This window comes from Oncorhynchus mykiss, chromosome 12 (genome assembly GCF_057628025.1).
Source record: "Oncorhynchus mykiss isolate SJ-2025 chromosome 12, ASM5762802v1, whole genome shotgun sequence".
NCBI classification, from domain to species: domain Eukaryota; kingdom Metazoa; phylum Chordata; class Actinopteri; order Salmoniformes; family Salmonidae; genus Oncorhynchus; species Oncorhynchus mykiss.
The window spans coordinates 77,480,589-77,624,767 of record NC_143033.1 but is presented as its reverse complement, the minus strand read 5'-3'; the positions used below and the strand labels follow the sequence as shown (position 1 = coordinate 77,624,767).

General features: G+C 45.4%; 4 protein-coding genes, 1 long non-coding RNA gene and 1 pseudogene across 14 annotated transcripts in view; 3 read left to right on the top strand and 3 right to left on the bottom strand.

The window, feature by feature from the left end:
- The window catches only part of olfm2a (olfactomedin 2a), a 99,869-nt gene extending 80,929 nt beyond the window's left edge, over nt 1–18,940 (top strand). For both annotated transcript variants that reach the window (XM_021625227.3, XM_036938395.2), the window contains exons 3-6: nt 11,721–11,876; nt 13,401–13,620; nt 14,371–14,477; nt 17,715–18,940. In XM_021625227.3, coding sequence (XP_021480902.1) covers nt 11,721–11,876; nt 13,401–13,620; nt 14,371–14,477; nt 17,715–18,389 — 1,158 coding nt within the window. In that variant the 3' untranslated portion in view covers nt 18,390–18,940. The remainder of the gene's footprint in view (nt 1–11,720; nt 11,877–13,400; nt 13,621–14,370; nt 14,478–17,714) is intronic.
- Nucleotides 18,941–81,595: 62,655 nt separating this feature from the next.
- On the bottom strand, nt 81,596–110,231 carry LOC110538416 (cdc42-interacting protein 4 homolog). 8 transcript variants are annotated; one of them, XM_090193435.1, is made up of 17 exons: nt 109,883–110,142; nt 99,255–99,370; nt 98,075–98,131; nt 97,768–97,856; nt 97,456–97,603; nt 96,918–96,980; nt 96,139–96,243; nt 95,818–95,946; nt 93,638–93,784; nt 93,271–93,468; nt 91,279–91,449; nt 87,795–87,824; nt 86,839–86,948; nt 86,508–86,640; nt 83,644–83,753; nt 83,402–83,541; nt 81,596–83,298 (listed from the first exon to the last, which is right to left on the bottom strand). In XM_090193435.1, exons 3-17 carry the CDS (start codon nt 98,078–98,080, stop codon nt 83,147–83,149), a joined length of 1,731 nt encoding a protein of 576 aa, XP_090049561.1. In that variant the 5' UTR covers nt 98,081–98,131; nt 99,255–99,370; nt 109,883–110,142; the 3' UTR covers nt 81,596–83,146. The 8 variants fall into 8 exon arrangements, with proteins under 8 accessions (XP_090049561.1, XP_021480903.3, XP_090049562.1 ...); XM_021625228.3 differs by lacking the exon at nt 97,768–97,856 and having other exon boundaries at nt 109,883–110,231; XM_090193436.1 differs by lacking the exon at nt 87,795–87,824 and having other exon boundaries at nt 109,883–110,173.
- Nucleotides 110,232–110,471: 240 nt separating this feature from the next.
- Nucleotides 110,472–113,866, bottom strand: LOC149979380 (uncharacterized). The gene is made up of 2 exons (XR_016485282.1): nt 111,690–113,866; nt 110,472–111,445 (listed from the first exon to the last, which is right to left on the bottom strand). It is a non-coding gene; the product is annotated as an uncharacterized LOC149979380 (long non-coding RNA).
- A 1,005-nt stretch (nt 113,867–114,871) lies between these two features.
- Nucleotides 114,872–120,385, bottom strand: LOC110538417 (angiopoietin-related protein 2). The gene is made up of 8 exons (XM_036938393.2): nt 120,287–120,385; nt 119,962–120,041; nt 118,721–119,202; nt 118,384–118,524; nt 118,004–118,223; nt 116,295–116,488; nt 115,651–115,921; nt 114,872–115,529 (listed from the first exon to the last, which is right to left on the bottom strand). Exons 3-8 carry the CDS (start codon nt 119,180–119,182, stop codon nt 115,345–115,347), a joined length of 1,473 nt encoding a protein of 490 aa, XP_036794288.2. The 5' UTR covers nt 119,183–119,202; nt 119,962–120,041; nt 120,287–120,385; the 3' UTR covers nt 114,872–115,344.
- Nucleotides 120,386–134,938: 14,553 nt separating this feature from the next.
- Nucleotides 134,939–139,608, top strand: LOC110538422 (suppressor of SWI4 1 homolog; annotated as a pseudogene). Its single transcript, XR_016485281.1, has 12 exons — nt 134,939–135,148; nt 135,436–135,606; nt 135,811–135,912; nt 136,473–136,522; nt 136,708–136,879; nt 137,075–137,151; nt 137,380–137,487; nt 137,727–137,862; nt 138,170–138,248; nt 138,443–138,572; nt 138,655–138,816; nt 138,937–139,608. The product of XR_016485281.1 is annotated as a suppressor of SWI4 1 homolog (transcript).
- Nucleotides 139,609–140,201: 593 nt separating this feature from the next.
- LOC149979379 (P2Y purinoceptor 11-like) lies at nt 140,202–143,111 on the top strand. The gene is made up of 2 exons (XM_090193433.1): nt 140,202–140,313; nt 140,923–143,111. The coding sequence occupies exon 2, from the start codon at nt 141,011–141,013 to the stop codon at nt 141,956–141,958; it is 948 nt and encodes a 315-aa protein (XP_090049559.1). The 5' UTR covers nt 140,202–140,313; nt 140,923–141,010; the 3' UTR covers nt 141,959–143,111.
- Nucleotides 143,112–144,179: the final 1,068 nt, after the last annotated feature.

Sequence of the window (144,179 nt, the reverse complement as noted above, 5' to 3'; positions counted from 1 at the left end):
TGAAAGCACTGCACGTTGACAGGATAAAGGAAGAGAACCCTCATGAAAGGATTCACACACCACTTCATAAAAATTCACCCCAACAGACCCCCAAAAGTGCTTAGAAAACTCAGATGGTAAACCATCGATGCCAGGGGTTCGGCCTGTTGAGAGCTGCATAACTGCTGTGGACAGCTCCTGCAGAGTAATGTCAGAGTCCAAAGCAGCTCTCTGCTCAGGTCCCAATTGAGGAAGTCCATGTAACAACTGTTCAGTACACAGAGAGTCACAATCCTCCGCCTTATAGAGGGCAGAGTAGAAATCCATGGCATGTTGACGCATTTCACTCTCATCCGTGGTCACCTTCCCATCAGGGAGACGAAGGCAGACCATCTGTTTACGTTGCAATGTTGACTGTGCTAGGTTTTAAAAAAAGTGCTAGGAGCATCCATATCCTTGAGGGAAGCGAAACGAGACCTAATCAAGGCACCCTTCAATCTTTCATGTAGAAACGACCTGTCTCTTGTCCTGTAAGTTCATGACTAGTCCAGGGTCGTTCTGAGTGAGCAGCTTCAATTCAATAGATTTGATGTCCCTGATAGTCTCTTTTACTTCAATACAAGACAGAGCAGTATACTGTTGACAAAATACTCGTATTTGGGCCTTCCCAACCTCCCACCATTGTCTCAAGGACTCAAAATTCCCTTTTGTAACACTCCATTTTCTCCAAAACAACACAAACCTTTCACAAAACATGACATCATGTAACAATTTTAACATTAAAATACCAGTAAGGTGATGACCTTCGTGGACAGGACAAGTGAATATCAACAGTAACAATATGATGATCAGAGAAACCCACAGGAGTAATGGCACACCTTCCAACCCTACCCTACAGTATTGCTCAGAAACATACAACCTGTCTAACCTTGCTGCACTGACACAACCTTCATTAACTTTTAGCCATGTGTACTGCCTAACTTTCACATTCCGTACTCTCCACACATCAGAAAGCTCAAACTCAGTTAATAAACCAGACAGACAAGTTGCTGACCGCAGGTGAGGTTCTTCAGCGGTGCGATCAACAGTAAAATCCACTGTACAGTTCCAGTTCCCCCCTAAAACCATACACCCCTCTTGGTCACACTGTCTTAAGGTTTCCTTTATTTGATCAAATACAGCAATACGCTCTGTACCCTCATTAGGAGCATAAACATTCAAAAATAATTTTAAAAACATAACATCCACCTTGACCAATAAAACCCGACCCTTAACAATCTCTGTTGTAGATACCACAGTCACCCCTAAACCTGAGGAAAACAAGATTACATGCTGCCCCTCCCACCACATACCCCAGTCAACCTCATTAGCCTCATCACTATGTGTCTCCTGTAGGAAAACTACATTAAGCCTTTTCTGTTTTATTACTTCTAATACCCAAGCCCTCGTATTCCTGTCCCTTCCCCCATAAATATTGAGAGAACCAACCCTTAGTACCTCCATATAGAAAAGATAAAAGAAAAGCAGAAGAAATCACAGAGAAACCAAGGAGAAAAAAAACACCCTATGAAGCATGATCATCATCATTATTTTAATCTTCTCTTAACCTGACCATGTTTCCCACCACCTTTTGCTGCTGCAACAGCAGTAACACATTTCCTCAAGCAAAACCGCTTCTTTTCACTCAATTGGTCTAACCCCACCGTCTTCTGTAACATCACAGCTGACCTCACAAATGTATCAACATCAAAATAATCTGCCAATTTGACAGATTTCCCAAAAGTTTGATCCAGAAACTCATTTACCTCCTCTAGATCATAAACTGAGTCCTCACCAGCAGATATCATATCAAAAGAGATATCCATATCCTTCTCCTGATCCTCAGCTGAGACCACAGACAACTGACTCCCCTCTACCACACCCCTTTCAACACTCCCCACTTGCACCTCATCATTCTCCTCCACTACCTGGGAGACTAGCCCCACCTGAACCTCATTACTCATAGTGGGCATCTCCTCCACTACCTGGGAGCCTAGCTCCACATGAACCCCAGCACTCGTAGTGGGCATCTCCTCCACTATCTGGGAGTCTAGCTCCACATGAAAACCCTCCTGTACCTCATTACTCGTAGTGGGAATCTCCTCCACTCCCTGGGAGCCTAGCTCCACATGAACCCCAGCACTCGTAGTGGGCATCTCCTCCACTATCTGGGAGCCTAGCTCCACATGAAAACCCTCCTGTACCTCATTACTCGTAGTGGGCATCTCCTCCACTCCCTGGGAGCCTAGCTCCACATGAACCCCCTCATTTACCCCAGCACTCGTACTGGGCACCTGCTCACCAGTCTGAGGAACTGGCTCTTCAGATACATCCTTACCTTCTACAACAATACTTTTCTGTAGCATAACATTTTCCTCTAATACAGGTTGCAACTCCGTGCCCTCAACACGGATAACTTGTTCCTCAGCAACAGGTGCTTTTGGCTGCTCTACCGCTGTCGGTCCACCTCTCCCTACATCAATGGGCCCAGGCGTTACGATGACCACCCGCGCCCCTCCCTCGGCCTTCTCCCTTTTCGGGCAAGCATGTCGCTTATGACCAACATCCCCACACTCAAAACAGCGGTGACTACCCGTACTAGCATAAGCCATATACATTCTGTTGTCATACTTGACTTTAAACGATAACTCCAAAGTCTGCTCCGGTGAGTCCAAAAACATAAACACCTGTCGTCAAAACGTGATAACCTGTTTCAACACCGGGTGTTTGCAACCCAACAGGACAATCTTAATTGAACTTGTAAACTTCCCAAACCGCAATAACTGGCGCTCCAATAGCTCATTGGGAATAAACGACTGTACAATGGAAATTGTTACCCCTGTTGATGGAGAAAAAAGCGACGTAACTTGAATAAACATTCCTTTAAGAAGTACGCCATGCTCAACCATACGATCTACAGACACTCTTCTTTAAGAAGTACACCATGCTCAACCATCCGATCAACAAGGGGCTCTTCTTTAAGAAGTACGCCATGCTCAACCATCCGACCAACAAGGGGCTCTTCTTTAAGAAGTACGCCATGCTCAACCATCCGATCAACCAGACACTCTTCTTTAAGAAGTACGCCATGCTCAACCATCCGATCAACAAGGGGCTCTTCTTTAAGAAGTACGCCATACTCAACCATCCGATCAACAAGGGGCTCTTCTTTAAGAAGTACGCCATGCTCAACCATCTGATCAACAAGACACTCTTCTTTAAGAAGTACACCATGCTCAACCATCCGATCAACAAGACTCTCTTCTTTAAGAAGTATGCCATGCTCAACCATCCGATCAACCAGACACTCTTCTTTAAGAAGTACGCCATGCTCAACCATCCGATCAACAAGGCGCTCTTCTTTAAGAAGTACGCCATACTCAACCATCCGATCAACAAGGGGCTCTTCTTTAAGAAGTACGCCATGCTCAACCATCCGATCAACAAGGGGCTCTTCTTTAAGAAGTACGCCATGCTCAACCATCCGATCAACAAGGGGCTCTTCTTTAAGAAGTACGCCATGCTCAACCATCCGATCAACAAGGGGCTCTTCTTTAAGAAGTACGCCATGCTCAACCATCCGATCAACAAGACTCTCTTCTTTAAGAAGTACGCCATGCTCAACCATCCGATCAACAAGGGGCTCTTCTTTAAGAAGTACGCCATGCTCAACCATACGATCTACAGACACTCTTCTTTAAGAAATAACACCAACGCTTTATTCATCCGTGACGCATAAGCAACATTTTCATATCCTGCGGCGACCAGAAACTCCTCCACCGTGACAGTAGCTTCAGTAACACACCTAAAGCCGTGCCGAAGTGACAGGGACGGCGTCCCCAAAGTCAGAGTAATTTCGAAACGAAAAACAATGTACTTAATTCTACCACAACAAGAAAATAAAAATAATAACCTTAATCATGCATAGAAGAAAAAGGATATCACCAAGAAAAGGAAACTCTACACAAAACTCGCACTTAGCAGAGGAGAGAGAGAGAGAGAGAGAGAGAGAGAGAGAGAGAGAGAGAGAGAGAGAGAGAGAGAGAGAGAGAGAGAGAGAGAGAGAGAGAGAGAGAGAGAGAGAGAGAGAGAGAGAGAGAGAGAGAGAGAGAGAGAGAGAGAGAGAGAGAGAGAGAGAGAGAGAGAGAGAGAGAGAGAGAGAGAGAGAGAGAGAGAGAGAGAGAGAGAGAGAGAGAGAGAGAGAGAGAGAGAGAGAGAGAGAGAGAGAGAGAGAGAGAGAGAGAGAGAGAGAGAGAGAGAGAGAGAGAGAGAGAGAGAGAGAGAGAGAGAGAGAGAGAGAGAGAGAGAGAGAGAGAGAGAGAGAGAGAGAGAGAGAGAGAGGAATTAGAAAAGTCTGCAGCTTCCGGCCTCACCCTACTAGAATCCGAAGTCAAATGTCTACTGTTTGCTGATGATCTGGTGCTTCTGTCACCAACCAAGGAGGGCCTACAGCAGCACCTAGATCTTCTGCACCGATTCTGTCAGACCTGGGCCCTGACAGTAAATCTCAGTAAGACCAAAATAATGGTGTTCCAAAAAACGTCCAGTCGCCAGGACCACAAATACAAATTACATCTAGACACTGTTGCCCTAGAGCACACAAAAAACTATACATACCTTGGCCTAAACATCAGCGCCACAGGTAACTTCCACAATGCTGTGAACGATCTGAGAGACATGGCAAGAAGGGCATTCTATGCCATCAAAAGGAACATAAATTTCAATATACCAATTAGGATCTGGCAAAAAAATACTTGAATCAATCATAGAGCCCATTGCCCTTTATGGTTGTGAGGTCTGGGGTCCGCTCACCAACCAAGACTTCACAAAATGGGACAAATGGGACAAACACCAAATTGAGAGACTGCATGCAGAATTTTGCAAAAATATCCTCTGTGTACAACGTAGAACACCAAATAATGCATGCAGAGCAGAATTAGGCTGATACCCACTAATTATCAAAATCCAGAAAAGAGCCGTTAAATTCTACAACCACCTAAAAGGAAGCGATTCCCAAACCTTCCATAACAAAGCCATCACCTACAGAGAGATGAACCTGGAGAAGAGTCCCCTAAGCAAGCTGGTCCTAGGGCTCTGTTCACAAACACAAACACACCCCACAGAGCCCCAGGACAACAGCACAATTAGACCCAACCAAATCATGAGAAAACATAAAAAGATAATTACTTGACACATTGGAAAGAATTAACAAAAAAACAGAGCAAACTAGAATGCTATTTGGCCTTAAACAGAGAGTACACAGTGGCAGAATACCTGACCACTGTGACTGACCCAAACTTAAGGAAAGCTTTGACTATGTACAGACTCAGTGAGCATAGCCTTGCTATTGAGAAAGGCCGCCATAGGCAGACATGAATACAGGCTATATGCACACTGCCCACAAAATGAGGGGGAAACTGAGCTGCACTTCCTAACCTCCTGCCCAATGTATGACCATATTAGAGACATATTTCCCTCAGATTACACAGATCCACAAAGAATTCGAAAACAAATCCAATTTTGATAAACTTCCATATCTAATGGGTGAAATTCCACAGTGTGCCATCACAGCAGCAAGATTTGTGACCTGTTGCCACAAGAAAAGGGCAACCAATGAAGAACAAACACCATTGTAAATACAACCCATATTTATGTTTATTTATTTTCCCTTGTGTACTTTAACCATTTGTACATTGTTACAACACTGTATATATAATATATATAACATTTGTAATGTCTTTATTGTTTTGAAACTTCCTAATGTGTAATGTTTACTGTTCATTTGTATTATATATGGGTGGTTGTTGACCCCCGAGAGCGCGTCATTCGGCATGTATATCTAACCCTCCATCTCTCCGCCTCCTTCCAGAGGTTTCAGCGGTTGTGTTGTGGCTAATAATTTGGCTTTCTGAGATTCTTGTCCAGACCTTTTTCCCCAGCAGGGCACTGTGCTCTAACTTCTCATAGACATATCTCCAGCTCTACTGTACATACTAGACCACTGGAGCCTGGAGCCTGGCAGGAGACAGTATTGAGTTAGGGTTGGTGAGGGGAGTCTGTGGGTGGGAAAAAGATAGAGGGGAGAGGCGGAGGGAGGGAGAGAGAGAGAGATTGGAAGGCCGACATTGATAGGGTGCTGAGAGAAGAGGAGAGGTGAGGTAAATTGAGATGCTGAATGGGCTGTGGAAGCCTCAGTGTATCAATGAGACACCTGAATTCTCTGATCTCATTCACACTGATAGCCATCTTTTCCCCTTCCTTTCACGCTGTGTGTCTCCTCCGCTCAGGTTTTTGACTGACACACACACACACACACATTTGTGCCCACACACACACACACACACACACACTTTTTTGACGAATGCACAAATGTGTGTGTGGGCATGGTGTGTGTGAGCTTGTAAGACAGCAGCTGTGAAGGACTACCGCTCCTGTCTAAAAAAAGGCCAGACTAATGAGGACACCTGAGGTCAGTGGTTCTGTCTCTGAGCCACCTGCCCAGCATACCATAGAGCCTAGCAGAGGAGGGGGAGGTGGGCTGAATGGAGCCACTCTGTCATCCAATATAACATCCTCATTTAAAACGCGCTAGACATGATCCTCACCTCAGACAGCCAAGGATATGCTAACAATGTACCGTACAAAGTTCAATTCTATCCAAAGATTGTAAAATACCACAATAAAATGCCACAATATCTAGCATCATTTGTAAAGGTGTACAAATTCCATACCCATGGTCATGGTTAGGGCTGTTGCGGTGATCATATTACTGCCACACCGGCAGTCAAAGTCAATTGTAATGAGAGAGAGAGAGAAGAGCAATGCAATTAAGGACACAAGCCCATCGAAAGTGGAGAGAAAGACGATCAGATTAGAATTATCTTTCTCTGTCTCTCTCTCTCTGAATTGTAATGCATGCTGCCAAAGCTCAGCACTAATGCGTTTGGTAAACATTAAACAAGATACAGTACATTAACTCTAAATGATGACAGAAACATGATGGCAAACGGCATCAAGCAACATGACTTCTGATAAGTATTGTTACACATTCATTTTTCAAGGTGCTTTGGGTGTCAATGTTATTCAAATAGGCTAAGGTGGCTAAGGTGTATGTAAACTTCCGACTTCAACTGTATGGGAACTCCTTCAAGACTGCTGGAAAAGCATTCCTGGTGATGCTGGTTGATAGAATGCCAAGAGTGTGCAAAACTGTCATCAAGGCAAAAGGTGGCTACTTTAAAGAATGGAAAATCGAAAATATGTTTTGATTTGTTTATCACTTTTTTGGTTACTACATGATCCCATATGTGTTATTTCATAGTTTTGATGCCTTCACTATTATTCAACAATGTAGAAAATAGTAAAAATACCGAAAAACCCTTGAATGAGTAGGCGTGTCCAAACTTTTGACTGGTACTGTATATATTTACAAAGATTGGAAATGTTGCAAACAATTACATTTATGGAAGACACAATCTATCTGCAATAAATAAGCTGGTCTACCCCCTAAAAAAAATACAATAATAATAATTCCACATGACTGTTGAGTTATCTCCTCTTATGCACTGCATTTGTAGTACCCAACTCACTAACTTGACCATCAGGTCTAATGACCTGGTACTCAGGGCTCTAACGACCATCAGGTCCTAATGACCTGGTACTCAGGGCTCTAACAACCATCAGGTCCTAATGACCTGGTACTCAGGGCTCTAACGACCATCAGGTCCTAATGACCTGGTACTCAGGGCTCTAACGACCATCAGGTCTAATGACCTGGTACTCAGGGCTCTAACGACCATCAGGTCCTAGTGACCTGGTACTCAGGGCTCTAACGACCATCAGGTCCTAATGACCTGGTACTCAGGGCTCTAACGACCATCAGGTCCTAATGACCTGGTACTCAGGGCTCTAACGACCATCAGGTCCTAGTGACCTGGTACTCAGGGCTCTATTGTCCCTCTAACCTCTCTGACAGCAATGCAAATGCAATCAAAAATCAAATCCAACATTAATCACCAAAACAGTCTCATGCTTTTAAAACTCTCCTCACTGTGATGATCAATTTGAAGAAAGAAGTTCAACATCAGGTTGAAACTGAGTGGACAACATGCTCATTGTGGATGTTGTTTCAAAGCCTAACACATCAAAATGGACTTTCTAAGGTGTTGATTCATTCAAAAGGCCCATACTATTAGAGCTTGTGAATACCATAGGCCTATATATGAGCCCAAGCCCGAACAAAAAAACGGAATTAAATTAACAATTGTGCCGTTATACAATACATAGCCAATACTCCAAAATGCACCAAATTCTAGTAATCGTCTTTGAGTTTGGACTGTAGTATTATGCATACTGGATGGTCTGGTGCTACGCTCCAAAATTTATATCCTTTAATCTGGGAGAGAACGTATAGGCCTAGGCGATGCTATTGGTTAATTGATTGTGCAGGTCGGCTTCCAGAGTTAGCCTACAATTATAGTGAATTTTATTTGATTTTGAATAGCCTAGTAATAGGGCATTCTTTATATTTTCATAATGAATAGGCTGACACATTACCTTTAGCTAGAGAATATCTCACCACGGTGCGTCTCCATCTCCTCCTCTTTCTCCTTCATTCCTTCTATATGCAATCCTGTGTGGAAGCAGAGTTTTGATGGTTGCCACTAAAACGAGGAGGAAAATATGAAAATATGATGAGAGAACAGCGCGTGCAGCCTGAGGCAAAGAACAAAGCTCAAGTTCTTTTTGCAACTTTCTCAAATCATCAATAGCCTGTCGTCGCATCATGCAGCCCATATTTGTTTTGATTTAAGACATTCTTAAGGTTTGTATCATTCACAAATAAAGTTGCCAAATAACTCTAAATCTAGCATATAAATCTACTGTAGCAAATTATCATTTTTACGCTCAACATAGCCTCTTCATATGCCCACTCTCTCCTGGATGAGCAAAATATCCTTTCTATTTTATTCAGCTAAGTTCAATTATATTCTTCATACTATAAAATCATATAATATAAAATAATGACATACTACTTATAAGCATATCTTGTCTGCTAAATGAACTAGCCCACAGCCTATGGCATGGCTACAGTCTATGTCATGGGCACACAGCCAGATAACATACAGTAGGCCAACTCATATTCTGTTCTTCTGAAATACATTTTCTTCATATCATGTTTCTTTAGACAACTAAAATAATAATGGATTTATTGTGATGGTGTAGATGAATGGTATTTATTAGACTTATGTTCCAAAGGCATCAGAGGCTTGTACGCAGCTTGTATGTGTAGATGCCTGTAGACGCTAAACACATTTATGTTAATTAACTGTCAATTATCGCGAGCCCTAGGCCCAGCCCGAGCCATGGTGTCCGCAGGTGACAGACAGACGGACGTTTAAAGAGACAGATATACATTTAAACAGACAGACATTTAAGCAGACAGACATTTAAACAGCTTTTATCACCTCCCTCAGTGTGATAAGGAAGAGATATGGAGCAGCATCACTCACTGCGCTGGACCGCCAGACAGCAGAAGCAGATTGAACATGTATCTAAACCAGCCAGGAGGAGGAATATGGAACTAGCTAGCAGTCTGTGGTTAGCGTTAGCTAATGTTAGTGTTACCTCAAGGCCTCTCTGGGGATGGAGATACCTGTCTGTAACACCTGCCAGGACACAGTGTGTCTACACACAGTCACACACAACTGGAGGCTTCATAATACACACTACATGACCAAAAGTATGTGAACACCTGCTCATCGAATATCTCATTCCAAAATCATGGGCATTAAAATGGAGTTGGTCTCCTCTTTGCTGCTATAACAGCCTCCACTATTATGGGAGTGCTTTCCAATGGATGTTGGAACATTGTTGCAGGGACTTGCTTCCATTCAACCACAAGAGCATTAGTGAGGTCGGGCACTGATGTTGGGCGATTAGGCCTGACTCGCAGTCGGCATTCCAATTCATCCCAAAGGTGTTTGAGGGGGTTGAGGTCAGGGCTCTGTGCAGGCCAGTCAAGTTTTTCCACACAGATCTCGACAAACCATGTCTTTATGAACCTCGCTTTATGCACGGGGGAATTGTCATGCTGAAACAGGAAAGGGTCTTCCCCAAACTGTTGCCACAATGTTGGAAGCACAAAATCGTCTAGATTCTAGAATGTCATTGTATGTTCTAGCAATAAGATTTCCCTTCACTGGAACCAAGGGGCCTAGCTACCATCAATCGCTACCATGAAAAAAAGCCCAGATCATTATCCCTCCTCCACCAAACTTTACAGTTGGCGGTATGCATTGGGGCAGGTAGCATTCGCCTGGCATCCGCCAAACCCAGATTAGTCCGTCGGACTGCCAGATGGTGAAGCGTGATTCATCACTCCAGAGAACAGGTGATCTTAGGCTTGTGTGGGGTTGCTCGGCCATGGAAACCCATTTCATGAAGCCCCCTGATGAACAGTTCTTGTGCTGATGTTGCTCCCAGAGGCAGTTTGGAACTCGGTAGTGAGTGTTGCAACCGAGGACCAATGTTTTTTACTCTCCTAGACGTTTCCACTTCACAATAACAGCACTTACAGTTGACCAGGGCAGCGCCAAAAGGACAGAAATTTGACGAGCTGACTTGTTGAAAAGGTGGCATCCTATGACGGTGCCATGTTGAAAGTCACTGAGCTCTTCAGTAAGGTCATTCCACTGCCAATGTTTATCTCTGGAGATTGCATGGCTCTGTGCTCAGGTGTGACTGAAATAACCGAATCCACTAATCATACTTTTGTATATAGAGTGTAATTCATGTACAGTACATACTTTAATACACACATTGAATTAACTATTCATTCAATGTACATACATGAAAACACAAATGAATATTTCATTCTGTTAAAACTTCTTCGGGATCGGTGTCCCTTCCACGGGACGGTTGACCTAATGCGATTAGCATGAGGTTGTAAGTATTCTGTTAATTAGTTACATAAGGTTTGGCCAGTTGAACCCTGGCCAGTATGTGTGTGGGAGAGTGGGTGTAGTGTGTGGGTGGAATAGAGCAGTAGCAGAGTGTATAGTGAGTGGGTGGTTCCAGTGGGCAGATGTCCCAGTGGGTGGTCTGGACAGCTGGTGGTGAGAGGAGGACAACTAACTTCTGATAAGAGGAAGTGAAGGCAAAGTGCTGTTGGGAGTACGGCACAGCACATTCATTGTAATAAGAAGGAAAACACGGGCCACTGAATAAACATGTCATTTTGTGTGTGTCTGACTGCGTGTCTGTCTGTGAGTCTGTGGGTCTGACTCTAGCCCTGTTTATACATGGTGCTAACATGGGTCCATCCTGATCTTGTCTACATACTGATTGTGCCCACATGTCCAGAAATGTGTCTACACATGGTATTATAATGTGTCTGTTATCCGTCTGCATTGTCACAAGAGTTCCTGGTCCCTTCATTTTATTCAAATAATTTCACAGCTATTCCTTCAAAATAACATTTATTTATTGTAAGACACATATTGATGTAGTCAGTCAATGCCACCTCTCAATGATTTTAGAGGGAGGAATAATGATGATTTAAATGGTTTCTTTGTACAGATTGGTCTACACCAGTAAGATATCCAGACACGATGTGTGTCTGACCAGGTATAAACGGGGCTTCTGTATCTATCTGTCTGTCTGTCTGTGCGTCTAACAGCATGTGTGTGTTTGACTGACAGGTCCAGAACATCACCCAGTCCATGGAGTTGCTGGACCTGCGGACCAACAGGGACCTTCAGTATGTGAGGAACACAGAGAGCCTGATGAAGGCTGTAGACATCAAGCTGAAGACTGCCTCAGACAACCCCCGAAGCCTCAACCCCAAGAGCTTACAGGTAGCGCACATGACATGCGTGCATGTGTCCATTCATCTGTACTGAAGATCAATCACACAGGTTTCTACGTGAAGCATATTTCTAAACTGTGTATGTGAACTTTCTGATAAGAACGTTCTATGGGAACACCCTGGACTCTAGCACAGGCTTTATAACGTATACTTACAGCTTCCTCTACATCACAACACATAATGACACACTAACACTCACATAGCTTATCTTCATCTGCTATTTCAGTGTAATTGAGTCATGTACAGGAGGCAACTTGAGCACAATCTCTCCTGCATTATTAAAACCCCACTACCAAGCGCAAGTGTCTCTCTCTCTCTCTCTCTCTCTCTCTCTCTCTCTCTCTCTCTCTCTCTCTCTCTCTCTCTCTCTCTCTCTCTCTCTCTCTCTCTCTCTCTCTCTGTGTTAACAGCCATATATATTCACATTTATCTAATCCTTATCTTCCAACAAGCGGAATCTCAGGCTCCATTATCAGACAGCGTTTCTGTCTTGCTGTCAGCTGGTCCTTTTCACGTGTTTCTTACACCCTGCGGATATTAGATGGACCATAAAATGGTTTGATTAAAAGATGCTTTGATAAATTCTTAATGCGTAAACTTGATTTACTGCTGGGACTGCACGGCAACAGGGATGGGCCTGGGGAGTGGCCCTGTGGTGTTTCTCTCTCAACTCGTTTTATTATTAAAGTCACTGCAATGTTTACGAACCCCCCCATTAATCAATATATCTTAATATCACTAGCATATGCCAAGTCATGCAAATTCAAATAGCTTTCCAAATGTGAATAAATACTCATTCACAATCCAATGGGTGCAGAACAAACTGCGTAAGTCTAAAAGCTGCATTTGACTTTCTGTGAGACGGCCTGATGAATGTGTGGAGCTCAACGTCGCCGTTGGCAGGGCACGGGAGATTAACGAGAGGGAATTTTTGCGGGGCGAACGGGGGAAAATGAGATTTATAATGTGGCGCTGTGGGGCTGAGAGCTGCTCCATCACCAGATTTACGATAAACCTTAACAAGGAGAAAACAGCCCCCCCTGTGGCAGACTAGGTTTATTGACGTGCCTGCTGCTCCTAATAGCCTCACAGCACAGGACTGCACTGATGTACCTTAGCAGGCTACCTCAGGCTACCTCTCCTCTCCTGCTGCCCCTTCATCGATACACCACTGGCCTATGAGAAATCAGCCCCACCACCTCCCTGACAGCAGATCAGTCATAGATGTGGAGCTGAGGCTAGGATAGGATAGATGATGTAGGTCCCCGGATGAGGAAGAATGCATTGGAGAATGAAACAATGGAGTCCAGGATAAACAGTGTGCATGAAAACACATTTGGGGATTTGTCATGAGAACGGCAATTAGCTCTGACATTGGAATGCAGTCAGTTACCATCACACACACAAATATGCCCTTCTGTTTGCTATGTGTGTGGCTTCTCTCTCACTCCTCTTTCTGAATCTAATCTTCCTCTTTGTCACCCCTCTCTCCCTCTCTCCATCCGACCTGTAGGAGTTGAAGGACAAGGTGACCCAGCTGCTCCCCCTACTGCCGGTGTTGGAGCAGTACAAGACGGACGCCCGTCAGATCAGCCGGGTGAGGGAGGAGGTGAGGAACCTGTCGCTGGTGCTCATGGCCATCCAGGAGGAGATGGGAGCCTACGACTACGAGGAGCTGAGACACAGAGTCCTGCTGCTGGAGACCAGGCTCCACTCCTGCATGCAGAAACTGGGTGAGGAGAGCGGAGGGGGGGGGGGGGGGGGTGGTGTGTGTGTATCTGTGGAGATCCATAAATATCCATAAAGGTAAAGATCCAGGATGACATTATACTGACAGAAAGATGCTGACATCCCAACAGCATTGAATGTCTCCTGGCTTGTCATGGACTACTCTACTATGACTGATTAGAGGTAGTCTTTGTGTACATAATATAATACTGTGAGGGCTATTCACATTGACGAGGCAATGTAAGGAAAACCTAATACAGATCATTTGGAATATGTTCAGACTAAACGTATTGGTTCACAACCTGCGATGCTGTTGGATTTAGAATAACGGACTTACTGTTTTTCTCTATGAAGAGTCAAGCAGTGCTCTCTGAAAACACTATTATAAACACCAGAGTTCATAGGTTGCCACCTTTCCACCAGAGTACTTTTACGATCAATTTAATCCAACACATTGATGACACACTATCACCAAGAGCAAGGTGACATGTAGCTACAGTAGCTGAGACGCAGGCGATTAATGGTCAACATTCTAGTGATGTTCATGTTCAGTACTAGAATTAAGCTGGATAAATGATCCAGTAATGGCCTAGAGACGCCCAGATAAATGATCATTCTCATGTAATATGTGGAGCCAAACTGATGATTTAACAGAAAAGGGGATTGCAGCTGAAATGTTGCCTTTAGCTGTACACGATGTGTGTGTGTGTGTGTGTGTGTGTGTGTGTGTGTGTGTGTGTGTGTGTGTGTCGCAGGCTGTGGGAAGTTGACTGGCGTCAGTAACCCCATCACCATCCGTGCGTCAGGGTCAAGATTCGGCTCCTGGATGACTGACACCATGATCCCTAGTTCAGACAACCGGGTAAGTTTTCCTCATGAACACCATGCACGAACACACATTGGTTTTACTACCCTTGTGGGGACCAAAACATTGATTCCCATTCAAAATCCTATTTACTCTAACTCCTAAACCTAACCCCAACCCTTAACCGAAACTTAACCCTTACCTTAACCCCTAACCCAAACCCTAAACCTAACCCCAACCCTTAACCGAAACTTAACCCTTACCTTAACCCCTAACCCAAACCCTAAAACTAAACCCAACCCTAACCCTTAACCGAAACTTAACCCTTACCTTAACCCAAAACCTAAACCTAACCCTAACCCTAATTATAACCCTAATTGTAACCCTAAACCTAATCCTTAAGCCTAAAAAAGCCCTTTTCCTTGTGGGGACCGGCAAAATGTCCCCACTCAGAATTGTCCTTGTTTTACTATCCTTGTGAGGTCTTCTGGTAACCAGAAGGATAGTAAAAACCAAACCACACACACACACACTGACCCTTGACCCTCAAAACAGAGTTTATCACATGGCTTAGACTACAGCTCCACAGGACCCTCACAGGGGGGTTGTATGATGTAATGCTACTTTGGTGACAGACTATTTTGCCTACAGTCTGTCAGACTCCTGAGTCACTGATGGATGTCAGCCCTCCCTCCCTCCCTCTCTCCCTCTCTCCCTCTCTCCCTCCTGTCCCATCCCGTCACAGCCACAGTACGCCTGCTGATTAATCATTCTGTCATGGGGGAAGAAATGAACGAGTTGTTTAAGCAGAAGTTTCTCCAATCACCTGGGTAATTACCAGCAGTGTGACTGCCAGCAGAGCAGCAGAGCAGCAGAGACTGAGACAAGGATGTGAGCTTGGACACAGATGATATAGTAATGGGTTTTCCTAAATGGAGATGACATGTGGTCGCACGTTAACAAGACCCTCTGGTGTAGAGAGGAGAGGAGAGGAGAGGAGAGGAGAGGAGAGGAGAGGAGAGGGGGTAGTAGTAGAGGAGAGGAGAGGAGAGGAGAGGAGAGGAGAGGAGAGGAGAGGAGGTACAGGGGGAGAGGAGAGGGGAGGACAGGGGGTAGTAGAAGAGAATAGGAGAGGAGAGGAGAGGAGATGAGGTACAGGGGGAGAGGAGAGGAGAGGAGGTACAGGGGGACAGGAGAGGAGAGGAGAGGAGCAGAGCGGAGGTACAGGGGGAGAGGAGGGGGAGGACAGGGGGTAGTAGAAGAGAAGAGGAGAGGAGGGGGGTGGTAGAAGGGAAGAGGAGAGGGGAGGAGAGGATGTGTGAATGGGGAGAGGAATGGAGGATAGAAGAAATGAGGGAAGATAGGGATGAGGAGAGGAGAGGAGAGGATAGACGTTTCGTTCAGTGGGGGGGAAATTAAGATGGCCTTTCTCATCTTAACACTGTCATCATGTTCCAGACTAAATAAATAGAATGTTGTGTTGTGTCGTACGCCATCGTCTCCCCCTTGCAGAATACTGTGTTTAATGATCACGTTGCTCACTGACATCACGTTAGAATTCATATCAGTCACTGATTCTATAGCCTATATACATCCAAGGAGTATCACATTAACGCCCATATCCATCACTGTGATCACATTTGGGAGCCGAAATGTCATTGGCTCATGAGAGTGAAATGTCATTTGCTCCATACTGCCTCCCAAATGCTACATGACAAAAAACCTCTCTCTCAGACATGCCTGTCTGCCTGTGCGTGTCCCAACTAGGGCTCAAGGAAAGCGCCTCCATGCTCTAGGGACTCGTTTAACAGTGAAAACGGGAAATAATACTTAATGCTCCATAATCTTCCCTCCTCCATAATTCAGCTGCTATTCCAGCACCACCCCGGCTCCTGTCCTCCCTCCCTCCCTCCGGGGATCAGCCTGAAAACTAGTGGATAGGACCTAAATCCTTGCCTGACACATTAAGAGCAAAAAGTACATATGTGAGCTGACTTTGGTTTAATTGAATCAATTAATAGTGGAGAGGCCAGGGGATGAGTGGAGATTGGGTCATGGAGGGGGCTGCTCTGTCAATGTCCTGATCCAGTCATTCTCAGTAGAGAGAGAAAAGACAGAAAGAGACGTTAACAGGATTGATTTTCTGTAAGTGTGGAGTGGAAAAGGGCAGAGAGCAGAGAGCAGTGTGGCTGGCTGGGCTGACTGCAGAGCAGAGAATACAAACAACTTCTTCACTCCCACACACACACACACAGTCTTGTACAGCTAACCTTGTGGGAACACACAATTCAGTCCCATTCAAAATCCTGTTTTCCCTAACCCTGACCGTACTCTTACCCTTCCCTAAACATAACCTTAATCCTAACCTTAACCCTAATCCAAAAACCTAACCTTAACCCTAACCCTAAACCTAATCCTAGCTCCTTAACCCTAAAACTAACCCTAGCTCCTAACCCTAACCCTAAAACTAACTCTAGCTCCTAACCCTAACCTTTAATGTAATTCTAAGCCTAATACTAATTCTAACCTTAACCCTAAACCTCCTAGAAATAACATTTGACCTTGTGGGGACAAAAAAAATGTCCCTAGTTGATCAAATTTTTGTTTGTTTATATTCTTGTGGGGAATACTGAATAGTTAAACATGTTCACACACACACACACACACACACACACACACACACACACACACACACACACACACACACACACACACACACAGGAGATCGATAGCACTGTACGCACTGCACGTACATCACACAAACACACGTACATGTACATGTACACACATGCACACACCTACACGCTTGTATGAACACACACACACTTAGCTCAGGGCACCGCCGTAGGCAGGTTATGCAGGAAGAAAGACCACACTGACACTCCACGCCTGAAGATCAGACACCTCTGATGTAATGGAGTACGACATTATCACTATGTTTACTTTTTCTCTCTCTCTCTCTCTCACTCACTCTCACTCTCACTCTCTCACTCTCTCACACTCACTCTCACACTCACTCTCACACTCACTCTCACACTCACACTCACACTCACACTCACTCTCACACTCACTCTCACTCTCACTCTCACACTCACTCTCACACTCACTCTCACACTCACTCTCACACTCACTCTCACACTCACTCTCACACTCACTCTCACACTCACTCTCACACTCACTCCCACACTCACTCTCGCACTCTCTCGCACTCTCTCGCACTCTCTCGCACTCTCTCTCTCTCTCTCTCTCTCTCTCTCTCTCTCTCTCTCTCTCTCTCTCTCTCTCTCTCTCTAGGTGTGGTCCATGGACGGCTACTTTAAAGGTCGTCGTGTCCTGGAGTACCGCACCCTAAACGACTTCATGAAAGGCCAGAACTTCGTTCAGCACCTGCTGCCCCACCCCTGGGCGGGGACCGGCCACGTGGTCTACAACGGCTCCCTGTACTACAACAAGTACCAGAGCAACATCATCATCAAGTACCACTTCAGGTCCCGCAGTGTTCTGGTGCAGCGCAGTCTCAGTGGGGCCGGCTACAACAACACCTTCCCCTACTCCTGGGGGGGTTCTTCAGACATCGACCTGATGGCAGACGAGAACGGCCTGTGGGCCGTCTACACCACCATCCCCAACGCCGGCAACATCGTCATCAGCCGCCTGGAGCCGCAGAGCCTGGAGGTGCTGCAGACGTGGGACACAGGGTTCCCCAAGCGCAGCGCCGGAGAGTCTTTCATGATCTGTAGCACGCTGTACGTCACCAACTCCCACCTGGCCGGGGCTAAGATCTACTTCGCCTACTACACCAACTCCTCTAGCTACGAGTACACAGACATCCCCTTCCATAACCAGTACTCCCACATCTCCATGATGGACTATAACCCCAGGGAGAGGGTGCTGTACACCTGGAACAACGGACACCAGGTGCTCTACAACGTCACTCTGTTCCAGGTCATTAAGACCGCTGGGGACTAGAGACACCAGGGGTGGCTGGTGTCATTTTACATCGGAGGACGGGCCTATTGTAATGTTTCGGAATGGAATGAATGGAACGATATCAAACAAACATTCCATTGATTCCATTCCAGTCATTGCTATGAGCCGTCCTCCGTTCACAAGCCTCCAGAGACACCCCGAGCTAGCCTGGTCTCGGGTCTGTTGTGCTGTCTTGACAACTCCTAGTGTGACATTGACCATATGTGTTGGAAAGATAGCACAGATCTGGGACCAGGCTAACACAGAGGCAGAGTCAGACCGAACACACAACAAAACTATAATGCTGTTATGGAGAGGGGGGAGGAGGGATGGGCAGGCAGACAGATGGACGGAAGGAGGCTTGGACTTTTTTAAAGCATTTCAATCTTCTTCATAGACTGCTGTTATTCATTCAGAAAAAATACACTCCGACAGCAAGGTCAGTAAATATATAGACTGGGCGAGACTTTCTGATTTCCTTTTCTGTGATGAGTAAGCATGGTTCTTTTTATTTGTGATGAGAAATAAATATCAACCTTTACCATTTAAAACGTTGTCCTTTATTGTGGCTCCTGCCTCTTGGGTAGAGTACGTCCACCAGTACTCTATTTATTGTGGCTCCTGCCTCTTGGCTAGAGTACGTCCACCAGTACTCTATTTATTGTGGCTCCTGCCTCTTGGGTAGAGTACGTCCACCAGTACTCTCTTTGAGAGCTGAAATAGCTCATTTTTAATTGATTTTCATTATGAAAGCTCCATGTCCTTCAATAATCATCCTAACGGGACAGAAGAAACAACACTCAAAATGCCATGTCCATCTTGAGCTCTCACTACCTGAAGATCTCAAAGTTTGAATACAGCCACAATGTTGTTGTTTCCAAGGTGATCTGCCCGTGAAAGAACAAGAGTGATCATAAACAGTATGGATGAAAAGGAAAGAGGTGTGAAGGGATTGGAGAGTGTGAGAGCGAGAGAGAGATGTGAAAATTGTAAAGATAAATGTGACAACATTAGCATTGAGGCAGAGAACTGAGCCCCCAGGCAACACTGACGCCTGTTGTTGTTTGCATTTGGCTCTCTCCATCTCTTTAAAAGTGCATAGCTCTTCTCCAGCCCCCACTGCACTACAATAGACAAACAGACACACTCAGTATGACACCACCTGCATAAACAGTGACCTTTTCACTGTGTTCCTGTTTATTCAATGACACATAAAACAAAACTACCAACACAATATTTTAAAAACCCCCTTGGCATTTCAGGTTTATCTCTGAAAGGCAGAGGAGTTTGGATAGAGACAATTTTCCTTTCATTTTATTCATTTATACAGGTTGAGACGAGATCAGATCTTTTTTTAGAAGAGACCCAGGAGAATAAAACAGGAGGATGAGGTGGTGAGGGGTAGCCCTGGGTTACCATGGTGATCTGATTCTCTGGAGGTGACCTTTCTATCGGTCAGCCTTCATGCTGTCCAGGACCCTGATGGGTTCACAGACAAGAGCAAGGCTGACATTTCACTAGCAGAAGGACGTATGGGAATGCAGGACAATACGAAAACTCAGACGATGAACACAAAACACAAAGGACCTGTCTCAATAGCTTTCCTTTCAGACTTCACGTAGACACAAATCAATCTAATTCAGCATGGAGGATAACACAGGCTGTATCTCCCACAGAGTATTGGTCTCTTAGAAAAATTAATGGAAAGAAAGAAAAACACTTTTATTACGGTATGGTTACTCCCAGCTGCGCTTGAAACGGCACTGTTCCCTAATAAAAGTGCACCCCATAGAGCTCTGGTCCAAAGTAGTGTACTTTATAGGCAATAGGGTGCCATTTTGGAAGCCCCCCCTGACGGACAGTCCACTAAGAGAGGCTGTGTTTCCTGACAAGGTCTAATTGTTCATCCATTTGAGGACACGTAGAGCTGTGATGAAACGGAGGAAATAATTGTGCGTGAAATGAGTTTGGGATCTTAACAGTTGCCCGTTTTAAATATGCATACACACACTCATACAGTAGAGCTATATTAACACACACCACAGGAGGTTGGTGGCACCTTAATTGGGGAGGACGGGCTCATAGTAATGGCTGGAACGGAATAATGGAAAGGTAATGAAACCTTCCATGTGTTTGATACCGTTCCATTTACGCCATTCCAGCTGTTATTATGAGCCGTCCTCCCCTCACCAGCCTTCTGTGACACATGTATTATACTCCTTTCTCTGTATATATCAATGATGTTGCTCTTGCTGCGGGCGATTCCCTGATCCACCTCTACGCAGACGACACCATTCTGTATACTTCCGGCCCTTCCTTGGACACTGTGCTATCTAACTTCCAAACGAGCTTCAATGCCATACAACACTCCTTCTTAAACGCTAGTAAAACCAAATGCATGCTTTTCAACCGCTCGCTGCCTGTACCCGCACGCCCGACTAGCATCACCACCCTGGATGGTTCCGACCTAGAATATGTGGACATCTATAAGTACCTAGGTGTCTGGCTAGACTGTAAACTCTCCTTCCAGACTCATATCAAACATCTCCAATCCAAAATTGATTCTAGAATTTGCTTTCTATTTCGCAACAAAGCCTCCTTCACTCACGCCACCAAACTTACCCTAGTAAAACTGACTATCCTACCGATCCTCGACTTCGGCGATGTCATCTACAAAATAGCTTCCAATACTCTACTCAGCAAACTAGATGCAGTTTATCACAGTGCCATCCGTTTTGTTACTAAAGCACCTTATACCACCCACAACTGCGACCTGTATTCTCTAGTCGGCTGGCCCTCGCTACATATTCGTCGGCAGACCCACTGGCTCCAGGTCATCTACAAGTCCATGCTAGGTAAAGCTCCGCCTTATCTCAGATCACTGGTCACGATGGCAACACCCACCCGTAGCACGCGCTCCAGCAGGTGTATCTCACTGATCATCCCTAAAGCCAACACCTCATTTGGCCGCCTTTCCTTCCAGTTCTCGGCTGCCCGTGACTGGAACGAATTGCAAAAATCGCTGAAGTTGGAAACTTTAACTCCCTCACCAACTTTAAACATCTGCTATCTGAGCAGCTAACCGATCGCTGCAGCTGTACATAGTCCATCGGTAAATGGCCCACCCAATTTACCTACCTCATCCCCATACTGTTTTTATTTATTTACTTTTCTGCTCTTTTGCACACAATGTATATTCTCTTTATAAAAAATATTTAAAAAATATCCACCCAAAGGAAATTCTAATATATATTATTTCACCCTTATCAGGCTTTATTAACAAACTTCTGCTTCAATTAGAGGATGTTGGTCCATTACATGTCTCTGTCCATTGGAAGCCTCAGGCAAGGATTCAGTCAATTTCAGATAGTGGATTTCCAGAAATGTGTTTGATCTGCATAGCAACATGTCCTGGATGGAGGGAGATGACGCTTGATTTAGAAACTGCCAGTCCATAGCGTTCGACTCATCAAAGTGATCCAGAGCACACAACCAGACTGACAATCTCTATAAGTGTCAACTCCCTCTATCCAGGACATGCTGCTGTGCAAATCAAACACTTCACACTTCTCAAAGAGATATCCTGAGAAATACACTATCTGCGATTGATTGGATCCTAGCATTAATGCAATCCAGGAAAATAGGTTTGAACCATGGAGTGGCATAGTAATAGTTCATTCACTCAGAGCTTAGCCTAGCTGCCTATAAGCATGCATGTCTACTCTGCTCTGCTCTGCATGCACTCGCTCTGATTGACTCATATAATAGTGTGAGACAGTGTGATGGAGAGGAGAGGGGCTGAGCTGAATGGGGAGAAGACAGAGAGAGAAACACTCTGGTCCCTGAGAGTTGTGAGAGCCTGTTCCCATCCCACCACCATATTAATCATGCATCTGTCTCGTGGAGGGGCAGAATAAGAAAAAGTCTATTATACATATAAAGCTGCCGTGTTGTTCGTCTGCAGCCGGAGCCGAGGCTGGAGCTGCAAAGATGCCCTGCTGTTAAATTAAGACTTACAGCGCTGTATGCAAGCTCCGACAGCTGCTTTATATCCGGCCAATTAAACCATCAGTTCTCTCCTCCCTGCTATACTGAACCGACGGCAGGCAGCAGGAGGGAGGTACACATAAACACAACACAGCTACACTGAAGCCATATTCCTTGTCTTAAGAGGGTCCTACAGTATCTTAATCACTCTGGATGAGCTCTCTCTCTCTCTCTCTGAAGGGGGGAGGGACTGTGGAGGTGGAGGTACAGAAGAGAGAGGGAGAGATGGAGAAAAGAAAGATGTCTCCTGAGAGACCCTCTCCTTTAACTGCTGTGTTTAATAGCGTTTTGGAGCAGCCATCGATCCTCCCAGCTCTAGAGTCTAATTAGGCTAGGATTTGTGAAGGGCAGTAAAGCTGTGGCAATATTCTGGGGCACAGCCATGGGTAATTTGGTTTTACACCTGTGATGTTTTGACATGGCACACTTCATTGAGGTAGTGAAGATTTAACATGAAATGTAGCTGATGGGGGTGGTGCCACGTGGACGCCCGCTCCCCCAATCACCTTCTGTATTTACGCTGTAGGTTAGTGGACAGGGCAGAGGGCTCGGCCGCACCGCGGAAGGAAGCAGCTGGGGTCAGGGCTAATGTTAGGGTTAGGGTAGAAAAAGGAGATATGGCCTGACAAGGCTCAAGACACGAAAAGGATGAAGGGCTCTATCAGTCTGTATCACGGAAGCATAACAAATGAGGAAACATAAATGTGAAGGTTATTTCCGAGTGAGCAGACATATGCCGTGTTTACCATGAATACAGTCTCCGCTAATGTGGGAACATTGCCTTTAAAATGTAATAATGGTGTAACGCTGAACTTTCGGGATACGGATTGAATAGAGCCCTTAATAAGTAGGGTTAGAGTTAGAGTTAGGGCTGAACCGGGGTCTGGACATGTAGCTAGGGTAGGGTCAGAGTTAGAGTTAAAGTTAGGGCTGAACCGGGGTCTGGACATGTAGCTAGGGTAGGGTCAGAGTTAGAGTTAGGGCTGAACCGGGGTCTGGACATGTAGCTAGGGTAGGGTTAGAGTTAGAGTTAGGGCTGAACCGGGGTCTGGACATGTAGCTAGGGTAGGGTCAGAGTTAGAGTTAGAGCTGAACCGGGGTCTGGACATGAAGCTAGGGTAGGGTTAGGGTTAGAGTTAGGGTTTAACTGGGGTGTGGACATGAAGCTGGGGTAGGGTTAGAGTTAGAGTTAGACTTAGAGTTAGGGCTGAACCGGGGTCTGGACATGTAGCTAGGGTAGGGTCAGAGTTAGAGTTAGAGTTAGAGTTAGGGCTGAACCGGGGTCTGGACATGTAGCTAGGGTAGGGTTAGAGTTAGAGTTAGGGCTGAACCGGGGTCTGGACATGAAGCTAGGGTAGGGTTAGAGTTAGAGTTAGACTTAGAGTTAGGGCTGAACCGGGGTCTGGACATGTAGCTAGGGTAGGGTTAGAGTTAGGGTTAGGGTTGAACCGGGGTGTGGACATGTAGCTAGGTTAGGGTTAGGGTTGAACCGGGGTGTGGACATGAAGCTGGGGTAGGGTTAGGGTTAGGGTTGAACCGGGGTGTGGACATGAAGCTGGGGTAGGGTTAGGGTTAGGGTTGAACCGGGGTGTGGACATGAAGCTGGGGTAGGGTTAGGGTTAGGGTTGAACCGGGGTGTGGACATGTAGCTAGGGTAGGGTTAGGGTTAGGGTTGAACCGGGGTGTGGACATGAAGCTGGGGTAGGGTTAGGGTTAGAGTTAGGGTTGAACCGGGGTGTGGACATGTAGCTAGGGTAGGGTTAGAGTTAGGGCTGAACCGGGGTCTGGACATGTAGCTAGGGTAGGGTCAGAGTTAGATTTAGAGTTAGAGTTAGGGTTGAACCGGGGTGTGGACATGAAGCTAGGGTAGGGTTAGGGTTAGAGTTAGGGTTTAACTGGGGTGTGGACATGTAGCTAGGGTAGGGTTAGGGTTAGGGTTGAACCGGGGTGTGGACATGAAGCTGGGGTAGGGTTAGGGTTAGGGTTGAACCGGGGTCTGGACATGAAGCTAGGGTAGGGTTAGAGTTAGAGTTAGGGCTGAACCGGGGTGTGGACATGTAGCTAGGGTAGGGTTAGAGTTAGATTTAGAGTTAGAGTTAGGGTTGAACCGGGGTGTGGACATGAAGCTAGGGTAGGGTTAGGGTTAGAGTTAGGGTTTAACTGGGGTGTGGACATGTAGCTAGGGTAGGGTTAGAGTTAGAGTTAGGGTTTAACAGGGATGTGGACATGTAGCTAGGGTAGGGTTAGAGTTAGAGTTAGGGTTGAACCGGGGTGTGGACATGAAGCTAGGGTAGGGTTAGGGTTAGAGTTAGGGTTTAACTGGGGTGTGGACATGAAGCTGGGGTAGGGTTAGGGTTAGGGTTGAACCGGGGTGTGGACATGTAGCTAGGGTAGGGTTAGGGTTAGGGTTGAACCGGGGTGTGGACATGAAGCTGGGGTAGGGTTAGGGTTGAACCGGGGTGTGGACATGAAGCTGGGGTAGGGTTAGGGTTAGGGTTGAACCGGGATGTGGACATGTAGCTGGGGTAGGGTTAGGGTTAGGGTTGAACCGGGGTGTGGACATGAAGCTGGGGTAGGGTTAGGGTTAAGGTTGAACCAGGGTGTGGACATGTAGCTGGGGTAGGGTTAGGGTTAGAGTTAGGGTTGAACCTGGGTGTGGACATGAAGCTGGGGTAGGGTTAGAGTTAGGGTTGAACCGGGGTGTGGACATGAAGCTGGGGTAGGGTTAGGGTTAGAGTTGGGGTTGAATCGGGGTGTGGACATGAAGCTGGGGTAGGGTTAGGGTTAGGGTTGAACCGGGGTGTGGACATGAAGCTGGGGTAGGGTTAGGGTTAGAGTTAGGGTTGAACCGGGGTGTGGACATGAAGCTAGGGTAGGGTTAGAGTTAGAGTTAGGGCTGAACCGGGGTCTGGACATGTAGCTAGGGTAGGGTCAGAGTTAGAGTTAGGGCTGAACCGGGGTCTGGACATGTAGCTAGGGTAGGGTTAGAGTTAGAGTTAGGGCTGAACCGGGGTCTGGACATGTAGCTAGGGTAGGGTCAGAGTTAGAGTTAGAGTTAGAGTTAGGGTTGAACCGGGGTGTGGACATGTAGCTAGGGTAGGGTTAGAGTTAGAGTTAGAGTTAGGGTTGAACCGGGGTGTGGACATGAAGCTAGGGTAGGGTTAGGGTTAGAATTAGGGTTTAACTGGGGTGTGGACATGTAGCTAGGGTAGGGTTAGGGTTAGGGTTGAACCGGGGTGTGGACATGAAGCTGGGGTAGGGTTAGGGTTAGGGTTGAACCGGGGTCTGGACATGAAGCTAGGGTAGGGTTAGAGTTAGAGTTAGGGCTGAACCGGGATGTGGACATGTAGCTAGGGTAGGGTTAGAGTTAGAGTTAGGGTTGAACCGGGGTGTGGACATGAAGCTGGGGTAGGGTTAGAGTTAGAGTTAGGGTTGAACCGGGGTCTGGACATGAAGCTAGGGTAGGGTTAGGGTTAGAGTTAGGGTTTAACTGGGGTGTGGACATGAAGCTGGGGTAGGGTTAGGGTTAGAGTTAGGGTTAGGGTTGAACCGGGGTGTGGACATGTACCTAGGGTAGGGTTAGGGTTAGAGTTAGAGTTAGGGCTGATCCGGGGTCTGGACATGTAGCTAGGGTAGGGTCAGAGTTAGAGTTAGAGTTAGGGCTGAACCGGGGTCTGGACATGTAGCTAGGGTAGGGTCAGAGTTAGAGTTAGGGCTGAACCGGGGTCTGGACATGTAGCTAGGGTAGGGTGAGAGTTCGAGTTAGAGCTGAACCGGGGTCTGGACATGTAGCTAGGGTAGGGTCAGAGTTAGAGTTAGAGTTAGGGCTGAACCGGGGTCTGGACATGTAGCTAGGGTAGGGTTAGAGTCAGAGTTAGGGCTGAACCGGGGTCTGGACATGTAGCTAGGGTAGGGTCAGAGTTAGAGTTAGAGCTGAACCGTGGTCTGGACATGTAGCTAGGGTAGGGTTAGAGTTAGAGTTAGAGCTGAACCGGGGTCTGGACATGTAGCTAGGGTAGGGTCAGAGTTAGAGTTAGAGTTAGAGTTAGGGCTGAACCGGGGTCTGGACATGTAGCTAGGGTAGGGTTAGAGTTAGAGTTAGGGTTGAACCGGGGTGTGGACATGAAGCTAGGGTAGGGTTAGGGTTAGAGTTAGGGTTTAACTGGGGTGTGGACATGAAGCTGGGGTAGGGTTAGAGTTAGAGTTAGACTTAGAGTTAGGGCTGAACCGGGGTCTGGACATGTAGCTAGGGTAGGGTCAGAGTTAGAGTTAGAGTTAGAGTTAGGGCTGAACCGGGGTCTGGACATGTAGCTAGGGTAGGGTTAGAGTTAGAGTTAGGGCTGAACCGGGGTCTGGACATGAAGCTAGGGTAGGGTTAGAGTTAGAGTTAGACTTAGAGTTAGGGCTGAACCGGGGTCTGGACATGTAGCTAGGGTAGGGTTAGAGTTAGGGTTAGGGTTGAACCGGGGTGTGGACATGTAGCTAGGGTAGGGTTAGGGTTAGGGTTGAACCGGGGTGTGGACATGAAGCTGGGGTAGGGTTAGGGTTAGGGTTGAACCGGGGTGTGGACATGTAGCTAGGGTAGGGTTAGGGTTAGGGTTGAACCGGGGTGTGGACATGAAGCTGGGGTAGGGTTAGGGTTAGAGTTAGGGTTGAACCGGGGTGTGGACATGTAGCTAGGGTAGGGTTAGAGTTAGGGCTGAACCGGGGTCTGGACATGTAGCTAGGGTAGGGTCAGAGTTAGAGTTAGAGTTAGAGTTAGGGTTGAACCGGGGTGTGGACATGAAGCTAGGGTAGGGTTAGGGTTAGAGTTAGGGTTTAACTGGGGTGTGGACATGTAGCTAGGGTAGGGTTAGGGTTAGGGTTGAACCGGGGTGTGGACATGAAGCTGGGGTAGGGTTAGGGTTAGGGTTGAACCGGGGTCTGGACATGAAGCTAGGGTAGGGTTAGAGTTAGAGTTAGGGCTGAACCGGGGTGTGGACATGTAGCTAGGGTAGGGTTAGAGTTAGATTTAGAGTTAGAGTTAGGGTTGAACCGGGGTGTGCACATGAAGCTAGGGTAGGGTTAGGGTTAGAGTTAGGGTTTAACTGGGGTGTGGACATGTAGCTAGGGTAGGGTTAGAGTTAGAGTTAGGGTTTAACAGGGATGTGGACATGTAGCTAGGGTAGGGTTAGAGTTAGAGTTAGGGTTGAACCGGGGTGTGGACATGAAGCTAGGGTAGGGTTAGGGTTAGAGTTAGGGTTTAACTGGGGTGTGGACATGAAGCTGGGGTAGGGTTAGGGTTAGGGTTAGGGTTGAACCGGGGTGTGGACATGTAGCTAGGGTAGGGTTAGGGTTAGGGTTGAACCGGGGTGTGGACATGAAGCTGGGGTAGGGTTAGGGTTAGGGTTGAACCGGGATGTGGACATGTAGCTGGGGTAGGGTTAGGGTTAGGGTTGAACCGGGGTGTGGACATGAAGCTGGGGTAGGGTTAGGGTTAAGGTTGAACCGGGATGTGGACATGTAGCTGGGGTAGGGTTAGGGTTAGGGTTGAACCGGGGTGTGGACATGAAGCTGGGGTAGGGTTAGGGTTAAGGTTGAACCAGGGTGTGGACATGTAGCTGGGGTAGGGTTAGGGTTAGGGTTGAACCGGTGTGTGGACATGAAGCTGGGGTAGGGTTAGGGTTAGAGTTAGGGTTGAACCTGGGTGTGGACATGAAGCTGGGGTAGGGTTAGAGTTAGGGTTGAACCGGGGTGTGGACATGAAGCTGGGGTAGGGTTAGGGTTAGAGTTGGGGTTGAACCGGGGTGTGGACATGAAGCTGGGGTAGGGTTAGGGTTAGGGTTGAACCGGGGTGTGGACATGAAGCTGGGGTAGGGTTAGGGTTAGAGTTAGGGTTGAACCGGGGTGTGGACATGAAGCTAGGGTAGGGTTAGAGTTAGAGTTAGGGCTGAACCGGGGTCTGGACATGTAGCTAGGGTAGGGTTAGGGTTAGAGTTAGGGTTGAACCGGGGTGTGGACATGAAGCTGGGGTAGGGTTAGGGTTAGGGTTGAACCGGGGTGTGGACATGAAGCTGGGGTAGGGTTAGGGTTAGGGTTGAACCGGGGTGTGGACATGTAGCTAGGGTAGGGTTAGGGTTAGGGTTGAACCGGGGTGTGGACATGAAGCTGGGGTAGGGTTAGGGTTAGAGTTAGGGTTGAACCGGGTGTGGACATGTAGCTAGGGTAGGGTTAGAGTTAGGGCTGAACCGGGGTCTGGACATGTAGCTAGGGTAGGGTCAGAGTTAGAGTTAGAGTTAGAGTTAGAGTTAGGGTTGAACCGGGGTGTGGACATGAAGCTAGGGTAGGGTTAGGGTTAGAGTTAGGGTTTAACTGGGGTGTGGACATGTAGCTAGGGTAGGGTTAGGGTTAGGGTTGAACCGGGGTGTGGACATGAAGCTGGGGTAGGGTTAGGGTTAGGGTTGAACCGGGGTCTGGACATGAAGCTAGGGTAGGGTTAGAGTTAGGGTTAGGGTTGAACCGGGGTGTGCACATGAAGCTAGGGTAGGGTTAGGGTTAGAGTTAGGGTTTAACTGGGGTGTGGACATGTAGCTAGGGTAGGGTTAGAGTTAGAGTTAGGGTTTAACAGGGATGTGGACATGTAGCTAGGGTAGGGTTAGAGTTAGAGTTAGGGTTGAACCGGGGTGTGGACATGAAGCTAGGGTAGGGTTAGGGTTAGAGTTAGGGTTTAACTGGGGTGTGGACATGAAGCTGGGGTAGGGTTAGGGTTAGGGTTGAACCGGGGTGTGGACATGTAGCTAGGGTAGGGTTAGGGTTAGGGTTGAACCGGGGTGTGGACATGAAGCTGGGGTAGGGTTAGGGTTAGGGTTGAACCGGGATGTGGACATGTAGCTGGGGTAGGGTTAGGGTTAGGGTTGAACCGGGGTGTGGACATGAAGCTGGGGTAGGGTTAGGGTTAAGGTTGAACCGGGATGTGGACATGTAGCTGGGGTAGGGTTAGGGTTAGGGTTGAACCGGGGTGTGGACATGAAGCTGGGGTAGGGTTAGGGTTAAGGTTGAACCAGGGTGTGGACATGTAGCTGGGGTAGGGTTAGGGTTAGGGTTGAACCGGTGTGTGGACATGAAGCTGGGGTAGGGTTAGGGTTAGAGTTAGGGTTGAACCTGGGTGTGGACATGAAGCTGGGGTAGGGTTAGAGTTAGGGTTGAACCGGGGTGTGGACATGAAGCTGGGGTAGGGTTAGGGTTAGAGTTGGGGTTGAACCGGGGTGTGGACATGAAGCTGGGGTAGGGTTAGGGTTAGGGTTGAACCGGGGTGTGGACATGAAGCTGGGGTAGGGTTAGGGTTAGAGTTAGGGTTGAACCGGGGTGTGGACATGAAGCTAGGGTAGGGTTAGAGTTAGAGTTAGGGCTGAACCGGGGTCTGGACATGTAGCTAGGGTAGGGTTAGGGTTAGAGTTAGGGTTTAACTGGGGTGTGGACATGAAGCTGGGGTAGGGTTAGGGTTAGAGTTAGGGTTAGGGTTGAACCGGGGTGTGGACATGTACCTAGGGTAGGGTTAGGGTTAGAGTTAGAGTTAGGGCTGATCCGGGGTCTGGACATGTAGCTAGGGTAGGGTCAGAGTTAGAGTTAGAGTTAGGGCTGAACCGGGGTCTGGACATGTAGCTAGGGTAGGGTCAGAGTTAGAGTTAGGGCTGAACCGGGGTCTGGACATGTAGCTAGGGTAGGGTCAGAGTTAGAGTTAGAGCTGAACCGGGGTCTGGACATGTAGCTAGGATAGGGTTAGAGTTAGAGTTAGAGCTGAACCGGGGTCTGGACATGTAGCTAGGGTAGGGTCAGAGTTAGAGTTAGAGTTAGGGCTGAACCGGGGTCTGGACATGTAGCTAGGGTAGGGTTAGAGTTAGAGTTAGGGTTGAACAGGGGTGTGGACATGAAGCTAGGGTAGGGTTAGGGTTAGAGTTATGGTTTAACTGGGGTGTGGACATGAAGCTGGGGTAGGGTTAGAGTTAGAGTTAGACTTAGAGTTAGGGCTGAACCGGGGTCTGGACATGTAGCTAGGGTAGGGTCAGAGTTAGAGTTAGAGTTAGAGTTAGGGCTGAACCGGGGTCTGGACATGTAGCTAGGGTAGGGTTAGAGTTAGAGTTAGGGCTGAACCGGGGTCTGGACATGAAGCTAGGGTAGGGTTAGAGTTAGAGTTAGACTTAGAGTTAGGGCTGAACCGGGGTCTGGACATGTAGCTAGGGTAGGGTTAGAGTTAGGGTTAGGGTTGAACCGGGGTGTGGACATGTAGCTAGGGTAGGGTTAGGGTTAGGGTTGAACCGGGGTGTGGACATGAAGCTGGGGTAGGGTTAGGGTTAGGGTTGAACCGGGGTGTGGACATGAAGCTGGGGTAGGGTTAGGGTTAGGGTTGAACCGGGGTGTGGACATGAAGCTGGGGTAGGGTTAGGGTTAGGGTTGAACCGGGGTGTGGACATGTAGCTAGGGTAGGGTTAGGGTTAGGGTTGAACCGGGGTGTGGACATGAAGCTGGGGTAGGGTTAGGGTTAGAGTTAGGGTTGAACCGGGGTGTGGACATGTAGCTAGGGTAGGGTTAGAGTTAGGGCTGAACCGGGGTCTGGACATGTAGCTAGGGTAGGGTCAGAGTTAGATTTAGAGTTAGAGTTAGGGTTGAACCGGGGTGTGGACATGAAGCTAGGGTAGGGTTAGGGTTAGAGTTAGGGTTTAACTGGGGTGTGGACATGTAGCTAGGGTAGGGTTAGGGTTAGGGTTGAACCGGGGTGTGGACATGAAGCTGGGGTAGGGTTAGGGTTAGGGTTGAACCGGGGTCTGGACATGAAGCTAGGGTAGGGTTAGAGTTAGAGTTAGGTCTGAACCGGGGTGTGGACATGTAGCTAGGGTAGGGTTAGAGTTAGATTTAGAGTTAGAGTTAGGGTTGAACCGGGGTGTGGACATGAAGCTAGGGTAGGGTTAGGGTTAGAGTTAGGGTTTAACAGGGATGTGGACATGTAGCTAGGGTAGGGTTAGAGTTAGAGTTAGGGTTGAACCGGGGTGTGGACATGAAGCTAGGGTAGGGTTAGGGTTAGAGTTAGGGTTTAACTGGGGTGTGGACATGAAGCTGGGGTAGGGTTAGGGTTAGGGTTGAACCGGGGTGTGGACATGTAGCTAGGGTAGGGTTAGGGTTAGGGTTGAACCGGGGTGTGGACATGAAGCTGGGGTAGGGTTAGGGTTGAACCGGGGTGTGGACATGAAGCTGGGGTAGGGTTAGGGTTAGGGTTGAACCGGGATGTGGACATGTAGCTGGGGTAGGGTTAGGGTTAGGGTTGAACCGGGGTGTGGACATGAAGCTGGGGTAGGGTTAGGGTTAAGGTTGAACCAGGGTGTGGACATGTAGCTGGGGTAGGGTTAGGGTTAGAGTTAGGGTTGAACCTGGGTGTGGACATGAAGCTGGGGTAGGGTTAGAGTTAGGGTTGAACCGGGGTGTGGACATGAAGCTGGGGTAGGGTTAGGGTTAGAGTTGGGGTTGAATCGGGGTGTGGACATGAAGCTGGGGTAGGGTTAGGGTTAGGGTTGAACCGGGGTGTGGACATGAAGCTGGGGTAGGGTTAGGGTTAGAGTTAGGGTTGAACCGGGGTGTGGACATGAAGCTAGGGTAGGGTTAGAGTTAGAGTTAGGGCTGAACCGGGGTCTGGACATGTAGCTAGGGTAGGGTCAGAGTTAGAGTTAGGGCTGAACCGGGGTCTGGACATGTAGCTAGGGTAGGGTTAGAGTTAGAGTTAGGGCTGAACCGGGGTCTGGACATGTAGCTAGGGTAGGGTCAGAGTTAGAGTTAGGGCTGAACCGGGGTCTGGACATGTAGCTAGGGTAGGGTCAGAGTTAGAGTTAGAGTTAGAGTTAGGGTTGAACCGGGGTGTGGACATGAAGCTAGGGTAGGGTTAGGGTTAGAATTAGGGTTTAACTGGGGTGTGGACATGTAGCTAGGGTAGGGTTAGGGTTAGGGTTGAACCGGGGTGTGGACATGAAGCTGGGGTAGGGTTAGGGTTAGGGTTGAACCGGGGTCTGGACATGAAGCTAGGGTAGGGTTAGAGTTAGAGTTAGGGCTGAACCGGGATGTGGACATGTAGCTAGGGTAGGGTTAGAGTTAGAGTTAGGGTTGAACCGGGGTGTGGACATGAAGCTGGGGTAGGGTTAGAGTTAGAGTTAGGGTTGAACCGGGGTGTGGACATGAAGCTAGGGTAGGGTTAGGGTTAGAGTTAGGGTTTAACTGGGGTGTGGACATGAAGCTGGGGTAGGGTTAGGGTTAGAGTTAGGGTTAGGGTTGAACCGGGGTGTGGACATGTACCTAGGGTAGGGTTAGGGTTAGAGTTAGAGTTAGGGCTGATCCGGGGTCTGGACATGTAGCTAGGGTAGGGTCAGAGTTAGAGTTAGAGTTAGGGCTGAACCGGGGTCTGGACATGTAGCTAGGGTAGGGTCAGAGTTAGAGTTAGGGCTGAACCGGGGTCTGGACATGTAGCTAGGGTAGGGTGAGAGTTCGAGTTAGAGCTGAACCGGGGTCTGGACATGTAGCTAGGGTAGGGTCAGAGTTAGAGTTAGAGTTAGGGCTGAACCGGGGTCTGGACATGTAGCTAGGGTAGGGTTAGAGTCAGAGTTAGGGCTGAACCGGGGTCTGGACATGTAGCTAGGGTAGGGTCAGAGTTAGAGTTAGAGCTGAACCGTGGTCTGGACATGTAGCTAGGGTAGGGTTAGAGTTAGAGTTAGAGCTGAACCGGGGTCTGGACATGTAGCTAGGGTAGGGTCAGAGTTAGAGTTAGAGTTAGAGTTAGGGCTGAACCCGGGTCTGGACATGTAGCTAGGGTAGGGTTAGAGTTAGAGTTAGGGTTGAACCGGGGTGTGGACATGAAGCTAGGGTAGGGTTAGGGTTAGAGTTAGGGTTTAACTGGGGTGTGGACATGAAGCTGGGGTAGGGTTAGAGTTAGAGTTAGACTTAGAGTTAGGGCTGAACCGGGGTCTGGACATGTAGCTAGGGTAGGGTCAGAGTTAGAGTTAGAGTTAGAGTTAGGGCTGAACCGGGGTCTGGACATGTAGCTAGGGTAGGGTTAGAGTTAGAGTTAGGGCTGAACCGGGGTCTGGACATGAAGCTAGGGTAGGGTTAGAGTTAGAGTTAGACTTAGAGTTAGGGCTGAACCGGGGTCTGGACATGTAGCTAGGGTAGGGTTAGAGTTAGGGTTAGGGTTGAACCGGGGTGTGGACATGTAGCTAGGGTAGGGTTAGGGTTAGGGTTGAACCGGGGTGTGGACATGAAGCTGGGGTAGGGTTAGGGTTAGGGTTGAACCGGGGTGTGGACATGAAGCTGGGGTAGGGTTAGGGTTAGGGTTGAACCGGGGTGTGGACATGAAGCTGGGGTAGGGTTAGGGTTAGGGTTGAACCGGGGTGTGGACATGTAGCTAGGGTAGGGTTAGGGTTAGGGTTGAACCGGGGTGTGGACATGAAGCTGGGGTAGGGTTAGGGTTAGAGTTAGGGTTGAACCGGGGTGTGGACATGTAGCTAGGGTAGGGTTAGAGTTAGGGCTGAACCGGGGTCTGGACATGTAGCTAGGGTAGGGTCAGAGTTAGAGTTAGAGTTAGAGTTAGAGTTAGGGTTGAACCGGGGTGTGGACATGAAGCTAGGGTAGGGTTAGGGTTAGAGTTAGGGTTTAACTGGGGTGTGGACATGTAGCTAGGGTAGGGTTAGGGTTAGGGTTGAACCGGGGTGTGGACATGAAGCTGGGGTAGGGTTAGGGTTAGGGTTGAACCGGGGTCTGGACATGAAGCTAGGGTAGGGTTAGAGTTAGAGTTAGGGCTGAACCGGGGTGTGGACATGTAGCTAGGGTAGGGTTAGAGTTAGATTTAGAGTTAGAGTTAGGGTTGAACCGGGGTGTGCACATGAAGCTAGGGTAGGGTTAGGGTTAGAGTTAGGGTTTAACTGGGGTGTGGACATGTAGCTAGGGTAGGGTTAGAGTTAGAGTTAGGGTTTAACAGGGATGTGGACATGTAGCTAGGGTAGGGTTAGGGTTAGAGTTAGGGTTTAACTGGGGTGTGGACATGAAGCTGGGGTAGGGTTAGGGTTAGGGTTGAACCGGGGTGTGGACATGTAGCTAGGGTAGGGTTAGGGTTAGGGTTGAACCGGGGTGTGGACATGAAGCTGGGGTAGGGTTAGGGTTAGGGTTGAACCGGGATGTGGACATGTAGCTGGGGTAGGGTTAGGGTTAGGGTTGAACCGGGGTGTGGACATGAAGCTGGGGTAGGGTTAGGGTTAAGGTTGAACCGGGATGTGGACATGTAGCTGGGGTAGGGTTAGGGTTAGGGTTGAACCGGGGTGTGGACATGTAGCTAGGGTAGGGTTAGGGTTAGGGTTGAACCGGGGTGTGGACATGAAGCTGGGGTAGGGTTAGGGTTAGAGTTAGGGTTGAACCGGGGTGTGGACATGTAGCTAGGGTAGGGTTAGAGTTAGGGCTGAACCGGGGTCTGGACATGTAGCTAGGGTAGGGTCAGAGTTAGAGTTAGAGTTAGAGTTAGAGTTAGGGTTGAACCGGGGTGTGGACATGAAGCTAGGGTAGGGTTAGGGTTAGAGTTAGGGTTTAACTGGGGTGTGGACATGTAGCTAGGGTAGGGTTAGGGTTAGGGTTGAACCGGGGTGTGGACATGAAGCTGGGGTAGGGTTAGGGTTAGGGTTGAACCGGGGTCTGGACATGAAGCTAGGGTAGGGTTAGAGTTAGAGTTAGGGCTGAACCGGGGTGTGGACATGTAGCTAGGGTAGGGTTAGAGTTAGATTTAGAGTTAGAGTTAGGGTTGAACCGGGGTGTGCACATGAAGCTAGGGTAGGGTTAGGGTTAGAGTTAGGGTTTAACTGGGGTGTGGACATGTAGCTAGGGTAGGGTTAGAGTTAGAGTTAGGGTTTAACAGGGATGTGGACATGTAGCTAGGGTAGGGTTAGAGTTAGAGTTAGGGTTGAACCGGGGTGTGGACATGAAGCTAGGGTAGGGTTAGGGTTAGAGTTAGGGTTTAACTGGGGTGTGGACATGAAGCTGGGGTAGGGTTAGGGTTAGGGTTAGGGTTGAACCGGGGTGTGGACATGTAGCTAGGGTAGGGTTAGGGTTAGGGTTGAACCGGGGTGTGGACATGAAGCTGGGGTAGGGTTAGGGTTAGGGTTGAACCGGGATGTGGACATGTAGCTGGGGTAGGGTTAGGGTTAGGGTTGAACCGGGGTGTGGACATGAAGCTGGGGTAGGGTTAGGGTTAAGGTTGAACCGGGATGTGGACATGTAGCTGGGGTAGGGTTAGGGTTAGGGTTGAACCGGGGTGTGGACATGAAGCTTGGGTAGGGTTAGGGTTAAGGTTGAACCAGGGTGTGGACATGTAGCTGGGGTAGGGTTAGGGTTAGGGTTGAACCGGTGTGTGGACATGAAGCTGGGGTAGGGTTAGGGTTAGAGTTAGGGTTGAACCTGGGTGTGGACATGAAGCTGGGGTAGGGTTAGAGTTAGGGTTGAACCGGGGTGTGGACATGAAGCTGGGGTAGGGTTAGGGTTAGAGTTGGGGTTGAACCGGGGTGTGGACATGAAGCTGGGGTAGGGTTAGGGTTAGGGTTGAACCGGGGTGTGGACATGAAGCTGGGGTAGGGTTAGGGTTAGAGTTAGGGTTGAACCGGGGTGTGGACATGTAGCTAGGGTAGGGTCAGAGTTAGAGTTAGAGTTAGGGCTGAACCGGGGTCTGGACATGTAGCTAGGGTAGGGTTAGAGTCAGAGTTAGGGCTGAACCGGGGTCTGGACATGTAGCTAGGGTAGGGTCAGAGTTAGAGTTAGAGCTGAACCGTGGTCTGGACATGTAGCTAGGGTAGGGTTAGAGTTAGAGTTAGAGCTGAACCGGGGTCTGGACATGTAGCTAGGGTAGGGTCAGAGTTAGAGTTAGAGTTAGAGTTAGGGCTGAACCGGGGTCTGGACATGTAGCTAGGGTAGGGTTAGAGTTAGAGTTAGGGTTGAACCGGGGTGTGGACATGAAGCTAGGGTAGGGTTAGGGTTAGAGTTAGGGTTTAACTGGGGTGTGGACATGAAGCTGGGGTAGGGTTAGAGTTAGAGTTAGACTTAGAGTTAGGGCTGAACCGGGGTCTGGACATGTAGCTAGGGTAGGGTCAGAGTTAGAGTTAGAGTTAGAGTTAGGGCTGAACCGGGGTCTGGACATGTAGCTAGGGTAGGGTTAGAGTTAGAGTTAGGGCTGAACCGGGGTCTGGACATGAAGCTAGGGTAGGGTTAGAGTTAGAGTTAGACTTAGAGTTAGGGCTGAACCGGGGTCTGGACATGTAGCTAGGGTAGGGTTAGAGTTAGGGTTAGGGTTGAACCGGGGTGTGGACATGTAGCTAGGGTAGGGTTAGGGTTAGGGTTGAACCGGGGTGTGGACATGAAGCTGGGGTAGGGTTAGGGTTAGGGTTGAACCGGGGTGTGGACATGAAGCTGGGGTAGGGTTAGGGTTAGGGTTGAACCGGGGTGTGGACATGAAGCTGGGGTAGGGTTAGGGTTAGGGTTGAACCGGGGTGTGGACATGTAGCTAGGGTAGGGTTAGGGTTAGGGTTTAACCGGGGTGTGGACATGAAGCTGGGGTAGGGTTAGGGTTAGAGTTAGGGTTGAACCGGGGTGTGGACATGTAGCTAGGGTAGGGTTAGAGTTAGGGCTGAACCGGGGTCTGGACATGTAGCTAGGGTAGGGTCAGAGTTAGAGTTAGAGTTAGAGTTAGAGTTAGGGTTGAACCGGGGTGTGGACATGAAGCTAGGGTAGGGTTAGGGTTAGAGTTAGGGTTTAACTGGGGTGTGGACATGTAGCTAGGGTAGGGTTAGGGTTAGGGTTGAACCGGGGTGTGGACATGAAGCTGGGGTAGGGTTAGGGTTAGGGTTGAACCGGGGTCTGGACATGAAGCTAGGGTAGGGTTAGAGTTAGAGTTAGGGCTGAACCGGGGTGTGGACATGTAGCTAGGGTAGGGTTAGAGTTAGATTTAGAGTTAGAGTTAGGGTTGAACCGGGGTGTGCACATGAAGCTAGGGTAGGGTTAGGGTTAGAGTTAGGGTTTAACTGGGGTGTGGACATGTAGCTAGGGTAGGGTTAGAGTTAGAGTTAGGGTTTAACAGGGATGTGGACATGTAGCTAGGGTAGGGTTAGAGTTAGAGTTAGGGTTGAACCGGGGTGTGGACATGAAGCTAGGGTAGGGTTAGGGTTAGAGTTAGGGTTTAACTGGGGTGTGGACATGAAGCTGGGGTAGGGTTAGGGTTAGGGTTGAACCGGGGTGTGGACATGTAGCTAGGGTAGGGTTAGGGTTAGGGTTGAACCGGGGTGTGGACATGAAGCTGGGGTAGGGTTAGGGTTAGGGTTGAACCGGGATGTGGACATGTAGCTGGGGTAGGGTTAGGGTTAGGGTTGAACCGGGGTGTGGACATGAAGCTGGGGTAGGGTTAGGGTTAAGGTGTAACCGGGATGTGGACATGTAGCTGGGGTAGGGTTAGGGTTAGGGTTGAACCGGGGTGTGGACATGTAGCTAGGGTAGGGTTAGGGTTAGGGTTGAACCGGGGTGTGGACATGAAGCTGGGGTAGGGTTAGGGTTAGAGTTAGGGTTGAACCGGGGTGTGGACATGTAGCTAGGGTAGGGTTAGAGTTAGGGCTGAACCGGGGTCTGGACATGTAGCTAGGGTAGGGTCAGAGTTAGAGTTAGAGTTAGAGTTAGAGTTAGGGTTGAACCGGGGTGTGGACATGAAGCTAGGGTAGGGTTAGGGTTAGAGTTAGGGTTTAACTGGGGTGTGGACATGTAGCTAGGGTAGGGTTAGGGTTAGGGTTGAACCGGGGTGTGGACATGAAGCTGGGGTAGGGTTAGGGTTAGGGTTGAACCGGGGTCTGGACATGAAGCTAGGGTAGGGTTAGAGTTAGAGTTAGGGCTGAACCGGGGTGTGGACATGTAGCTAGGGTAGGGTTAGAGTTAGATTTAGAGTTAGAGTTAGGGTTGAACCGGGGTGTGCACATGAAGCTAGGGTAGGGTTAGGGTTAGAGTTAGGGTTTAACTGGGGTGTGGACATGTAGCTAGGGTAGGGTTAGAGTTAGAGTTAGGGTTTAACAGGGATGTGGACATGTAGCTAGGGTAGGGTTAGAGTTAGAGTTAGGGTTGAACCGGGGTGTGGACATGAAGCTAGGGTAGGGTTAGGGTTAGAGTTAGGGTTTAACTGGGGTGTGGACATGAAGCTGGGGTAGGGTTAGGGTTAGGGTTAGGGTTGAACCGGGGTGTGGACATGTAGCTAGGGTAGGGTTAGGGTTAGGGTTGAACCGGGGTGTGGACATGAAGCTGGGGTAGGGTTAGGGTTAGGGTTGAACCGGGATGTGGACATGTAGCTGGGGTAGGGTTAGGGTTAGGGTTGAACCGGGGTGTGGACATGAAGCTGGGGTAGGGTTAGGGTTAAGGTTGAACCGGGATGTGGACATGTAGCTGGGGTAGGGTTAGGGTTAGGGTTGAACCGGGGTGTGGACATGAAGCTGGGGTAGGGTTAGGGTTAGAGTTGGGGTTGAACCGGGGTGTGGACATGAAGCTGGGGTAGGGTTAGGGTTAGGGTTGAACCGGGGTGTGGACATGAAGCTGGGGTAGGGTTAGGGTTAGAGTTAGGGTTGAACCGGGGTGTAGACATGAAGCTAGGGTAGGGTTAGGGTTAGAATTAGGGTTTAACTGGGGTGTGGACATGTAGCTAGGGTAGGGTTAGGGTTAGGGTTGAACCGGGGTGTGGACATGAAGCTGGGGTAGGGTTAGGGTTAGGGTTGAACCGGGGTCTGGACATGAAGCTAGGGTAGGGTTAGAGTTAGAGTTAGGGCTGAACCGGGATGTGGACATGTAGCTAGGGTAGGGTTAGAGTTAGAGTTAGGGTTGAACCGGGGTTTGGACATGAAGCTGGGGTAGGGTTAGAGTTAGAGTTAGGGTTGAACCGGGGTGTGGACATGAAGCTAGGGTAGGGTTAGAGTTAGAGTTAGGGTTGAACCGGGGTTTGGACATGAAGCTGGGGTAGGGTTAGAGTTAGAGTTAGGGTTGAACCGGGGTGTGGACATGAAGCTAGGGTAGGGTTAGGGTTAGAGTTAGGGTTTAACTGGGGTGTGGACATGTAGCTAGGGTAGGGTTAGAGTTAGAGTTAAGGTTTAACTGGGGTGTGGACATGTAGCTAGGGTAGGGTTAGAGTTAGGGTTGAACCGGGTTGTGGACATGAAGCTAGGGTAGGGTTAGGGTTAGAGTTAGGGTTTAACTGGGGTGTGGACATGAAGCTGGGGTAGGGTTAGGGTTAGAGTTAGGGTTAGGGTTGAACCGGGGTGTGGACATGTACCTAGGGTAGGGTTAGGGTTAGAGTTAGAGTTAGGGCTGATCCGGGGTCTGGACATATAGCTAGGGTAGGGTCAGAGTTAGAGTTAGAGTTAGGGCTGAACCGGGGTCTGGACATGTAGCTAGGGTAGGGTTAGAGTTAGAGTTAGGGTTGAACCGGGGTGTGGACATGAAGCTAGGGTAGGGTTAGGGTTAGAGTTAGGGTTTAACTGGGGTGTGGACATGTAGCTAGGGTAGGGTGAGAGTTAGAGTTAGAGCTGAACCGGGGTCTGGACATGTAGCTAGGGTAGGGTCAGAGTTAGAGTTAGAGTTATGGCTGAACCGGGGTCTGGACATGTAGCTAGGGTAGGGTTAGAGTCAGAGTTAGGGCTGAACCGGGGTCTGGACATGTAGCTAGGGTAGGGTCAGAGTTAGAGTTAGAGCTGAACCGGGGTCTGGACATGTAGCTAGGGTAGGGTTAGAGTTAGAGTTAGAGCTGAACCGGGGTCTGGACATGTAGCTAGGGTAGGGTCAGAGTTAGAGTTAGAGTTAGAGTTAGGGCTGAACCGGGGTCTGGACATGTAGCTAGGGTAGGGTTAGAGTTAGAGTTAGGGTTGAACCGGGGTGTGGACATGAAGCTAGGGTAGGGTTAGAGTTAGATTTAGAGTTAGAGTTAGGGTTGATCCGGGGTGTGGACATGAAGCTAGGGTAGGGTTAGGGTTAGAGTTAGGGTTTAACTGGGGTGTGGACATGTAGCTAGGGTAGGGTTAGAGTTAGGGTTTAACAGGGATGTGGACATGTAGCTAGGGTAGGGTTAGAGTTAGAGTTAGGGTTGAACCGGGGTGTGGACATGAAGCTAGGGTAGGGTTAGAGTTAGGGTTTAACTGGGGTGTGGACATGAAGCTGGGGTAGGGTTAGGGTTAGGGTTGAACCGGGGTGTGGACATGTAGCTAGGGTAGGGTTAGGGTTAGGGTTGAACCGGGGTGTGGACATGAAGCTAGGGTAGGGTTAGGGTTAGAGTTAGGGTTTAACTGGGGTGTGGACATGTAGCTAGGGTAGGGTTAGGGTTAGGGTTGAACCGGGGTGTGGACATGAAGCTGGGGTAGGGTTAGGGTTAGGGTTGAACCGGGGTGTGGACATGTAGCTGGGGTAGGGTTAGAGTTAGGGTTGAACCGGGGTGTGGACATGTAGCTGGGGTAGGGTTAGGGTTAGGGTTGAACCGGGGTGTGGACATGTAGCTGGGGTAGGGTTAGGGTTAGGGTTGAACCGGGGTGTGGACATGAAGCTGGGGTAGGGTTAGGGTTAGGGTTGAACCGGGGTGTGGACATGTAGCTGGGTTAGGGTTAGGGTTGAACCGGGGTGTGGACATGTAGCTGGGGTAGGGTTAGGGTTAGAGTTAGGGTTGAACCGGGGTGTGGACATGAAGCTGGGGTAGGGTTAGGGTTAGGGTTGAACCGGGGTGTGGACATGAAGCTGGGGTAGGGTTAGGGTTAGGGTTGAACCGGGGTGTGGACATGTAGCTGGGGTAGGGGTAGGGTTAGGGTTGACCCGGGGTGTGGACAGGTAGCTGGGGTAGGGTTAGGGTTAGGGTTGAACCGGGGTGTGGACATGAAGCTGGGGTAGGGTTAGGGTTAGGGTTGAACCGGGGTGTGGACATGAAGCTGGGGTAGGGTTAGGGTTAGGGTTGAACCGGGGTGTGGACATGTAGCTGGGGTAGGGTTAGGGTTAGGGTTGAACCGGGGTGTGGACATGTAGCTGGGGTAGGGTTAGGGTTAGGTCGGGATGGGTGGCCATTCTGATATAAAGAACCGACCTCATGCATACATTTTCATTTTGATGGTCCCAGCGGGAATTGAACTCACCACCCTGGCATTGCGAGCGCAGTGTTCGACTAACAGCTGATTTTGGTACTGCAGTTAGAGATGTGCCATATAAAATCCCCACTAGGAGATATTTCTAGGTTTGGTGCCTGTGTCCTGCAGTGTGCTGATATAGAAAGGTGTGTCAACGCTTTTCATTCACAATATCAAAAGTCTTTGTATCAGTGTCTCTCCTCCACTACGTCACTGCCCGTGTCACAGGTGTAAATCAGGGCTCAAATTGTGATGTGATGAGCAGGCTATTAGTGTCAGTGCTTGTCGTTATGTGTTCCTGTTCCAGGGATTATGGCCTTGACTGATGTCACATCCTCCAGACTAGAACATGATATAGAGGTGGGTCTATAAAAGTCGCTGAGTAGCCTGGAGAACAGCAGCATTAGTGTTAACGGAGGTATACACCACCTCCATCTGTCAGCTCAATGACCATTACATGTGTTTACTAAAACATTCACAGTGCCATTAGGATCTCAACTGAATGGAACGCTCACGATCCTGCAGTTCACCCTCAGTTCTATTCTGTCTCTGTCCCAGCCTCTTCTCACTCCAACTGCCATTCATTTGGGAACAGAAGGAATACATGGGTGTCAATGTTAAAACCCTCCCTCCTGTCTCTTCTCTCTCTCTCCCTCTTCCTCCGTCCTCGCTCCCACACTTTCTCCCCCTTTCTCATTTCCTCTCAGATAATGCGTCACCAGCCAGGCACAGAGTGAATTCATTCGTCAAGAACAAACTGTCTATTCGTGTGATGTGGCGTGTTGTTGATGTGTGGATTGAAATGTACGTATACAATAGTGAAATAAATACATACTGAGAGAACATGAAGCGCAACAGCGCTGACGGAGCAATAACGAGCTCTAACTCTCATCGGATGCTCAAAGCAAATCTTTAACAGAACCTTGAGGTGCGAGAGGGAGGAGGAAGTGCTCCAGGGGAGAGAGAGAGAGGAGCCAAATATGGGCTGAGGTGAGGAGACAGGAGGGATCAGAAGCCTTTTTCTGCTGGAGTTACTGTCAGTTAGACGAGGGGCTGTTCTCCCCCTCTGTTAGAACAAGAGAAGAGGAGGCAGGTGAAGCATCTCAGAAGAGAGAGAGAATCTATTCTCCCTTCTGCCTCTTCATTTAGACTCATTCCATGACCGATAAATGAGAAAGAAGCAGGCAGACCTGTCATAGGACTACAGGGAAGAGGTGCCGAGAGGAGAGGTGCCGAGGGGAGAGGTGCAGAGAGGAGAGGTGCAGAGAGGAGAGGTGCAGAGGGGAGAGGTGCAGAGAGGAGAGGTGCAGAGAGGAGAGGTGCAGAGGGGAGAGGTGCAGAGAGGAGAGGTGCAGAGAGGAGAGGTGCAGAGGGGAGAGGTGCAGAGAGGAGAGGTACAGAGAGGAGAGGTACAGAGAGGAGAGGTGCAGAGGGGAGAGGTGCAGAGGGGAGAGGTGCAGAGGGGAGAGGTGCAGAGAGGAGAGGTGCATAGAGGAGAGGTGCAGATAGGAGAAGTGCAGAGAGGAGGTGCAGAGAGGAGAGGTGCAAAGGGGAGAGGTGCAAAGGGGAGAGGTGCAGAGGGGAGAGGTGCAGAGGGGAGAGATGCAGAGAGGAGAGGTGCAGAGGGGAGAGGTGCAGAGGGGAGAGGTGCAGAGGGGAGAGGTGGAGAGGTGCAGAGAGGAGAGAGGAGAGGTGCAGAGGGGAGAGGTGCAGAGGGGAGAGAGGCAGCGGGGAGAGGTGCAGAGAGGAGCATGCCAAGGCCACCACAAAGCTACACTAGAGGACCAAAACTATGTAGACACCTGCTTGCCAAACATCTCATTCCAAAATCATGGGCATTCAAATGGAATTGGTCCCCCCTTTGCTGCTAAAACAGCTTCCTCTCTTCTGGGAAAGCTTTCCACTAGATGTTGGAACATTGCTGCGGGGACTTACTTCCATTCAACCACAAGAGCATTAGTGATGTTGTGCATTGATGTTGGCCGATTAGGCCTGGCTCACATTCAGCGTTCCAATTCATCCCAAGGATGTTTGATGGGGTTGAGGTCAGGGCTCTGTGCAGGACCTCGACAAACCATTTCTGTATGGACCTCGCTTTGTGCACAGGGGCATTGTCATGCTGAAACATTAAAGGGCATTCCCCAAACTGTTGCATCAAAGTTGGAAGCACAGAATCGTCTAGAATGTCATTGTATGCTGTAGCGTTAAGATTTCCCTTCACTGGAACTAAGGGGCCCGAACCATGAAAAACAGCCCCAGACCATTTTTCCTCGTCCACCAAACTTTACAGTTGGCACTATGCATTGGGGCAGGTAGGCAGCTCTAGCAGCTCAGCAATTGGACAAACTGACTTGATGGAAAGGTGGCATCCTATGACGCTGCCACGTTGAAAGTCACTGATCTATTCAGTAAGGCCATTCTACTGCCACTGTTTGTCTACTGGAAATTGCATGGATATGTGCTCAATTTTACACACCTGACAGCAACAGGTGTGGCTGAAATAGCCGAATGAATCTACTAATTTGAAGGGGTGTCCACATACTTTTGTATATATAATGTATGTGTCTAAAACATGGAACTAATTGCAGTGCACATCCAGAGGGCCAAGCTTCCAAGGACACGCCTGCCTGCCAGAGGAATACGTTCAGCGGTCTTTGGGTTAGTGAATTCACATTCCTCCTCACACAGAGTTGTTGTATAATTCATGCGCGTTGAATAGAATATGGATTCCATTTTAAACGCTACACAAATCTTCATTATATCCATGCATTCATAAAAGGAATTTACCTTACAGCCATACATTAAAAAAAAAACACATTCACCCTTGACAGCTAATAATGGTTTAGATATTGATTTATGTGGGACACATGAAATGTCTCATTCTGAAATGACAGAAAAACCTATACGTTGGATTTGGATATTTCTATTCAGTGTGTGTGAATGAGCAGGAACTCCCACACAAACTGTCCAGGTTGGGAAGGGACTTATCCATCTAATGAATATACTTAGGCTATCTGTCTCCTGAAAGATGGAGATTCCTCGCCCTGGCACTTGTCACGTTCGTGAAAATGGGCGGACCAAGGCGCAGAATGATTTGAGTTCCACATTTGTTTTCACGGTGAAACTTCCAACAGAACAATAAACAAACAACGAAATGTGACTTACATGGTGCAACAGGCACATACACAAACAATATCCCACAAATACAGGTGGTAACAGGCACATACACAAACAATATCCCACAAATACAGGTGGTAACAGGCACATACACAAACAATATCCCACAAATACAGGTGGTAACAGGCACATACACAAACAATATCCCACAAATACAGGTGGTAACAGGCACATACACAAACAATATCCCACAAATACAGGTGGGAGCAGGCACATACACAAACAATATCCCACAAATACAGGTGGTAACAGGCACATACACAAACAATATCCCACAAATACAGGTGGGAGCAGGCACATACACAAACAATATCCCACAAATACAGGTGGTAACAGGCACATACACAAACAATATCCCACAAATACAGGTGGGAGCAGGGACATACACAAACAATATCCCACAAATACAGGTGGTAACAGGGACATACACAAACAATATCCCACAAATACAGGTGGTAACAGGGACATACACAAACACTATCCCACAAATACAGGTGTTAACAGGGACATACACAAATAATATCCCACAAATACAGGTGGCAACAGGCACATACACAAACAATATCCCACAAATACAGGTGGTAACAGAGACATGCACAAACAATATCCCACAAATACAGGTGGTAACAGGCACATACACAAACAATATCCCACAAATACAGGTGGTAACAGGCACATACACAAACAATATCTCACAAATACAGGTGGTAACAGGGACATACACAAACAATATCCCACAAATACAGGTGGTAACAGGCACATACACAAATAATATCCCACAAATACAGGTGGCAACAGGCACATACACAAACAATATCCCACAAATACAGGTGGTAACAGGCACATACACAAACACTATCCCACAAATACAGGTGGTAACAGGGACATACACAAATAATATCCCACAAATACAGGTGGTAACAGGCACATACACAAACAATATCCCACAAATACAGGTGGCAACAGGGACATACACAAACAATATCCCACAAATACAGGTGGTAACAGGGACATACACAAACAATATCCCACAAATACAGGTGGTAACAGGGACATACACAAATAATATCCCACAAATACAGGTGGTAACAGGGACATACACAAACAATATCCCACAAATACAGGTGGTAACAGGCACATACACAAACAATATCCCCCAAATACAGGTGGGAGCAGGGACATACACAAATAATATCCCACAAATACAGGTGGTAACAGGCACATACACAAACAATATCCCACAAATACAGGTGGGTGCAGGGACATACACAAATAATATCCCACAAATACAGGTGGTAACAGGGACATACACAAACAATATCCCACAAATACAGGTGGCAACAGGCACATACACAAACAATATCCCACAAATACAGGTGGTAACAGGGACATACACAAACAATATCCCAGAAATACAGGTGGGAGCAGGGACATACACAAACAATATCCCACAAATACAGGTGGCAACAGGCACATACACAAACAGTATCCCACAAATACAGGTGGCAACAGGCACATACACAAACAATATCCCACAAATACAGGTGGCAACAGGGACATACACAAACAATATCCCACAAATACAGGTGGTAACAGGGACATACACAAACAATATCCCACAAATACAGGTGGTAACAGGGACATACACAAATAATATCCCACAAATACAGGTGGTAACAGGGACATACACAAACAATATCCCACAAATACAGGTGGTAACAGGCACATACACAAACAATATCCCCCAAATACAGGTGGGAGCAGGGACATACACAAATAATATCCCACAAATACAGGTGGTAACAGGCACATACACAAACAATATCCCACAAATACAGGTGGGAGCAGGGACATACACAAATAATATCCCACAAATACAGGTGGTAACAGGGACATACACAAACAATATCCCACAAATACAGGTGGCAACAGGCACATACACAAACAATATCCCACAAATACAGGTGGTAACAGGGACATACACAAACAATATCCCAGAAATACAGGTGGTAACAGGGACATACACAAACAATATCCCACAAATACAGGTGGTAACAGGGACATACACAAATAATATCCCACAAATACAGGTGGTAACAGGGACATACACAAACAATATCCCACAAATACAGGTGGTAACAGGCACATACACAAACAATATCCCCCAAATACAGGTGGGAGCAGGGACATACACAAATAATATCCCACAAATACAGGTGGTAACAGGCACATACACAAACAATATCCCACAAATACAGGTGGGAGCAGGGACATACACAAATAATATCCCACAAATACAGGTGGTAACAGGGACATACACAAACAATATCCCACAAATACAGGTGGCAACAGGCACATACACAAACAATATCCCACAAATACAGGTGGTAACAGGGACATACACAAACAATATCCCAGAAATACAGGTGGGAGCAGGGACATACACAAACAATATCCCACAAATACAGGTGGCAACAGGCACATACACAAACAGTATCCCACAAATACAGGTGGCAACAGGCACATACACAAACAATATCCCACAAATACAGGTGGCAACAGGGACATACACAAACAATATCCCACAAATACAGGTGGTAACAGGGACATACACAAACAATATCCCACAAATACAGGTGGTAACAGGGACATACACAAATAATATCCCACAAATACAGGTGGTAACAGGGACATACACAAACAATATCCCACAAATACAGGTGGTAACAGGCACATACACAAACAATATCCCCCAAATACAGGTGGGAGCAGGGACATACACAAATAATATCCCACAAATACAGGTGGTAACAGGCACATACACAAACAATATCCCACAAATACAGGTGGGAGCAGGGACATACACAAATAATATCCCACAAATACAGGTGGTAACAGGGACATACACAAACAATATCCCACAAATACAGGTGGCAACAGGCACATACACAAACAATATCCCACAAATACAGGTGGTAACAGGGACATACACAAACAATATCCCAGAAATACAGGTGGGAGCAGGGACATACACAAACAATATCCCACAAATACAGGTGGCAACAGGCACATACACAAACAGTATCCCACAAATACAGGTGGCAACAGGCACATACACAAACAATATCCCACAAATACAGGTGGTAACAGGCACATACACAAACAATATCCCACAAATACAGGTGGTAACAGGCACATACACAAACAATATCCCACAAATACAGGTGGCAACAGGGACATACACAAATAATATCCCACAAATACAGGTGGTAACAGGGACATACACAAATAATATCCCACAAATACAGGTGGTAACAGGGACATACACAAATAATATCCCACAAATACAGGTGGTAACAGGCACATACACAAACAATATCCCACAAATACAAGTGGGAGCAGGGACATACACAAACAATATCCCACAAATACAGGTGGGAGCAGGGACACCTTAAGTATGATCCCTAATTATAGAAATCAATCGACTAGAACACCCCCTAGTCACGCCCTGACCTACAACACCATAGAGATCCAAGGGCCCCCCCCCCCCCCCCCCCCCCCAAAGGTGCGGACTCCTGCCGCAAAACTTGAAACCAAATGGGGAGGGTAGGGGGGTGACTAGTGTTGGTGGCGGCTCCGGTGCGGGTCATAGCCTCCGCCCAGACCCCGGATCTGGCCATGGAAGGCTCCTGCCATGGAGTGGGACTGGTAACCGTGCCTGGACTGGGCACCGGCGCAGAGGAAGGCTCCTGCCATGGAGTGGGACTGGTCACCGTGCCTGGACTGGTCGCCGTGCCTGGACTGGGCATCGGTGCAGAGGAAGGCTCCTGCCATGGAGTGGGACTGGTCACCGTGCCTGGACTGGTCACCGTGCCTGGACTGGGCATCGACGCAGGTTGCACTGGACTGATGACACGTTCCTCAGGTCGAGTGTGTGGAGCCGGTGGAGATGGCACCTGACTGGTGTCACGCTCTTCAGCACACCTGCGCTGCAGCATACTCCTCACTACCTCCTCTCTCCGGTATCTTTCATTGAATTCCTCCACCGACTCCCAAACAGGCTCTGGCACTCCCCGCTGCTCAGTCGACCACCCCATGTGCCCCCCCCCAAAATAAAAATGTTGGGGTGTCATCGCTGTTCTGTATGAGCCCCAATTATAGAAATCAATTGACTAGAACACCCCCTAGTCACGCCCTGACCAACACCACGAATGGCTCTCTATGGACAGGGCGTGACAGCACTACAGAGCCCCACCCCTGCCATCCCCCGCAGATACACAAAGTAAAGGTCATTTAAAACTCTGCTCCCTCCCACTTTACTCCCCATAAACATTGCAGGAGGCACGCACAATGCCTCACTAATATGCAAATTGGGGCTGGGCCGCTTTGCTGATCCTGTTATTAAATACATTTCCCCCAAACAAGTGGAGGGTGGAAGGGAGGGAGTCTGCTGAGGTAGTCGATGGGTTTTCCTCCAGTCGACGCATATCAATGAACCTTTATCAATTTTACATTCATCACGGCAGGGTCCCTGTCAGTGAAGGAGACAGAGGGAGACAGACGGGGGCCGTAAACTGCTGCACAGCGCTGGCACCACCACCCGTCCCATCTTGCCACCACCGGGCTGGGGCCACCACCGCTGTGCTGCAGTCACAGTCACAGCCACTCACAGGGCCGTCCATCACCCAACCACCCAGGGACACAACAGGATGCTCCTAGCCACACAGGACCTCCCTTGCCCTGCTGACCCCACTACCCTGTTCCCCACCCCTCTGTCGACTCTGGCCCCTCTACCCTGTTCCCCACCTCTCTGTCGACTCTGGCCCCGCTCCCCTGTTCCCCACCTCTCTGTCGACTCTGGCCCTGCTCCCCTGTTCCCCACCTCTCTGTCAACTCTGGCCCCGCTACCCTGTTCCCCACCTCTCTGTCAACTCTGGCCCTGCTCCCCTGTTCCCCACCTCTCTGTCAACTCTGGCCCCGCTACCCTGTTCCCCACCTCTCTGTCGAATCTGGCCCTGCTCCCCTGTTCCCCACCCCTCTGTCGACTCTGGCCCCTCTACCCTGTTCCCCACCTCTCTGTCGACTGGCCCTGCTCCCCTGTTCCCCACCTCTCTGTCGACTCTGGACCCGCTACCCTGTTCCCCACCTCTCTGTCGACTCTGGCCCCGCTACCCTGTTCCCCACCTCTCTGTCGACTCTGGCCCCGCTCCCCTGTTCCCCACCTCTCTGTCGACTCTGGCCCCGCTCCCCTGTTCCCCACCTCTCTGTCGACTCTGGCCCCGCTCCCCTGTTCCCCACCTTGCTCCCCTGTTCCCCACCTCTCTGTCGACTCTGGCCCCGCTACCCTGTTCCCCACCTCTCTGTCGACTCTGGCCCCGCTCCCCTGTTCCCCACCTCTCTGTCGACTCTGGCCCCGCTCCCCTGTTCCCCACCTCTCTGTCGACGCTGACTCCGTTACCCTGTTCCCCACCTCGCTCCCCTGTTCCCCACCTCGCTCCCCTGTTCCCCACCTCGCTCCCCTGTTCCTCACCTCGATCCCCTGTTCCCCACCTCGCTCCCCTGTTCCCCACCTCGCTCCCCTGTTCCCCACCTCGCTCCCCTGTTCCCCACCTCGCTCCCCTGTTCCCCACCTCGCTCCCCTGTTCCCCACCTCGCTCCCCTGTTCCCCACCTCGCTCCCATGTTCCCCACCTCAGCCACCTCAGTCATAGACTGTTCTCTCTACTACCGCATAGCAAGCAGTACCGGAGCGCCAAGTCTAGGAGAAAGAGGCTTCTCAACAGTTTTTACCCCCAAGCCATAAAACTCCTGAACAGGTAATCAAATGGCTACCCAGACTATCTACATTGTGTCCCACCACCCACCACCCCCTCTTTTACTCTACTGCTACTCTCTGTTCATCATATATGCATAGTCACTTTAACCATATCTACATGTACATACTACCTCAATCAGCCTGACTAGTATGTAGCCTCGCTACTTTTATAGCCTCGCTACTGTGTATATCCTGTCTTTTTACTGTTGTTTTATTTCTTTACCTACCTATTGTTCACCTAATACCTTTTTTGCACTATTGGTTAGAGCCGGTAAGTAAGTATTTCACTGTAAGTTTGTTTTCGGGGCACGTGACAAATAAACTTTGATTTTGATTTGTTCCCTCCCTAACAACAACCCACTTCCCATCACTTCGCTCTGGCCACTGTCCTGTGTCCACAGGGATGGGATGGATGAACAAGTGGCTGCAGTGACAGAGACATGTGTTGTGAAGCTGACATCATGGTGCGATCATCAAGAAGCAGGTGGGACTAAACGCTGCACTCACAGGTTAGCGAAATGAAATGCCATGCCATCGTCAGAATACAGGCCGTCGCACACTGACAGAAGCAATCACACCCCTCCCTCTACTCAATGTCTGCATGCAGGTGCACGTGGATAAAACTGGTAGCAGCCCTTTAACTAAATTTCATCAAATAAACTGACGTTACAAATGACAGATTGAGGTTCTTTCTATTCTCTCCCTCTCCTTCTGCCTCTCTCTCGCACATTCTCACAAACACCCACACACTCTCACACACATTCTCACACACTGTCAACCAAATGGCTGACAGGCTGAGGTCGAAACAACAAACAGGGGCCAGTCAGTCCGTCCTTCAGTCTGTCAGTGGAGGTGGGATGAGGTGACGGACGGGTCCCCCTGGGTTGTGTGTGTAAAAGGCTTTGCAGTTGGTTTCTCCTCATCCTTGATTTGTGTCTGGAGTGACCTTGGGCAAAAGACTAGAGTGTGGGACATCAGCAAACAGGTTAGCAATCGTTAGAGCAATAACTATGAAAACATGGGGTCACATGGAGCATTATGTGCTTTGTGTTTACAACCCTCCACCAGAGACCGCAGAGAAACAAAGACGCTAAGAGGACATGAGGAGGAAAGGGGAAAACAGAGAGAACGCGGAAGAATACAAAAAGAGGGGGAGTGTGGAGAAATGGAGGGAGAGAGGGATAGAACATCTGCAGAGACAGCAGGTGGAGAGGGGGACTGGCTCTATGCAGTGGTTGGTAAGTGGGAGAGAGGAGGAGACTGGGGAGGAATACCAAAAAGAGAGGAGTGTGGAGAAGAGGGGAACATAGTGCAGCATACAAGCTAAGAGCAGTGAAGAGAGGAAGAGGAATGTCCATGGTTGTCTTCTACCTCACCATGCATTTCTCCCCCTACTGTTATAACCTTCATCTAAATTCAAACGTTCTATTTCAATTCTCTAAGGCATGAACTTTACCCTCTTCTCCTCTTCCAGCCCACATATCAGCGTGTACAGGAGCAGCTAGCCTGGCGGCAGGTAAGGATGTCTGTTCTGAGTCCAGGTTGATAAGCAGCCAGGGCCGGAGGAGGTGGAGGAGGTCACTGCATTGAGACGTACCGATGATCAACTCCATTTCCTCAAGGACACATCCCAGTACTGCAATCTGAGCATTTCATATATCAGCTAACTGCTCTAGGCCCTTTATCTCACCAGGGGAAGAGAGGAGAGGAGGGGGAGTGGTGGGAGGGGAGAGGGAGAGAGGAGGGGGAGGGGGGAGAGCGGGGGGGGGGGCTGGGGGAGAGGATGGGAGGGGGAGATGGGGAGAGCAAGGATCTGCAATGGGCTGGAAAATCTTAATTTCCTGTTTCTGCGATTGTAACCACTGATTAAACTGCTGCGTCACCTCAAGAGAGAGCAAAGGGGGAGGGTCTGGGAACATCAGAGAACACTTTCACAAACAGATTCAGCAAATCTTGAACACCAACACTAACAAACTAACACTGCAGGGACAGAGCTCTGTGAAGGAGAGGAATACACACAGTGGCTCCCAGTCCCATTCATTATTCAGTCTGATTGGTTTGAATTTGACTTTCAGAGGAACAGCAGCAGTAAACACAGACCCAGTTTCAAAAATGTTACGCCACAGACTGTCAGAGGAGAGGACTCTGGGAGAATGAGGCTGTGGCACTCCATGACTGAGAGAGAGAGAGAGAGAGAGAGAGAGAGAGAGAGAGAGAGAGAGAGAGAGAGAGAGAGAGAGAGAGAGAGAGAGAGAGAGAGAGAGAGAGAGAGAGAGAGAGAGAGAGAGAGAGAGAGAGAGAGAGAGAGAGAGAGAGAGAGAGAGAGAGAGAGAGAGAGAGAGAGAGAGAGAGAGAGAGAGAGAGAGAGAGAGAGAGAGAGAGAGAGAGAGAGAGAGAGAGAGAGAGAGAGAGAGAGAGAGAGAGAGAGAGAGAGAGAGAGAGAGAGAGAGAGAGAGAGAGAGAGAGAGAGAGAGAGCCATGACAGGAGAGCAGGACCCCTGTGGTTACCCGTCATCCAGGAACAAAATGACAGATTTATCGTCCTGGCCTACTTGCAGCAAACACAGCCAAGCATTTCCTTGTTATTTTAACGGCTCCGGTTACATTTTTAATGCAGGCATATGGTCACACTTTCTCTTTTACTGTACACACAATTTCTGTCTCCGCCTCCCCCTCTATCTCTCTGTCCCTCTCTTTTTTTCCCTTTTTTCTTTTCTCTCTAAAAGTTGTTCATGTAGAGCTGCTGCTAGTGCCACGCCTGCTCCCGCTCTCCCTCCCTGATGCTCGAGGGCGTCAGGCTGCCCTACATTACGCACTCCTGCCACCATCATTACGCACACCTGCTTCCCTCGTCACGCGCATCAGCGATTATTGGACTCACCTGGACTCAATCCCCGTGTTATTACCTCCCCTATATCTGTCTGTTCCCCAACTCCGCTCCCCCACTTCTGCATTCATTGTCATATGTCCTTGTCTTACCCGGTTCTGATGCTGTTCCTGTCCTGTTCCATGTCTGTGCTACATTAAATGTTCAACTCTCCGTACCTGCTTCTCATCTCCAGCTTCTATTCTGACAGCTAGGCTTTGATTAGGCCGTCTGTAGCAGTGGCAGTAGTGTGTTGATCATTCAACTTGTGACTAGCCCATTATCAAGGCCTGGAATTAAATACAGAACAGTGATGACAGGTCAGATCCTGACAGTTGGAACATGATGCATTGGATTCTGCAAAGCTGTGGTTTCTAGATTCTAATAAACTTAAACTAAATATACACCAGTTTATACAAACTCTTTAGCAGACATTGGAGAAACTTTTAAAGCCATGGGACTTCCAATACATAAAGTGCATCACAATTCTTTTAGAGAAAATGGAAGGAAAACATTGACATAGTTGAAAGCTTTCTGATCATTTAGTGGCTGAGAGAGAGAGAGAGAGAGAGAGAGAGAGAGAGAGAGAGAGAGAGGAGGAAAAGAGAGAGAGAAAGAGAGAGAGAGAGAGAGAGAGAGAGAGGAGGAAAAGAGAAAGAGAAAGAGAGAGAGAGAGAGAGAGAGAGAGAGAGAGGAGGAAAAGAGAAAGAGAGAGAGAGAGAGAGAGAGAGAGAGAGAGAGAGAGGAGGAAAAGAGAGAGAGAAAGAGAAAGAGAGAGAGAGAGAGAGAGAGAGAGAGAGAGAGAAAGAGGCGAGAGCGACACATGGAGTTGGAACAAAACAAGTGTATTTCTCTTCCTGTGGTGCAGACTTGACAAAGAGGAGAAAATCAATGTACAATCCACGTAACTACTTCTACAACTACTATCAAACTGTACTGCCCATAATAATCACGCCAGGTTTTATTGATGCTGCAAATGGAATGCTAATACAACATGAACATTGGTACAGTCATTTGGTTGATTAATGAATCAGGTGGATATAGCGGTTTATGTGCTTGTTGCATAATCAATACTTTGAGAGTTTTGGCAGCCCACGCAGACAAGCCATGCAAGCCAATGAAGAAGCCCAAATGAAAGTGTGTTTGGATGGAGTGAATGTAGGACTGGGAAAGTGGAGGAGGGGCTGGGAGGGACGGATAAAGAGACGAGCGAATGTTGAAAAGAGGGAAGGTAATTATGAGCGGCCCTGCTGAAGAGAAGAGAGGTTGATGAAATGATTGCAGGGTTTATAGAGGTAGAGAAAGAGAAGAGATGGACTCACAGTGAAATAACCACAGCTCTTTAGGAAATCACTCTTTTCATTCACTAATTTCCTTCTATTCAACAGTTGGACCGCTGGGGCAGGACAACATCGATACTACTCAAGCAAATGGCAAGAATATGTTATCATAAACATCTTTCTCAAACACACACACACAGACACACACACACACACACACATTATGATTCGTGATGTTCACCCAACAAAAAGCCAGCTGGGGAGTTGGAAGACATGAGGCCTGTGGTTACTATGGAGATCTTGCATGGATCACTGATAGGATGGCAGGCTCAGGCAGTGGGGTTAGAGGTAATTCTTTATTATATTTCTCAGACAACTGTCATCCCCTTGCTCTGACTCACAGAGTTCACACCACGTCACTCAGTGTGTGTTTGTGTCCATGTGTGTGTGTGTCCATGTGTGTGTGCGTAGGTCAGACAGGAGGGAATTTATGCAGAACTGTGTGTACCTGGTTGCGTGGAGTGTGTGCCTTGTGTAGGAATTGAGAGAGGGAGAAAGAGAAGGAGGGTGAGAGAGGGGGAGAGGGGGAAGGAAAGAGGGGGAGAGAGCGAGAAGGAAGGAAGGAAGGAAGGAAAAGAAAGAGAGAGAGAGAGAGAAGGAAGGAAGGAAGGAAGGAAGGAAGGAAGGAAGGAAGGAAGGAAGGAAGGAAGGAAGGAAGGAAGGAAGGAAGGAAGGGAGATAGAGACGGAGAGAGAGGCAGCCAGACACACGCAGACATTGTCACTCAGATAGATCCTCTAGAGGTTTATTACCCAGGCAGCAACAACAACTCAGCCATGAGAAAGCAAACATTCTGCACAGGTTTTTCTCCCTTGCCTCACTTCAACCTACCTCCTCCTCTCCTTCCCCCTCTTCTTCTCTCTCCCTTCTTCCTACTGCATCCCACCATCTTTCTCCCTCCTCCTACCATCCCTCTCTCCCTCCATCTTCCTCCCTCATCCTTCCCCCTCCCTAGCCTGTAGAGTTTTCTCCCGTGTTGTCAGTGCTGCTGTAACCCAGTAAGGGTCACTGCTCAGAGGATGAACCACAAACCTCTGTCAGCCTGGCTGACAGGTGAAGGGAGAGAGTAGGAGAGAAAGGGAGAGAGGAGGAGAGAGAGAGGGAGAGGACGAGCTAGCGATCCTTCTTGCCCAGCAGGAGATAGAGATAGAGGAGAAAGAAGGGAGTAAGGAGGGAGGAGGAGGGCAACATGGGGTCTGACAGCGGGTTTTATACTCTGAGGTCTTCACAGAGACAGAGTCTGAGTTCCTACAGTACTGTACACAATAACAGCAGCTTTTTTCTCTGTCACAACCCTCTGCTTCACTGAAGTACTGAACTGACTACAACTGACAAGAACTACAGACATGTGTATGTGTTTAGTGTGTGTACATACCATGCATGAAATATGGTTTACAGACCTTACTGGGCTAAGTATGTCTCACATGTTACTTCGGTCATTATGGTATGGTTTGAATTAGGGTGTGTCCATGTTACTTCGGTCATCATGGTATGGTTTGAATTAGGGTGTGTCCATGTTACTTCGGTCATCATGGTATGGTTTGAATTAGGGTGTGTCCATGTTACTTCGGTCATCATGGTATGGTTTGAATTAGGGTGTGTCCATGTTACTTCGGTCATCATGGTATGGTTTGAATTAGGGTGTGTCCATATGATTTTGTTTGTGTTTGTCCATGTGTAAAGGACGTCACACTGCCTGCTTAGCGAGTACCACTTCCCATTGATTCAGCTCATACCGAGACTCCAGCTATACCCAGTTGTAGGAATCTGAAGGTGATATTATCCAAAAACTGCCGTGGAGGTGTGAGCTGTGTGAAGTGTGTGAGAACAGTAGGCATGACAATGGGAAGGTGTCCCGGTGCTGTGGCTGAGTGAGAGATTGAGGTCGTTCTGCCTCCTGATCTTCATTATGTGTTGGGAGACGGAAGGAAGGAGGCTGTCAAAGCCTGCCACATGCACACACACACACACACACACACATACACAAACACACACACACACACACAAACGTTATTATCTATGCATATTCACTTTGATAACTCTACCTACATGTACATATTACCTCAGTTACCTCGACTAACCGGTGACCTCGCACATTGACTCTGTACCAGTACCCCCCTGTATACAGTCTCACTATTGTTATTTTACTGCTGCTCTTTAATTACTTGTTACTTTTACTCTTACTCCATTAATTATTTTTTTTAAACTGCATTGTTGGTTGGGTGCTTGTAAGTAAGCATTTCACTGTAAGGTAACCTGTAACGATCTTCTTCATCTGATGAGGAGTATGAAAGATCGGACCAAAACGCAGCATGGTAAGTGTCCATTTTAATGAAATATAACTGAACACTGAATAGAAAATAACCAAAGTGAAACAACGAAAATCGGAACAGTTCTGTATGGTGAAACACAGACACAGAAAACAACTACCCACAACCCATAGTGGGAAAACAGGCTGCCTAAGTATGGTTCGCAGTCAGAGACAACGATAACCAGCTGCCTCTGATTGGGAACCATACCAGGCCAAACCCCTAGAAATATAACACACAGAACAAACCATAGAATGCCCACCCCAACTCACGCCCTGACCAAACTAAAATAGAGATGTACAAAAGGAACTAAGGTCAGGACGTGACACACCTGTCACACAATAAAACACACACACACACACACACACAAACACACAAACATGCACACACATGCACTCACGCACACATAAACACACGGCAAACCATCCAATCATCCTCTCCCCCACACGCCTGAACACTGAACGGAGATGACATTACTGGGACAGATTCCAATGGAAACAGTTGAATATATAAAGACCTTTTTAATCCTGTTTATCTGACACACCCAGGGGTGAAAAACAACAACGAATGTTTCGATCAGATGTACTGTAGCTGTTTGAATTGTCTACATAAACATTTTCCTCTCCACTGCCACTGGCTGCCATCTCCATGTCATTACTTTGTCAGTTGTGTAAAATGCAATGAAGTAATGTGAAGACGGAGGCCTATAGAACAAGTCCCAATGGGAAGTATTTATTCATCATCTTCTGACCAAATGAGTCTGCTGTGTGTAAAGTTGGCGCTAAAAGATTAGCCAGGTCTGGGTCACAGCACAGGGTTGTTCTGGGCTAAAGGGGGAGAATTAAATGATGTGTCAAACTCAGCTTCTGTCCCTGAGGGAGTTCAGAGGGGCAACACTGTGATTTAAACATGAGCAGCCCCTTACATCTGCTTAGTGTAGTCATTTACATAGAGTCCAGCACTGAGCAGGTCTGAGACCTGTTGGTACCTGCTGTACAGCACCCCAACGGGCTGGTTTACTAGTCAGATACACACTCACTGGTATGGGAGGAACAACTACATTACTGTAGTATCATCAGAACTATGGCAACATGATACACAGTGATTCTTTTTTTAAATGTAATATATGCATCCACGCACGCACACACAAATGCCCTGAGCCGTGCCGGTCTCCTGTAATGTAGTAATGGATGACAGGTATGCTAGATTTCAGAGTGCCTCCCGGGACGCAGGAAGCTAATTAACCTCCCAGCTGGCCTGTTCCCTCCACGCCGATCAGCAGCTACACACCAATATATATAAATATATCTAAAACACAGGCGTACAGGCTGCCGCTCTTAAAGTCAACTTCATGGAGGATAAAAGACACGCATGGGCTTCTGGACGTCAGCACAATAGAACTCACTGTTCCTGTTGGGGACAATATAGAACAACATGCAGAACAGCACAAGGGCCCTATCCTGATCTCATTTCCTTTGTGGTTAGCTGATGTGAGGAGACTGATACACACACAATAGGAGAACAGTCCACATTCCATTACTGTCCTCCAGCAACGGTCAACATCAAATAAAGATGGGAATGTTAGGAAATATTGTTAGGCCATATATCTTTCTCCTACCTCTTCACTTAGAGAAGCCAGCAAGTGTATCTACCTGAGACATTATGGAAAATAACCTATAGCCGTATCCCCAGCTACAGTACAGAGCATATTGCTCTCTACTTCCACACACATGATTATAAATCATAGTAGCACCAGTTATTGATGATGCCATTTGTATTTGTGCTCCTGTGAGCAGCTTCCCCCAGCCAGCCAGCTAGCAGCCCATGCCTCCTCACATGCAGGCAGGTGATTCTAATTGAATCTGCTTATAAATTATAGATAAGAGCTTTCTAATTATTCCGGTTTGTTCCATTCTTTATAGGAACACAATTGAATTGAATGGAAATGGGACATTTCATCAGCAGTTTGAGGTGGGGCGCTTCACCACAGGCACCGAGGAGAATAGGGATACCAACAGAGCCTACCAGAGAATACACCTCTCCAGACCTGGTTTTGGTAGATAAAGATATTGAGGCAGAATAGTAGCCAAAGACTACCTGATCACTCCTTAGAGGTGATGATACCTTATTGTTCTGTTTTGAAACGACCATCCACTGGCCCATATTCATGTTTCGGTCAGTACCAGGACGCTGGGCCGGCTCACTGCAACTGATGTGACTTGTGCTAATGTCAGCAGTGGGGATGGAGAAAGGGAATAGGGAAATAGTCATGTGCAAATGCAAAGGGAGTCTTTATGGGAGTTTGAATGGGGTAGGTGCTTGGCCAATAGGACAGCAAAGCAAGAGCTAACATCAATTTTCCATCTCATCTCTCATCTCATCTAAAGTTGGTGTTTCTAAATCTCTTAAAATAATTTGGCAACAGCACGCTGTTTGTTGTGAGTACCAATGCACCTTATTTTAATTCAAATTTGGGGCGAACAGAGGGAGAGCAAGGAAGGCAATATGAGTAGCTGTAGCGAGAGGAGTGAGAGAGAGAGAGAGAGAGAGAGAGGAGAGAGAGAGGAGAGAGAGAGAAAGAGAGAGATGGAGAGAGAGAGAGATAGGAGGGTAAGAGCGCAGCAGCAGCAACAAGTCCAATCAGTCACAGAAGAGAGTAATTTGTCTCAGTCAGAGAGGCACTCATTCAATTATTCTCTAACTGTTTACTTTGGTGGAAACAGAGATGCGCCGGCAAGGCACCTACTGATTAATTCCATTTTTATACGCTGCTAGACTAGGACCAAGCTGGCTTGAATAAACAGTTCACACCTAGACAGTTTGCAACAAGAGAGTGCACTTAGATGTGGACAATATATGAATATATGGCTAGTAGGTGTAGGTTGAAAGTAAATTAGAGACAGAGCGAGAGAGAGGGAGAGAGAAAGAAAGAGAGAGAGAGAGAGAAAGAGAGAGAAAGAGGGAGAGGGAGAGAATGAGAGAAGGAGAGAGAGAGAGAGTCTGTTTCCTCTGTGTGCATGAGTCATACACTGACTGTACAAAACATTAGGAACACCTTCTCTTTCCATGACAGACTGTCCAGGTGAATCCAGGTGAAAACTATGATCCCTTATTGACGTCACTTGTTAAATCCGCTTCAATCAATGTTGATGAAGGGGAGGAGACAGGTTAAAGAAGGATTTTTAAGTCTTGATACAATGGAGACATGGGATTGTGTATGTGTGACATTCAGAGGGTGAATGGGCAAGACAAAATATGTAAGTGCCTCTGAAAGGGGTATGGTAGTAGTTTGTCAAGAACTGCAACACTGCTGGGTTTTTCACGCTAAGTAGTTTCCCGTGTGTATCAAGAATGGCGGGGGGAGGTGCAAGTCAAAATTAGGAAGGTATTCACAATGTTTAGTATATTCAGTGTCTACAATATTGTAAATGTGCTTTGTCAAGAGGTACATAACGATGCTATCTGTATGTTTATGAGAGAGAGCGAGAGAGAGAGAGAGTTGGGAGATAGAGGGAAAGCAAGGGATTGCAGTAAATCGTTAACTTTGAGTACACAGTAAATTGCTGACTCATGTAAAGAACAGGAGCCCAATTACACCCTAGGAATGCCTGGCGCCCCTCCGCTCCTCTGGTGATTGAACTGCTGCTTGGACTTCTCATAGCCATTTGTTATTTCAAGGATATTTTTTTTACGTGTACAAACCCAAAGCAAAACGTGGTTGGTTGTGATGCAGAAAGTAGTGCCGTGACAAGCGGCATTTACAGTCCAAATTAAGTCCTCGCTCAGGTTGGCAGTTCTGTGTTTTCTTTGTGTTTGTGCCCTTGCATTATCTACAAGCTTTTCCATCACATATTCATCTCTGCAGTAAATAGGTCTCCATCCAAAGCGCCCAACTCGCAAGATATAACAACTGTAATAATTTAGAGGGCCAGCGCTGGGGGAAGACGACAGAAGCCATTTATTGTGAAAATGGGGACTCCGGTGTCGAGATCCCTAATAGCAGGAGAAGGACAGGGAGGAGACTTCAAGTGTAGGAGTGACTGATGACCTTGGAGAAAGGGTTTGTGTCGGGTGAAAATACCAAAATGTCTGTTTGAGAGAAACATGGAAATTGAATATATTGTTGAGCCTTTCCAACAGTGGAGAAGCACTTCAGCTAGAAGTGAAACAGAATTAGCAGCAAAAGAGGAAGAGTTGAGTTTTTATGTTTAGTTTTACAAAGGGGAGCGCTGATTTCAATGGAGAGGCTCCTGTGCTGAGATGTACTGACAGGTCGGAGGGAGTGGAAGCGTAGGAAAGGAGGTTTGTTCCCACATAGCCAAAAGGAATAAAGAGAGATAGAGGAGAGGTTGTATGGATATAAAGTGGCCGAATGGGGTATACAGATTGGTCCCACTTTGACACAAACAAAATACTAGTTCTGTATTTATCCACAATGATAACTCCATGCCTGAAATTCAGAAACTGCTAGGGTGTGAAAGCTGTGAGTAAGCCCAGATAAGAGCATTGGCTAAAGTAATTTAAGATGGAGAGTAATGTAATCTGTTGAATGGGACAAAGCCTTAACCTAAAACTAATTTCTCCCTCCATGACATTGTGCTTTGTCTGCAGAAAAGAGGATTTGTAGTGAGTTCCCAGACACTAAGAGCTGATGGTGAAGAGGAGAGTTATAATTCACATCACACCAGAGGCCCAGTCAACACACACACACACACACACACACACACACACACACACACACACACACACACACACACACACACACACACACACACACACACACACACACACACACACACACACACACACACACACACACACACAGGCTGAACCTCAAATCTCCCCCTTCACCGTTTGCACAAGTGTCCCAAAGCTGAGGGAGTGAAAATTATCAAGGGTGTAGGGGCTAATTAAACCCCCAGATAGACATGAACCAGCAAGGCTGCAGGCTTCAGAGCGAAGTACTATCCTGACATGCACTGCGATATGTTTGGAGTTTATTCAATTACATTTTTTTAAATTGAGAGGCGTGCCTGATTATATTCCACATGCGTTTGTTTATGTCTGATTTCGTGACTTGACACAAATTCCTCCAAATTAAATATTGAACTCTTACTGAGGTTTAAATGTTGTAAAACGACAGGAGGGATTTGTTCATTTGAATTTCATGCTTGTTTTATTATTTAAATGTGGAACATGAACTCCATCATTCAAGTCAGGAGTGTGTCCAGAAGTTGATGGGTTTATTGATCTCCTCGCCACTCTCTGGAAGTCACCCTCAGAGTTTCATCAGCAACACGTGACAACGGAGAGCCCTCCGAGCGAGTTGGTAGGGGCGAGGGGGTGGTTTGGGACTCTCAGACACACTCCAAGAGGTCCCTCACCTCAGGTCTACCTCCACATTCATTGCTCTTCAGATGCTGCTCCGTATCAGTGTCTTTAGGACACCCAGTGCAGTTCTTAGGCAGTATGGTTACAAGGGGCACAGACCTTGTTAAAAGCCCTTGCTGTATGTTCAGAGACACAGGAACAGTGGAGGAGGTAGGGAGAAGGGAGTAGTTAGTTAGTCAGTGGGTAGACACAGTCTTCATGATTCACTGACTCAAGACCAGAACACTGAGAACACAGACAGAATGGAAGCAGAACAGAACAGTTAAAGCCAGACCATCAAGGACAACTGGACTATAAGCCTCATACAGTCTTGGCTGTAAGCTGCCTTCAAATAAATACTGCTATTATATAATTGTACTTTTCACTACTAAGAATAAATGTGTAATTACATGTATCCACACAGTACAGGGTAATGGAACAATTCTAAGTAGGAAATGAGAAGGACGGCCACATTCATGAACTTGCTAATAACTTCCTGACCTCTCAGCACCAGAAATAACATATACAGTGGTTCTCTCCTTCCTCCATCCCTGAAGAACAAAGGAGGTGTGTGTGCGTGCGTGCGTGAGTGCGTGCGTGCGTGCGTGCGTGTGTGTGTGTGTGTGCGCGTGCCTGGAAGTGTAGTGGAAGGTAGACATAAGTTACAGGAAATTTGATCAGAAGTGATGGAATGCTGAATATGAGATGAATCATTAATGTTTTAAAGGACTCTGATGAAACATTCAGATTATTAATACTATTGCTGGAAAGTTCTAAGCATGATGAGGAAATATTCAACTTTCATTTGGATTGTAGTATTTGGTCATTAATGTAGTCATCAGGTTTACTGCAGCAGGTATTTGCCTAATGAATATATAGCTGTTTCCTGATGTGCTTAATAATGAAACAATAATGTCATTTCAGATAGCCCTTTCTTCCAGACTGCAGTCCTAGCCCCGAGGCTTAGGGGACTCACCACCCCTCATACAAAACTGAGCATTAGGCTATGCATATTCTGAGCAGAGGCAATAGCAGCCGCATCACTGTGGAAAGCAGAATTGGCTGGGAGGGGATCTATCAGCATGGGAGCGGAGGAGGAAAACAAACTCATATGCAAAACAGAGGCGGGCAGAAATAAATATAAAAAGTCACAGCCAGTAAATCTTTGATGAGTCCCAAACTATTCCTCTTTCGGCAGGAAGGCTTTGGGGTATTTTAACCAGTGTGTTGTTGTTGTTTTTTTCCATCTTGGTGAAGGCCTGGGTTGATTTACTTTAATAGATGATGAAAATAATGAATAGAAGAGTTTGGAGGCAGAGGAACTGAGGGAACCAGGGGATGTGTAGGGGAGAATTATTATTATTTTACTTCACCTTTATTTAACCAGGTAGGCAAGTTGAGAACAAGTTGTCATTTACAATTGCGACCTGGCCAAGATAAAGCAAAGCAGTTTGACGCATACAACGACACAGAGTTACACATGGAGTAAAACAAACATACAGCAGAAAAATGTGTCCATATACGATGTGAGCTAATGATAAGGGAGGTAAAGGCAAAACAATGCCATGGTGGTGAAGTAAATACAATATAGCAAGTAAAACACTGGAATGGTAGATTTGCAGTGGAAGATTGTGCAAAGTAGAAATATAAATAATGGGGTGCAAAGGAGCAGAATAAATAAAGAAAATCAATACAGTAGGGGAAGAGGTAGTTGTTTGGGCTAAATTATAGATGGGCTATGTACAGGTGCAGTAATCTGTGAGCTGCTCTGACAGCTGGTGCTTAAAGCTAGTGAGGGAGATAAGTGTTTCCAGTTTCAGAGATTTTTGTAGTTTGTTCCAGTCATTGGCAGCAGAGACCTGGAAGGAGAGGCGGCCAAATCATTCACAGCAGGAGACAGACGCAAAGTGTTTGATCACGTGGGTCTGCATATCTCTTCTCCCTCCCCACCCCCGAAACATGATGGAACTCATTGGCAAGGTAAAGTGACAGCCATGTTTAATTTCTGTGCAATAACTGAAAATTGAACACAGTGAGAATGGAGAGCGACATGGCTTTTCATCAAGAGCCCCAGACAAATAAACACAGTAGAGCTAATACACTACAGCAAGACTCAGACACATTCCGATTTCTCTGGCAGCTATAAACACTACATGGAATCTTAAACAACAATGCGAACTCTAATCAGTATAGAAATGTCATGAATCAATTATTTTGTTCGGAAACTATAGAGGACAGAGACTATGCCTTCATATCAGTCAAACAGCATAGGAGATGTTGTCTTTTGCAGTTACAGTATCTTGACGACCAAGGCTTTATCCACTCATGTATTGTTTCATGTGGGGCCAGTATTCCCATAAACCACCAGGTACTGCATACGCCTGTAACATGAATAACACTGACAACAACTCCGTTCCTTATCAAGTCTCATGGTTGTACAGTTGCGGATCCTGTCTGCTGTTTAGAGCAACACCCAGATCTATTTTCTGAACCTCGGGAACGCAGAGATGAAAGTGTGTCAGCTTGTTGACGCAGAACAGTGAGGATAATTATTTATACCCAGGCACATATGGGACTACTTCACTCAGCAGCTCCGAGCCCCAAATGCAACCGACTCACCCATCTCCCTCCTCCAGTCCAAACAAACATCCTCTCACTCAACCCCCCACCAAACACACAAAGCTCAATCCACTCGTTGTACTGTAGAACGCCATGGGTCCTTCACTCGTCTTTCAGCAGCCCTGATCTAGTCCTAATATCCTCTCTCCCTCCTTGAAAACATTATTTTTGTCGAGTCAGAATGGGTCTCTCCATCCAACGGGTGTGAGTTACATAAAGCCCAGTGCATTCAGTGGATATTACACAGCTTTGGTGTTTATCCTCAGACAAAGAGACTGCGGAATAAGAGGGACATTGAAGTGCTTAGTGGGCCTACTGAGAGGACCCTTAGCCAGGACACAAATTACCTCACTCTGCTCTGAACTAACATGGAGAGAGTTGTCCTGAAATGAGGCGTAATTAGAAGCCACTTCTCTAACTGAAATACTAGACATTCTCTGATTTGGTGACATATATGAATGCACTTAACTTGAAAACATGTGGGATTTGATTGGTTGATAAAAAGGTTGGTGCTGAAAACATACATGAATTGACTGGCATGTACCATTTTCTGTAAGTCAGAAGCATAAACACTGAGTTGACCACAGTCTAATTTCCTACATGCAGTGAAAGTGCCCAGATATACTGTAGGTCTGTCTGCAGTGCTACAAGGCAGATCACAGCACACACCTGCTGTCCACTCAAAATAATGGTGAGTTTGATGCTTTTCACAGTCCAGCTTGCCAAGAGGTTTGTCTCATATGATCACTTTCTGTTCATAAAAAAAACTAAACAGCCGAGACGTTTTGAACAACTGTGGCACTCACTCCCCCATGCAGTCCCTTTTCCCAGAAACAACTTAGGTCTGGGCATCCCTCCATCCCTCCATCCCTCCTGACACGCATGCATGCACTCACACACACACAGAGACAAGAGACAGAGACACACACTCACACACACACAGAGACAAGTGACAGAGACACACCACACGTCCAGTCACCCGCCATTCTACCCAGACTGCTCTACTCCCCTCGCCATCGCTGCCAGACAAACTAGTACTCCCCAGGCGAGAGCTGGCCTGTCTCATCAAACTAGCTAGCAGCAGAAATCTCTGCCCTCTCGTTCCATCTCAGGGAACAACCGGCAGCTAGACAACATCATCTACATCTGCAGAAGATATTTTATGTCACCGCTTCTGCAACCCTGATGGAACCATAGCTAAAAAGTTTTTTTCCCCGCCCCAGTGATAATAAAATGATGCCATGTATGTATGACAGGCTGCTTGGGGACTTTAAATGATGGATGGTAGTCTGTGCACTAATTTATGCTAAGCTGGTTCACATGTTTTCTTCAACAGAACAGTAATGGGTCCTCTAGCCCCTGGGTGGTTTGCGTGCATGCATGTACGTGTGCCATTGGAACGGAGGTTACTGTATGACTAGAGGAGAGAGCGTAGAGTAGCCAAAGGCTGCGTTTACACAGGCAGCCCAATTCTGATACTTTTTGTCACTAATTGGTCTTTTGGCCAATCAGATCAGTTCTGACAAAGATCTGAAGTGAAAAGATCGGATGTGATCGGTCAAAAGACCAATTAGTGAAAAACAGATTAGAATTGGGCTGCCTGTGTAAACGCAGGCTAAGTGTGTGGCCAATTAGTAATTTCAGCAGCTCCGTGTTAAATTGCCACGGTGCAGAGGTCGGTTTTAAACACTGAAACAATCAAGAGCTTAAACCAGGTATGTAGCTCCTCTAACAAGAGGCCAACTGGTAAATCACATGACATCTACATTCTACACAGCATATAATTGCAATTATGCCCCAGGAAAAGAGCAGAGAGACGTCAAACTTTGGCTTGATGAGATAGAGCCGTATGGGAAAACAGACCGTATAGCCTAATCCTCCAGAGACGCGGGCGGCAGGCTCTACTCTACCCTGTCTAGGGTTAGGAAAACACACCGATTCAGGTCCTCCAAAAGTGAATTTCTGATGTGATTTCTTCTTCATAGAGTTTTGTTTGATAGCCTTTCATGAGGGAAATCATCCTGCCTGGGGGCAAATGAGCAGAGACAGTACTCTCCCCTATATCCTGTCCAAACACACACATTCTCTTTGGACCTCTTGATCTATAGTTCTCTTTTTTACTGTCACCTCATCTCTCCCCCAAATCTCACTGTCTGCTTTCTCGTTCAGTTGAACTTGGTGTCAGAAAAGAACACATTTACCTTCTCGAAAAACATCAGCTCCTCAATTTACACTATATATTCAAAAGTATGTGGACACCCCTTCAAATGAGTGAATTCAGCTATTTCAGTCACAACCGTTGCTGTCAGGTGTATAAAATCGAGCACACAGCCATGCAATCTCCATAGACAAACATTGGCAGTAGAATGGCCCAACGTGGCACTGTCATAGGATGCCACCTTCCCAACCAGTCAGTTCCTCAAATGTATGCCCTGCTAGAGCTTCCATGGTCAACTGTAAGTGCTGTTATTGTGAAGTGAAAAGGGTAGAGGAGAAACAACGGCTCAGCCACAAAGTGGTAGACAACACAATCTCACAGAATGGGATCGCCGAGTGCTGAAGCGCGTAGCTCTTTGGTTGCAATAGTCACTACCGAGTTCCAAACTACCTCTAGACGCAACATCAGCAAAATAACTATTTGTCAGGAGCTTCATGAAATGGGTTTCCATGGCCGAGCAGCCGCACACAAAATCACCATGTGCAATGCCAAGCGTCGGCTGGGGTGGTGTAATGCTCGCTGCCATTGGACTGTGGAGGAGTGGAAACGCGTTCTCTGGAGTGATCAATCACGTTTCATCATCTGGCAGTCCGACAGACGAATCTGGGTTTGATGGATGCCAGGAGAACACTACCAGCCCAAATGCATAGTGCCAACGGTAACATTTGGTGGAGGAGGAGGAGGAGGAATAATGGTCTGGAGCTGTTTTTCATGGTTCAGGCTAGGTCATTTTGTTCCAGTGAAGGGAAATCTTAACACTACAGCATGTAATGACATTCTAGATTATTCTGTGCTTCCAACTTTGTGGTAAATGTTTTGGGAAGGCCATTTCCTGTGTGGAAGAACTTGACTGGCCTGCACAGAGCCCTGACCTCAACCCAATCGAATGCCTTTTGGGATGAATTGGAACGCCAACTACAAGCCAGGCCTAATCGCCAAACATCAGTGCCCAACCTCACTAATGCTCATGTGGCTGAATGGAAGCAAGTCCCAGCAGTAATGTTCCAACATCTGTTGGAAAGCCTTCCCAGAAGAGTGGAGGCTGTTATAGCAGCAAAGGGGGGATCAACTCCATATTAATGCCCATGATGTTGGAATGAGATGTTTGACAAGCAGGTGTCCCCATAGTTTTGGTCCTGTGGTGTATCTTTCTTAAACACCGCTATGTTACACTGCAGCTCTTCCCAGTGTGAGGATAGAGGGAGGCGTTAAACGAGATGGATAAGATGGGCAAAGATTTGAGAAAAATATTTAGTTAGAATAAAAAAGGCGGTTCAGCCAACAGTGGTGGAGACACAGGCCTCTCCAGCAGCAGCATGGAGCCAGAGAGTTGGACCACTGAGTAAGAGGATGTTGGCCTAAATCCACATTTAGTGGAAATATGCTGATGTGGATTCTGTATGCGTGTTCTCTGTAACTTCTTGTCCGTGTGCCTGGGGACGGCAAGTCCAAAAACATTAAGCTTGTTTAGATAAACAAGCAATTTTGCTAACAAATTGTACATTTAGCACAGTTCTGGAGAAGCTGAAACATATGTTGGGTCAAGCTTAGAGTGATCAGCCAGATGCACCAACTCTCTGTGATGGGTAAAATCTTGACAAAAACAGTCAGGGAGAGTTTTGTGCTGAAGCTTGAAGAGCAGTGACTGCAGATAAGGTTTGCTGGATCAGAGTTCTCCAACTTATCTCACCTTATCTCTGCTCTCTCCCTCTCTCTGTGACTTCTGCAGCAGGCTTTGCAGCCAAGAATGAAGTCATTTTCTGATGATTCATCTTTCTGTCCCTCTTTTTCTTTGCTTTTTGTTTGAAAGCAGTGGTCCTCCTGGCCCCTGTCACTTAAAATCCGCTCCCTCTCCCTCTCTCTTCCTCCCTCCTGGGTGAATGGCCCCTTCATTCCCTTTCTGCCCTGTCCATGACTGCTGAAGATAGAGCTGGTGAAAAGAAACAGACCCAGCCAGGATGAAAGTTGCTGCCGCGTCTCCCTTCCAGGTGCTGACATTTAATCCATGCAAATGTATCACAACTTTGGCCCACCGCAGCACACAATATTGGATGGCAGGCGAGTCAAAATTGACTGCAACCACAGACATATTGCGGATGAGAAGCTGTGTGTGTGTGTGTGTGTGTGTGTGTGTGTGTGTGTGTGTGTGTGTGTGTGTGTGTGTGTGTGTTCATGTGAGAAGTAGGTGTTTTGTATTTGAATAAAAAATCCAGGAGCCTCTTCATAAAGAGCTGATTCTTGTAACTGTAAAAGGAACAAACAACGTGGCCGTGGTTAACCGCGGTACCAAGACGTATTTCTGAATCTATTTGAATAGCAGGATGTAATGTCGCAAAGTTCCCCCCATCAGACATTTGTTAGCATATTCTTTGCTGCATTGAGGAGGTAGTCAGGAGATCCCTTGGGACTTCCTAAATAGTGCAGCAGGTCACTGTGGAAGCATCTATAATGTATTCATCAAAGGTGATGTCAGCACTAACAGGCAGTACGACTCCAACAAGAGCGAGGTGTTTATGTACACAGAGCTGGAACTGTCAGGACTAATACAGTACCTCCCACCAAACTCGTCTCAGAGCCTAGGGAGTGTTTTCCCCTCCATCTCTTGAGATAATAAAAACACAGATTATATTAATTTTCTGTCAGGTTCTACCCACACTCTGTGCATCACTGTGATTGATTTTCAGCTTATTCGCCACAGTGAGACGATCAGCCCGGGGCTTCAGAGAGGAGGAATGGTTCTACCAACAGATTAATGTCTGTGTGTGTGTGACAGTGTGGATTCTGTCTCTCCCACACAAAGCAATGTTCCGGCTGATGTTGACATTCAAGGTGTCACGCATTCACTGAGAAAAGCTCATAGATATGTGGATACTGCAGGGAGAATGCAAAGAGTCAAGAAAGAGGAGGACACATTTCTCTGACAGCCAATCTATCTGACATCATTGAACATGCTTCCTCCCTGGTTGTAGAACCACATTTACAAACCATCCCTGTCAGCCATACAGCATATACAAAAGGACACCGTGCTGAAGTTTTATCCGTAATGATTTGAAGCACATGATGGATGCTACTGGTGGTGAGAAAGTCATTCACCTGCCCTTTCAAAGTGTGGCTGACTGGGCAGAACTACTGTCTAACTAACTGACCTGTTTCTGCTGCGACAATGCTGTTCAGTCAAGTCTTTATTAACCAGAAGCTAAGTAAAAGTCAACATGGTCTGCCTGATATCCCTGCATAGTCCCGAAAATAATGTATAAAGGCTTCATGAAGTATTCATAAGCACTATAGAGATACCTTCTAAGCAAGGTCATACTTTTGTACATTCATGGTGATAAAATATCCTTAGTAAGGACTCCCTACAGCTGGTGTTTGCTCTGCTGCATTCATAACAGCACCGATGAAGTCTCAGCTTGGTGAGAAGTGCCAATATTACGGACTGCTTGTTGCCTTTTCCTCCACATCCCTCCCTCCCTCCCAAGCAGGCAACAGTGGGCTCTCTCTCTCAGGCCCGTGGCCCATCAGTCCAACCCAGAGCATAGCTCTGAGGGGCCATCCATCACAGGGCCCGCCCCGCAGCCAGGGGATAGATTTCCGCTTCCCCGGCCCACTCATCAATCACCAAGTGCTCCCCTGCATACCCAAGCAGCCCAGAGAGGATAGGGTGGGAAAGACCAGGCAACTACTAGTACGAACCTGCCAGGCAGCTTCCGCTAAGGTGATAAACATATACAGTACATACAGAACGCTGCTTCTGAGGAGACCTCCATGGAAAACGGGATAAACCAGCATCTGAAGAGGACTTGCATTTCTGTACACTATTCCATTTTTGCTTTGGATTAAATGAATACCAAGTATTTACACTGTCAAACTCCACCACGGTTGGAGATCTTCTCTCTAACTGTCTAAAATGGGGTTCTGTGATCAATGCAGTGAGTGAAAACGGGTGGAGCCAACTGACTGATGCAAGGAAGAGAGAGACCTGAGACAGTGCACACTACAGTGGTGATAAGAAAGAAAAGGAGGGAGCTGACGCAACAGGATAGAAAGAGCAAGATATGGGGAACGGGGGCAAAAAAACAAAGCTGCTGTGTGGGTGTGTATTGTGGGTTACACCACTTCAGCACATCAACGGTAGTGGAGTGAGAGGGAACATATAAACAGTACTTACTGTATGGAGTATGAGTCCAGCTGCTTCTGGTACTGCTGCTGCTACAGGCACTCTTGCAATTAAAACCTCTAATTAATCAGAGATATTTAAAGAATCCCATTCATCCCCCTCCGCAGGCAGAGCAGGCAGGCAGACAACCAGGCAGGCAGACAGACAGCCAGAGAGCAGGCAGGCAGACAACCAGGCTGGCAGACAGACAACCAGGCAGACAACAAGGCGGGCAACACAGAGCAGACAACACAGAGCAGACAACACAGAGCAGACAACACAGAGCAGGCAAGAGGGAAAGATTAACTGAATGTTCTCTCTAATTTACCTTCTCTCCCTCCATCCCCCACTTTTTAGTTCTGCTGTTCTCGGTTTTCTTTCAGAGGCCTTGCAGCTGCTTTCAGAATTATTGCATAACGAGAGATTGTATATGCATTTGTTTGAGGAAAGGGCTGGCCCAGAGCATAAAGATGTGGACTATTATAAGCAGAGCAAAGTTTGATGTTTGTTTGTTTACAGCTCCAGCATAGCATTCTCAGACTTGCAGTGTTCTGGAAATACATTGTGCAATACAGTACTGTACATGGTCTCTATGATTGAGAATCCACTGACTGAAGTTCCAACACCACACACAGCTATACCAAAAACCTGAACCTTTTCTATATTTTCTCCAGTGCCTCTTTCTCCAGGAAAATGGAACTGGTGGTGGACCTGGTTGTTGAATCTTTAATCACCAGCGCTGTGCTCGACACAGGCATGATCTCTTGTTTTGTTGGAACATGCAGGAATAAAGAGCGAGTGTGATAGTAACAGGCTGATGGTGGCTGACGGAGACAGACTTCTACTGGAGATAGTTACAGAGGATCAACTTGTTACTCATAATATCTACAGTGTATATACTCCCATGTAGCTCTACATTTACAGTGACTGATCAATAATTCATCAGTTATCGGTTGTTTAATGGATACTCGGATATTTAACAGCTACCAACAAAACCACAGGACATCTCAGTTGGGAGTTGAGGTTGTACTCTTTACCTGAATTCAAAAGCTTCCTTTGGGTGTTGCTCCATGATCTGCCCCTGATACAAACACTCCCTATCTACATAATGACTATGAACTGGGTGGGCTGAGATTATTAAATATAAAGCACTAAACCTCTCTCTAAAAGCTTCACTTGTACAAATGTTTTACTTGAACCCTAAATGGTTCTCATGTAGGTTACTAAGAAAAGCTCATCCGTTGTTTAAAAATGGCCTTTTTACCTTTGTGCAGATGGACATGTCTCATTTTCGATTCATTGAAAACTAAAACATTTTCAAAGTATCTCTCTTTTTCCAACAAGCATTGCAGATCTGGCTACAATTTCAATTTCATCCCCCTGAAAAGATAGAACAAATATTGTGGCTGAACTCAAATGTGCTGGTTGATAAAATACCTGTATTTATGGGAAAGGGTATTTTGCTGTTAAATGATATGGTAAATTGGAACGGTAGCGTTATATCTTTCATGGAGTGATCAGAATTGTATGGGAAGGTCTGCTCAATCCAAGATTACAACCAATTGATTACAGCATTACCCCAAAAATGGAGGAGGCAGGTGGCAGAGGGAGGAGGTAGGAAACTGGTCTGTCTGCCCAGTATAAAGGATCAAAGCTGGCGGAGGAATAAGAATAGAAGAAATAGGAAAGTATACCAGTTTCATCTGAGGACCAGGATGTTGAGAGCTGTGCCGTACAGATTGCAAAATAGTTGGGAAGAGATTTTGGGTACTGATTCCATGGCACAGGGTGTATGAGTCGATATATAAAACAACGCAAGATTCAAGACTTTGTGCTTTTCAGCTAAAATGATTTTACAGAATTCATGTCACCAACAAAATGTTGAATATCTGGGGCGTACAATCATCACAGCTCTGCAGATTTTGTGGTGAGGACACAGAATGAATAGACCATTTGTTCTGGTATTGCCCTCAGGTAGCCTGTTTCCGGTCTCAGGTTCAGGAATGGCTGAAAAAGCATAATAGTAATCTAAAATGGTTGGCAGATCTGGACAGACCTGGTCAATCAATTACTAATATACTAATACTCTTAGTGAAAGTATTGATCTTCATCTCACAATCTGTGGATTCTATTTGATTAGATAGAGTCAAATTGTATGTTAAACATCACAGGTGTCACGACTTCCGCCGAAGTTGGTCCCTCTCCTTGTTCGGTTGGCGTTCGGCGGTCGAAGTCACCAACCTTCTAGCCATCGCTGATCCACTTTTCATTTTCCATTGGTTTTGTCTTGTCTTCCATCACATCTGGTTCCAATTCCATCAAATACATGTTGTGTATTTAACCCTCTGTTTCCCCCCATGTCCTTGTCCGTAATTGTTCCTTGTAGTACTTGTACACGGTATGCTGGTATTACCGGGTTTTGTTTAACACATTTATTGTATTGTTCTGTTAACGGTGGTTTATGAATATTAAACGACACCGTTGTAAATCAGTTTCTCTCTCCTGCGCCTGACTTCTCTACCGCCAGTACGCACCACACTACAGAATTACGGACCAAAACTATGGAGTCAGCAGGAGCAGGTACCCCGGGTATAGGGGTGGAGGAGCGCGTCCGGGAGCACGCAGCAATGCTCCACCATCTTGGCACCGCCATGGACCGCGTTCTCCAGACAATGTACCACTGGGAGAGACAGGGAGTTCTTCCAGCGCCTCCACCAGCACAACCGGGGTCTCCAATACATGCCCCTCTTTCTCCTGGTCCCAGTGGGATTCGTCTCTCACTGCCCCAGGAATACATCGGGCAGGCTGCGAACGGCCAGGGGTTCCTTTTACAACTGGACCTATACCTGGCCACCGTCCAGGGTGTCCGCTCTCATCTTGTGCCTCACCAGGAAAGCCCTTGAGTGGGCCAACGTCATGTGGAGAGAGGGAGATGCGGCGTTGGACCAGTTTGAGGAGTTCACCCGCCGTTTCCGGTGAACGCCTCTTCCATCTGAGGCAGGAGACGAGGCGCGCCCAGGAGTTTGCCCTGGAGTTTAGAAACCTGGCTGCCGGCGCGGGATGGAACGGCAGGGCCCTGATCGATCATTACCGCTGCATTCTGCGTGAGGAGGGGGGTCACAAGGAGAGAATTAGTCTCTTCCTTATTGACTCTCCTGTGTTTCCCGTGGTGCTGGGCCTACCCTGGTTAGCTTGTCAAAACCCCACTGTTTCTTGGCCACAGAGGGTTCTCACGGGGTGCGCGCGAGAGTGCTCGGGGAGGTGTTTATGGGTTTCTGTTGGTGCTACTATGGTGGAGAGTCCAAACCAGGTCTCCACCATGTTCATTCCCCCTGAATATGCTGATTTGGCTCTCGATTTCTCCAAAAAGAAGGCGACTCAATTACCACCTCATCGACGGGGCGATTGTGCGATAAATCTCCTGGTAGATGCTGCACTTCCCAAGAGTCACGTGTATCCCCTTTCACAGGCGGAGACGGAGGCTATGGAAACATATGTCTCTGAATCCCTGCATCAGGGGTACATTCGGTCATCCACTTCACCCGCCTCCTCGAGTTTCTTTTTTCTGACGAAGAAGGAGCGAGGTCTGCGCCTATGTATTGACTATTGGGGTCTGAATCAGATCACTGTGAGGTATAGTTACCCGCTACCACTCATAGCCATAGCGATTGAGTCAATGCACGGGCGCGATTCTTCACCAAACTAGATCTCAGGAGAGCTTACAACCTGGTGCGTATCCGGGTAGGAGATGAGTGGAAGACGGCTTTCAGTACCACCTCAGGGCTCTATGTGTACCTTGTCATGCCTTACGGGTTGATGAATGCGCCATCAGTCTTCCAAGCCTTTGTAGACAAGATTTTCAGGGACCTGCACAGGCAGGGTGTAGTGGTGTATATTGATGACATTTTGATGTACTCCGCTACACACGCCGAGCATGTGTCCCTGGTGCGCAGGGTGCTTGGTCGCCTGTTGGAGCTTGACCTGTATGTCAAGGCTGAGAAATGCCTGTTCTTCCAACAGTCCGTCTCCTTCCTAGAGTATCGCATTTCCACCTCAGGGGTGGAGATGGAGAGTGATCGCATTTCAGTCAGGCGTAATTGGCCGACTCCCACCACGGTAAAGGAGGTGCAGTGGTTCTTAGGGTTTGCCAACTACTACCGGAGGTTTATCAGGGGTTTAGGTCAGGTAGCTGCTGCCATTACATCACTGCTGAAGGGGGGCCCGGTGTGCTTGCAGTGGTCAGCTGAGGCAGACAGGGCTTTTGGTCACCTGAGGGCTCTGTTGACCTCGGCTGCCGTGCTAGCCCATCCGGATCCCTCTTTGGCGTTCATAGCTGTGCTCTCTCAGCACTCGGGTACACCACCGAAGCTCCGCCCCTGTGCCTTCTTCTCAAAGAAGCTCAGCCCGGCGGAGCGAAACTATGACATGGGGGACCGGGAGCTGTTGGCTGTTGTCAAGACCTTGAAGGCATGGAGACATTGGCTTGAGGGGGCTAGGTACCCTTTTCTCATCTGGACTGACCACAGCAATCTGGAGTACATCCGGGCAGCGAGAAGACTGAACCCTCGCCAGACAAGGTGGGCCATGTTTTTCACCCGTTTTGTGTTTACCCTTTCCTACAGACCAGGCTCCCAGAACGTGAAGGCAGACGCATTGTCCCGGCTGTATGACACAGAGGAGCGGCCCATGGATCCCACTCCCATACTCCCCGCCTCCTGCCTGGTGGCGCCGGTAGTGTGGGAGCTGGACACGGACATTGAGCAGGCGTTACGTGCAGAGCCCGCTCCCGTCCAGTGTCCCGCTGGGCGTCTGTACGTCCCGTCTGCTGTTCGTGACTGGTTGGGCCCACACGTCACTCTCCTCTGGTCATCCTGGGATCGGTCGGACAGTGCGCTGTTTGAGCAGGAGGTGCTGGTGGCCTACCTTGGCTAAGGACGTGAGGGTTTATGTTTCCTCCTGCTCGCTGTGAGCCCAGTGTAAGGCTCCCAGGCACCTGCCCAGAGGTAAGCTACACCCCTTACTCGTTCCACAGCGGCCTTGGTCGCACCTGTTGGTGGATTTTCTGACTGATCTTCCACCCTCACAGGGTAACACCGCGATCCTGGTCGTTGTGGATCGTTTTTCTGTGTCCTGTTGTCTCCTCCCTCTGCCCGGTCTCCCTACGGCCCTACAGACTGCGGAGGCCTTGTTTACACACGTCTTCCGGCACTACAGGTTGCCTGAGGATATAATGTCTGATCAGGGGGTCCCCAGTTCAAGTCTAGGGTATGGAAGGCGTTCATGGAACATCTGGGGGTCTCGATCAGCCTTACTTCAGGGTTTCACCCAGAGAGTAATGGGCAGGTGGAGAGTGTGAACCAGGATGTGGGCAGGTTTCTGCGGTCCTATTGCCAGGACCGGCCGGGGGAGTGGGCGGCGTTCATGCCCTGGGCCGAGATGGCACAGAACTCGTTTCGCCACTCCTCCACTAACCTCTCCCCCTTCCAGTGCGTACTGGGGTACCAGCCGGTTCTGGCGCCTTGGCATCAGAGTCAGACCGAGGTGGACGACTGGTTCAGGCGCGCGGAGGAAACATGGGAAGCTGTCCGTGTTCACCTTCAGCATGTCGTTATGCACCAAAAGGAGAATGCAGATTGCCACCGCAGTGAGGCCCCGGTGTTCGCACCAGGGGACCGGGTCTGTCTCTCGACCCGAAACCTACCCGCAACCTTGCCTTACGTTGGGTCCGCGGTTTGTGGGGCCATTTAAAGTCCTGAGGAGAGTGAACGAGGTTTGTTATAGGTTACAGCTTTTACCCGATTACCATATTAACCCCTCGTTCCTTGTGTCTCTCCTCAGGCCAGTGGTGGCTGGCCCGCTCCAGGAGTCTGAGGTGCGGGAGGTTCCTCTGCCCCCTCTGGACATCGGGGGGGGGCCCGGCGTACTCCGTTAGCTCCATACTGGATTCAAGGCGTCGGACGAGGGGCCTTCAGTACCTTGTGGAGTGGGAGGGGTATGGTCCGCAGGAAAGGTGCTGGGTTCCGGTCGAGGACATGTTGGACCCTTCAATGAATTAAGGAGTTCCACCATCTCCGTCCGGAACGCCCTGCCTCGCCCTCCAGGTCATTCGGCGGTCGAAGTCACCCGCCTGCTAGCCATCGCTGATCCACTTTTCATTTTCCATTGGTTTGTCTTGTCTTCCATCACACCTGGTTCCAATTCCATCAATTACATGTTGTGTATTTATTCCCCCCTATGTCCTTGTCCATAATTGTTTCTTGTAGTACTTGTACACGGTATGCTGGTATTACCGGGTTTTGTTTAACCCATTTATTGTATTGTTCTGTTAACGGTGGTTTTATGGATTTTAAACGACACCGTTGTAAATCAGTTTCCGCTCTCCTGCGCCTGACTTCTGTGCCGCCAGTACGCACCTCACTACAACAGGATAGTTGAAAGATATACATTGCGTAGAAGTCCGAAGAGGGTGGTCAGCAGAAATAGGTTGGATGGGCTGAGCGAAGCTGAGGGTTGGGATGTGGAGTGGAGTTGCTGGGCAGAGGATAGCATGACGGATAGCATGACGGATAGCATGACGGATAGCACGACGGATAGCACGACGGATAGCACGACGGATAGCACGACGGATAGCACGACGGATAGCACGACGGATAGCATGACGGTCAAAGATTAAAAAAATATTTACAAAATAAAGTATGTTTGAATGACATTGAGGGGCAGTATTGTTACAGAAAATGCCGGTTTGCCTGAGGCTCAAGTGTTCACAGACATGCATATACACACACTCTCATTCAAATGCACACACATGCACATAAACGGACACACACACACGTAAAAAGTGCCATTAATGCACTCAGACATATTCAGTTGGCCTTGCTGTTATGATTTGTGTTGTCCTTGATGTCTTTTTGTTTTTTGTATTATTGTTTTCTGTTATCCTTTGTCTTTCTCTTTTGTTCATTTTGTTGGTACATTGGGGGATGTGGCGGAGGGTGTTGGAATGGAATTATTGTATTGGGGGGGTTGAGGGGCAGCTCTTGGGGAACTTGGAGGGCTGGTGGCCTGGCGATCGGGAGTTTGGGCCGGTGGCTGAGAGTGACAAACATCTCTAGAGAGTGACAAACATAGTAACCAGGGCACAATACATTTGAGTAAGTATTTTCACATGTACCTAGGGTTTCCACATAAGTGAAGCCTGTTTTGTTCATTTTCTCTGACAATTCAATCTACATCCTAACATGAAACTAAATCTATTGAATTCCCATGAAGAACTCATCCATCTCAAGGAGAGAAAACATCGACGATAATGCACACATGGACATCTGAGAGCATGAACATCAGTGTTGACATTGAGCCCAAGTACAACAAATGCACACACATCGATATAAATCCCTTATGCAAGCAGATGGCCTTTCATACATTACCTAGTAGATCTCCAGCTATCTCTGGTCGTGTCTCTCCTATTTACTTTTCCTCTGCCTTGGCACTACATCTCTTGTTCCATCAGTCTCACATGCCTGTTGAGGAATCCACCATCCCTTCCTGTCATTTAGTCGTTTAACATCTTATTTTTAGAGGAAGAAGGGATCATTCAGTTTTGTTTTAAGTGCAGGAGCTTTTCCTGCTCTCCCACCTTATTGATTGATTAATAATGTCTTGAGTAGGTGTATTGTTAGTACCTTTTCACAGAAGAAGCAGTACAGGGAAATAAGATCGATAGGATTTTGTTGACTGTTTGTCCAGATGCATTGGTGCAATAGGCTTAGGCTCCATGAGAACACAGACTACAGGTTGGCACTCTGCCCATGTTGAGCACCCTTATCTCTGACAAGCGCTGCTGCATGCAGGGAGAGATTTTAAATGAAAGAAGTTTTAAAATATTAGGCTATCCCTTGACATTGCCTATCCCAAGGCAAACAACCGGACGTTCCTTTCTGATTGGAGGAAGCCTACACCGTATAGCTTATCTGCTTGGTTTCTTAAAGCCACAGTCTACATCTTCCAGCGCCTAGTTTGAACAAAGAAAATAAACTTAAACCATCCCAAAAAATTCTGAGCATAGCCCAAACTTTCCAAACTAGTGGAGCGATTCAGCCTCCCAGCTCAACAGAGAGGACAACGTCATCGTTAACGCATCAGTTATGACAACAGAGGAACCATCGGACCGTTTATCAGTGGCAGTGAGGATGGCTTCTTTACAGGAGCGGCTGATGCCGTTACCCAGGCAACCCCCCAATGCGAAGACAGGCAATTTTATGGACCATCTGACCTTTATCGTTCCGGAGAGTAAGACTAGTGCATACAAATGACCAAGCTCAATCAACTGACCGGTCAACGCTGCCCGGTGGTCACTTGGCCTTGAGCACAGCAGCAAGCCAATTAGGTGTTAGAAAGGTATCATTTCCTCTGTGAGGGCCCCCATACAGAGCATCGTTATTATTTTTGTTAAAAACTGACAGATCGAAACCCCCCCAAAAATCTATCAGTTGTTGAAGGACTTTTAGATCAGTGAAAAAGTCCTGGTTTTGATCAAGCAGAGACCAATGTTCGGAATGAGCGCACTGTGATTAGTAGGACGTGTGAAAATCACCTCTGTAGCTGGTATGTTTTCAAGTGAATAGTTGTTAATAATGCATGTAAATTATTGTACATAATAATAAACAAGTTTAGGAAGGCTTAATACATTGTTTGAATACCCTACTCAGAGAGAGCAGGATAGAGGACAAGGCTACTTGGATATCAGATCACAAGAAATTATACACTACAGCAATAGTGCCATCTGCTGTGACTCTGCTATACACTCTAAAAATGAGGGATTCAACAAGGGTTCTTGTAAGATCCTCAAAGTCCTTTGAAGAACCTCAGGGTCCTTGACACTGAAAATTGCCCCCAAATGTTTCTTCCAAGAACCCTATAGGAGGTGGGGTTATTTGAGGAACCTCCTTAGTTGTTAGTGGTTCTTGCAGGAACCTAACTGCCCAACAGAAACATTTGGATTTTAATTTGAAAGGACAAGGGCAGTCACTTAACTGAAAAATGTAAAGATCTCAATTGAAGGTAAGGTTTGTCCGCTGTATGATCTAAATTGACATTGTTTTATGATTATACCATTTATCTTTTTATATTTGTGCAAATCTTTCTAAAACAGAACATGGACAATTCAATGGATATCAACTGACAAAGAGGCAATAATATGTAGCCTATAAGAATATGTAGGCTATAACAATATGTTGTTGGCTAGCTGTATTGGGTGCAGATGACTGAACTGCTCACTTTTGTGTCTGCAGGAATACAGACAAGGAGACATGCAAAGGTATGTAAATTGGTATGCAGATCAAATTTGGCATCCTCCTCCCTTACCTCTTTAATGAATACCCCATAGGCCTCTACATTACGGACACGGTATGTGTATGAAAACCATTAAAACACGTTTTTTAAATTCACATTTACCACAAACCAATGTAAACCTGTCATTTGCATGTTTTGTTCATCTGTATAATTACTATTTTTGGGATTCACAAACTTCTCCCTCCCTACATAACAGGAACCCTGTTCGATCACCATACACTGAAAAATCATTCTGGCTATGGATACATCAACACATTAACCAGTGACTGAAAGGTTGCTGGATTGAATCCCCAAGCTGACAAGGTAAGAATCTGTCGTTCTGCCCCTGAACAAGGCAGTTAACACACTGTTCCTAGGTAGGCTGTCATTGGAAATAAGAATTTGTTCTTAACTGACTTGCCTAGTTAAACTAAGGTAATAACATTAACACGCGAGAGGACTTGGGGTTCTGCTGGGAGTTTACCTCATGTACATTTTTTTATTCTGCTTTGCCACGAACATCATAACAGACACTAATAACAATATTTTAGTTATGTGTATTATTAATAATAACAGGGGAGGGGGAAGGGGGGGGGGGGGGTAGTTAAAAAATGTTTCAATTTGAAGAACCCCTAAGGACACTCCAACAGCCTTTCCCTTTAAGAGTATGTACATGCACTAGACATTTCCTCATCTCATTCAAATGCATCTTATTTCTTGGGGACCAACTTGCTCGCTAATAAATAATACAACGGTCGGCTCTACGCCAGACAAACATGAATAAATGATACAACCACTTGAACTTTGAAATGTGTGTTACATTTATTAGTCTTAAAAACAGAAGACATTTGCATGTTAGGTATACACACACACACAATGCTTTCAACCAGAAAGGCACCTGGACATGCGAGTTTTTACGTTAGGAATATTCCGGCGTGGCTCAAAACTGGAGCGCCTATTAAACCCCAGACAAAATGGACACATTCACCTCACGAAGATACACATCTGCTCTCAACTTCTCAATCTTTATTCATCAGGTTAAAAAGCTAATAAGACAATAGTGGTGTAGTGATAGCTAAAATATATTATTTTATAACATAAATATGATCGTCTTAACGTTGCACATATTCTGTCTGCAACAATTTATTGGTATCCATCTCGCCTCTGGATACAGACAGTCCACCGTGTTTGCAGGGAAAAGTACAAACGGGAGTCAACTCCTATGATATAAACCAAAACATGCCTTAAACTTTAACTCTTAAATGTAGCAACATACACATACTTAATAAATTATATTCTCAATACAAACAATTCATTATTTACCATTCAGAATCGAGAGCTATTAAAGAGCTCTCGTATAGGCCATTTATGTCGATGGCTTGAATCTGAGCTGCAGTGAAGATACGGCTGTGATTGTCTGAAACATTTCTTTATTGCCATCAGTATGTGTCAGTCTTTGGCCTTGTGGGGGGCTAATCTATTTATACATCAGAGCACAAGGAAATAAAGTCACGCTAACTGGTGAGTATATCTGATCTGAATAGTGGCTGTGTCAACAGGGCTTTCCTACTGAAATGCAGTGCCCATAGACCTGTGTTGAGACACTTCCTTTCTCTGAGCAAATGTTCTTTGTCCAAAACGCTGTGTGCAAATATGAAGAAGAGCAAGAATGTGATCAGTTTACATTCTGGCTGCATGGGAGTGAGAGAGAGCAGGTTATGCTTAATAATGTGTCAGATAAACGTCCTCTTAATCCTGGCTCCTGTTCAGTAGGGCACTGTGTTCTCATTGGACAAGTTCAGTACCTCTGTTTGACCCAGTTTCAAAATGTTTATCCTTACTGAAAACGACCCTGATGTCAAATGTTCCAGTACAGCACTTCTAATCCTCCTCTCACTGTGAAAAGGAGAAGCCTTCCCACAGTGAGGTGAGGGCATATGGACATGTTGGTTGGTGCCGCATTCTAATCTATATCATCAGTCCTGCTATGATATCCACTACTAAACCACAACTGCACTGTGATAATATCAAGAAGAACTACGATGAAAATGTGGTAAGTATAGTGACCTGGTACAGACATGCAAGCCAGGAGGAGCCAAAAGCACAATTGACTGCATCTTCTCTGGCCAGCAGGGGAAAGAAATCATGGGTGCGCATCTCCGTGAGGAAATCAAAGCGACTCGATTGGCCCTAATAGTCTCCTTATGGACACCCAGATGGTTCCGCCCACAGTGCTTTGTTTCTCTTTCTGATTGGTCCCATGAGAGAGCTGCCACAGTATTTTGGAATCATCATCAGTGATGACTGGCCGTTCCCTCAGGCCTCGTGTGGGTGGGATGGATGTCGGGTCACTTGCTGAGGCTGATGCTGACGTAGGATGTTGGGATGTAGCCCTCGTTCCCGTTGGCCCTGCGGACCCTGGTCCAGCCGTCACCTTTATCCTCCTCCACTACAGACAACACCTCCCCCTCCTGCATGGTGATGGTCCCCTCGCTGGCACCTAGCAGGGACATGACAGCATGTTACACTATCGCCACGTACAAGTGTGTTATACCATAATAGTGTTGAGTACATTGGTGTCATTGTGACCCATCCACACCTACCTGGGAAGTTGTACATGGCTGTACATTGGCCGATGGGAGCGACAAGCTCCTCCTCCTCCTCCTCAAAGTCGTCGTCAAACTCGGCGTAGATGGCCTGAGAGGGATCTGGGGTGCCCTCTTCAGAGTGGGTTCCGTCAGGGCTGGAGGGAGAAACACACATATGCTTAATAATAAATATAGATATATGACTACAGTACATTCACTGACAGCCATGAGTGAAGTCTCAGCGTCTGGTTTCTAACCTGTATGGTTCGTTGTTGTTGGAGTGAGACCTGTAGCTCAACGCATCCTCTGGTAACGTATCTCTCCTGAGCATCGAGTCCCCTCGCCTTCCTGCCTCTGTCAACCATGACTGCGAAACAAAGCACAGAGGAAATATACCATTGTTTCCTATAGATTGTGCTCGTGAGAGATTGTGAGTGAGACCAAGTCAAAGAGAGGAATGGGTTGTATATTAAAATCAGGAAAACATGAGGTCTGTGTTTACAAATAACTATGAAGAGGTAACAAGCAATACAGTTGAAGTCAGAAGTTTACATACACCTTAGCCAAAAACATTTAAACTCAGTTTTTCACAATTCCTGACATTTAATCCGAGTAAAAATTCCCCGTCTTAGGTCAGTTAGGATCATCACTTTATTTTAAGAATGTGAAATGTCAGAATAATAGTAGAGAGAATTATTTATTTCAGCTTTTTTTCTTTCATCACATTCCCAGTGGGTCAGAAGTTTACATACACTCAATTAGTATTTGGTAGCATTGCCTTTAAAATTGTTTAACTTGGGTCAAAAGTTTTGGGTAGCCTTCCACAAGCTTCCCACAATAAGTTGGGTGAATTTTGGCCCATTCCTCCTGGTAACCGAGTCAGGTTTGTAGGCCTCCTTGCTCACACATGCTTTTTCAGTTCTGCCCACAAATTTTCTATGGGGTTGAGGTCAGGGATTTGTGATGGTCACTCCAATACCTTGACTTTGTTGTCCTTAAGCCATTGTGCCACAACATTGGAAGTATGCTTGGGGTCATTGTCCATTTGGAAGACCCATTTGCAACCAAGCTTTAACTTCCTGACTGCAGTCTTGAGATGTTTCTTCAATAAATCCACATCATTTTCCCACCTCATGATGCCATCTATTTTGTGAAGTGCACCAGTCCCTCCTGCAGCAAAGCACCCCCACAACACAACGGTTGGGATAGTGTTCTTCGGCTTGCAAAGAAGCCTCCGTCTTTTTCCTCCAAACATAACGATGGTCATTATGGCCAAACAGTTCTATTTTTGTTTCATCAGACCAGAGGACATTTCTCCATAAATTACAATCTTTCTCCCCATGTGCAGTTTCAAACCGTAGTCTGGCTTTTTTATGGCGGTTTTGGAGCAGTGGATTCTTCCTTGCTGAGCGACCTTTCAGGTTACGTCAATATAGGACATGTTTTATTGTGGATATACAGTGCCTTGCGAAAGTATTCGGCCCCCTTGAACTTTGCGACCTTTTGCCACATTTCAGGCTTCAAACATAAAGATATAAAACTGTATTTTTTTTGTGAAGAATCAACAACAAGTGGAACGACATTTATTGGATATTTCAAACTTTTTCAACAAATCAAAAACTGAAAAATTGGGCGTGCAAAATTATTCAGCCCCTTTACTTTCAGTGCAGCAAACTCTCTCCAGAAGTTCAGTGAGGATCTCTGAATGCTCCAATGTTGACCTAAATGACTAATGATGATAAATACAATCCACCTGTGTGTAATCAAGTCTCCGTATAAATGCACCTGCACTGTGATAGTCTCAGAGGTCCGTTAAAAGCGCAGAGAGCATCATGAAGAACAAGGAACACACCAGGCAGGTCCGAGATACTGTTGTGAAGAAGTGTAAAGCAAAATCTACAATGGAATGGTTCAAAAATAAACATATCCAGGTGTTAGAATGGCCAAGTCAAAGTCCAGACCTGAATCCAATCGAGAATCTGTGGAAAGAACTGAAAACTGCTGTTCACAAATGCTCTCCATCCAACCTCACTGAGCTCGAGCTGTTTTGCAAGGAGGAATGGGAAAAAATATCAGTCTCTCAATGTGCAAAACTGATAGAGACATACCCCAAGCGACTTACAGCTGTAATCGCAGCAAAAGGTGGCGCTACAAAGTATTAACTTAAGGGGGCTGAATAATTTTGCACGCCCAATTTTTCAGTTTTTGATTTGTTAAAAAAGTTTGAAATATCCAATAAATGTTGTTCCACTTCATGATTGTGTCCCACTTGTTGTTGATTCTTCACAAAAAAATACAGTTTTATATCTTTATGTTTGAAGCCTGAAATGTGGCAAAAGGTCGCAAAGTTCAAGGGGGCCGAATACTTTCGCAAGGCACTGTAGATACTTTTGTACCCGTTTCCTCCAGCATCTTCACAAAGTCCTTTGCTGTTGTTCTGGGATTGATTTGCACCTTTCACACCAAAGTACGTTCATCCCTAGGAGACAGAACGCGTCTCTTTCCTAAGAGGTATGATGGCTGCATGGTCCCATGGTGTTTATACTTGAGTGCTATTGTTTGTACAGATGAATGAGGTACCTTCAGGCGCATGCTCCCAAGGATGAAAAAGACTTGTGGTCTACAAGTATTTTTCTTGTGGTCTACAAAACAAGGTCTTGGCTGATTTCTTTAGATTTTCCCATGATGTCAAGCAAAGAGGCACTGAGTTTGAAGGTAGGCCATGAAATACATCCACAGGTACACCTCCAATTGACTCAAATGATGTCAATTAGCCTATCAGAAGCTTCTAAAGCCATGATATAATTTTCCAAGCAGTTTAAAAGGCACAGTCAACTTAGTGTATGTAAACTTCAATTATTATTATTTAAGTGAAATAATGTGTGTAAACAATTGTTGGCAAAATTACTTGTGTCATGCACAAAGTAGATGTCCTACCCGACTTGCAAAAACTATAGTTTGTTAACTAGAAATTTGTGGAGTGGTTGAAAAAAATAGTTTTAATGACTCCAACCTAAGTAAGTGTATGTAAACTTCAGACTTCAACTGTATGTATTCTAGCTTGCATATGGGAACATAACATGCAGTACATGACTGTGGCCAGTAGAGGGGAGTCCATTACCTCATACTTGCTGAGCTCTAATCTCAGTCTCTCCATGTTCTGGGCTGTCTGGTTGATCTGGGGAGACAGGCTGGCAGGGTCTCCCATCTGGGGGTTCTTCTCATACACATCCTTCATCTTCTCCAGGGCCTCACTGGAGAGACACACACAGAGACAGAGCAACAGAGAGGGAAAGAGAGAGGAGATGAGAGGTGGATTGATTCTCTGTGGAAATGCATCCCCTGTGGAGTGCAGTAATTGGTAAACACACACACCACACACACACACTGTTGGGAGAAGTTGTCAGCAGTCACAGAGATGGTTGTCAAAGCAGTCAAACTCCCCCACACACCTCTGGTCCACTTCTTTCTGCAACTCCTTGCCAATGTCATCTAGTTTCTGTTGTAACCTCTTCCTGCGCTGCTCGGGGGGGAGATGGCCAAAGTCCTCTGTCACCGTGGGCTGAGAAAACACACAGGGAGGAACAGTCACTTTAACACGGACGCAAGCGCACACATTCTCCATCACCACGGCACGTGGTAGGAGAGGAACACACCCCGCCACCCACAACCACCTCTAGAGAAAACGCCGGTCTGTGGTTATGGTTCAGCTCAAGGGAAATGGTTGATGACAAAAAAAAACATATTTAACCTCTAGTAATGACATTGTTCACTCTAAAGCAAAAACTAACAGATATGCTTCGTTTTTACAGTGAGCTGAACCCAAGACCACCACCATTATCACCCATATAATCATTCCCAATACCATTCCATTGGCAGCACACCCACCCAAATAAGAACCTGTTTTTAGGAACTCTTCCCATTGGGTTTTATAGTGAACGTTTAAAGGAACGAGGTTATCAGTGACAGACCAGTAAAACAATGGAGGTAAACTGAAGCCAATATAAAAAAAAAAATCGGTCAAATGATACAAATTAGATAATGTTGCCCCATTGCTGAAGTGACTTGAGTTAAGTGTTGTTACAGCCCTAATCCACCAGGTGGCCACCTCTTCAACTCTAACTCCAAACGGAAAGACAGACAGGCCATGTTTTCAGCCCTCTGCTTTGCATGTAATGTTGAATTTGAATCTGGCTGTGTTCCAGTTCGTGTGCTAGCAGCTAAACTAGAGCGTGAACATTCCAGCATTGATTTGAGAAGGTAAACAAGAAGACTTTAGTGTGACGTTTGAGACCAAGATGCTTGTCCAATTGTACTGATGGAGAGGTGGTCATGTGTGAGATTCCCCGTCAATGTGAGAGGCTGAGACACCCTTTAACACCCCACACAGACACCACTCTAGTATTACCATTACTATGATCCTCTCTGGAGTGAGCCTCTGAGGGAGAAAGAAATAGACAGACAATGTGTGTGTGAGAGAAAGAACTGGGTGGTTCGAACCCTGAATGTTATTTGGCTGAAAGCTGTGGTATTACAGACCGTATACCACAGGTATGACACATTTTATTTTTACTGCTCTAATTACATTGGTAACCAGTTTATAATAGAAATAAGGCACCTCGGGTGTTTGTGGTATATGGCCAATATACCACAGCTAAGGGCTATTTCCAGGCACTCCACGTTGTGTCGCGCATAAGAACAGCACTTAGCCGTGGTATATTGGCCATAGACCACACCCTCTCTTGCTTAAATATACAGTCGTGGCCAATAGTGTTGAGAATGACACAAATATACATTTTCACAAAGTCCGCTGCCTCAGTTTATATGATGGCAATTTGCATATACTCCAGAATGTTATGAAGAGTGATCAGATGAATTGCAATTAATTGCAAAGGCCCTCTTTGCCATGCAAATGAACTGAATCCCAAAAAACAGTTCCACTGCATTTCAGCCCTGCCACAAAAGGACCAGCTGACATCATGTCAGTGATTCTCTCGTTATCACAGGTGTGAGTGTTGATGAGGACAAGGCTGGAGATCACTCTGTCATGCTGATTGAGTTCGAATAACAGACTGGAAGCTTCAAAAGGAGGGTGGTGCTTGAAATCATTGTTCTTCCTCTGTCAACCATGGTTACCTGCAAGGAAACACGTGCCGTCATCATTGCTTTGCACAAAAAGGGCTTCAAAGGCAAGGATATTGCTGCCAGTAAGACTGCACCTAAATCAACCATTTATCAGATCATCAAACTTCAAGGAGAGCGGTTCAATTGTTGTGAAGAAGGCGGCTTCAGGACACCCAAGAAAGTCCAGCAAGGGCCAGGACCGTCTCCTAAAGTTGACTCAGCTGAAGGATCGGGGCACAACCAGTACAGAGATTGCTCAGGAATGGCAGCAGGCAGGTGTGAAGACAAGGTGAGCGCTACCATCAGTCCTGTGTCATGTCAACATTAAAGCATCCTGAGACCATTCATGTGTGTGGTTGCCTCTCAGCCAAGGGAGTTGCCTAAAAACACAGCCATGAATAAAGAATGGCACCAACACATCCCCCGAGAGCAACTTCTCCCAACCATCCAGGAACAGTTTGGTGACGAACAATGCCTTTTCCAGCATGATAGGTCACCTTGCCATAAGGCAAAAGTGATAACTAAGTGGCTTGGGGAACAAAACATTGATATTTTGGGTCCATGGCCAGGAAACTCCCCAGACCTTAATCCAAATCAAATTTTATTTGTCACATACACGTGGTTAGCAGATGTTAATGCGAGTGTAGCAAAATGTTGTGCTTCTAGTTCCGATCATGCAGTCGGAACTAATCCCATTGAGAATTTGTGGTCAATCATCAAGAGGTGGGTGGACAAACAAAACCCCACAAATTCTGACAAACTCCAAGCATTGATTATGCAAGAATGGGCTGCCATCAGGATGTGGCCCAGAAGTTAATTGACAGCATGCCAGGACGGATTGCAGAGGTCTTGAAAAAGAAGGTTCAACACTGCAAATATTGACTCTTTGCATCAACTTCATGTAATTGTCAATAAAAGCCTTTGACACTTATGAAATGCTTGTAATTATAGTTCAGTATTCCATAGTAACTTCTGACAAAAATATCTAAAGACACTGAAGCAGCAAACTTTGTGGAAATTAATATTTGTGTCATTCTCAAAACATTTGGCTATGACTGTATATACAAAGTGCATTCGGAAAGTATTCAGACCCCTCAACCTTTTCCACATTTTGTCATGTTACAGCCTTAATCTAAAATGTATTAAATAAAACATTTTCCTCATCAATCTACACATAATACATCATAATGACAAAGCAAAAACAGATTTAGACATTTGCAAAAATGTTTACATAAGTATTCAGACCCTTTGCTATGAGACTCTAAATTAATATTAGTTGATTGGAGTCAACTTGTTGTAAATTCAATTGATTGGACATGATATGGAAAGGCACACACCTGTCTACATAAGGTCCCACAGTTGACAGCGCATGTCAGAGAAAAAAAACAAGCCATGAGGTCGAAGGATTTGTTCGTAGATGTCAAGGAACAGATCTGGGGAAGGGTACCAAAACATTTCTTCAGCATTGAAGGTCCCCAAGAGCAAAGTGGCCTCCATCATTCTTACATGGAAGAAGTTTAGAACCACCAACACTTTTCCTAGAGCTGTGGGGAAATGAAAACAAGATTTAACCTCTTTGGCCTGAATGCAAAGCGTCACGTCTGGAGGATATCTGGCACCATCCCTACGGTGAAGCATGGTGGTGGCAGCATCATGCTGTGGGGATGTTTTTCAGTGGCAGGGACTGTGAGACTAGTCAGGATCGAGGGAAAGATGAATGGAGCAAAGTACAGAGAGAGCCTTGATAAAAACCGGCTCCGGAGCGCTCAGTATCTCAGACTGGGGCACAGGTTCACCTTCCAACAGGACAAAGACCCTAAGCACACAGCCAAGACAACGCAGGAGTGGCTTCAGGACAAGTCTCTGAATGTCCTTGAGTGGCCTAGCCAGAGCCCGGACTTGAACTTCTCTGGAGGCCTGAAAATAGATGTGCAGCAACGGTCCCGGTCCAACCTGACAGAGCTTGAGAGAATCTTCAGAGAAGAATGGGAGAAATTCCCTAAATACAGGTGTGCCAAGCTTGTAGCTTCATACCCAAGAAGACTTGTAGTCGCTGCCAAAGGTGCTTCAACAAAGTACTGAGTGAAGGGTCTGAATACTTATGTAAATGTAAACCTTTGCAAACATTTGGGTGTAGATTGAGGAGGAAAAAAAACTAAACAACGTAATTCATTTTAGAATAAGGCTGTAACATAACAAAATGTGGAAAAAGTGAAGGGGTCTGAATACTTTCTGAATGCACTGTGTATTCAGAGTATAAAAAACATGAAGGACACCTGCTCTAAGCTTAAATACAGATTTTAAAGCCTTGAGACAATTGAGACATGGATTGTGTATGTGTGCCATTCAGAGGGTGAATGGGCAAGACAAAAGATTGAAGTGCCTTTGAACAGGGTATGGTAGTAGGTGCCAGGCACACTGGTTTGTGTCAAGAACTGCAACAGTTTCCTGTGTGTATCAAGAATGGTCCACCACCCAAAGGACAACTGTGGGAAACACTGGAGTCAACATGGACCAGCAACTCAATATTAGAAAGGTGTTCTTAATGTTTGTTATATTCAGTGTATGTCACCTTCAAAGATTCTGTCTTTCCACTCTGAAAGGTCAACACCTGAAACCTAAAATATTTTGCTCAATAATTTAGACGGTTTTGATTGGACATATTCAGTCATTTCCTGGAACAATAAGAAAGAACAGGTTGATCCACCAAACAGGTTAACAGAGGCCTTTGCGGGGAGACGTTGTGGCCCCTGACCCTGATGACTCACCATTCGCCCGAGGGTCCGGAAGGAGGATATTCTGGGTTTGACTGTCTTATTGATCTCCTTCAAACAGTACGACAATGGGTCCCGGCCGAACTTGGGGGAGGGGGGTCCGTTAGCGGGTGAGGAGGCGGGGGGCGTGGACAAGGGGGTGAGTGAGGAGGGGGAGGGAGAGAGCTGGGGCGGGGTGAAGCACAGACACCCGGGGAGAGGGTGGCATGGAGGGAGAGAGGGAGGGGAGGACAAAAACAAAACAGATGATAAGGGAAAGAGAGAGACACCATCAACACCTTAAGCACACCACACAGAGAAGACAACATTGCAGCAGTTACCCCTGCAGAAGCCCACAGCCACATTCACATAGCGCCACAACAGCCGCACTACAGCCCCAACAGCAGCAATGCAACAACAACAAAACACAAGCCACAATGAAGGGTAGAGTAGAGTGAGCCTACGTGAGGACAAGGTTGACAGATTGGAGCGGACCAACGGGAGGTTCCATTGGTTAACCGCAATCTGGACACAGATACATAGGTAGACTGAACTGGGTACAAAGTACACCCTATAGGTCTGGGCCTGGTATACATGCTTGTAACACGGGTAATAAGAAACATGTCAGGTCTCTATGCTGGTGGGAACTACTGAACGTTGGCATGATGGTGTAACCAAGTGAGGAGCAGTGAGGGAGAATGTAGTCAACTCTACAGGCTGGTTTCTCAGTCACAGATCAGCCTAGACCTACAGGAGTCCTGGACTAAAAACACTAACTAGGAGCTGTTTGAGTCAGTGTTGTGCAGTGGGGAGTGGCTCAATATGAAAGTTAACTCTGATCATTACTGAACCACCTCTTTGGGGAGAGCAGGAGCGATGACACAGAGCGGTGCATCACATAGACAGGACGGGAGGTAGGACGGGAGGTAGGCTGGGTGTATTAGAGGAACAGGATTGGACAGCAGTCAGCAGGGTAAGCCAATCAGACATGCAGCAGGAGGAAAGTGCTGGAAGAGACAGGAGGGAGGAGAGAGCGAGATACAGCAGTGGGTAGAGGCCGGCCATGATGTAGGTTAGCTAGGTGTTGGGTTGCTGTACTCTCAACATTCATGTCTAGTTTATTTTTTGTCATTTCAGAGTGGATCAGGAGGCCTGTTTAAGGGACATCCAATATATTCTAGATCTAGACGGCCTCTAGTGGTCCAACGTCATCTATGATCTCCAATGATGGTGTAGAGAGAACACAGCAAAAATGAGTTCACCTGGAACTAGTCATCCCTCCCTGTCCCAGTATCATACCTGATGGTTGGCATTTCCCAAAGGTGTCATTGTGGTGGTTTGACTGTTAATGTTATAGTCTAGGCCAGTATAATACAGTATAATAGCAGTGTGTTTGTAGCGGAAAAGTCAATGTGTTTGTGCCTGTCTGTGCTGATGAAAGCACAAGCTCTGCAGATCGCTGCCTGCCAGTAGAGTTGACCTATTGGAAACCAGTCAGTCAGTCACACGTTGCAGAAAGTCAGAGGGGCATATTCACAGACAGGCCAGGGACACAGCCATGCACATACCAGTTCTAGAAAGGTGTGTGTGTGTGTGTGTGTGTGTGTTAGAGAGGGGGCCATGCAGTATGTACATGCAGAGCTCTGGGAACAGGAAATATTGTGTGTGAGACCACAGCTTCAGGACCATAGTGAATGAGGGAATGTCCCTCTAGGGACCACCAGATGCTGTCTCCCTGATTCAGCCCCTCTGCCTCAACACTGACACACACTGCTCATGGTTTATCTACCTGCACCTTGGAGCACTGATCATTTCAAACACTAAGAAATCCACTCAGGGGACTAGTCATTCATAGGAGGGAAACAAACTGATTAGGGTATGAATTATAGATTAGGATAATAATGTCTATTCCTAATTCAGAAAGTCACCCAGCTAGTCAGAACTGAGTCATGGGAGTGGGATGTACACTTGTCATTGTGAGGAGGAGTGGTGGTACTATCAGCCTACCTTACTCTTCTTGCTGAATAGCCAGAACGGTTTGCTCCTGTTCTTGCCCAGCAGCTCCAGGGGGCCTTTGGGTGTACCGAGGGTGCCCAGGCTGCTGTCTGAGGAGGCACGGTTGATGCCCTGACTGTAGTCCTCAAAGTCCAGGTCCCCAGGACGCTCAAAGCCTGACTTGTACTGCTCTATAAGAGCTATGGAGTCCTGCAGGGACAGTAGGTTGGATTATGACAGTGAAACACAGACCAACAAAACCAAAACGTTTCAAAGCATGCGTGTTTCATACCCATTTCCCTCACATTCTATTGAACTTCATTGGACCGCATGTATCTACGTACTTTTGTATACATGCAGTACAGTACAGTCAACTCACATTCCTCTCATTGACATTAGTGCCCGCTTTGGTGACGCCCTCCAGACACTTCCCGATAATGGGCATCACGTGCCTCTCCGTGTCTGAGAACAAGACGTAGCCCTGCGCCAGCTTCCTCACCCGCCTCTCATCCATGTCCTGGAGTTTCTATAGGGAGAGGAGGCACATACGGGACGTCACTCAATCAGATCTGCCATGTCTTGGTGCCTGATTAAAGAATAACAACCTGCAGGCAGTCACTGATTCCGAGGTGCTAGAGGAGCTCCTGAGACTTGACCCCAAAAAAACATCTGGGTCAGTCAATTTAGACCCTTTCTTCTTTAAGGTCACTGCCCCTATCGTCGCCAAGCCTCTCGCTCCTTTCTGGGGAAGTTCCCATTGCTTGGAAGGCAGCCACGTTGCATCCTTATTTAAAAGGGGAAGATCAAGCTGATCCTAACTATTACAGGCCTATTTCTATTTTGCCCTGTTTATCAAAAGTGTTGGAAAAACTCAATAATCAACTGACTGGCTTTCTTGATGTACTGTATATAGTATTTGATACCATTATCTCTCTGGTATGAAATCTGTTTAGCGCTCAGATTATGTGTCACTGCAACCTTAAAAGGTCCTAAATTATGTCACCATTGCCCTTGATTCTAAGCAATGTTGTGCTGCTATTTTTATTGACTTGGCCAAAGCTTTTGATACGGTAGACCATTCCATTCTTGTTGGCCAGCTAAGGAGTATTGGTGTCTCTGAGGGGTCTTTGGCCTGGTTTGTTAACTACCTCTCAAAGAGTGCAGTGTATAAAGCCAGAAAATCTGCTATCTCAGTCACTGCCTGTCACCAAGGGAGTACCCCAAGGCTCGATCCTAGGCCCCAAGCTCTTCTCAATTTACATCAACAACATAGCTCAGGCAGTAGAAAGCTCTCTCATCCATTTATATGTAGATGATACAGTCTTATACTCAGCTGGCCCATCCCCGAATTTTGTGTTAAATGCTCTACAACAAAGGTTTCTTAGTGTCCAACAAGCTTTCTCTATCCTAAACCTTGTTCTGAACACCTCCAAAACAAAGGTCATGTGGTTTGATAAGAAGAATGCCCTCACCCCACCGGTGTGATTACTACCTCTGAGGGTTTAAAGCTTGAGGTAGTCATCTCAAACAAGTACTTGGGAGTATGGCTAGACAGTACACTGTACTGCTCTCAGCACATATCAAAGCTGTATGCTAAAGTTAAATCTAGACTTGGTTTCCTCTATCGTAATCTCTTTCAGCCCAGCTGCCAAACTAACCCTGATTCAGATGACCATCCTACCCATGCTAGATTACGGAGACTTCATTTATAGATCAGCAGGTAAGGGCGCTCTCGAGCGGCTAGATGTTCCTTACATCAGTTTTGCCACCAATGCTCCTTATAGGACACATCACTGCACTCTATACTCCCCTGTAAACTGGTCATCTCTGTATACCCATCGCAAGACCCACTGGTTGATGCTTATTTATAAAAACCCTCTTAGGCCTCACTCCCCCTATCTGAGATATCTACTGCTGCCCTCATCCTCCACATACAACACCCAGTCTGCCAGTCACATTCTGTTAAAGGTCCCCAAAGCACACACATCCCTGGGTCGCTCGTCTTTTCAATTCATGGCAGCTAGCGACTGGAACGAACTGCAACAAACACTCAAACTGGACAGTTGTATCTCAATCTCTTCATTCAAAGACTCAATCATGGACACTCTTACTGACAGTTGTGGTTGCTTTGCGTGATGTATTGTTGTCTCTACCTTCTTGCCCTTTGTGCTGTTGTCTGTGCCCAATAATGTTTGTACCATGTTTTGTGCTGCTACCATGTTGTGTTGTTACCATCCATTGCTGCCTTGCTATGTTGTTGTCTTAGATCTCTCCTTATGTCATGTCGTCTCTCGTTGTTATATGTTATATATATTTTATTTTTAATCCCAGCCCCCGTCCCCGCAGGAGGTCTTTTGCCTTTTGTTAGGCCATCATGGTAAATAAGAATTTGTTCTTAACTGACTTGCTTGGTTAAATAAATGTTAAATAAAACATTTAAAAGGTCAGCTGTGTTTTTAGTGTCTATTGAACCAAATGTTAGCATTTAAAATATTTCCAGCATAAGGAAGGAAAGCTAAGGTTAAGGTCAGGATGGATGGGTGAGAGGCTCTGCCTTACGTTGAAGATGAGAGGCATGTCACTGAAGTAGAACTGGCTCTGCTCCTTGTTGTATTTCTGCAGCTGGGCTGCGTAGTCGTTCTTACACTCCTCCGCTATGTGTGTCCTCATGTTGGCCTGCTGTTTGGCCTGGACACAGGTAACAAAACAAACACACAGGTCACACACAGGTCGGTCTGGTGGCTCACATTCCACTGTCTAGGGGGAAACAGGACAAGTAGGACAGCTGGATTGTGTTCAGTAGGGCACACCGTAGGAAAACCTTTTGCAACGGAAAATGAAAACCTGTGTTCTTTTTATTCTGCGTTGGTGTCCTACTACCTTCTCGACGTCGGCCTTTGTGGCGTTGATGTCCTGGTCCGTTTTCTCGGCATATTGAGCAGCTTTGTCCGCTTCCCGCCACTCCCTCTCAAAACGTTTCTTACTCTGAAACACAGAGAGACAGAAACACATCCATGTTGATCTTAGCTAACCCAATACTGTGTTCTGTGGGCATTCTTTGAATGGAATAGAAGTCTCTACTATTGTGTACAAGCGAGACCTTTGCTTCACCCAAGGTTAGTGAACACTTGCCCAATGGCCACTAACACCTGACTTTACTGAATGGGGCTGGAACATCAGTGGTTTAAGTCAGTGGTGCTGAGCCATACAGTGATGAGCAATGGGCTGGAGTGCTGCTAGTTTCTGGTCTCGTTTTGGTTCCCTACCCCTGCTTTTAAAATGAGCTCCTCATCTCTTTTTACTGTATATTACAAATACTGGTCACCTGAATCACCACACACACACACACAACTAGTGAACAAACGTCCCTTTCACTGATGTAACAATGACCCCACTTACAGCAGACAAAAAGCAGACAATATGAGAGAGCATTCAGAAACATTTGTCAGCTTTCACCACATTAGACAATGGAGGACAGTGACTGGACAAAACATTGCCCTTTGATGGAACAGAAAGACAGACAAGTTGTTCCCTGACAAGGAAAGTATTGGCCTACTGTATAGAGAGGATGTATACATTAGTATTCTACCAACAACGTAGATCTTCCCTTTGGAAGAGAGGAGTTATTGGCAGACGGCCTGACATGTAAACAAACTTACACTGTCGAGCTGCTTATAGGTGCTCTCCAAACTCTGCTGGGCTTTCTTGGCCTCCGACAGATGCTGCAAACAGACAAACAGAGAGAGGACACATGAGACACCAAGAACACTAGGATGATGACATGACGGTCCCTACTTAGACAGGGCCATTGGCATTGGGTACAGAATCAACAACGGCCACCAAAAACCACTGAACAAAACAGATGGTAAACAAATAGCAGTCTGTCTGTCTGTGGGTCATGTCTACTGGGAGACTTTTCAGTGTTTGTGTGTGTTCTATATTCCATTGGGGTTGGGCCAAGGCATTCCTCTCCTTTCAGAGGATGACAACATGACAGTTACCACCCCCTACGAGAGAACCCAAGTAAGGCGACCTTCGTGCCATAACAGAGGAACCTACAAATCTCTGCTCGTCCTTCCTGTCTCCTTCATACTCTCCCTCCTTTTCCCTAGATCCCACCCATCTTCACTCGCCCTCACTATAATAAGAGTTTTGAACTCTTCCATCCTTCCCTCTCAGTGTGGATCCCTCTCTCACCGTCTTACGCTCCATCTTGAGCTCCTGCAGGTACTTGGTGAGTTCGATGCAGATGTTCATCATCATGTTCTCAGCAATCAGCTCCCTCTGTCCTGCGTAGTCGTTCATCTCATTCAGGATGTCCAGGAAGGACTGGTGGTTGGAGAACCTATGGGAGAGGAAGGGGAGTGAAGAGGGGGGGAGGGACGAGGGAGGGGGGGAGGGAAAGGATACAGAAGAGATGAGATCTGTAATTGATTTGGGCATTGACAGGAAGTTACATACACTGTTGCTTAAATAGCGGTGTTAGCCAGGTAATGATAGGTCCATTACTTCCTTATTCCCGTTTCCCTCTCAGGGGGTATAGTAGCAGTCATTTGCATTGCTCTGCAGGTGCTGGCATAGCCTCTCCAACTACAGTACTATAGACAGGAAAGCAGTTTGAAAACACGTCATTGAAATTACGTCATGTATTGTTGGTGTATTATTTTAGTCAAGCTTTGTTTTCCTTCTCTATGTCTGATTAGGAACTGAAAGTCATGTTGAAGATCACAGCTGGCCTGGGCAGGTACAAATAAAGCACATTTATTTTATGCACACACACATTCATTCACACACACAAAAGCCCACAATAGCTCACCTGCATTCCTGTTCCTCTTTACAGCCTCGTTTAGGATTGTATTTCTTTGTTAGACTTCTGTCAATATTAGGAGAGGGGGAAGATATGGTAAGTAGTCTGGAAGATAGAATATGTCAAAAACACAGATGCAAACTTAATTATCCTAAATGATAGGAAAACACAATGCATCAAATGAGGGTGTCTATTCAAATCTCAATAAACAAGTTCAAACCTAAATTGGTTACAGTTTGCGTTTAATAAAAATGATTCAATTTAAAATCAATCCACACCTCTAAGAAACAATACAACACACATTATTTGCTTCTTGTAGGCAAGACTTTCCTTTTTATCTCAATATCAAATCATTTCTACGTTAAACAACTAATTACCTTACTGTCAATGTTTTTAATTCAAATGGTCAAAAAGAAACTAGCAAGAATTATGCTAAGAGTGGTCTGTGGTCTGTCTGGGAGTGGTCAGAGAGGAGCCTAATGGGAAGGATGTGTAACCTGAAAGCTAGCTGTTATTGGCCTATTATTAACATCTAGGTCAACAAAAAAAACAGCCAAACAAACTGAAATTTCAGACAGCTCTTACACTAAAAAGGCATTATCATAATTTCACTGTATTCTTCCAACCTCAGTGTGGACAGATGTGTGTGTGTGTGTGTGTGTGTGTGTGTGTGTGTGTGTGTGTGTGTGTGTGTGTGTGTGTGTGTGTGTGTGTGTATATATACACACAGGAAATCATGTTTGACTGCACTGTCCCTTTAAGGGAAAGCCAATGCAAAACTACAGTCAAGAAAAACATGTTAAAACAGATCCACTTCTCCTATTCTTCCTTCTTTCATTAGAGCTCTCGCTGACCACATCCTGTCCATCATGTGCCAGTCTGCTCCCACTTCCTCTCCACCAGAGCCCATCAGCAGATACTGACAGACACACTCGGAGTGAGAGTGAGAAATAGAGAAAAGGGGAGGCAATAATGCAGGCTCAAGCTTGAGAATGAGGGCAGTGTTTCTAGGACTGTCTGGGCTGGGGTAATGCCAACAGGGGGAGACAAGTTCAATTCTGTCCCAAACTAGTCATAAGACACCACATACATTTCATAAAACAGCTTTTGAGCACAAACATCAACTGCTGTGGGCACACAGGCAGGAATGAGGCCTGAGGAATGAGGAACCATGAAGAATGAGGCCTACCTCAGCTGCTTGGCATAGTTCTGCTCTATCTCCGTCCTCTCCTTCACAAACTTGACATACTTCTCTACCAGTTCCAGCCCGGATTGCGTGTGCTTGTCGATGATGTCATATTGGTCCTGGGGAGAAGGAACATGAAAAGAGAGAGAAAGAGTTTATGCACGATACACACGAGATGGATGATATCTAATGGTGATGAGCTAAGAATGACAGGGCATGCTCCATCGGATGAGTGACGTCCTCCAAAAGAACGCTGGATATTAAATCAGTCTGAGGCAACATTTCGTTTACAGACTGTTGATACTGAATCTCAAGTCACCATATCTACCCAAATGTTATGCCTTCCAAGAAATCTCTACATATGCACAACCCTTAACTCCCGGCCTTGAGATGCTAAATCATCCTGCTGCTAAAGAGTGTGGGAAGAGGGAGAAAAATTGGAAAAGTGCAAGAGAGAGAACAAGAGGACACAGGGAGGACAACCTTTTACCGACAGGAAATAGGAAACGCCCCACTCTTGCACTTCCTGTGGTACGTAGACTCAGTAGAAACATCCCAAATATGAATTGCATATAAATTGCATACAACACCTTTAAAAGGCCAAAAATTGGCTAAAAGAAATCGGCATAAATTGAAAAACATACCAGTTTCATTTGAGGACCAAAATGTTGACAGCAGTGCCATACAGATTGTAAAATAGAAGAGATTTGATGTACTGATTCTATGGCACATGGTTTTGAACTGATACAAAAACAAAAAAAACACTTGATCCAAAAATTAAGAATTTTTCAATACAACAATTATGTATAAAATTCTTGCCACCAACAGAATGTTAGGTATATAGGGCATACAATCATCTCAGCTCTGCAGATTTTGCTGCGAATAGACAGTATCATTAGATTATTCTGGTATTGCCCCTATGTAGCTCGTTTCTGGTCACGGGTTCAGGAATGGCTGAAAAATCACAACATTTACCTCAAATTAACCCTACAAATAGCACTGTTGGGAGATTTGGAAAGCCATAGTCAATCAATCAACAATATAATAGTTTCAATAAAAATATTAATCTTTAACTTACAATCTGTATATACTATGTGATTAGGAAGGTTCAGAATCTAGGCGAAACATCACAACACAGTTGAAATCAAGTTGAGGCGCATGCAATTAGCCTGCTGACTGCAGAAATGTCCACCAGAGCTGTTGCCAGAGAATTTAATGTTCATTTCTCTACCATAAGCTGCTTCCAACATCATTTTAGAGAATTTGGCAGTACTTCCAACCGGCCTCACAACCACATGTAACCACTCCAGCCCAGGACCTCCACATCCAGCTTCTTCACCTGCAGTATCGCCGGGTGTGTGTTGAGGAGTATTTCTATCTGTAATAAAGCCCTATTGTTTGGAAATACTCATTCTGATTGGCTGGGCCTGGCTCCCCAGTGGGTGATCAAATGGCCACTGGACTTAACACTGACACCCCCCCTCCATTTGTTTGTACATTGCATAGATAATAAACAGCGAGTAGCAGCATAGCCACTTCACCCCTGCCTATAATTCACAAAAAGACCTCGACTAAACTGTACGCACATTGACTCGGTACCCCCTGTATATGGCTTCGTTATTGTGTTACTTGTTATTATGTTTTACTTTAGTTTATTTGGTAAATATTTCCTTAACTCTTCTTGAACTGCACTGTTAGTTACGGGCTTGTAAGTTAGCATTTCACGGTAAGGTCTACACTTTATTCGGCGTAGGAGACAAATGAAGTTTGATTTGATGCCCTCCCAGGCCCACCCATGGCTGCACTCCTGCCCAGTCATGTGAAATCCAGAGATTAGAGCCTAATGCATTTATTTCAATTGATTGACTTCCTTACATGAACTGTAACTCCGTCAAATCTTTGAAATAGTTAGAATGGTGAGTTGATATTTTTGTTCGCTGTATATTCTTGCTGTGTAACTACTGTGAAGAAAAGAAAGAGAGGTGCCATGTATGTGTATATAATGTACAAAACAAATCAAATGCTGTAAAAACAATGTTTCTTTTTGTCCTCGGAAGAGGGTGATGGACGGGCGAAACAAAAACGCCCTACATCGTAACGCATCGTTATTTGGTTTTCCCAACACTTCAAAAAGCAAAACACATCGTCAACTCGCAGAAGAAAAACTAAATAGACTTGCTACCACACGTATCATGAACAGAAATTCCCACACTTTGATATGCAGTGAGGAGTCTTCTCGTCTCGTCTTCTCTTCAGTTCCTTTTTTGGCTGGGTGCTTTATGGCCACTTCAAGCACAGACAAGCCTGTTAGAGAGTGAGGATGATATCAAGGAACAGCCAATCCTCCCTCCGAACACCTCCAAGCCCTCTGTAGTTACAGTATGGGGGCGGGCCGTCTATGGGAAGAGATTCCTGTCATGTTGGGCCATGTTCTTGACCCATCCTACCCCTTCAAAAGGGCACGCAAAAAGAGAGTGAACAAATAACACCTACGGCCTCTGATTTGAGAAGAACACGTAACACATGAACATGTGGGCTTGTATGAAACATTGCGAGCAACTTGCTGTATGTGTGCATGTGTGTAACAGGGGAGGACTTATTTTTAGAAGTCTGATCAAATGTTTTGGGGCAGGAAAATGAGGACCACAGCACACAGTGTGCTCTTTTTGTGTTCACCCTAAACACCACCAAGAGACAAGGAGAGAACATTGGTTTTCATTCCAGTTTAACAAAGTTCTCCTGTCTTAGCGGTTAAGTTGCGGTTAAGTTGTAAATAAACCAAGCTGATTGTTGTTTCACAACCATTAGGCCTACTGGCTTGGGGGGGGGGGGGGGGGTCTTCCACCACACGAACAACCTTGTTTGCCCTCTCCATGAGACAATTTTGTTTAGAAATTGGATCCAATTTAAAGTTTCAGTAAGCTAGGACATTCAGTTGGGCTTTTCATTAGCATACTGTTGGCTTCATGATAGCATTTAGGACACACGGACACGGCAAAGAACAGTAATCTTCCAAAGACTGTAGGCCTATCCATCCATGTTGGCCCTGCCTCAACCCAGCAGCCTGTTTCTTCTACCTCCACCCCCCAACTCCAGACAGATTAAAGGCATCACCCTGTACATGGGAAGTCATCCTGCTCAGTGGTGGCAAAAGTACCCAACTTTCATACTTGAGTAATAGAAAATGACTCAAGTAAAGGTGAAAGTCACCCAGTAAACTACTACTTCAGTAAAAGGTTAAAAGTACTTTATCAAAAAGCATCAAAAGTAAAACAAAAAATAAAAAATACAATTATTTTAGAAAGCAAACCAGATGGCACCATTTTCTTGTTTTTTAAAATGTATTTACTTACAGATAGCCAGGGGCATGCGCCAACACTCAGACATAATTTACAATTGAAGCATGTGTTTAGTGAGTTCTCCAGATCAGAGGCTGTTCTCTTAATACATGTGTGAATTAGTACTTTTGGGTGTCTGGGAAAATGGATGGAGTAAAAAGTACACATTTCCTTTAGGAATGGAGTGAAGTAAAAGTAACCAAAAATATAAATAGTAAAGCACAGATACCTCCAAAAACTACTTAAGTAGTACTTCCAAGTATTTTTACACCAATGATACTGCTCCACGACTATGGAGAATATTTCCTGCCTTAGTCACTGTCTTTCATGATCTTTATAAAAGGGCCCGCCTGCCATGCTACATTTTTTACAGTCCTGGATTGTGGAACACACACAGAGCCTGTCCTCACTCAGTCACACTAGCAGCCAGGGCTAATGCCCATACACTGATCTTACATACTGAACACTAGGTGCCTAAAATAACTGCTGGATTAACGGCAAGGAAAGCAGGGGACAGATGCCACAGAGCAGGCAGCACAGTTGGCCACGAACGTTACTGGCCAAACACAATCACAACCAATTAGGCAGTGCGGACATTGTGGCGAGAGAAGGAATGAATGTTGAATGAATGTTTGCCAATAGTCTCCCTCACACATAAATACAAACATATGAAAACCTGGTTAGATCTGTGTGCAAATTGAAGTCATTCTCTCGCAATCAATTTCACTAGTAGTATGGTCTAAACCTGATAGAAGGTACAGTAAACTACCAGCTAATAAAATCTGTTTTCAGAGGAAAGTAGAGGTTTGAAGAAATGTCTCTTGGGTTAAAAAGTGAAACAGATGTGGCAAATATATCCATATAAATAAATACAAGAGCATGGAGAGATGAGATGTTTTGAGTTCATTAAATGAGGTCAAACCTAATTAGGTTGCTGGTGCTCCATGCAGCGCAGAACTGAGGATGGAAAGGGGACAGGAGGAAGAGAGAGAGGCCCAGGGGGAACATGGGTAATGAGGTCAGAACCTACCATCCCACCCTCCTCTCTGTAACGCTCCATTTACATACTCACTATGTGGGTGTGTGTGTGTGTGTGTGTAGGAGGTCAGATCACTGGGTGGGTGGTGGAGTAGCCATAGCCTAGCTCTCAGATAAACAGTGTATCAACATTGAGGGGCAGTGTGTTCTCGGCCTGATTTTCTAGTGAAAAGACTGCTTGTTTCTCTGTTTGTCTTGTCCATTGTGTCGCCTACCAGCTACCACTGTAACTCACTCTTGTGCACATTGGCTGGGGAATCCATGACAACCGGTGGCAGTCAAAAGAGGTTGAAATCAACTCATTATGCTCATTAAAACCATGTGAGATCGATGAGCGAGCAAAGATCCATCCAGCTATGTTAAAAAGTGAGCTATTGCTTGTTGTCACACGGTACTCTAGTGGGCACCAATCCTGGTCCTGGAAAGCAAGTGTACACTACAGTGTTTTCCTAGGCTATTTTAAACTCCTCAATGAAGGTATTGGTTGTCAGTAATTAGCCTAGTTGGCAAACCCTCTCTCCAGGACTAGAGTTGATGCTGGTGACCTCTGGCATGGTCAGTTCAGTGCATTGTTGAAATGTTGAAAACATTGAAGGATCTGGAGTAAATGTGCCATCATGTAACTGATATCATTCAATATGTCAACTTCAAGTCAATGGTGGGTGACAATATAAGTTGCAGAAGAAAATGTATTTGGAGCAAAATGACTACAGGGCTCAAGCAGCCATGCCCATGAGACTGTGCTCCATCCATGCGCGCAGTCGGCAGCAAGAGGCAAAAGGGTCCTATTTCTGGGAATCAAGTAACGCCCAACTGTGGGACAACTTGTTGCGGGCATAGCCCTCCCAAAAGTGGACACTTCCTTAGGACAAAACTAGTCTTGGGGCAAGCAATGTCAATGAAATTCACGCGAGTAAAAAAAAGTCCTAGGCCCTAGACATTCTGAATGTTTGGCAGTTTGCGCACAACAATCTGGGTCATAAGCTTTTTCGTTGAGAAATTAAACATTGACTTGAACTTGGCTAGCTAGTTAATAGCATAATGATCTGAGAGACAATACACCAGCTGCTTTGTTCTTCAGGGTCCCCAATGACAGCACTTTGATTTGAGTTAAAAATGGTGCTATAACTTATGTACCTGCATTTACACAGACAGCCCAATTCTGATCTTTTGCCCATTTATGGAAGGGGGAGGGGGACTTATATGCAGATTCAGGAATGCTCACATGCAGGAACACCACAAATTGCGTGCTGCAATCACACACACTTAAAATTATGGGAAAAAAACAAACTGATCTGATTGTGCAAAGGACAAATTAGTGAAAAATATCAGAATTGGACTGCCTGTGTAAACAGCATCACATTTGTATCTGTTCAGAGAGTGACATGCTTGTCCAACTCAAGGTGTCAAAAAAAAGAATATGGACCCATCCAATTGGCGACAGATTTCCATGTGAATATTCTAAAATCAGGTAACATTTTTAATTTACCAGACATTTGAGACATTTTCTGGACATCCTTATGCATTCAGATCCAACCTGAAGGCAGCATCAATAAATGAGGGATGCTGGCCAAATTAGCCACATTTACAAGTCCTTAAAAACCACCCTTAAGCAAATTACAAAAACACTATTCCTTGTGTAGCATATGCAAAACTTTAGACTACTTTCCTAATAGAATTGTCCACCTCACGGTTCACCTGTCAGAGATGAGCACTAAATGCATCAGGGCATTGCATGCAAAGCCTTCAGTGTCCACAGTATGATTTTCATATTTTAACAACTTATTTCTTTAAATTGTTGTGCACAAATTTGTTAACATCCCTGTAAGTGAGATTCTCATTTGCCAAGATAATCCATACACCTGACAGGTGTGGCATATCAAGAAGCTGATTAAAACAGCATGATCATTACACAGGTGCACCTTGTGCTGGGGACAATATAAAGGCCACATAATTACTACAGTGGAGTATCCAGCAACTTCGCACAACCATTGAAGAGGAGTAGGACAGCATTCCACAGGCCCCAATCAACAGCCTGACAACTCTATGCGACGGAGATATGTTACGCTGCATGAGGCACGCTGCCTAGTTAAATTAAAAAAATTATCACACCAGATACTGCCTGGTTTTCTGATCCACGCCCCTACCTCTGTTTTTAAGATATCTGGGACCAACATTCCCAGTCATGTGAAATCCATAGATTTGGGCCAAATGAATTTATTTCAACTGATTTGACAACTGATTTCCTTACATAAACTGTAACATGTTTGAACTTGTCGCACATTACGTTTATATATTTTTGTTCAGTATGTATGCATGCATATGTGTACATTGTATACATGGTATTCAGACCCCTCGACTTTTTCCACATTTTGTTGCATTACAGCCTTATTCTGAAATTGATTACATTGATAAGGAAAACAATCTACACATAATACCTCAAATCACAAACAAAAACAAGTTTTTAGAAAATGTTGCTAATTTCAACAACAAAAAAAAAAGTATCACATTTACATAAGTATTCAGACCCTTTACTCGGTACTTTGTTGAAGCACCTTTGGCAGCGATTACAGCCTCAAGTCTTCTTGGGTATGACGCTACAAGCTTGGCACACCTGTATTTGCAGAGTTTCTCCCATTCTTCTCTGCAGATCCTCTCAAGCTCAGTCAGGTTGAATGGGGAGAGTCGCTGCACAGCTATTTTCGGGTCTCTCCGGAGATGTTCGATCGGGTTCAAGTCCAGGCTCTAGCTGGGTCACTCAAGGACATTCAGAGACTTGTCCTGAAGCCACTCGTGTTGTCTTGGTTGTGTGATTAAGGTCGTTGTCCTGTTGAAAGCTGAACCATCAGCCCAGCTTGGAGGTCCTGAGCACTCTGGAGCAGGTTTTCATCAAGGATCTCTCTGTACTTTGCTCCGGTCATCTTTCAGTCGATCCGGACTAGTCTCCCAGTCCCTGCCGCTGAAAAACATTCCCACAGCATGATGTTGCCAACACACTTCACAGTAGGGATAGTACCAGGTTTCCTCCAGACGTGATGCTTGGTATTCAGGCCAGAGTTAAATATTGGTCTCATCAGAGAATCTTGTTTCATGGTCTGAGAGCCCTTTAGGTGCCTTTTGGCAAACTCCAAGCAGGCTGTCAAGTGTCTTTTACTGAGGAGTGGCTTCTTCCTGGCCAATTTACCATAAAGGCCTGATTGGTAGAGTGCTGCAGAGATGGTTGTCCTTCTGAAAGGTTACAGAGGAACTCTGGAGGTCTGAGAGTGACCTCCCTGACCATGGCCCTTCTCCCCCGATTGCTCAGTTTGGCCAGGCGGCCAGCTCTAAGAAGAGTCTTGGTGGTTCCAAACTTCTTCCATTTAAGAATGATGGAGGCCATTGTGTTCTTGGGGACCTTCAATGCTGCAGGAATGTGTTGGTACCCTTCCCCAGATCTGTGCCTTGACACAATCCTGTCTCGGAGCTCTACTGAGAATTCCTTCAACCTCATGGCTTGGTTTTGTTCTGACATGCACTGTCAACTGTCAGAACTTATATCATGCCCAATTAATTGAATTTACCAATCAGTTGAATTTACCACAGGTGGACTCAAATCAGCTTGTAGAACAGGATGCACCTGAGCTCAATTTCTAGTCTCATAGCAAAGGGTCTGAATACTTATGTAAATAAGGTATTTCTGCTTTATATTTGCAAAAAAAAAAAAAAAAACTGTTTTCACTTTGTCATTATGGGGTAGTGTGTGTAGATTGATGAGGGGAAAATGAATTAAATCCATTGTAGAATAAGGCTGTAATGTAACTTAATTTGAAAAAAGGGAAGAATCTGAATACTTTCCGAATGCACAGTGTATGCTTCCATTAATTTCTTTCAACTGGTGCCGGGGGGCGTTCAGATGAGTCTTGTGAGGCCTGTGGGCGTCCTAGAGCAAAACAACCGACATGTACATGTTCGTGAGTCTAACCTTTCCACAGAGGGGTCATATTATTGTAGCCCAGACTGTTAGGATGCTACGGAAGTTGGAAGATCAGCTGTACCAACTTCAGACGTGTCCCATGGAGTAATCTTTCCATAGAGGAGTCATAATAGTTTGTAGGCCAAACCGTTTGGACGCTACATACGGTTTTGTGAGAAGACAGATTTTCAGGATGTCTCATGGTCTGACAAACCCTTCTCTAGTTCTGCCACCTTTCACCGCAGATGCGGAACTGCAACATCAGACGATGCGGTGGATTGAGACGCATCCAATGCAACAACAAAAAAACTGCCCTCTCGCTTGAATTGACAGATATATTATTATGCTAATTAGAGTTCCGCAGGGTGTGGACATCGACTCTAGGGGTTTTTAAAGCAAACTTAAAGCAGACTCAGAGCTGCAAACTCTCACGCATTGGCCCTTGTAGGTCCATTGCTTGGTCAAGAGTTGTATTATGCAAATCTCTATCAGATATCAACATCCCATGCCTCAACTGGATTTGCATGAGCTTTATTCATCACGGCCACTGATCACTCTATACGAACAATATCTTGAAAATGTTTGAGGTGAGAGGATTGTAGGGTTAATCCAAGCACTAAGGATAACCTTTTTTTGCTGCTGTCAACCCCAAATAAATGATTCATTTTCTGAACCAGTTGCAGTACAAATGCAGAGTCATCATTCAACAAAAACAAAAAGTGGATCTTTGTTCACAGGGTAACCCAAAACTTTAGTAAGGCAATTTAATACATGTAACCAGAACGGGGACACCACAGGACATTCCCAAAACATGTGCATTAGTGTTCCAACAGCATTTATACGGCATCTATCACATATTGGAGTAGGAATCAGCTTGATAGAATGCAGCCTTTAGACAGCATGTACTAAAGTCAATTTCACCACACTTGCATTAGTCCCCTCGTTTGGTGATAAATAATTTTGTCAAACAGATTGTGAACCTGAAAACTGTATGTTTGATTCTAGAGGGGGAGCAATGAATAGAACAATTGTTTGCTTAGGATGTAGGGTCAGATTTATGACATCTTGTCTTCAAGAGATTTTATTATCAATTTACTTCAGTATGATCAGTGGAACAATTCTCACTCTCAACAATGGGCTAAAATATAGGGTAATTACTGTGCTTGTCAGCAAGAACACGACTGACATTCCCCACAGATTTTATTATTCCACTTCTTCCCAATTGTGCCACTGTAATCACATATTTGAAGTCTGATATGGCTACTTGTGTCTTTGAAAATGAATGAGGCTATGTATTACTGCAGCTATTCATGGACAGTTGTACAATTATACAAATAATCATTGATATTCAATGCTCGAGGAATAAATTTTTTTAGTATTGTGCACAAGCTAGGCAGAGATGGTAGGGGGACTATGTAGAGTAAGATGACAGCAAGGATCTTCAACTATATAGTAAGCATAAGTAGTAAGTATCCTTGCACGAGCCTTGGCTTGCACGAGCTGGAACGGCTCATAGGGCAGGAGCCCATCTACTGTTTCTGTTGCGTGAGGCAGCTTGATGTAAAGTACACACCCTGGATAGGACGCTAGTCTATCGCAGGGCATTACCCCAAATCTATATCCTTAGAATGCATAAACCACCTCAATATTGATATTCATTAGATTTTTCATCAAGCTTGGGTGATTTTAAGACATTTTTCAAACACCCAGCACTTGGGAAACATAGATCAGGTGTGGCCAACTCTCCTGGAAACCAAGTAGGATTTTCTTCCAGACACATAAAAAATACAAAAAAGTGTTACCTACTCCCATTAACATAAAAAAATTCCTGTGCCGAGCATACAACTTTCCACATGAGAACAGGGATCAATCCCTGTTTACAACCTTCCCACTGTTTCTAGCATTTGCCTGTGTCCCGATCTCTTTTCAACCACAAACAAACAAAAAAATCTCAAAGTAACAAAGTCATCAAATTGGGAGTTAATTGAAATGTTCAAAGCATTCTAAATACACCTAACCTGTGGCCTACATTTTTTTCCCCACGCCATGTCAAAATACGTAGAATTGCAGGGAATTTGTTTTAAACAGTAACATTATCTTGGGGGAGGATCTCCCCCAAGAAAATAATTCTTAATAATTCTCAGTATTGTTTGACTACTTCCATCAAACCCAGTCTCTTGTTATGCTCATAGTCATAGAAGAAGCTACATGAAACATTACATTAAAAGTGGCAAAAACAATACTTTGCAAAACTTCACGAGAGCTAAAGCCCTTGGCAGATCCCAGACTGCTCGCATACTCACCCAGAGATCCGTTCCCCAGTCCATGTTTAACGTCTTCTTATCAGCGGATCCCTGAATACAAAGAACTTCTTCAAAGTTATCCCAATTTGGATGACGCCTCAACCCTGAAATATGAATTCCGAGGACGCTCAAATACCCCTTCTGGTATCCTTTCCGTTTCTAAACAGTGAGAATCATTTCTCCCTATAATTTAGCTAGTTATCGCTAACTAGTCTAGTTAATCTAAACAATATTCGTTGCAAAGGAAAGAGGGATAAACTAGCTTTCATATCCGCGTCACTCCCAAATCCTAATTCTTAAAGGGACAGTTCCCTAATGTATTTGCCTTCAATAAAATGTTCACTTGCATGTCATAAGCAGTGACGCTTGTGTATTTACTTTTAAAAACAGTTTTGAAAATAGTTCAAGGAAAATGAATGTTCAGATTCTACTGTAATTAGACTTCAGCAAGCAATACAATTAAGCATTGATATAGAAATATGAACATTCTTATTATATTCCTTTGTATGATGACAGATGCAAGACAATTGAATAGCCAAACATCTAAATCTAAAAGCATTAAAAAAAACGCTAGTCACACAAAAAGCTCATAGTTAAGATTGTTTAAACACAATTCAATGAACTGTACCACTGAATCAAGGCCTATGTATTGACAGTATTCGGAGTAATTTTCTAGACTGAGGTAAGCACGCACACACATAGCTACTTCATACTTACATAAATCCTCAAATTTAGTATATTTTCATTCAGAATGAATTGTTCAATGATGTGGATGAAATGTATTTTTAACGATTTATTTATTAAATCCCATTGTTGCTTGTAGACCAAATAATTTTCATGTCATACAAAAGTGTTACTGCGTGAAGTTTAAAATACATTCTGTCATTACTAAATTGGGAATGTGATATATTTTAAACTTTTAAAAAAATGTACACACAAAAAAAACATTTCATGAATAAAAGATTGTCATCCTAAAACGAAGTGGATGTTGACGCAATCTTTATAAGCGGGAGGGATTCTTATTTCATTGGTCCTCAACTCGTGGCTCAGTCGTTTCATTCAGTGTAAGTGGAGTTCACAGGAGGTTGTGGCACCTTAATTGGGGAAGCCCGGCGGCTTGTGGTAAATGGCTGGAGCGCAATCAGTGGAATGGCATCCACGCTCCGTTCCAGCCATTATCATGGGCCGTCCTCCCCTCAGCAGCCTCTACTGGGCTGGAGTCAGCCTGCTCAGGAGCAGATTAGTTCTGAAATGTACCTGGCTAAAGGGTGAGACACTTTCCTATGAATGGCTATCCTGAGTTGAACTCAGAGTTGATCTAATTTACCTAGGTAACTCCTCAAACCTTCGTAGGATACCCCTCTGGATCAGATTTGCCTACCCATGTTGTAGACAGTGGCATCATTGGAACGTTGTTTGGCTGATTGACGTCTGTGGTGTTGATTGTTATGAAATTATAATATCCTCGTCTTTTCCTCAACATACAGAAGACTTTCAGGAGTATCGGGGTACTGACCAGGATAACTAATGTAATCATTACAATAATTATAATTGTGGGGTCATCTGAAGGAGAGGAGGAGAGGGAGAGTTTAGACATGATTCAGACCAATTATGTTTATAAATTGATTCAGGCTAGCTTGTGATCTAGGATTTCTGTTTCGCAATTCAGCTCTTTAGAATTAAATGCGATTCATTCATTCATCTTACTGAAAGAATATGAAGTATGTCTCATGACAACATGAATCACTACATCAGGGTCAGCTACGTTTCTACCATAACATGACCCTCAGTCGGTCAGTTATAATACCTTTCAGAGTTACTGTTGTTGTTCTGGTGGCTGTCCCAACTCTATTCGTGGCAGTGCAGATGTAGATCCCAGCGTTGGTAGACGTGGCTGTGGTGATTCTAATAGTCCTCTGGCGCCCCTCAGTGGACAACTTCACATTGCGTGCAGCGGTGTAGTTCCACTTCATCTCAGGAGAAGGGTTCCCCTCAGCACTGCAGTTCAGAGACACATTACTGTCTGCACTCACCACTGTGTCATTCCCTAGAAGGAACTTAGGAGCATCCAAGGAGAAAGGAGGTGATTTTAGAGTAGACCACTCAAAACTATGCAACTTATGGGATTTCAATTGGAATTGGAAGCCATACCCGTCAAGTGTTTTTGATTTATGAAAAATATCAAGATTAATAGCCAACTTACAGTGCACAGTAATGTTGAGAGGTTCTGATGTCACTGTAGGATGGGGTGGTGGCCCCTCTGGTCCCAGGTCCAGTTCTGCTCTACATCTATACTGATCTCCATCATCATCTCTACTGGGGCTGATCATCAGAGTATCTGACACATCCACTGGTGTCTTACTGACAGTACTGTAAGTTACATTATCTAAGGGTTCATTCCCTTTGTACCACTTCACAACCAACCAGGTTCTGTAGAGGAGCGATGTTCTGGATGTCACACTGCAGCTGGTACTGTGTCCCCTCCACCATGGGACCAGAGTGTCTCAGAACAGAGATGGAGACGCTGTCTGGAATCTTTGTGATATAAATCATTTTTTTAATAATTGGTTTCCACCTGTATTTTTCATTTCTCCTTTACACTTCCTACTTGTATGTTTTAATTGTATAGTGGACTTCACTATTGTACAGAATTTTTTTTTTTTTTTTATATAGTAAACGGTGATATTTTCCTAATGAATCTACTCATATTCAATGGGACACACTTCCTGTACACAGTGAGAGTAAGGTCTTGACTGCATAGGAGACTCCCATTCAACTTTATGTTGCACCGAGCCTGTGTACCCCAGTCCACCACAGCCATGTTCCAGGTGACAAACTGGCTATTTTTCTCCAAGCTTGTATTTCCTTCTGTAGAGACCCAGTGCATCCCTAGGTGGGTATTGAACAATGTGCATTTAAATTTCTCATTAAAATATTACATTAGGTTGTTGATGATCTCATCCCTTCTGAAACATGCTGAAAGGGGAATCACCTTGCCCAAAATATTCAGACGCATTTCCTATTGTGCAAGTACAGTATATCATGGAACAATAATTGCTTAATAGAGCACTGTAAAGCACATAGTCCATCCCTATGCGTTACAAACTTGACAATGGTGCTTCTGTCAAATATGGAGTTTATATAGGTGTAATCGGCCTGTGTGTAGCTGGTGTGGAGGAGTCAGGCGCAGGACAGCAGATATGAGTAAGGAACGTAATTACTCAATACTCAAGGAATCATTAAATACAGCTCAATAAACCAGCCCACAATAACGGACTGTATACATACAAACAATCACTCACAAAAACCATGGGGGAACAGAGTGTTAAATAATAAACAAGTAATTGGGGGGATTGAAACCAGGTGTGTAAAACAAAGACAAAACAAATGGTAAATTAAAAGTGGATCGGCGATGGCTAGAAGGCCGGTGACGTCGACCGCCGAACGCCGCCTGAACAAGGAGAGGGACCGACTTCGGCGGAAGTTGTGACAATAGGTTAGCACATACTAGCCAAACACCCATACTAACAATCAAGCACCACACCCACCATCAGCAGTCATATATGTTGCTCTCAATGTTACACCACATGGAAATTCACACCCACCCCACCCATTTAGACACTGACATATCACTCAACAACATCAACAGTGTCTGAGTTGTACCTGAGTGAGTGTGTGTTTCTTGTGATTTCATGTCATTTTATAATTGTATCCTTTAATTAGGGTCCTGAGTTGTTTCTATCCATGTGACCTGATCAGGAAAAACTCAGGGCCCTGTCTACTGATGACTGTTACCTTATTGCATTATTGCAACATATCAATATAACTTTTTATTGCTCATTGAATACTTTAATTTCTTGACTTTAATTGCTCTCAAATATTAGTCTTCAAATTGGCCATTGTGGGGTTAAAACTAATTTCCTTTGTCAACAATCAACTTCCGTTCAGGTTTTGTTAGCGGGAGGCGAGCACATGTTTAAGTACCACCCAGGGAGACAGCAAACAGTTACTATATCACCAGAGTAGATAATAACTATATGATAAACTACAGTCAACATAAACATCATAATCCACACAGCGATCACAACAACAATAGATATTAATAGATAAGTATGGAACAAATTAACCACTCACCTCCATGTAACAGCATGAGCATGAGGAGGCCCAACATCCTCTGGAGTGAGATCATGGTAGTTCTCTGGTACCCCATGCTGAGCAAGGTGAGGGTGATGTTGTAAGACAGGATGCCCTGACTGATGGTCCACCCGTTGTTCCAGGCTCGGTCCTAACGCTGTGCTAGTGCCCGTTAGTGTATCTCAGGCAGAGAGCTTACTGTGTGAAGCAAGTGTTTCAAAGAGGAAATTCAAACCCTACCCTGATGCTGTGCAAAGAGGAAACTGTTAAACTGAAACATGACTGAATCAAACCAGTGATGGAAAAAGTACCCAATTGTCATACTTGAGTCAAAGCAAAGATACCGTAATAGAAAATGACTCAAGTAAAAGTGAAAGTCACCCAGTAAAATCCTACTTGAGTGGAAGTAAAAAAGTATTTGGTTTTAAATAAACATAAGTATCAAAAGTAAATGCAATAGCTCAAATATACTTAAGTATCAAAAGTAAAAGTAGAATCATTTCAAATTCCTTATATTAAGCAAACCTTTTTCCTTATATTAAGCACATTCTTTTATTTACCGATAGCCAGGGACACACTCCAACACTCACACATAATTTATAAACAAAGCATTTGTATTTAGTGAGTCTGCCAGATCAGAGGCAGTAGGGATGACCAGGGATTTGCTCTTAATGTGTGTGAATTAGACCATTTTCCTGTCCTGGTAGGCATTAAAAATGTTACGAGTACTTTTGTGTGTCAGGGAAAATGTATGTAGTAAAAAGTATATTATTTTCTTCAAGAATGTAATAAAGTAAAAGTCATCAAAAATATAAATAGTAAAGTACAGATACCCCACAAAAACGACTTACGTAGTACTTTAAAGTATTTTTTACTTAAGTACTTTACACCACTGCATCAAACCACAACGTCAGTTCTCATTAGCAAAAGAAACGGACTCCTACTTCACCTTGTGATGTAATCTTCAAACATTGTTTTGCAATTTTTTATAAAATAAATACATTGCAGTTAGAAAACAATTCCACATGTTGTGTTGACATGTCAGTCTAACGCTGTCTTATTAACATACCTGTTTAACATATAAGAACTTCATTAACATCCTTCCTTTTCCATGAAGGAACCATAATATTGCTGTGATGCATGATTGACATGTGTATAACACAGGAGGCTGCTGAGGGGAGGACGGCTCATAATAATGGCTGGAACGGAGTGAATGGAATGGCATCAAACACATTTGAAACTATTCCACTCCAGCCATTACCACGAGCCCGTCCTCCCCAATTAAGATGCCACCAACCTCCTGTGGTATATATCTAATGGGAAGAGGGTTAGGTGGGTTTGATCATCATGGTGACTGTTTTGAGGGAGTAGGAGCCCCCGTGGAACTCTGCCCAGTAAACCCCGTCCTGGTAGCGGCTGCGGTAGTGACCCCCTCGATACCACACGCCGTTTAAGTTGGAGTGGGCACACATGTGGTACCACCAGCCCCCCTTCTGGAAGTGGGCACAGTTCCCTAATGAGGAAATGGAGAGAGAAACCAACTCATCAAGCCAAACCTGGGTGTTCAAACAGGCAGCCATGAAAAGAGGCAGAAATGAAAAAAGAGAGGGTAGTAGAGGTCAGAGTGGATTCACCTGAATAAGCATCCTTATCCTTGTCCAGAGTTGTAAAGGCTTTGTCATTGTGCCAGGACATTGAGTCTCCGGCATTGCCTTGGTATTCCCCCAGCCTCAGACGGTACCAGTCGCTCTCAGGCTCCAGGCGGAAGCTGTCGTACTCTGCAAACACCTGCCGGCCCTGCCAGTCCTCCATGGCCACCCGAAGCTTGTAGTGGGCCTGCTTGGTCAGCCAGTAGAGGTGCTCCAGACCCAGCCAGTACTCTCCATCCAGGTTCCCAAAGCCTTGCTGGGGTGGAGGGGTACAACAGATAGTTTAGGGTTTTGTTCACTGTAGCAATAGTTTTCATGATTTCTGTGGTGTTAAACCATCCTCAACTGAAGGATACTCTTGAGTCTCTGAGCTGTAATACCAGCTGTTTTTCTGGTTTTATAGCCCACTGTGATGGTTGTCAATTACAGTAACTATACAGCTCATGTTTCATCACATATAATCAGCTGAAATGAAAGGCAAATGGAGGAGGGGAAGGATTATGGGTCTGCAGTGCACACACTCACTGTGTGTTTTGTATTACAATGGTAATAGCACACTGGCTGATGTCATAACAAGCTCTTGAGCGCTTCACTTTTAGTGGCTCACTGCAAACTGGAGGTGAGAGCACCTTGTACTGCTCCCAGGTCCTGAAGAAGTTGACTGATCCGTCCTGTCTCCTCTGGATGACGGTCCAGCCTCCCTGGGCCTTGGTCTGTTCACACCAGGCCTGCAGAAGCCGGTTGGCGCTCTGTGGACGCAGCAGGTAGATCCCATTGGTGGTCTCGCCCGAGTCCAGCACATGCTGGCAGTCCCTCCAGGGTCCTGAGGGACAGAGATGGTGTAGGTATGTGGCTCACAAAGGCAGTTAGGATTTCGGAACATACCTGGGTTCAAATAGTCATAATTGTGCTCGATTGAGCCTGCCTGGTGCAATGGAACTAATGGAAGTCCAAACTCCGCCCACCTGCCGTTAGGCAGGCTCAACCAACTGCTGGAAATGAGGGAGTGAGTGAGACACGTACTGGAGAGAGTGGTCTGGAATTCTGTTTGTTTTAGAGCCAACAGGGTCACAGATACATGTTTTCTCGATTTGCTTCAGCTTATCTCTTTGCTGCAGAAGACATTCTTTCACAACACATGTTGTATGTCTTATGTCACACTTGAAGAGATAAGCGTACACCGCATGAACGGACGCAGAAAGGCTAAGCATCACCTCTCTCTCACACAGTCCAGACCAAGGGTTATTCATACTGTAACCGTACACTCATTCTATAGACAAGTATCTCCTTGTCACTCATCCCACACACATAAGCTCTGAGTCATGCTCCCTTTATTCTACATTGTAACTGGTGTGAAGTCCACATGCTGCTGCTGCTGCTCAGCTCCACTGTGGGAGGAGCCTGTCCATACAAGGTGGTGTCTCACATCTGAATGCTCTGCCTTGAAATCTCACACATTCCAGTGGCGCACACAACGTGCATTGTATGGGGGTATCACCTTGTAATTCAAGGTTACATAGCAGTGTCTTAAAGATGGCTGTGATTAGTGTGTGTGTGTGTGTGTGTGTGTGTGTGTGTGTGTGTGTGTGTGTGTGTGTGTGTGTGTGAGAGAGAGTTTGTTTGGTAAATTAGATTTTTTTAGATTCTAATATATTTTTATTTGGAATTCATCCTATTTGCTCTTTCTAAAGAGGAGGTGCTGACAAATCTGGTTATTGGTACCAAATTGTGGATTAGCTACTTTTGATGGTTTATTTCCTAAAAGAGGATTATATTTTGGCCCATTTAATTGTTATTTATAACAAATATTATTGATGAATTTGCAAATGTTATATCAAAGTCAAACTTTGTGTGTGTGTGGGCATGCGTGTGTGTGTGTGTGTGTGTGTGTGTGTGTGTGTTACTCATTAACAAAGCCCCTTCTCTACTCTGATAAGAACAGTTGGCAGTTATTAGACATTGTTTAGGCATTCCCAGAGAGATAAAGTCCTATCAGCGGGTCAGTGACTCCCCGAGCTTCTGCACAGTGTCTTCTGGAGTATAAATAACACTGGCAAAATACTGACATTGTTTCATACACAAACTCAAGGTCCCAACAGCAAACCATGAAGCATTTGAATGGCCGAAAGAAAACAGCTTAATGTTCTGATTGTTGTCAGAGGTGACAGACAAACAATATCGAAACAAAGCAGGGACCAATGAGATATGCGATGTATTGACTGAAATAGAAACAAGGTGTTATAATGTGTGATAACGCTGCCGGGGGAAGATACATAGTGTTACTCTTAAGCTGAAAGCGCCGTTGACAGTTGTAAGCTCTGAGGGTGCAGTGATTTACCTGGGGTCTTAGTGACAGGGAAGCTTATGAAGGGGGCGTCGGTAGGGGTGTCGGCCATGTTGGTGGGGAGCACCTTTGTCCCCTGCAGGGGTTCTCTCTCCTTCTGTGGCTGTAGTGGAGGGGCACCCTGGTCTCTCTGAACATCATTAGCCAACTCCTTGGACTGTGAGCTGTCATTCAGACGCCCACTGGACTGGATACTCAGGGGTTCGGGGGTCATCTGTCCAATACAACACAAATATATAAAGACTTTTGTACAGACCATTGTGGGTACTGTAGTATGTTATGGTACAACTTTAGCTTCATGGGTCAGGGTCAGTGCTTGAGAAAGGCCAAAGATAACAATGCCAGTGGTTTGATAAATACAGAGCTCCCCCTACCTGTGGAGGTGGGGTAGTGTTCTTGGTGGCCTGGCACAGCTTCTCCAGCCGGGCGATGAGCTGACTCTGGTTGCTCATCATGGAGGTGAGGGCTCCATACTTCTTCTCCAGCTCCCTGTAACTAGTGGAGATCTGCAGCATCTGGGATGTTGGTCCACCATGACCGAGCAACAGACAACGGGACAATCAGGGATGTATCAAGGTGCTACATGCCTGTCATTGATAGGTAAAGGATACTAAGACAGTAGAGAGATAGTAGGAGCAGGTATACAGTTATATGATTCTAACTTCCCCCTTATGAACACAGCTGTTTCCACAATGCTCTCTGTCTGTTTACCTGTGCGGTGACGTTGAGCAGTAGGTTCTCGACCCGCCTCTGTTCGATCACCTGGTCCTTCCTGTACATAACCTCGTGCAGCAGCTGGGCGTAGAGCTGGGCGATGCGGGAGTTCATGCTGCCGCTCTCTTTCCGTAGTGCCCGTACCTCCGTAACCAGGGCCCCCTCCTGTTCCAGCTGGCCCCTCAGCTTCTCCAGCTTTTCCTGCTGACGGCTGAACTCACCCCACAGAGGCGTTACCTCTGAGTGGTTGGAGGCTCCGGTGGTGGACTCGGTGCTCACGCACAGCGCCCCCTTCAGTTTCTGCTGGGGAACGATAAAGGTGTAGGAGCAGCGGCCTGCTTTTAGCTCTGAGGAGCGGGACGGGCGCTTCTGGGACTCTTCCTTCCGCCCCCCCACCTCAGGCATGACTAGGAGGAGCCCCAGCAACAGAGACAGGCCAATAGTCAGCTGCTTCTCCATCTACCTGTTCAACTGCTCTTCTGTCCGTGGAAATAAGCAGTGATAGAGATTAATTAGCAGATTCCCCCAATAAAACATGTTACTCTATATCTAGAACATGTAGAGATGTATTCATTCAGTAAAACTAGCTTTTCCCCATTTCAAACAACTATAATTGTACACCAAGTACATCGCAGTCAGATACTGGCCACAAAGATGCAAAATTCAATGCAGGCAATTTCAGTGGAAAGCAGAGCATGTAAAAGTGCTACCACAATATCTAAGATGCAGCTCAGACTGTCTCTCAAGCCTTGACAGCCCACCAGATGTTCCCCTGGAAGGTGAAAGTACACTTAACCCTGTCTGCCTGGCTGGAGTTTATTAGCAAGTCAACACTGGGGTGACGATGGTCAAACAAAACCCAGTCAGAGTCAACTCACACTTCCATCCCATTGGTCAACACAATCCTTTCAGGGTCAACTCTGGCTACCACCATTGTCAACACCATAACCACCATTATCACCTCAACATTGACACAACACACTATATTTGCAGGGGTCACTACTCCTCAACCTCAGTGAAACACATTATTGCTACCAACAAGTTTCTGTAAGTAAACTGGAATTGAAACTGAAAAATAATACATCACATTATTGCCAAATGGTAGTGTCAGAAGCCTTGTACCATATCGCCAAACATTAACCATTGATCATCTATCATTATAATAGCAGCACTATTCTTATTAAATCTGAAAGGTGATCCTATCTTTGTAACTTTTAAAGTGAGGGAGCATGACTTACCTCAGTCCTGTTCAGAGGTATAGAGTCAGTTGGCAAACTCTGTCAGCTGTGTTCCTGTGCGTATCCCAGAATCCTGAGCTCTAATGGGTACAGAATGTACTTCTTTAAAGCATCCTCATCTAGAATCCAGATGACAGGACTAACAGACCTTTCCTTAGCATTGCCTCAGAATGGTCTACTGCCGCAGAATTGCCTCCCAATGAGAAAGTCCACCGCTGGGACTGTAGCATGCAGCCCGGCGACCCTTTTTCCTAGTGTGTCTCAGGCAGACCAGAGAGACTGAGCTACAGCAAGAAAGACTCAAGGGAGAAAGAGAACTACTCACCAAACTGACACACAACATTTTTTCAGCAGCAAGACCTCCCCCTCACTTCATCCCTGTCACAGGCCCTCTAAACAAAGAGAGACATAATTACAAACTACCCTAATGACACCCCCCCCCCCCCCTCTCTCTCTCCCCTCCCATCCTCTCAACTCAGCTGCCTCTGGCCCTCAGTGCAGGAGGCAGGAGCCCTCTCTCTGTCTTGGCCCGTTGCCTCCCTTCAGCCTGCTGTTCTCTCACAGAGGCCTACTCCCAGGCGGTCCACCTGTTACTGCAGTTCAGCTTCAAAAGGTAGCCTGTGAGTAATCAATATAATTTATAAAACAATGTCCAATATAAAAACAATATATTGAGGGTTATAATATGGATAAGATGCAGATGAATATCCACCGTTAAGACGAGGAGTAATTCTGTCAGTCATCCTGGATAGTCTCTTTCAACTGCTGTGTGCTAGTAGATACGGGTCAGACGGCATTTCATCTGAAAAGGACCCATGAGCGCAACATGTGAAGTTCACAGGAACATGTCAAATCTGGTGGCAAATGAAAGCTAAGAGTCTATGGTTTTACAAATGAAGGCATATATACCTTTTCCAACCATTTTCACCCTAAAAATGTGGAATAAGCAAAGGCTTTGATTTCTGGTCCAACAGATAGAAAATGGGTCTTAGAAAACATCTACCTGAAAAAGTATGAAAAGGTATTAGAAATACATTAAAAAACAATCATGTAAAGACCTCTGCCAACTATTATCAACACTTATATTTTGTTTTTTAGATTACTTTAGATTACATTGCCTTCTGCCTTGTAATTCTGTTACCAAAAACCTCTCATTTCACTCACTCGTGAGAAAGGAGGATGAAAGGTCACAGAAGTAACAAGTAAAGGTATACCTACCAATTAGTTACAGTGTTTTTACTGATATCAAGTTTGTTTATGAATTATTAAGTGATTAAAACTATACCAGGTGGTGTCAGAGGAAGGCCCAAGAAATTGTCAAAATCTTCAGCCACCCAAGCCACAGACTGTTCTCTCTGCTACCACAGGGCAAGCGGTACCAATGCATCAAGTCTGGAACCACCAGGAGCCTGAACAGCTTCTACCCCCAATCCATAAGACGTCTAAACAAGACTACTAAATAGCTAATCAAATGGCTACCCAGACTACCAGCATTGACCCTTTTTGCACTAACTCTCTTGCACACACACTAGACTCTATCCACACACTCACATATATTAACACTGCCACCCCAACACACACATACACACACACACAAACACACTACATACGTCCACACACACATAACATGTACACACATGTATACTGACACCACACACATGCATACTGATGCCACACACACACACTTTCACATTCACCACATACGCTGATGCTACTGTCTATCCTGTTGCCTAGTAACTTTACCCCTACCTATATGTACAGTACATACAGTTGAAGTCAGAAGTTTACATTCACCTTAGCCAAATAAATTGGCTGACATTTAATCCTAGTAAAAATTCCCTGTTTTAGGTCAGTTGGGATCACCACTTTATTTTAAGAATGTGAAATGTCAGAATAATAGTAGAGAGAATGATTTATTTCAGCTTTTATATCTTTCATCACATTCCCAGTGGGTCAGAAGTTTACATACACTCAATTAGTATTTGATAGCATTGCCTTTAAATTGTTTAACTTGGGTCAAATGTTTCGGGTAGCCTTCCACAAGCTTCCCACAATAAGTTGGGTGAATTTTGGCCCATTCCTCCTGACAGAGCTGGTGTAACTGAGTCAGGTTTGTAGGCCTCCTTGCTCGCACACGCTTTTTCAGTTCTGCCCACAAATTTTCTATGGGATTGAGGTCAGGGCTTTGTGATGGCCACTCCAATACCTTGACTTCATTGTCCTTAAGGCATTTTGCCGCAACTTCGGAAGTATACTTGAGTCATTGTCCATTTGGAAGATCCATTTGCGACCAAGCTTTAACTGATGTCTTGAGATGTTGCTTCAATATATTCACATAATTTTCCTACCTCATGATGCCATCTATTTTGTGAAGTGCCCCAGTCCCTCCTGCAGCAAAGCACCCCCACAACATGATGCTGCCACCCCCGTGCTTCACGATTGGTATGGTGTTCTTTGGCTTGCAAGTCTCCCCCTTTTTCCTCCAAACATAACGATAGTCATTATGGCGAAACAGTTCTATTTTTGTTTCATCAGACCTGAGGACATTTCTCCAAAAAGTACGATATTTGTCCCCATGTGCAGTTGCAAACCGTAGTCTGACTTTTTTTATGGCGGTGTTGGAGCAGTGGATTCTTCCTTGCTGAGCGGCCTTTCAGGTTACGTCAATATAGGACTCGTTTTACTGTGGATATAGATACTTTTGTACCTGTTTCCTCCAGCATCTTCACATGGTCCTTTGCTGTTGTTCTGGGATTGATTTGCACCTTTCGCACCAAAGTACATTCATCTGTAGGAGACAGAACGCGTCTCCTTCCTGAGCAGTATGACGGCTCCGTGGTCCCATGGTGTTTATACTTGCGTACAATTGTTTGTACAGATGAACGTGGTACCTTCAGGTGTTTGGAAGTTGTGTTTGGAAACCAGACTTGTGGAGGTCAGCAAATGTTTTTCTGAGGTCTTGACTGATTTCTTTTGATTTTCCCATGATGTCAAGCAAAGAAGCACTGAGTTTTAAGGTAGGCCTTAAAATACATCCACAGGTACACCTCCTATTGACTCAAATTATGTCCATTTTCCTATCAGAAGCTTCTAAAGTCATGACATCATTTTCTGGAATTTTCCAAGCTATTTAAAGGCACAGTCACCTTAGTGTATGTAAACTTCTGACCCACTGGAATTGTGATACAGTGAATTATAAGTGAAATAATCTGTCTGTAAACAATTGTTGTTAAAATTACTGTAAAAGCACAAGTAGATGTCCTAACCGACTTGCGAAAACTATAGTTTGCAAAAGTATTCGGCCCCCTTGAACTTTGCGACCTTTTGCCACATTTCAGGCTTCAAACATAAAGATATAAAACTGTATTTTTTTGTGAAGAATCAACAACAAGTGGGACACAATCATGAAATGGAACGACATTTATTGGATATTTCAAACTTTTTTAACAAATCAAAAACTGAAAAATTGGGCGTGCAAAATTATTCAGCCCCCTTAAGTTAATACTTTGTAGCGCCACCTTTTGCTGCGATTACAGCTGTAAGTCGCTTGGGGTATGTCTCTATCAGTTTTGCACATCGAGAGACTGACATTTTTTCCCATTCCTCCTTGCAAAACAGTTCGAGCTCAGTGAGGTTGGATGGAGAGCATTTGTGAACAGCAGTTTTCAGTTCTTTCCACAGATTCTCGATTGGATTCAGGTCTGGACTTTGACATTCTAACACCTGGATATGTTTATTTTTGAACCATTCCATTGTAGATTTTGCTTTATGTTTTGGATCATTGTCTTGTTGGAAGACAAATCTCCGTCCCAGTCTCAGGTCTTTTGCAGACTCCATCAGGTTTTCTTCCAGAATGGTCCTGTATTTGGCTCCATCCATCTTCCCATCAATTTTAACCATCTTCCCTGTCTCTGCTGAAGAAAAGCAGGCCCAAACCATGATGCTGCCACCACCATGTTTGACAGTGGGGATGGTGTGTTCAGGGTGATGAGCTGTGTTGCTTTTACGCCAAACATAATGTTTTGCATTGTTGCCAAAAAGTTCAATTTTGGTTTAATCTGACCAGAGCACCTTCTTCCACATGTTTGGTGTGTCTCCCAGGTGGCTTGTGGCAAACTTTAAACGACACTTTTTATGGATATCTTTAAGAAATGGCTTTCTTCTTGCCACTCTTCCATAAAGGCCAGATTTGTGCAATATACGACTGATTGTTGTCCTATTGACAGAATCTTCCACCTCAGCTGTAGATCTCTGCAGTTCATCCAGAGTGATCATGGGCCTCTCATGGGCTGCATCTCTGATCAGTCTTCTCCTTGTATGAGCTGAAAGTTTAGAGGGACGGCCAGGTCTTGGTAGATTTGCAGTGGGCTGATACTCCTTCCATTTCAATATTATCGCTTGCACAGTGCTCCTTGGGATGTTTAAAGTTTAAAGCTTGGGAAATCTTTTTGTATCCAAATCCGGCTTTAAACTTCTTCACAACAGTATCTCGGACATGCCTGGTGTGTTCCTTGTTCTTCATGATGCTCTCTGCGCTTTTAACGGACCTCTGAGACTATCACAGTGCAGGTGCATTTATACGGAGACTTGATTACACACAGGTGGATTGTATTTATCATCATTAGTCATTTAGGTCAACATTGGATCATTCAGAGATCCTCACTGAACTTCTGGAGAGAGTTTGCTGCACTGAAAGTAAAGGGGCTGAATAATTTTGCACGCCCAATTTTTCAGTTTTTGATTTGTTAAAAAAGTTTGAAATATCCAATAAATGTCGTTCCACTTCATGATTGTGTCCCACTTGTTGTTGATTCTTCACAAAAAAATACAGTTTTATATCTTTATGTTTGAAGCCTAAAATGTGGCAAAAGGTCGCAAAGTTCAAGGGGGCCAAATACTTTCGCAAGGCACTGTATATGATTATTTCATAGTTTTGATGTCTTCACTATTATTCTACAATGCAGGAAATAGTAAAAATAAATTTAAAAAACCTTTAATGAGTAGCTGTATCCAGACTGGTACTGTATATCTATCTATCTATATATATATATATATATATATATATATATATATATACATATATATATATATATATATTTATACTCCAGACTCAACATTGCTCGTCCTAATATTTCTATATTTCTTAACTCCATTCTTTAACTTTTTAGATTTGTGTGTATTGTTGTGTATTGTTAGATATTACTGCACTAGTGGAGCTAGAAACACAAGCATTTCGCTACACCCACAATAACATCTGCTAAATACACTACATGACCAAAAGTATGTGGACATCTGCTCGTTGAACATATCATTCCAAAATCATGGTTATTAATATGGAGTTGGTCCCCCCTTTGCTGCTTTAACAGCCTCCACTCCTCTGGGAGGGCTTTCCACTAGATGTTGTAACATTGCTGCGGGGACTTGCTTCCATTCAGCCACGAGCATTAGTGAGGTTGGGCACTGATGTTGGGCGATTAGGCCTGGAAAAGACCTCCCCCAAAATGTTTCCACAAAGTTGGAAGCACAGAATCATCTAGAATGTAATTGTATGCTGTAGCATTAAGATTTCCCTTCACTGGAACTAAGGGGCCGGTCCCAAACCATGAAAAACAGCCCCATTATTCCTCCTTAACCAAACTTTACAGATGGCACTATGCATTGGGGCAGGTAGCGTTCTCCTTGAATCCACCAAACCTACATTAATCCGTCGGACTGCCAGATGGTGAAGCGTGATTGATCACTCCAGAGAATGCGTTGCTCGGCATTGCGCATGGTGATCTTAGGCCTGTGTGCGACTGCTCGGCCAGGAAAACCCATTTCATGAAGCTCCCGACGAACAGTTATTGTGCTGAAATTGCTTCCAGAGGCAGTTTGGGACTCGGTAGTGAGCAGTGGTGTAAAGTACGTAAGTAAAAAATACTTTAAAGTACTACTTAAGTCGTTTTTAGGGGGTATCTGTACTTTACTTTACTATTTAAATGTTGGACAACTTTTACTTTTACTTCAGTACATTCCTAAAGAAAATAATATACATTTTACTCCATAATTTTTTTCTGACACCCAAAAAGTACTCATTACCCCTTTCCCTTTACATTTTGAATACTTAGCAGTTGTCACGACTTCCGCCGAAGTCGGTCCCTCTCATTGTTCGGGCGGCGTTCGAAGTCACCGGCCTTCTAGCCATCACCGATCCACTTTTAATTTTCCAATTGTTTTGTCTTTGTTTTCTACACACCTGGTTTCAATTCCCCCCATTACATGTTCATTATTTAACCCTCTGGTTTCCCCCATGTTTGTGTACGTGTTTGTTTTATTGTAAGGCTGTATTCTGATGGCTAATATATTGTTGCCGGGTTTTGTTGTTACGCCCGTTTATTGCGTGGTACCGGTATTTTTCCAGCACCATAGTGTTGTGTTTGTACTGGTGTTTTCTTGAATTAAATACCTTGTCCACGCATCTCAGCTCTCCTGCGTCTGTCTCCTTTCACCAGTTACCCACAGCCTTGACAGCAGTACAGGAAACTGGTCCAATTCACAAACTTATCAAGAGCAAATCCCTGGTCATCCCAACTGCATCTGATCTGGCAGACTCACTAATCACAAATGCTTAGTTTGTAAATTATGTCTGAGTGTTGGAGTGTGTCCCTGGCTATCTGTAAATACAAAAAACAAGAAAATCATGCTGTCTTGTTTGCTTAATAAGGAATTTGAAATCATTTATACTTTTACTTTTGATACTTAAATATATTTTAGCAATTACATTTACTTTTGATACTTAAATATATTTTAGCAATTACATTTACTTTTGATACTTAAGTATATTTAAAACCAAATACTTCTATAATTTTACTCAAGTAGTATTTTACTGGGGGACTTTCACTTTTACTTGAGTCCTTTTCTATTAAGGTATCTTTACTTTTTCTCAAGTATAACAATTGGGTACTTTTTCCATCACTGATTTTGAGGGGAACATTATGTAATTAATGTGTAATTATACAGTACGTCATCCACCCTGACAACCTGGCCGTAATTTTAAAGCTTCTGGAAGCACCAGCCAAGTGAAAAAATGAACACACTATTACTCCGCAGAGTACGTGTAATATCTGTATAAGTGTAATGTAATTACTAGGTGTTACACAGGATTTAGCCAGTTAAAATTAAGTGTATCTTGAGATGTACTTACTTTTAATTATTGTGTACCTACAAAGTACATTACCCATTCTGACAATGTTATCATTATCCAAGTGGGACAATAAACACACTAATACACCACAGAGTATAACTATATCTGTAATATCTGCATAAGTACAAGGATGTCGCTAATTGTTACACAGGATGTAGCTATTAAAAGTGATGTGTAACTTTATAGTTACCGATGAGCAATTTCGATATTACAAATTACGCATTACCAAGTGAAAATACCAACAAACAACAGATGAGCTTCTACTTTAGTTAACTTTATTGCAACATGTAAAAAGACCTTACATTTCTTACAAAATAATAAGGATTTCTATTGTTAGAATCCTAATTTGCTTAATTATATTAAACAAAGATATAGGCCTACTCAATAACATGAAAATAACAATTCTAGTGGTGACTCAAATCGAGTCAAATTTTATTGGTCACATACACATACACTATACAATAGCATGTGGACACCCCTTTAAATTAGTGGATTCGGCTATTTCAGCCACAAACGTTGCTGACAGGTGCATAAAATCGAGCACACTGCCATGCAATCTCCATAGACAAACATTGGCAGTAGAATGGACTTACTGAAGATATCAGTGACTTTCAACGTGGCACCATCATAGGAAACCATCTTCCCAACAAGTCAGTTTGTAAGTTAAATATGAAGCAAACCACAAGGCAACATTTTCTTGTTTTTTATTTATTTAAGGATAGCCAGGGACACACTCCAACTCTCAGACATCATTACAATTGAAGCATTTGTGTTTAGTGACTCTGCCTGATCATGTCACGTTCTGACCATAGTTCTGTTATTTTATTATTTGTTTTAGTATGGTCAGGGCGTGAGTTGGGGTGGGCAGTCTATGTTTGTTTTTCTATGTTGGTTTTTGTGTTCGGCCTAGTATGGTTCTCAATCAGAGGTAGGTGTCGTTAGTTGTCTCTGATTGAGAATCATACTTAGGTAGCCAGGGTTTCACTTTTGGTTTGTGGGTGTTTGTTTTCCGTGTGAGTGTTTGGTCCACACGGTACTGTTTCGGTTTTCGTTTGTTCACCTTATTGTTTTGTATTGCAGTGTTCAGTTTCTTTTCATTAAAGATTACATCATGAACACTTACCACGCTGCGCTTTGGTCCGATCCTTACTCCTCCTCAGACGAAGAGGAGGAAATCCGTTACAGATCAGTGACCATTTTCTTGTCCTGCTAAGCATTCAAAATGTAATGAGTAGTTTTGGGTGTCAGGGAAAATGTATGGAGTTTTTTTATTTATTTGTTTTTTTATTTCACCTTTATTTAACCAGGTAGGAAAGTTGAGAACAAGTTCTCATTTGCAACTGCGACCTGGCCAAGATAAAGCATAGCAGTGTGAACAGACAACACAGAGTTACACATGGAGTAAACAATTAACAAGTCAATAACACAATAGAAAAAAAAGGGGGAGTCTATATACAATGTGTGCAAAAGGCATGAGGAGGTAGGCGAATAATTACAATTTTGCAGATTAACACTGGAGTGATAAGTGATCAGATGGTCATGTACAGGTAGAGATATTGGTGTGCAAAAGAGCAGAAAAGTAAATAAATAAAAACAGTATGGGAATGAGGTAGGTGAAAATGGGTGGGCTATTTACCAATAGACTATGTACAGCTGCAGCGATCGGTTAGCTGCTCAGATAGCTGATGTTTGAAGTTGGTGAGGGAGATAAAAGTCTCCAACTTCAGCGATTTTTGCAGTTCGTTCCAGTCACAGGCAGCAGAGTACTGAAACGAAAGGCGGCCAAATGAGGTGTTGGCTTTAGGGATGATCAGTGAGATACACCTGCTGGAGCGAGTGCTACGGATGGGTGTTGCCATCGTGACCAGTGAACTGAGATAAGGCGGAGCTTTACCTAGCAAGGACTTGTAGATGACCTGGAGCCAGTGGGTCTGGCGACGAATATGTAGCGAGGGCCAGCCGACTAGAGCATACAAGTCGCAGTGGTGGGTGGTATAAGGTGCTTTAGTGACAAAACGGATGGCACTGTGATAGACTGCATCCAGTTTTCTGAGTAGAGTGTTGGAAGCCATTTTGTAGATGACATCGCCGAAGTCGAGGATCGGTAGGATAGTCAGTTTTACTAGGGTAAGCTTGGCGGCGTGAGTGAAGGAGGCTTTGTTGCGGAATAGAAAGCCAACTCTTGATTTGATTTTCGATTGGAGATGTTTGATATGAGTCTGGAAGGAGAGTTTGCAGTCTAGCCAGACACCTAGGTACTTATAGATGTCCACATATTCAAGGTCGGAACCATCCAGGGTGGCGATGCTAGTTGGGCATGCGGGTGCAGGCAGCAATCGGTTGAAAAGCATGCATTTGGTTTTACTAGCGTTTAAGAGCAGTTGGAGGCCGCGGAAGGAGTGTTGTATGGCATTGAAGCTCGTTTGGAGGTTAGATAGCACAGTGTCCAATGACGGGCCGAATGTATATAGAATGGTGTCGTCTGCGTAGAGGTGGATCAGGGAGTCGCCCGCAGCAAGAGCAACATCATTGATATATACAGAGAAAAGAGTCGGCCCGAGAATTGAACCCTGTGGCACCCCCATAGAGACTGCCAGAGGACCGGACAGCATGCCCTCCGATTTGACACACTGAACTCTGTCTGCAAAGTAATTGGTGAACCAGGCAAGGCAGTCATCCGAAAAACCGAGGCTATTGAGTCTGCCGATAAGAATATGGTGATTGACAGAGTCGAAAGCCTTGGCAAGGTCGATGAAGACGGCTGCACAGTACTGTCTTTTATCGATGGCGGTTATGATATCGTTTAGTACCTTGAGTGTGACTGAGGTGCACCCGTGACCGGCTCGGAAACCAGATTGCACAGCGGAGAAGGTACGGTGGGATTCGAGATGGTCAGTGATCTGTTTGTTGACTTGGCTTTCGAAGACCTTAGATAGGCAGGGCAGGATGGATATAGGTCTGTAACAGTTTGGGTCCAGGGTGTCTCCCCCTTTGAAGAGGGGGATGACTGCGGCAGCTTTCCAATCCTTGGGGATCTCAGACGATATGAAAGAGAGGTTGAACAGGCTGGTAATAGGGGTTGCGACAATGGCGGCGGATAGTTTCAGAAATTGTCCAGGGGGGGTCCAGATTGTCAAGCCCAGCTGATTTGTACGGGTCCAGGTTTTGCAGCTCTTTCAGAACATCTGCTATCTGGATTTGGGTAAAGGAGAACCTGGAGAGGCTTGGGCGAGGAGCTGCGGGGGGGGGCGGAGCTGTTGGCCGAGGTTGGAGTAGCCAGGCGGAAGGCATGTCCAGCCGTTGAGAAATGCTTATTGAAGTTTTCGATAATCATGGATTTATCGGTGGTGACCGTGTTACCTAGCCTCAGTGCAGTGGGCAGCTGGGAGGAGGCGCTCTTGTTCTCCATGGACTTCACAGTGTCCCAGAACTTTTTGGAGCTACAGGATGCAAACTTCTGCCTGAAGAAGCTGGCCTTAGCTTTCCTGACTGACTGCGTGTATTGGTTCCTGACTTCCCTGAACAGTTGCATATCACAAGGACTATTCGATGCTATTGCAGTCCGCCACAGGATGTTTTTGTGCTGGTCGAGGGCAGTCAGGTCTGGAGTGAACCAAGGGCTGTATCTGTTCTTAGTTCTGCATTTTTTGAACGGAGCATGCTTATCTAAAATGGTGAGGAAGTTACTTTTAAAGAATGACCAGGCATCCTCAACTGACGGGATGAGGTCAATGTCCTTCCAGGATACCCGGGCCAGGTCGATTAGAAAGGCCTGCTCACAGAAGTGTTTTAGGGAGCGTTTGACAGCGATGAGGGGTGGTCGTTTGACTGCGGCTCCGTGGCGGATACAGGCAATGAGGCAGTGATCGCTGAGATCCTGGTTGAAGACAGCGGAGGTGTATTTGGAGGGCCAAAAAGTACATTATTTCCTTTAGGAATGTAGTGAAGTAAAAGTTGTAAAAAGTAAAGTACAGATACCCCCAAAAATGACTTAAGTAGTACTTGAAAGTATTTTTGCGTAAGGACTTTACACCACTGCAAAAGGTACACTTCATTTCAGCTAGCTAAATCCTGTCTAACACCTAGTAATTGCATTGTGTTATTCTGTGGTGTACTTGTGGGGTTAAATCAAAACAAAGTTTATTTGTCACGTGCGCCGAATACAAAAGGTGTAGACCTTACAGTGAAATGCTTACTTACAGGCGCTAACCAACAGTGCAAAAAAGGTATTAGGTGAAGAATAGGTAAGTAAAGAAATAAAAACAGTAAAAAGACAGTGAAAAAAAACAGTAGCGATGCTATATACAGGCATCGGTTAGTTGGGCTGATTGAGGTAGTATGTACATGTAGATATGGTTAAAGTGACTATGCATATACAGTGGGGCAAAAAAGTATTTAGTCAGCCACCAATTGTGAAAGTTCTCCCACTTAAAAAGATGAGAGAGGCCTGTAATTTATCATAGGTACACTTCAACTATGACAGACAAAATGAGAAAACAAAATCCAGAAAATCACATTGTAGGATTTTTAATGAATTTATTTGCAAATTATGGTGGAAAATAAATATTTGGTCAATAACAAAATCTCAATACTTTGTTATATACCCTTTGTTGGCAATGACAGAGGTCAAATGTCTTCACAAGGTTTTCACACACTGTTGTTGGTATTTTGGCCCATTCCTCCATGCAGATCTCCTCTAGAGCAGTGATGTTTTGAGGCTGTTGCTGGGCAACACAGACTTTCAACTCCTTCTGAAGATTTTCTATGGGGTTGAGATCTGAAGACTGGCTAGGCCACTCCAGGACCTTGAAATGCTTCTTACGAAGCCACTCCTTCGTTACCCGGGCGGTGTGTTTGGGATCATTGTCATGCTGAAAGACCCAGCCATGTTTCATCTTCAATGCCCTTGCTGATGGAAGGAGGTTTTCACTCAAAATCTCACGATACATGGCCCCATTCATTCTTTCAGTCGTCCTGGTCCCTTTGCAGAAAAACAGCCCCAAAGCATGATGTTTCCACCCCCATGCTTCACAGTAGGTATCGTGTTCTTTGGATGCAACTCAGCATTCTTTGTCCTCCAAACACGACGAGTTGAGTTTTTACCAAAAAGTTATATTTTGGTTTCATCTGACCATATGACATTCCCCCAATTGTCTTCTGGATCCTCCAAATGCTCTCTAGCAAACTTCAGATGGGCCTGGACATGTACTGGCTTAAGCAGGGGGACACGTCTGGCACTGCAGGATTTGAGTCCCTGGCGGCGTAGTGTGTTACTGATGGTAGGCTTTGTTACTTTGGTCCCAGCTCTCTGCAGGTCATTCACTAGGTCCCCCCGTGTGGTTCTGGGATTTTTGCTCACCGTTCTTGTGGTCATTTTGACCCCACGGGGTGAGATCTTGCGTGGAGCCCCAGATCGAGGGAGATTATCAGGGGTCTTGTTTGTCTTCCATTTCCTAATAATTGCTCCCACAGTTGATTTCTTCAAACCAAGCTGCTTAGCTATTGCAGATTCAGTCTTCCCAGCCTGGTGCAGGTCTACAATTTTGTTTCTGGTGTCCTTTGACAGCTCTTTGGTCTTGGCCATAGTGAAGTTTGGAGTGTGACTGTTTGAGGTTGTGGACAGGTGTCTTTTATACTGATAACAAGTTCAAACAGGTGCCATTAATACAGGTAATGAGTAGAGGACAGAGGAGCCTCTTAAAGAAGAAGTTACAGGTCTGTGAGAGCCAGAAATCTTGCTTGTTTGTAGGTGACCAAATACTTATTTTCCACCATAATTTGCAAATAAATTCATTAAAAATCCTACAATGTGATTTTCTGGATTTTTTTTCTCATTTTGTCCGTCATAGTTGAAGTGTACCTATGATGAAAATTACAGGCCTCTCTCATCTTTTTAAGTGGGAGAACTTGCACAATTGGTGGCTGACTAAATACTTTTTTGCCCCACTGTATGATAAACAGAGAGTAGCAGTAGCGTAAAAGAGGGGTTGGTGGGTGGCAGGTGGCGGGACACAATGCAGATAGCCTAGTTAGCCAATGTGCAGGGGCACTGGTTGGTCGGGCCAATTGAGGTAGTATGTACATGAATGTATAGTTAAAGTTACTATGCATATATGATAAACAGAGAGTAGCAGCAGCGTAAAAGAGGTGTTGGGGGGGGGGGCACACAATGCAAATAGTCCAGGTAGCCATTTGATTATGGCTTGGGTGTAAAAACTGTTGAGGAGCCTTTTGTCCTAGACTTGGGACTAGGTACCGCTTGCCATGCGGTAGTAGAGAGAACAGTCTATGACTGAGGTGGCTGGGGTCTTTGACTATTTTTAGGGCATTCTTCTGACACCGCCTGGTGTAGAGGTCCTGGATGGTGGGCAGCTTCTCCCCAGTGATGTACTGGGCCGCACGCACTACCCTCCGCAATTGCCGTACCAGGCAGTGATGCAACCAGTTATCTTCTTACTTGGATGGCAAGGAGATTCAGGTTTTCATAATGGCTAGCATAAACATTAATTATACATTATTTTTGTATTATAATCTGGGATGACACCCATATGGTAGACCCCAGTCAGTGAGGTTAACTTATATATAACTGTCACGCCATGATCTGTTTCACCTGTCTTGTGCTTGTCTCCACCATCCACCAGGTGTCTCCCATTTGTCCCCATTATCTTCTGTGTATTTATACCTGCGTTTTCTGTTTGTCTGTTGCCAGTTTGTCTTGTCCCGTCAAATCCTAACCGCATATTCCCATGCTCTAGTTTTTGTTTTTCCTAGTCTCCCCAGTTCTGCCCTTTCTGCCTTTCCTGATCCTGCCTGCCGTCCTGAACCTGCCGTTGTGTACCTGCCTGACTCTGATTTGGATTATGACTGTTTGCCTGCCTTGACCTACCTTTTGCCTGCCCCTTGTACTATAATAAACTCTGAGACTCATACCGTCTGCATCTGGGTCTTAGTTAACCCAGATGGTACACTTTGGGGGCAAGTGCTAGCAACAACATTGAGTGGAGCAGCTTCTATCTCAACGCCATCAGACTGTTAAATAGCCATCACTTTGCTGCTTCCACCCAGTTATACATAGACTTGAAATCACTGGCCACTTTAATAATGGAACACAAGTCACTTTAATAATGTTTACATAGTTTTGCTTTACTCCTCTCATATGTATATACTACATTCTATTCTACTGTATTTTAGTCTATGCCACTCAGACATTGCTCGTCCTAATATTAATATATTCCTTAATTCCATTATTTTACTTTTAGGTTTGTGTGTATTGTTATGAATTGTTAGATATTACTGCACTGTTGGAGCTAGAAACAAGCATTTCTTACACCCGCAATAACATCTGCTAAACATGTGTATGTGACCAATAACATTTGATTTGGAGATTTCGAAGGGTGTGGATTGACAGGTTGGTAATTAGTATAATCTCGGACACCCAGCATCTGTCCACAATAATTACGACCTTGTGACAGTTATTACTGAATCAGATGCAGCTGAGAAGAAACTAAATACTAAATTGGTGAATTGAAACACTAAATTGTTGAATTTAGTGGAAACTTGCCCCTTTGTAACAAACATGGTAACAAGCATTTGTTGTTACACCTCTGTAATTACAGAATGAAATTACCACCAGTTACATGTTATTACAGTGTAACTATGAGTTATTACAATTAACTACACTACCTGTTACATGTAATTACACTGTAATAATGAAGTTTTACCTTTTGGACTTCATATTGCAAATGTTCTTCAAATTTTTAGGTTTGACAAAAGTTTGGTTAGGCATTTGAATAAGACGAACGTTTTTCAATGTGACACACAACGCGCCGGCGCAGTGAGGTCCACGTGGTTGAAGAGCAGTATCTGATTGAAATGGAGGACTCGGAGAGGCATAAAGAAGCTTGCTCGCTTTTTACATTCAGATAGTTAGGTTCATTAGCGACGTTTTATATTATTGACTCTATTATATTGTTTTGTTAAACTGCTATTATGGGAAAGTCAAAGGTAAGCGGTTAAGTAGATGTTGGCTAACGTTAGCTAGCTAAAGCTTTCTAAATAACGTTAGCTATCTAGTTATTGACACGATTATTGTAAACTGAATAAAGTTACTGGTAACTATATTTAATATTGTCTCATCTGCATGTGTAGTTAGGTGGATGAAAATGATGTTTTTATGAGAATATCTGAACAATGATTAAAATATGTGTAACTGATTACATCCACAACGGCGTTAGCTCGTAACAGAGCGAAGTATCGTGGCCATTTAAACGAACGTGTTAATTCAATTTCAGACCAAAAACCAGAAGAAGTCACGTTTGAGTGCGAACCATGTGGCGGAAGAGGTGTTCGGTGCGGTCCCTCACTCCTTGGTGTTTCACGGTGGCCAAGTTGTCAAGAATGTCGGTCAGCTAGTGGAGAACATGCGGCGCGTCGTGGAGCCCTTCACTGCAGAATCCCTTAAGGTCCGTTTGTTCATGTCATGAAACTCAAAGCTGGTATTTATAACTGACTTGAATCAAAGTGACGTTACTGCATGCCACATTTGTTACTTAATATACGTGTTCATTTTTATAAAACTTTCAACCACTGTTCTGAGTTTATACATGGAAGTGTGTCTTGGCTCATAATGGATTGCATTTGAGGTCTTCCCTGCTTGTGATTGACAGGTGAGGAAGAAGAATGTGCTGAAGGACTTTGTGGCTGTAGCAGGGCCACTGGGAGTGACACACTTCATGATCTTCACCAAGACGCCCAGCAGTGTCAACATGGTAAATAAGTCTGCAAACACAAGGGGTGTATTCATTATTGAAACCGTTGTACTGTTTAAGAACCATTTACTGTTTAAGAACCAAACTGAAGCAAATTAAACAGGGAGTAACATACTTGATTTTGTAAAGTAGAAACTCATATTTTTCTTGTCAAAAAGTATGTTTTGTTATATATATTTTTACCCTTAAAGGGTTTTGTTTGGCGTAAACAGTTTATTTTCCAACACCTGTTGCGTTACTGTACCACGAGGGGCTTTAAGCGTTACTGTACCACGAGGGGCTTTAACAGTAGACACTGCAGCTGCTCTAAACCCTTGGCCTTTTCAAAGGCAGGCAAAGGGAATAGCTTTATGATTTATCGCTATTGATCAATGAAGTATATGCTGTGTTAGCCACCTCCTTAGTTATTCCAATTGCTGGTGCAGATGATGAGTTATGAGAATATCTGAATTCATGATTAAGATGTTTTATCACTGATGCATCAGTATCTACAGTTGGGCTGTTTACTAGATCCTAATGGCAAATGAGCAAGTGTATGAGTAATTTTTTTCTCTTTCCAGGGGCTTGCTCGGCTGCCTAAAGGCCCTATGCTCCATTTCCGGGTGACCAAAGTGAGTACACAAACCCATATGACTTACTGGAAGAGATGGGCTCAAAGGATGACAGATTTTGACGTGACTGTTCGGTGATATATGTTCAAAGTAAACGCACTGATGAGCCCCAATACTAGAAACAAGCAAATATAGGGGTTTGGGCTTCAATTGCTTTTCCTGAATATGTTTTTAATCGTTTTAGGTACTCCCTTATTAAAGATGTGGTCTTGTCACTGAAGAGGCACAGAATGCATGAACAGCAGTTCACACATCATCCACTGCTGGTCCTCAATAACTTTGGCTCGGAGGGCATGCATGTCAAACTTATGGCCACCATGTTCCAAAACATGTTCCCTTCCATCAATGTGCACAAGGTATGTCAAAGGCACCAGTACCTGGATTTTTGCTTTATTGGGGATTTGTGAAATATGATGATAGTACAGTCTTCTGATTATCTGTGACGATCACTCAAAAGTAAACGCTTTCTGATATCCCACAATCTTTTTATCCTCTTATTATATTGATGAGAATCAGATTAGTATGCATTTTAACCGGTTTGCTTTTTGTAGGTAGCCGTCAACGCCATAAAGAGATGTACTTTGCTGAACTACGATCCAGTGTCTCAAGAAATTGAATTTCGCCATTAGTACGTATACAAGATGTTTTGTGCACTTGTTTTAATTCAAGGTGGCTTGGTTACTCTATAGGAAGACTGCTTGGGCTCAGAGGATGACAGATTGTGATTTGACTGTTTAGTGATGTATATTCAAAGTAAACGCACTGATGCACCCATCATGCAGAATCGCCCCCCAGTAGCTGACTAAATAGTTCAGTCCACACTCATCCTTGTCCTTTTCCCTATCCCCCTCTGCAGCGGCCTGAAAGTAGTCCCTGTGGGCATGAGTAGAGGAGTGAAGAAGCTGATGCAGGAAAAGTTCCCCAACATGAGCAAGTTTGAGGACATCAGTGAGCTGCTGATGAAGTAAGAGCCCTGTCTGTCAGTCCTATCAGACTGCAGAGTATCTCCTGCTGTATTTGATCTATCTGGTCTATCTGCATGTGTTTGGGTTGTCAATATTGCTTTGATGAATTTGAGCTGTTTCACAATGTTATTTGGGTGATACTACCTTGTCTATGCTGGCTGTGAAGTGATCTACCTACAAAGTCATTCTGATTTGGCCAGCTGTTATGTGTTCTCTTACCCTGCTAACTTTCTTTCAGAGGAGCTAATCTTTCAGAAAGTGAAGCAGAGCAAGATGGAGATCACAACATAACGGAACTGCCACAGATCTACTCCGGGCGTGGTAACATGGCGTCTCAACAGGGCGCTGTGAGACTGACTGAGGCGATTACCATGGTGACTTAGTGGCTGATCTTACTGATATTACATTGTAACCAGTGTTTCTATAGAATTGTCTGCTCCTGTGTTGGCAGTGACTATAAATGCTAGGTTTATAGCATCAGTTTGTCTTGTCATTTTCTGTCCATGGGATGTACATGATGAAAAGATATCTATGATTACCTGTGATATTTCACAAAAGTAAACGCTTACTGACACATCCTGACATTTATCACCATGGTGTCTTCAGCGGTTGATCCTACTGATGTGACATTGTCAGCCGTTTCTGGTAGGGTTTTACAGCATCAGTTTGTTTTTTCTTCAGATAGGCTCACGCATCACCATGCAGCTGGTGAAGATTGAGGAGGGAATGGGAGAGGGGAACATTCTCTACCATGCAGTCAGTAAGTACACCTGTCAGTTTCCTGTTTATTTAGCTGTCCATGGAATGTACATGATGAAAAGATAACGACGATTACCTGTGATATTTCAACAACAAAAATGTAAACGCTTACTGACACATCCACTGAGAATGGTTGTTTCTGTTGATTGGTCATGGTAAAATGCTGATACAGGCCCTCAATGTATTTTCTGATAGTCGCCAAGACTGAGGAAGAGCTTCAGGAGATCCTGGTCCGAAAAGAGGCGCAGATGAAAGAAAAGCAGGAACGGAAGAAAAAACAAGAGCAGGATGTTGCCCAAAAGAAAGCGTTACGGGAGGAGAACAAGTGAGTGTTATAGCACATTGTAACTGCTATTCATTCTACCTGAGTTGGAGTGGAACGGTGATGTTTGTTTCTGTAATGTCAGGAAAAGAAGCATGGCAGGCATCAAGAGGAAGCGCCAGGAGGAGGAAGAGCATGACCCTGAAGTGGAGGATCCCGGGAACCAGGATAACAGGCCCCCCGGTTGTTGAATCTGACGACGAGGCAGAGTACTACAGACAGGCTGTAGGGGAGGAGCCAGATGATGGTATGTACTCTTTCAGTACTGAACCAAGTCTCAATAGTTTGTGTTTTGTTGTACTATATTTTTGTGCTACTTTGGCAGACAAAATCACCTTCTATATTTATTTTTCTCCCTCCCATCTAGATATGTTCCCTGCAGCCAAGAGGAGGCAAAGCCTTGAAAGGTCCTCAGCAGGAACCTTCAAGAAGAGGAAACCGTTCTCTGGCGACGACAGGAAAAACAAATATGGTTCCAAGTCACCTCATAGGTCTGGTCTGAGAGGGAAACCCAGAGACCGAATGGGTGGTGACGTGGACAGGAAAGAGGGAAAGAGATTTGGTGATGGGGGCAAATCTTTTGGAAAGATGTCACCAGGGGGCAAAAGGTTGGGAGGAAAGACATTTGGTGACGGGGATAAAAGATTTGGAGGGAAGTTTGAGGGAGGCAGTAAATTTGGGGGTGATAGGGGTTCTAAGTTTAAGGGCAAACCTCGTCCTGGTGGTTTCAAGAAGGGTCCTAGAGGGGCGAAGGAGGGCTTCAAACAGAGGAAGGGGAAGAGCTGAGCTTCATAACCCTGGATTGATGCGTGCTGAGCGCTCTACCCTGGTAAAACATCAGGTGGCAGTATGGACTCACGCTTGTGGTCACTGCAGTTTCTGATCAACATGAACAGAGGAATGTATTCCTTCATGAAAGGACCTTGGTATCGCAACAAGTCAGCTGGAGGACTGGATGAAAATGCAATGATGTAATTTTGTGCCTTGTGAACATGTTGATAAAAAATATAAGCATTGGCAAATAAATAGCTGAATACAAGGTACAGCTCAGTTGTGTGTAGCCTTTTTATCTTGGGGCCGACTCATGTAGCCTCTGCCACAAGCTTTCACTTCAAATCGTGACCGTAAACTGGAGCCGAGGCTGATGCACACGAGACTTGAGTATGGAACGCCGTTTGGGTCTTTGCGTGTCAAAAAGATACACATAAAATAACACTGTTTGACTTGTGTCAAAAAGCTTCTTGACCAATCGACCTGAATATGACTCCACGTCACATAATTTAACACGTTCATTATTTTTTTTACGGTGTTATTACACATTGATTACACTCACTCGTAATTCATATGTTACATCGATTCACCGATACGCATGCTATGAGTCATAGATTTTTGTCACTGATCTACATTTACATAAAGTTTGTTTGGACTCCGCCCAATTCTCAGGCACTGATGACAGGCGTTCACTCACCTTCTGTTCTTCCGAGGTAAAATAAGCTGTCCAAATGGCGTTCCATAGAGTTGTCACCTTTTCATTTGGTACTGTGCTACAAATAGAACAAGGGGCATGCAGTGTTGGTCACATTTCTTGAAAATGCCTACAAATGGGTTGATTTGGTTGGATGGAAGGTCAGAAAAGGAAGTGACTGCTTTAAATCTTTGTACATGTAACTAACCTATCATGGGAAGTTCTACTGGTCTCTGAACGTCTACCCCAGGAAATGTAGCCTTATCTGTCTGTCAATGAGTAAGTACTAATCTGACTTTATTCTGAGGTCATTGCCATTATACATTTAAATATCTGTAAAGTGTAAGGACAGAAATGGAGTAAATGTGGACCGTTTATAATTGACCACCTGTTTTTGAATACTGGTGCATACTTCTGGTGTTTGTGTCTGTTGAATAGCCTGGAGAAGTAACATCAGAAACGGTCTTGTGGCTTTTCTTAGAGAGAAACTATATGGAACTTGTTTTAGGCTCCATGGGGTGTTTTGGACAGACATTCTGTTGGTTTAAGATTTACACAACCTTGGTCCATGGTTTTTTAGATTATTATTTGCTATCCATTGCACAACATTAGTATGGAGAACTGCAGTGTGTTTTTATTTATTTTTGACCACAGATGTATATTTCTGATAAGACAACAGCTCTGAAGGTATCTTAAACCACTACTAATACTAGCAATTTATTACATGTATTGCGACAGAATGATACTGATTGACGTTATGAACTGTTATGACTGATGTATTGGCTGGCACAGTGCAAAGTTCCCGTTAGGGGATCAGGATGAACTGCATAAAAGAATGGTTCTCCACTTCAGAATATAATGAATATATTTATCCTTTTTCTTCCACAGAGATGAACAAATACCACTATTGGGAGCCCGTTTGCACAGCCTTTTCCCCTCCTATTTTCTAATCTCCCACAGAAATCAATACACAAACATGATGGATTACAACTCTTCTTGTCATGGTGACAAGTTCCAAGTGCAGTTATTGCCTTCAATGTACGGTGTTGAGTTCTGCGTGGCGTTGGTTGGTAACCTGTTTGCCCTGAGACTCTTGGCGACCAGGGAGAGGAACAACTGGCACACTGGTGTGGTGCTGTCCTGTAACCTGGCCATCAGTGACCTGCTCTATGTCCTCACCCTGCCCCTGCTCATAGTCTACTACATGCAGGACAAGAACTGGCTGTTTGGGGTGGCGGTCTGTAAGATAGAACGCTTCCTCTTCACCTGCAACCTGTATGTCAGTATCTACTTCATCATGTGTATCAGTGTGAACCGCTATGTGGCCATTGTGTACCCCTTCTTCAGCCAGAACCATGTGAACCCAGCCAAAGCCAAGGCTGCCAGTGTCGTCATCTGGATCTTTGTGACAGCCATCTCCTCTCCTGTGCTGAAGTTTGCCTCCACATGTCCAGAGGGAATCAACAAAACCCGTTGTGTATCCTACTCCTATTGCACCAACAGTGATGCAGTTGCAGTTGCATACACTCACTTGTTTTACAAAGTATTTCTGTCTGTGGCTGGGTGTTTTATTCCCTTCCTGGTCACATTTGCATCATACTGTGCAGTGTTGAGGGTGGTGTGGAGGAATGTGAATATAACCTCCCTGGAGAAACGGAAGGTGGCCCTGATGGTGTTTGCAGTGGTTGTGCTGTATGCCATTTCCTTTGTGCCTTATCACCTCCTCCAGAGCTACTATTTCTACCAGAAGGTTGACGAACTTGGCTCTGTCTGCGACTGGGTGTGCAAGGCCTACCAGGTGTCCAAGGGACTGGCTACACTGAACATGTGCATCCATCCACTGCTCTACATGGCTGTGTTTGGTAACATCCGAGTCGCCTGCTGTGGAAGGAGCTCAGCAGATATGACAATGAATAATACATGAACAAAATGATGCTCTCGCGGCTCTTTGGATGCTTGCACTTATGGTGTTTCTGATAAGCCAGTGCTACACATAGTTGATGACTTATCTGTAAATAACTGCAGCTATATGCACTTCTTTCCAATGTTCTGATGTAAGATGTTTTTGATGGTCATGTTTCTTTTCATGATGTCTAAACTATGCCCTCTTCTATATTCATTATTACAGTATCAGATAATAGAAATTGAACATATTCAAAATAACTATTTGACATGTAGCTACACTACAACATAATAACTTACAGTTTTCACATGATGATAAATATATTAACACCAAAAGCACTGGATAAAAAGTTATTATAACAACCATTGTGTGCCCTAGGAGACAGTGGGTGGTGGTTGGAAGAACGCGCTTGATTGAAAAAGAAAATAGTCGCGGTAGCTATTGATAAAGAAGAACATCAGGAGGAAGCAGCTGCTTTACAAGTGGGATGCACTGTTGATCGCTATATCACGATGGGTTGTGCTGATTGAACAGCGATTGTGACAGCCTTACAAATACTGTATACCAAACAAAGTTAAGGAAGTGCACTTCAACATTTTGCGTAAGACATATCCATGTAATTCTATGATTTCCACATTTGTGGCTATTGATGATATCTGCGTTTTCTGTGAAAAAGAAGGTGAGAATCTGTCCCACTTGTTCTTTGAATGTAAATTTGTGTCAGAATTTTGGGAAAACCTATTTAAGTATTAAGTACCTATTTACCATTATGAACACTGCCTATAATGTAACATACAATATATAATATGTTACTATTGCAATGATAACAAAACCACTGAAATGATTGTAAAAATGTTTTATTCTTGTTGCCAAATACTTTATACACAAACAAAAATTATATACCAAAATTACCAATTTTTCTGATTTAATTATCTTATTAAAACACTAACCCTAGTGAATAACAAAAAGAATAACATCTTCATGACTCATTATAATAAGATATTTTCAGAGTGAATATAATTGCACTTAAATTGTTTATTTTTTGTATTTTATTTGTATTGATATTTTTTATATGTTTGAGCATTGTTAATACCTGTGTTTGGTTTGCTAGACATGTTGGATGTAGCAATGTAAGTTGATTTTTGTATTATGAATAAAATACATTTATAATAAATACATTTTTTTTTTTATTAAAAAGAGATTGTGACAGCCGGTTAAATGGCGTCCCTTGAGAGGGCAGGAACAAGATGCATGTCAGGAGAAGTGCAGTATTATCATAATGTGATGTATACTTGGAATACGGAGGAATAACGGAGAGAAAAAAGAGTGGCAGAGGATGTCTAATAGAGAGGGAGGAATAGGGTGAGCTTGAGTAGATAAAAAATGGCGGGGAAAGGGGAGATGAATGATAAAAAGTAATAGCTTGTGTACACTAGCACACGGTAAATTGCCGCGTCAGGGTGGCTCACTTGTGGAAGTGCTGGTAGCATATAGTTGCAAGTTCAATTATGCATCAATATTTCGTCAATAGTTTAATCGATTTTCCATTTCATGAATTTATTCACAGGTAAATAGCTTTGAAGCCTCTTGGGCGCATTGAGGAGAGGTTTACTGAATATGGCAATGAGTGGTTTGTGGTCAGTTTCAGCAGTGACCAGCTCTCGACCATATAAGTAGTGATGGAATCTCTGGCAGGGGAAGATTATGCTGAGGCACTCTTTCTCAAATTGTGCATAGTTCTGTTCGGTGGGGGTGAGCGCTCTCGAGGCAAACGCAATGGGCTGGCCTTCCTGCATAAGGCAGCATCCAAGTCCCCTTTGGATGGAGTCGCTCTGGACTGTGACAGGCTTTGTGACGTCGTAGTAGCGCAACACTGGCATGGATAAAGCCAGAGATTTCATCTCCTGCACTGCAGCCTCGTGCTTGGGTAGCCAGTACCATGGTGTGTCTTTGTCTAGCAACCGGCGCAGAGGCTCACAGACTGCTGATAGGTGTGGCATGAACTTTGCAAGATAGTTTGCAAAACCGATGAGACGCTGCATTCCTTTTGCATCAGATGGGTTTGGCATGTCGAGGATCGCTCTGACCTTGTCTGGGTCCGGCTTCAGGCCTTTTGCTGAGAGAATGTGGCCATGGAAGTGGACGTCTTTCACCTTGAACTGCAGCTTCTTCAGGCCAAGGCCAAGCTTAACTGATCGGCAGCGCTCCATCAGTGCCAGGAGCTTCACATCGTGGTCGCGTT

Bases quoted from the DNA above. Each gene is read 5' to 3' on its own strand.
- LOC110538416 (XM_021625228.3), bottom strand. From the start codon at position 109,906: ATGGACTGGGGAACGGATCTCTGG. The intron at 99,371-109,882 runs GTGAGTATGCGA...CCTTCTCCCCAG, and splicing joins ACTGGGGAACGGATCTCTGG to GACCAATATGACATCATCGA. The intron at 83,299-83,401 runs GTAGGTGTGGAT...TGTCCCTGCTAG, and splicing joins AGCCATGTACAACTTCCCAG to GTGCCAGCGAGGGGACCATC.
- LOC110538417 (XM_036938393.2), bottom strand. From the start codon at position 119,182: ATGGAGAAGCAGCTGACTATTGGCCTGTCTCTGTTGCTGGGGCTCCTC. The intron at 118,224-118,383 runs GTAGGGGGAGCT...TGTATTGGACAG, and splicing joins ACACTACCCCACCTCCACAG to ATGACCCCCGAACCCCTGAG. The intron at 115,530-115,650 runs GTGAATCCACTC...TTTCCTCATTAG, and splicing joins GGATAAGGATGCTTATTCAG to GGAACTGTGCCCACTTCCAG.
- LOC149979379 (XM_090193433.1), top strand. From the start codon at position 141,011: ATGATGGATTACAACTCTTCTTGTCATGGTGACAAGTTCCAAGTGCAG.